Genomic DNA, 121,896 nt, shown 5'->3' with positions numbered 1-121,896 from the left:
ATTTCATATTTTAGCATCCCAGAGTGGAGCCCACACATGAAATCCACAATCATCCTGATTCGTAGGTTGGTCTTGGCAAGTGTACTGCCTCTGCTGCGCACAAACCCTGTGCATGAAGCACTCAACCCACATATGACTTTTCAAATCAGCTGACTACTCCATAGATTAGGAGACCCATACACGTCATTACCGAGACCTGGAATCACACCAGGCCTCGTACAGTCTGAATGACAAGCGGGGCTGAAGTTTTGACACAACATGGATGTCCTTGTCCAATATAAAGGATTTCTTTGTTCTTTCTCCTAATGAAAAAGTTAATGCAATCACAGTGATGAGAACAGCTGAGCGACTTAATGGCTGAAAGTGCTCCACATCTAAAGACTCTGGAGACAGTCATTCTGTTGTTCTATGCTTACAACTTATGTCGCTAAGGGGTAAAAATTGAATTATGAAAGCATTTCTTTACTGGAGGTTGTATGGGTCTCCTAATAATGACATATCTTATTTGAAAGATGAAAAAATATGTTATTGATATCCCTTTGTAGGAAATATAATGGTATCCAGGCTTCTGATAGCTTCCCTCCAGGTCTCAGCCACTATAGGCTGTATAGGCACCTGTATTCTTAGTTCCATCAGGATACTACATATCCATGCATACACAAAAATCTGATCGTAAACAATATCTTAGGTGAAATTATTGCTGTGTCTGATGTTTGTTCTTTGGGCTTAAAATGAAGCCATTCCACTACATGAACCTTTGACACACATATGAGTGGTGTGGTATGACAGTTATGAACTCACTTATGGCAGTGTCAGGCTATTAAGGAACAAATACTGAGAGACTAAGATTAAATCTGGAAAATGTTGCTGTTAGTTTGGGGGAAGGAGGAGGTAAATGTGTGCTATTCTGTTGACAACATATTAGAGGCATTATGTGCATTCCTGCGCACTGCGTCTCATTGGCTACAATCCTCGTCCGTCATTCCACTAACGACTCGACTCCGCCCCTGTAGCTCGGATCTGAGGAATGATTGGATACTCTGTAAAGCAAGCTGTCCAATGAGCGTTAAGGAGGACGGACCCTTTCCGGTGGAACAGGCTCTCGCGCCTACAGTGGTGGAATCGAACGTCCCCGAGCGCACACGGCGTAGAGGAGAGTACAGCGCACGAGTCTGTGGAAGGGAGATAACGGTTTCTTTTTTTTGTCCCCCCTCTCCACTAAAACAACAAGAACAAACCAAACCTGATTTTAGGGGGGTCTCACAGAGTCTTCTGATCATCAGGAGGAGGGAAGCGAGGAGCCGCAAGTTTTTTTTTTCTTTTTTCGTTTTTTTTCTCTTTTCCTTAAAAGAGGATTCTGTGCTTCGCGGTGGTTTGTTCTCCGCTCTCGCCGCAAAGATGATGGTCGGAGAGGTCGAAGTGAAGGAGCGACCGAGGCCGAGTCCCGACTATTTAATGCAATTATTGAACGAGAAGAAGCTCATGACCAGTTTGCCAAATCTCTGCGGCATCTTCACACACCTAGAGAGGCTTCTGGATGAAGGTAAGTGGCCTTCTGGAGAGACACCCCCCTCGTTGGAGGGGTGGGGGAGTGGGTTAAAGCATGACCACGGTGCAGTCCGGTGTCGGCACGGCTTCGCTGGGCATCCCTGCCGCAAATCGTTAGCGAAACCCGGGGATACACTAGCAGAGGGCACCCCGATATTCCAGGCGGTGGTAGGCGTAGTAGTACCAACAACTTCCAGTGAGAATTGCCCCACAATACAACCCAAGAAACGCACTAGTATCCTACCGGAGCGAGTTTGTTTCTCCCTGAGCTCCGAGTCCACGGAGTTTTCTGCTACTCTCTTGACTTTGTGACGACGAGATGAAAACTTTCTCTTACTTAAGAAATAAACACCGCATATCACTGTCATGTTGTCAGACGTGTTAACGGGCAAGTTTAAAATATAAATAAAGATCTAAAAATAAAAGCACACTTCATGTTGTACAAATGTTGTTCTCAGTTTAAAAAAAAGAACAATCTCCGGGGCCCTGGTTCCACATGTTCCACACAGCAGTTTAGCCGCTCGGGTTAGCAACATTTTCAGCTAGCCTGTCTGGGTGTCTGCTGAACTCTTCAAGAACCAGGCAGTGGCGTTAACTTGGCCACGTATGTAATAAACAGACAGCAATTGCTGTGCTTAACACAGCTATAAACACACGTTGGGGGGGTGTTTGGGTTTGCTTGTGTTCCTCTCTTTTTGCCTTGCTCCGAGGGTCGTGTTAGTTGTTGCCCAGCGGCCGAGTGCACGGCGGAATGTGTCTGCTTGTTGCCCAAACAATGGCCACTGAGTTGCTGCTGGGAGGGAGGAGGAGGGGGGTACTCGGAAGATTATTTCAGCCGTCTAACTTTTTCATTAAACGCGGCACCGCTGTCTTTCCTCCCTCTTGTCTTGGCTACTACAACACTTGCCTTAAAACCTAGAGGGGGGCTTGTCTGTATTTCCTTCCCCTGCTTCAGCTGCCGTCGTGTTTTCTTTTTTCCCCTCTTTTTTTTAACCAGTCAAGCTTGCCCTACCAAAACTGCGTCGCCCTTTTTTGTCAGCGGCGCCGTCCAGGCTGGATTTGGCAGCCGGCATTTGTTTCCTGCGCTCTGTCACTGATTTTGGCACCCCCTGTGGCTTTGATAACCCAGGATTGTTTGCCGTTTATGTTGATAGTATCATTATCATAAGCTGGTCTAAGCGGAAGGTTGGACCTGTGGTTTATGTAACTGAGCTGGGGACACTAGAGAGCGCCACAGCCCCCCTGGCAGACTGTCCCCATGCATTTTGTGTGTAGCTTTGGATCGGACATCACGATGAATTTAAAAATAAGACTACCCCGTAAGCTACAGCATGAACGGGCTATTTCTTAAGAGGAAAGAGGACCTGAAAGTAGCGCATGCCTATGAGTTTCGGTAACATGTCTGGATGAGTAGGCTCTGTAGTATGTAGTTGCTAAACCGGTCTGCAAAGATTTTCTGGCCGTCTTGATGGGCGATAAACAAGGCACTAGAGGCAAATGTGGAGCTGTTTACTTATCACCACTATGAAACTAAAGCTTGCATAACGCTAAAAGTATGCACATTGAATTTAAGTTTAAGCCTGGGTGATGCTTTGGTGCAGTAAATAGTGAAGTCTTCTCATTTGCCTATAGGACATTTTTATAGTGCTTTTTTATTAGGAGAAAATTGCACTTCTTCCTCTTCATCTTTTTTATTTAGTTTGAGGCTTGCAAAAGTCTCTTATGCATGATGTTCTCAGAAAATCTGCCGCTCTGCAATGCACACGTCTTTTTTTGTTTTTAATGATTTCGGCCTCCAATTTGATCGTCTCCACACTCCATAAATACTTAACAAAACTGATGAAATATCTTGCACTTTTATTGTAGTCATGTGGGACTGCTGGGTGTGTTGGTGTTTTCATTTGAGGGAGAGTTAGGAAGCAGATGTGTTCTCCTATTTTTTTTTTTCTCATCCACACTGTTAACAGCTCAGCCCTGCTGCTTTTGGTAAACTTTTGAGTTAACCCCTCAAAAAGAAAGAACTCAATGCAAATAATGCATTTCTGTCAGATTGACTTTTTATACATGGGGCCAACTAAAATGTATCTGTTTGCATCTCAGGAATACTAAAAAGGCTGAGCTGATAAAGGTTCCCAGTTGTGTTCATTAAACGGACTCTTAACTCAAGGAGGAGTTGGATAAAAATTGCATTTGCTTTCTGCAAGCGACTCGGTGCAATGGTCTGATGCTTCGTTGCAGCGCCCGTTGTTAAAGAGCTTACAAAACCATCCAGTCCTCTGGTGTTTAAGAAATCACTCGTAACTTCCTAGTCTCGCTCCTCTAAGACGGCACATCTGATGTTTTTGAGGGTTTCCACGGCACCAGCCCAAACTTTACCCTGCTGCTAAAAGTTGCATGTGTGTATCAGATGAAGGTAGTGAAGGCCTGTCTGACTGACTGTCTGGTTTCTTCTGTTGTTTTGGTTTCATCTCCCTGTGGAGGGGGCCAAAACTCTGATGTGGTATTTGGAGCAGACCACCTCTCGGTCCCCTCATCCCCTACTATATTGTAAGCAGGCCCCACCACATCTAGTAGAATCAGGCTTGTTTATGTTGCGTTTCATGTGATGTTGGATGTCTGCTCCTCCCGAAGTTCAGAAAAGTAGTGTAGAGTTGTGATTTTAAAAAAAAAAAAAAAAAAAAAAAAAGTTTTTATGGCGGTTGGTAGTTGACATTTGAGTAGGAAAGATAGCATCTCTCTTTCCTTTCTAGTCAGACTGGATAGACTGAGGTACGACTTGTATTTGACCTAACAAGTTATGTTGTTTTCACCACGGAGTATGCTACGTGCCGGCGATATCTCAGCCAATTCTTGCACATTGAAGGTGTCCCATGAAGGCGAGTATACTGTGCCAAACAACAGAAAGTTAATGACTATGCTAATTTGTTGACAAAGCTTTACATTAGTGTTGGACGTTTTCGCGTATTGTTTAAAACAAATTCCCAGAGGATGGGCTTTGCTTTCTGAGTCTGTTTTGTGGGCTTAAATGCCACTGAACGGCTTAAACGCCTTCCTTTGTCAGATTTAAGTGCTGCTAATGAGAGCAAAAATATAACCAGTTGCAGTTGAATATTTTAAACTCTCCCAATTCCTCCCATCTCTCAGTGCACCCTTCCGACAGCTGCTCGTCTCCCCCAACCCACCCCACCCTCCCGCCCAGCATTTTGTGCATGTCTACACAGCTGTTTCCAAGTGCGCAAGAAAGCCGACACCACCCTCCTGTGCGACCACCGCTCCCACCCTGTTTTAGCAAGCCTGCGTGCACGGACGACCCTGTTACTTTCCCAGCATGCATGTTGTCCCTCAAGGTCACTCTGGCCGATTGACATGCCCCCCTTTTTGAAATCCCCTTGCGTTGCAGTTGTTCATCTCCCTGAGGTGACACCTGCTGTGGAGTTTTTTATTTCTCTTTACGATCTGCCTGCCAACAAGCTGCTTCAAATTGCTATATTTTCTCTTGGTAGAAGGAGACAGACCGTATAACATCTAGAAATGCAGTCCTAGTAGTGAAGTGCGGGAAATGTTGAAGGCAAGATTTTTATTAGTTGTTGCCATGAAGTCTGATGAGTGTCTGTGGGTGGGCAAAATAGTCAGATTTCTCAGCAATATGTTTATTCTGAGCTCCTGTTATGATGAAATGAGAATGAGGAAATGTAGTCAGATTACTCCACAGATATAAAAATTGGTCAGTTTTGCAAAGACGTGTAAAGTTTTTGAAAACTAACAGCAGCTGCACAGCAGAGCTGCTCAGCGCTTTAGACAAAGGCATGTTGTAAAATGGGAGCAATGCAATTCACATGTTAGCTTCTGTTTCAATTCCAAAACCGCAGTTTAAAAATGGCTAACATTAGTGGTCTTATTTTAATTTTGTGTAACAAGACCGGGCACCAGCAAAGAGAAATTACACAAGCATTAGCTTGGTGGGAATAACATTGTACTCCCTCTCGCTATTTTGTTATTGTTGCCCAGCTGCTCTTAGTGTTTTTCCTTTATAATTGCAATATGTAAACATTAGCAGTTGCTAGTGGTGCTGTTTTCTTTGTTTGTTTTGTGGAGGCCTTCAGTTTTATTTTAATAAGCTGTTTTTGAGTCACGATTTGTCTTGAGTGGCGAGTAAACTAATACATTGACGTAGTAAATCATCCATTAGCCTCCAAAATAGAAATTGAGCATTTTGGGCCACAATACCCAGCCTTAGCAATGTGCCTATTTTTGTGGATTGTTGCTATAATAGATTAAATGTGCAATTGTGGGGTGAAGCCACGTGGTGCAATGTGCCACTTGTTCCTAGCTACATCATTCCCCTTTGCATACAGTTTTAGTGTCTGCTTGTTTATTTCTGTGTGTCACGTTTTAACAGGACATTCCTGGGAGAGCTGTCAGCATTCTGGAGGACAAACAGTCTGCTGTCCACTGTGGTGCGTTTGTGGGAAATTGGTCTTCAGGGAACAGCTGTTTTAGTGAACAGATTGTGATAAATGGGAGACTGCTGGAAGTCTGAATTCTGTTCTCTACCTGACGTCCCACATTTCTGTCAGTCTTTCATGTATAGTAGTCCCCCCTCTCCTCCCCCCGTATGCCTGTGTCTGCCATTGCTGCACTGCCCTCCCTCTGTAGCTTGACCCTTGGCGTTCCTCGGCACAGGGCTGGACCTGCAGTAACCTCTGACATGCAATCAATTTAGCAGCTAACAAGATTGAGCACAGCTCACAAAGTGAGATAGTGCTCAGAGCTGTAAGGGAACACAGATAAAGACTGACAGGAAAAGAAAATTGGGGGGTGTTAGGCCAAGGCTGTTGTTGCAAGCAGAAACCTGTTAAATCCCCTAGAGCTGAATCCAATAACTATTTTGATCGCTGAATAAGTGATTATGATTATTGGTTATTCTGCATATGACTCACACAATGCCTCTTATATAGCTGTCGGCAGGTAAATTACTCTGAAGGTTTTTTGTCTGCATATGTTATCTAACAATAAAGAACAATGGTAAACTGATCATGACTTTGCCTTTCTTGGCCTTGACTGTCTATAGCAGGGATCTTCCTGGTTGTCCCTGCTCCAGATGCTCAGCTAGTCTAAAAGTATTTAAGAGTTCTTTAAAACTGTTAATTACATTCTTATATAATAAAATTGTGTTTTAAATGTTGCTGAATGGTGTGGCTCTTTGATCCATGTATCGCATTGCATGCACACAATGTTAGATAAGAGCGACAAGCGTTAGCAGCGGCAGCTTTTCTTTATTCCAAACTTGCATCCAGACACCTGTACAGTGGTTATATTTCTCCATTTGCAATACTGCAGTTTTACTGCTGTTGTCATACATCTGGTCATTTTATACGAAGTACAACAGGACCACAATGGTTTCTGTCAGAGAGAGAGAGAGAGCGAGAAAGAAGCGCCAGCGTCCATGGGGCCGCAGCTCCGGCTAGCAACAGGCAGTGCCGTAACATGATAGTTCCACCAGTTCCCTTGTGTCGTATGTTAACAAAACACAAAATAATCTCAACCAAGCTCTATTTCACATACCAGCTAACGAGGGCAGTAATGTTTAACCTTTTAACTTCTTTGTTTTAACTTCTCACATCTAGAAATGACCTAGAAATGCTACAGCGTTTCATTGAACCAGTGTTCCTCCGGTTCTCATGTGCTGAGATCAGCACTAAATTTGGTTCACTTCCAGTACATGTCCCGTGACTTTGAAAACGTGCTCTTGCTGTTATATGTGGGTTTTTCCAGCATATGAATATTGGGGTTTTTTCTTCTTTTTTTAAAAACACTTTCTACCAAGGGAAAAACTCTTTAAACAGCATTTTTACCAGAAATAACAGGGAAATAAAGTAACACAGACTCGTTCCCTTAACTGCATTTGGCCCAATCGTGCTTGCTGTACATGTTTTTCACCCACCCCTTCCACCAAAGTCGGATTTTGTGACAGGAGAAACTCTGTATATAATCCAGTAGAGAATCCTACCTGATGTACGACAAACTGTTGCATATATACGATTGTGCATGCACATTGGGTAGACACACTTGTGGGCCTTACTCTGGCCCTAATGTGGTTCCTTGTACGCGGTCTCTCCTCCCTGGTAATAAATTAGGTGGTGGCACAAGTCTGACAGGGTGACGTGGAGGGTTTGTAGAAGGAAACAGAGTCACAGCGTTTGCTTGACACTCTTTCTTGTGTTGTACCTCTGCCTACCCCCACCGCAGCTTCTGTCCCTGTTCTGACTCTAGCCCTGGAGCCATCTTGCTCCCCTGGCGCTGCTCTCGCCCTGACAAAACCACTCCCACCCTGTGGATGCTGTATGATAAAGTCATCCACTGACAGTTCCAGGGTCTTATCTCAGGCCTCAATCCCATGAGTGCTGGGGACTCCTTATCAGCGATTCCTCTGCCTGGCCTCCTGTCTTCGTGCCCTGCCCCAACTGCCTGGCTGACTATCAGGCTTGTGTCGCCAAGACTAAGTGTCTTTCCTTATGATGCCGCTGGCTGTTAGGCCACACATGTCTGCAGGCAGTTTTATCTCTCTTTATTTTTCCCTAAAAGCAGAGCCATGCATCAGAATGAGCAATAAGAGCGTAAGGTAACCTGGAAAATTGTGGTTCTTGTTAAAGTGGGAGTCATACTTGTTTCTGTGTTTCATTAGATGATGACAAGCAGGATTAAAGCGGAAGATGAACTGAGGGATGTTGTAATCTTACAACAGCTCTCTGACACAGACTTGTTCAGTAAATTGGGTTACTTGTTCCCGTCTCTAAAACTAGAGCTCCACCATTGCGTTTGACCCAAGTTTTGTCAGCTTTTACAATCTACTGTCTTAAATTTTTGTGTCTGATGGAATAATGTATCCAGGAAGTCATGCCTGGTTCAGACAGGAAAGTGCTATAAAGAGGGGGAGTCAGTGGTTTGTTTTCCGTCAGACAGGCACGGGGAGGGAGGGGGAGGTGTTTTCTTGCTGTGGTGACCAGCTCTGTTTTTGTTTTGTTTTTTTCCAGACCCACAGAGGTGAGTCTGTCTCTCAGTTTATTTTATTTTTTTGACTTATTTTAGATTACATAATGAATCACCTCTTATCTGGTTCCTCTGTTGCACATTTATTTGAATATGCAACTTGCGCTATATGTCTCAGTTACAGAAGTATGGGCCCCACCCTGCTACATTCTTCGCATGCCTCAAACAGCTCTCCCACTGGCCTCACTCACAGAAGTCCACCTCATTTTCTCTCTTTTTCCCCTTTCCATCTCTGTTTTTTAAGTCTGAACTGTCCCAACACATACACTGGTTATAATTGACCAGCACCATTTCCTGTTTTCGTCCCCTATTTTTATCATAAAAGGAGATGAGGGGAGGGAAAAAAAAGAGCTGAATGCTCACTCTGTTCCCGTCTCACTCGCCCACCGATCTGCATTCATTTTCTTTCTCCTTTCAGAGGAGGAATGGCAAAGCGAACGTTGGCAGCCAGCTCAGGAATTTCACCGGGAGCACAGTCAGAACACTTAACCTCCAGCCTGGTGTTTGTTTTCCCCACACTTGCTCTCATAGTGTTTTAGCTCGGCTTAATGCGAATGCCACCGTGACACGTAGGAATTACTCCTTTGCTTTAAATGCCGGGAAATGTTCGATGAATAATTTTGTCTTCGACTCTGTGGAATTTTTTTCCCTAACAGCCAGCAACAGGAAACTTGATTCAACTCCTGTGGAAATATCAAAGTGCAGAAACGTTCTTTCTTACTCCCACTGTTTAGCTTTGTAACATTTTTATACCCTCATATAACCCCTTTTTGTCCAAAGTGTCCTCTGGCCCTGTCCTATTCATAACACCCAGCGTTAAATCAGTCTGCCTGTGGTTTTCAGCCTTTGCAGGGGTTTCTAACTAGTCGCAGGCTGATGAATCTGAGATGAATAATTTAACTGTTCCTCAGCAGCCCTTGTTGTTTCTGTGAAGCTTGGCAAGAGCAGGCGGTGCTGCCATAACCTCCTGTAGGGGCCAAAGAAAGTGAAGTGGGAGGAGGCAGTGAGATCACTACTGAGCATTTTGCCACCGTGCTTTCAACACGTTTTCCGTCCTTGCATTTCAAAAGCCATACTCTACTATACACAGTACTGTGTGTTGCTTGTTGGTTGTGTCATTGTGCAACGTGCTGTAAAAATTTCACTGTAAATTGCACAATTTTGCGAAATGATGCCTTTAGCCTGTATACTGCGCAATTTGCTTCAAAGCCAACTTTTAATCTGGCATCTGCACTGCTGCCTTAAAGCTGCAGTTTTTATATATTGTTGGGCTATCGCCAGAGTTATTATGGTTTTTGTATTTTTCACCTGTTTCTTATATTTTAATTTCAAACGTGTCATAGTCCTTAAGACATTTGTAAACAAGCTTTCTGGCGTCCAGTTTCACAAGGCGGAGATTGAGACGTCGTTTGATGTGTCCTTCACAGACTTTTTCTGGTTTGGGAGCTCTAATTACACAATGATGCAGAATTTTGCGAGTCGTGTTTTGTTTGTATTTTTACCCAGGGCAGTCGGCTTTTCATCTTGAATGCAGTCGATCTCTTGTAAAGACGCTCGCTGCATTGTTCTTTAGATGCTGTTGTCCCTTTAGATTTCTCCGGTCCTGCTTTGAACAGAATTGACAGTTCTGAGAAAAAAAACAAACCGGTGCCAGAAATAATGTCAGCATTGTTCCAAACAATTGTAAATATAATAAATATTTTCAGGATGTTGTTTGAAGTCACAAACCCCCACAAAAAAGTTGAGTTCATCTTGTAGAAATCTCCTCAATGTTAAGGATTTCACATGCATGCAGACTTCTCTTAAATGCTTATATACTGGGTAAAGGCTTTGATATTATGTTATATGAGTACTAAATTACTTTCGTTTTTAAACAGGAGATGCCTTTGACATATTTACCTTTTACCAGTTATAAAGATAGTTTTAAAGACTGTGAAACTGGTTTTGTCACACATGCGGTGTGTGAAGTGTAAAATAGAAACATGTCAGCAGAGCGAAGGAGGATGTCCTCATTCAAATCATGCAGCAAGGTTTTTTTTTTTAATGTATTTATTTTAGGCATAGATGACATAGGCATATGAACTCTCTTAGTTTACAAGCTAAAGTGCTGGTAAAGGAGCATCATTTATTTAGCAGGCATTCAAGTTTAAAGTGTTTCTATTACTAAAGCCAGGCAACATTTGTCCCTCTTATCTAATAAAACAGCACGTTACCAGTAGCAGACCTGTAACATGTGGTGGCGAAAAGATTTTTATGTGGCATGAGATGGTCTTAATTTTTAGACAGGTTAGAGATTTGGGATCAGGCGCATAAACAGATGTTGTTTATTGTATTTAAATGCACATTTTACAACTTCCTACGAGGATAAATAAAAGCTAAAAATTGCTTTAATGCCCCTGAGTGACAGTCTTACACTTTTACTGTCATCAGTGTTACAGTGGTTTAAAAGTGTTACTTCAGCTTCTGTTCTTTCTGCTAATTATCTCTGAGTTTTTCTATTTATTCATCCACAAACGGCTCATGTCTTTGTCAGCCATGTTTCTTGTGAGACTTGCGTGTTGACTTTTGTTAGCTTGAACCAATCAAAATGTGGTCTGTTGTCTCAATATGTGGGTCGGGGAGACGAGCTGTGCAGCCATACATTAAGTGGGACACCTGGTCACACTAATTGCAGGTAGCAATCCCTGTACTGTCCTTGTTGTTGTTGTTGTTGTTGCTGTTCTCATTCGTGTTTGTAGTGATGGAGTTCTGTTGTCTTGGATAGAGGTGCACACATTTCTTTTACAAACAGCAGTCTTTTTTTTTTTTTTTTTTTTTTTTTTTTTGGTCCTCTGTAGATTTTTATGTCATTGTTCCTTCAACCTGTACAGCAGTGGTTCAGTTGATTGAACAGGGTTTACTCTGACTCAGTGACACAGTCACACATAGTAACTGTCTGGCCCAACTCCAATTACATGTGTTGCACAGTTGTATTTTACAGTGGCTGTCTGCCCTGCAGTCTTCTGCTGTAATACAAAACACGGTTTGCTTAGCATAATTTATGCCCATGTGCAGCACATGCAGCCCACGGTGACAGGAGCAGCTAGTGAACTAAGTTCTGTGACAGAAAGTGAACCAGTTTTGAGCCTGTTGTGTTTTTTTTAGTGTTTGTTGCTGCTTGTCTGTTTGTAGCGAGGCTTAAGTCTGCCTATCCTTATCAGTGCATGGGTTGGGAGGAGATTACACAGCAGAAACAATAGGTGTTTTCATATGATTAGGCTTTAATTGGCGAAACAAAGAGTCCCTGTCACACTTTGTGCAACATGGGAAAGACTGGCATGAAAAACATGGATAACAGGCAGGAAAGAATGTGTCGTCTATACGAAAGGGTTAGGGCATGAGCTTGTCCCCACTCAGTTGATTTATTGTGTTGGCTGAAAGCAAAAAAGGCGAGTTAGGCTGCCGAGAGCAATGGGAGGATGGTGAGTGTGATAAAGAACAGTGGGGGGAGACAGAGGATTCCTATGTGCTGTGAATGAGGTCATCTGGTTGGTTATGAAGAAGGTCACCGACCCCTCCCTCAGCTCCACACGCCACCCCTCTGTCTCCCCGTTCCTCCTCTCAGCAAATGATGCACAATGGCTTTTTGTGCTTTAATGGGCCAGACTCACACCCTGGGTCATTCCTACCGGTTCACATAGCAGCATGCACGCAAGTGCTATCTGTCAAAAAAGCCCAGAGGATTGCAGTTCATTTTTACACTCTGTATTTACCACTTGGTTAATAATCTGACCTGGATGTACCACTTTTTCAAGCTGCTGCATATTGCTGGTGGTATCCCTGACACAATCTCATACATTATATAGGTGAGCAGAAAAAAAGACCACCGTGGCAGATCAAAGAGTTTATAGTCTATTAATGTCAATTTGTATGTGTAAGGCAATTGATATTATGTAACCAATTCTACTGAACTATGAGTTCTGTAATTTGTAACACAAACTATTTGTACCACCAAAAACTGCACATTTGCTAAATTTTACCACCTACATAATGCTAGCTAGCCAAGTGGCAGTCTGAGACTCTGTTGCTACATTCAGAAGCGATAAAGACAGATGGAAGATGAAAAATATAACAGAAAGGAGCCGGGTCAGCTCTTTGTAAGGTTTTCAGTCTCAAAATGAGACTCGTCATGTCTCATTCCTGGACAGGCTCCTTCTGTGCTTAAAGTTCACTGCAGGCGGGGCACAGACAGCTCCAGGTGAGGTCAGCATAACGAACATGTTACTCAAGGTTAACAAACGCGCTTCCTGCATTGAAAAACAAACTTGGTACCCACCCTTCCACCAAAGGAAAATCACCAGAACTGGGATTTAAAAAAAATTAGACGGCTGTTTTGATTTAAGTGTAGTTTAATTTGGATAAGATTAAAATCCATTTTTTAAATTTTATCAAATGACCAGAAGTAACAGGAAACAATACAGCCTTCTGCTAAGTAAGTTAACACACGCTTGTTCCCTTAACTATAAGCGGACCGATCGTGCTTATGAGCGTAACCCCCACAGGCTCATTTTGCCAGGAGAAACCCAGCTAGAGGCTAACAGGTGCTTTTTCCTGGCGACAGGATCATTTGTGCTGCAAAGTTTGGAAGAATAAGTCCAAACAGAGTTTGTTTGAAAGTCGCTCTCGGCTGTGGACACATTAATGCTAACGAGCCAGATGCTGACTTTGTTTAAAAACAGTGGCAAACAAAAAGTGCCATTACATCTAACAGAAACCATAACAGGTACTCTGTTAAGGCCTGACTCTAGTATTTATTTTGTGTTCAAATCTTAGAGGTTAGAAGAGCAGATTTATTAGTTTGGCTACATGCTTTTATTTTTATCTCTGTTTAATTAATGTTTTATATTCCATACATGCCTGTCAGAAGAATGAGCCTATTAATTAAATAGTATCAATAAATAATAAAATGTGACATACACTAAAACTGCCACAATAAAAACAAAAAATATAATTTGGTCACTGTTTAATGATTAATGTGGTTTATGAAGGAGCTTCAAATTTATAAGCACTTTCTCTGTCAAAGTGGTGGTTGAAAAAGGCTTTTAAGTCTTTTTTTCCTATATTTGTGGCACTTGTGGTTGCTGGACAAGAAAAACGTGTTGTTTAAATAAAAATAAACAACACTGTTTGACAGTATGCTGAAGTACTGCCCGCCCCTTTGCGTCAGTACATCCTGGGTACGGATACAGCTGCTTCTCTCCGGCTGGTGTGTATAGATTTTATTACAGAACGTGCCAGCATAAGCTCGCTGACATGGAAAATGGTGATTTAAGAGATTTGTTTTGTTATGTTCTGTTTGTGATTGCCAGCATTGTGTTGGTAAATTAAATATATATATAATTTTTTTCTTTTTAGTTGCCTTCCTTCCAAGGGAAGAAAAGATTTATTGCAGCTGGGGATGGAAGGTGTGTAGCCCCAGCAGGAGAGACAGGTGTGGGCATGAGCAGGGTGCCAAGGTGCCAGCTGCTGTTGACACCTTAAGGTGAAGAATAGTCTGCTAGGAGATGGACTTGTCTCTCTCTCTGTCCCCTTTAATCCCCTCTCTTCAGCCTCTCTTCAGCTCCCCGCTCTCCTCTGCTCTGCTTTCCTGGAGAGTATTTGTCTGACACTACTTTAGGCTGTTTGTGATGGGAGTTCTTCCTGCAACCTTATTTTTATTGAGCGTCTGACACTCTGAATGAACCAGACCTTGGTTCTGTCTCCTTCTCCCTCATCACCATGTAAAATCTTGCTCCGTCTGCATCTCTAAAATGCACATACACATTTTTTTTTTCCCACCTCCTATTTCTTCCTTTCTGCCTTAAACATGTACATGCATCCGTCTCATGTATTTGTGTTACACTGCCTTCCATTTTGATAACGTAGTGCTCGGCAAAAGCAACGTTTTCATTGTTGGGGAAAAATCGGTATCTGTTCTCCCCAGGGAGTGACTCATTTTTCCTAGTTTTGTCTTTTCACCTATTTATTTTAGCAGGCTGACTCTACAGCTTCCCATCATTGTATTTTTCCCCTCTGCCTTTTGTTCTCCCCTCTCATCTCCTGTTTCTCCAGATTTTTTTATTTTCTTCTCCCACTCTCTGCTTCCATTTGTTTTCACTTCTCCAGCCTCCCTCTGTACTCGCATGTGTGGCAAAAATCCAGCCTTGGGGCTACATTGCCTCTTTCATGTGAGGACCAGTGGTGACATTAAAGGCCTGTAACGTTGTCTGTCGGTTTGCATCAGCCCAGCTCTAACTGTCTGCGCCCAGGACCCAAGCGTGCACTCAGCTTTCCACTCACTCACTGCCAAGCTCAATCGTCGTTTGGTAGGAAACAACATGCCTGCGCCCGCTGGCTGTAATTGTGCACATGTACATTGCACTTGCAGATCTGTTAAACCCACCCCGCCCCACACCCAAGCACTTTGAGGCAGATCAATGTTTAAAGGCTTAAACATTGTGGAAGCTTGGTTAATGACAGTTGAGTCAGCGACAGCGCTTCCCACTTTTTTTTTTTCTTCTTCATATTCTTCTCCTCCCTTTTTGACACTCTGACCTAGTTGTTGTAGCTCTTCATAATCTTAAAATCCTTCTGTTTAAATACTCTGAAAGGTACATGACTTGGCAGACAAAACAGATCAAATGGCTGATCTGTGGGGCAGCCAGACCAAACAGATGCATAGCTAAAGTGCAGTTTTTATTGTGATCTACAGATAGAGGAGAGGGTAGGTGAGGGGGAGCCCTTTACTTTTTTTGAAATTTATTTTTTGTTGTTGTGTGTCCTTCAAGATAAGCAATCTGGAAGTACATCACATAGCAGGAGAGTTTTTAAGTGTGTCTGCATTGTGCCAGGCCTATAAAGAACAGTCCAAGTTATGACTATCTAACACTTACACAATGCGTCCTTGGATACTTAGTCCAGAATAATTCCTGTTCTGGCAGAGGACCATGCATATCTATACAGATATTTAACACATTTGTTTTTGTATGCCTAATTTGTTTTGAATACGAGTAGGCGTTTAAAGTGGTACGATTTAAATACTGGAGGAAAAAATGGCCCATCAGACTGCAAAGCTGATGAAGAGCCGGCACAAAGACACAATAGCAGCTGGGATGTCTGTGTGTTGTCACACCCAGGGACAGCGACTGAGTGGCTGTTGGACTGGAACTTAAGATGGTAGCTACAAGCCCCAGCAGGCCCAGCGCCTGGGGATAAAAGAAGCTGACATACAGACACACACATGCATATAATCTGTGATGTAACCTGTTTGTCTTCCTGTATTTATAGCTCATATCCTTCTCAGGCTTTTTCTGCACACAGACTATAGACACGCACCTTACTTAAATTCAGTGTTAGATTGAAATGCTTCATTACTGCTTGTATTGGTATAATGACAGGTGAATATAGCTGTTATAGCAGGGTGACTGCTAATGTGCATTGGCACAAATTTGAGTTTCCTATTAGTAAAAAATGTGGAGCGCAGGAAAGAGCAGGACAAAGCGCCAGCCTTACAGATCATTTGTTAACTTATGAATTGACTAAATGTTTCAGTGGTTTCTTGTAGTTGTGGTACACAATACATGCTTAGTCTCCCTGTCTTGTATACTGTCTGACACTCTTTAGAGAGGAGGTGAGGGAAGTTAATTGTCATTTTTAAAGCTTAACATTCTCATTTGGTGGAACTGTTTTGGATTAAAAGGCATTTAAAATATGTGCTCAAACGTCTGTATCGCTTATATGAAAGAGCAGACTGCATTTGTTATGGTTGCACTTACCTATTAAACCAGTAACCGGTTATGACAAGATCCATAAAGCCAGGAGTTATTGCACTGCTTTTTAATTTAATTGCATCATATTTTATTTTGTATTTTCCTCTGAATATTTATTGTAAATATTTTATGTCGGCTTCGTCTTTTGAGCCAGATCAAAAGATAAAGCTGACTTGCTTACCTTGCTTTAAGAAAGTGTTGAGCTTGAGTTTGCTCTGTGGACACCTGAAGAGATTATGGATGGATCGAGGTCAAACCTGAAACTGAGCATATAACCTTAGCGAATGCCAGTCCTGAATTTATTTTCTGTCTTTTTGTTTTCCTCCCTTATTCCCCCCCCATATTGTTCCATGGAAATGGATATGAATAAAAAATACTTAGTCTTCCATCTCTTATTCAAAATTATTAGCCAAATCTGTCTATTTCTGTACTTATTTCAATAAGGATCCTATAACACTGGATATTTGGAGACATCTGGTTTCTGAAATCATGACCAAGTTCCTCAGAAATTCACCAGCCAACCCTCTCACCCCGCAGAGGGAAGCACACATCTACATGCATTGAGAAGGGTCATCATCGTCGATAATGGCAACCATTTTGGCGACTCTGTAATATAAGCTCGGTGCATGCCACTTTTGCCGCGGGATGCAGTTTGCTACAAATAAACTCATTCCCACATAAAAGTGCAGATAATAATTAAATATTTTTTGAATAACCAGGTTGTGATTTTAGGAAACTGACTTTATTTTTATTTTTAATGAAAGAAAACTGTTCCTACACCAAGTTCCTATATGAAACTGCTTACTAGGCGATTTTAGTATTTTTGAGCTATGATTTCTTAAAATAGAGACTTCTGCTCAGTTTTTTTCGTCTATATTCTTCTGGTATTTTGAGATAAAAATCACTACAGGCAAATGGAAAATGTGCCAATTTGATTTAGAAGTGAAATTCCCCTTTTTAAATAAACATTTTTGTTTCTGTTTGACGTTCTCAATGCTGCACTTCTCGCAGGCTTCTGCTCCCATCTGTTCTTTGCCAAAAATCAGAAGTCTCAGTTGATGTTAGGCTTTGCCCAAGGTTTACAGTTAAAATGTGCATCTGTCTGAGTCTCTCTCTGTGCCGTCACTTGGCAGCGTTTACGTGATGGAATGATCTTTGAATATGCCCATCTTCCACTGCACAACCTTCATATAAACCAGTTTTTTGTGGGCTTCCTGTGGGTTCTGATCGGTTTGTAGGAAAGAGTTGAAGCATGGGTAAATTGTATAGTCAGGGGACAAACATCTGAGGAAGAGATCGGTTCACAAAGACGACGTAGGGGGTATTACAAATTATCCAAATAATCCTCCCTTCCATCCTCGCCATTGGTTGTGTGCACTGTGGTCTCCTTAGTTACAGGGGTGGGGACAGGAAGCACAGCGCGCGTTATCTCCTCCAGTCACATTGACAGTCGGAGCCTTTCCTTCCCCTCACTTCCTTTTCTGACAGCTGGACCTTTCCTTGAATTGTTGCGTGACAAAAGGGGGCAGCTGTGTGCACACACAGCAAAAATATATTATGAAATGAACGGCGGCTCACCATCTAAGTGGTTGTGTATTTTTAAGCTCAAAGTTATTCTGCCAGACACTGGTTGCGTCTTTGAGGCCGAGCGTTGTATCTGCCACTGACAGGAAATGACACTTTTCTTGAACTCCCTCCCGCCCCTTCCAGGTTATGGAAAGAGGAAAAGGATACCTCCTTTTTTTCACCGTCCAGAAGGCGAGCGTCAACACAAAATGGGCCAAGTCACACACACACACACACACACACACATGCGCGCACACACACACACCACATCAGCAAGCTTCCTGACTCTTCATCCTGTTATTCTTCCCATTCCTTATCTCGTACTCTCACATCTTGTGGAGCTCAAAGAATGCATCCTGTGCTTCACTTTACATAGCATCCTCCGCATTGTTGTGAGGTGTGTGTATTTGTGTGTGTGTGTGTGTGTGTGTGTGTGTGTGTGTGTGTGTGTGTGTGTGTGTGTGTGTGTGTGTGTGTGTCTCAAATGTGAGTCCTGATTTGTAAGCATAATGCCTGGGGTGTTGGCGGATGAAATGCCCGTTTGTAGGTGCTTGCGTCAACATTGACTGAAACATTAAAAGTTGAGTTAAATGGGCAGCAAGCAAAGTAAGAGAAGGGTTCTTGTGTGTCACCGCACAGCACGGTCAATCTTTTGTCTGCCAGGTGGAGAAATGAGTTCCCACAGGATGCAGAAGAACAATCTAGTTTTTCTGTGTGCTTGGGTTATTACTAATTAACCCACAAGTTTTAACAGTTCCCGTCATAACTAAGCATAGCTTGTAGTATGCGTGGAGCCACACAGATGGAGGTTCTATGTAAGGGAAGCAGATGCGCTTTCTCCTTGTGCCGCTGCTTTTTTGGAGACAAAGTATTTCCTCTCAAATTTGTGAAACCATTTTCAGCTCATGAGGCTTCTCTCTTAAAGCCAGCCTGTTAAATGACTATTGCTTTGGCTTCCAATTTAACGCTACATATCGTTCCCTCTTTAGATGGCAAAAGCAGCAGTAAAATAGCCTTTGCCTGGTATTTTAGAAGCAGTCTGAGTCTGCATTTGTGTGCATTAGGTTGTCTTTTTTTTTCCAGCTGAGCTAGCACGTTGGGCTACTTTAAAAGGTGAGCTGAGGAGAGTATTAGCACCAAACTTATTTTTTTTCCAAAACTGCTGAATAATTAGCAATGAGAAAGAGGTTTAAGCTTCCTGTTAAGTACCGCACTCCTGTACCGGTGCTTCCTGTAAGGGAATTGTATCTGTGTGTGTGTGAAGGAAAGTAAACAGTTTCCACAGCTTTCCACCTTGCTCACTCCCCTTGGGGTGCCTCCCTGAAGTGTAAATGTGTGAGTGCAATTGCACTTATAAGTTTCGACCGATCAGAAGTCCCCCCACGCAGAGAGTAATGAACTTTGGCCCCTCGCGGGCAGCTATTAAGAGTAAACCATTATGGTTCGGTATTGAGCTGCCCTCCCCTGCCTCACTCTGTATGGTAGACCCCACTGAGTGCACAAAACTGGCACTCCTCTGGCTCATTGAGCTGCCAGCTTGCCCCCCACCAACAGACAGCCCCATAAAGCAGTTCCACATCATCAAATGTGATGATCCCCTTTTCTAATTTTAGACTGAAGTCCTAATAGCTCTGCAGATACTGTCTGAAACAGTAATTTCAGCCTTTAGCTGAGGGAAGTGAGGAGGATAGGTTTTTGCAGTGTGTCATCTGGGAAACATGTAAATAATTCACCTTGTTATTTTGGCCACATATGATTGATTGGATATCAGACATCTTTTCTTTTTTTCAAATTTATTATTAAATAATAATTTTATTTCATTATTAGGCTATGGTATGCGATCATTTCTGTTTGCGTGTTTCCCAAAAAAACTACCACATATGGTGCCTGTTTGGGCTATTTTGTTTAGAATTGGGCTGGGTTTTAAATGTGCTCTCTATTTATTTGATTTACAGTGAATCATTACTGTAGGTTAATCAAACCTTTAAATTATCCCAGTTGTTATATTTGTCCTATGACTTTGTTTGCATTTAACACAACTGAAAATGTCATCTTGGTGTGGATGAAAGGCGGTCCTGATGTGAGGACAGGAGTTTTGGAGACATATTCCTCTTTTTACCAAAGACTGGTACTTTGTTTTAAAATGTAGTGCCATATGTAAACAAATATGGCAGGTTTTAAAAAGAAAATGTTGTCGAATGGCAAAAGATAGCAAAAAAAATTTCTGCTTGTCTTTTATTTTTTTTAATTTTTTTCTTCCAGACCATCCCAAAGGCATGTTGCATTAACCTTGAATGTTTTTGCAGCTTAATAGCTTTAGTAATCACCTTTTAGTAATAATCCTGTTCTTTTTTTTATTTGAGATATGTACTAAAACAAAAGGTGCCAGCTGTGAGATCACAAAAGGATATTTGTCTTAAGTTTTTCAGGGGTATCTGCACCTGTTCAGCTTTCACTGCTGATGGGAGTTATCAAGTGACAGCAGTCACTCTAATCGAATGGCTTCTTTTGTTTTACAAGGGCTGTTTGCTGCTGCGGGAAGGTAAAGACATTTTGTTGATTTGTTAGACAACCCCGAGTCTTTCAAAGTTCACACACAGGACTATGTGCACGGTGCTAATGTGGTGCTTTTTATGACTGTTCACAGCACTTTGCAAGAAAAGAAAATGTCACTGAAATTAAAGTGATGATGCTTTTTAAAAATGAGATGGATAATTTTTTTTATTCATCTTCGAAATGCTGTAAACAGGAAAAAAAAAAAAAATCTAAATCTGATCATTATTGGGTCTGCCCAGTGTTTGTTTGTTTTTAAAATAACAGCAAGCATCCTAGGTATACTTGTGCAGTTTTAAACCCCTTGAAGAGCTTTTTTTTTTACTGTTCTCTGGATTTTAGGCTCTCTTTATTTTCTCTCTTTATTATACCATCTGTTGTAGAGCTTGTTGTTTATGTATGTGAAGATTTTTTTTTAAAAACATTACAGTCATTATCAATCTGTAGAAGGAATTTGTGGCCAGTCAAATGCAGATCTGCAGGCTGTTCCTGCTTCTCTATCGCCTCACCCTTGGCCCCACCTTTCCTTTGGATCCTCTCTCCTCTTCTTCACTGTCTGTTTACTCGGTTTAATCACCAAACTAATGTGCAATGACACATATTTTTTACAGCACACCGTCACTGTTGGTGTCAGCAGCCGCAGAAAGCCATACTCAGCCTGGCACTTCTTCCCCCTTCCTGCATGCAGTCACTCTGATAGCCTCTGAAAACCTAGCATTTGCTACAGGTTATGATTAATGGCTTTACTGATTGCTGTTCTTTGCCACGAAGACACCTACACACTCCACTTTGAGCATATATATTTTCTTAGGTGACTAGAGAAGGCGGTAAACCGTGACTCCCGACGTCACAGTTTTCTGACGTATTTGTGTGCAGTTCAGTTTGACTTGATGACTTCTGAGTGTAGTTTCGCAACCAACTTGGTTTTCTGCGCACAAAAATCTTTTGCTTTCTGTTTCAAGCATGCACACATTTGTTGTAATAGTCCTAATGCTCAGCTATTAAAAGTAGATGACGTTATATTAACAGGCTCACCTTCTTTTTTTACAAACTACAACTTTGCAGCTCAGTTTTTCCCCTGCTCTCAGTCATCATGATAAAATAAATTCACCAGTCACGAGTCGTGAGACTGGAGAACAGCGTAATGTAGAGCAGCTGTGTGTTTCTCTAATCTCTGTTTTTAATCTGTCTTTTTGTCACCAGACTAAATATAAAGCAGTGGCTATTAAGGCAAGCTAGAGGAGAGATGTAGCACCATTTCCTTCTTGTTTCCTGCTGTATTTGTTCAGCAGATTTTCTCCGAGGCAGTTTCCCTCCTCCTTCCGTGTGTAGTGTTATTTCTGTGGGTTCACTGTCTCAGGGGAGCCTTGCCTACAAACACACACAGGCTCATTAGCTCGTGTGTGTGTGTGGGTGTTTTAATGTTTGGCTGGATGTTTGTTTTTATATGTATCATATGTGCTTATGTGTGCATTTGTGCGCATGATATCAGAGCATTGGCGAGCCCATAGCTTAAATGTTGTGTGAGTTATTATCTACGTGTGTGTGTGTTTTCAGGCAGCTTCTGCTCATTATTGATGATCAGAGAGCAGAACGTGCTGCTTTCAGGGAGCGAGTTGGCTGGGATATAGATGTGCGTGTACAATCGCACAGCATTTATATGTTTGCTGCTGTTTCCCAGCTATAGTTTATGTCGCAGACAGAGATTGTTACCGTTGCTGTGCGTAAGCGTTTTTTTTTTCGTTGTTCGTCCATCCCTAATTTACCTGAAAGTGTAGCTCCACTCTCTCGTGGCTTGCAGTTTAACCAAGTGATGGGTAAAAGTGTGTGCGTGTGAATGTGTTTTCTGTGTTTCTTTTCTCTCTCTTTTTTTTTTTTTTTTAAACCAGGCACAGGCAGGAGAGAATCCAGAAACCTTGTTATGCCAGTCGTTTATTTAGTGGCCTATCTACTTAAAGACCTGACGCTGGAGCTTTCTACCCAGCCTGCCTCAGGAAAATCCCTGACACACAACATAAATCTCTCCCTCTGGCTGCAAACCGCACCGTCATTTCTGTCTAGAGCCTTTTAGTCCCCCCTCAGCCTGTGGGGGTCAGCGCTTATATCCACATGTCAGGGTTAAGCAACTGTGTAGATAAGTTGCTGTAAAGCAAAATTGAGATATACTGTAATTTTTTTAGTGCTACTTAGAATTTGACAGTTGAAATGCATTAGCATTCACAGAGACCTCTTGGCACAAATTTTAAATTTAATGAGTACTCTTCCGAGCCTTTCTCAGTACTCTCGTACAATAAAAAGTTGTTAGTCGCTGCAGTTGCATATCATTTCTCCTGTCCTTGTAGAATGTTGAGCAGCCCCATATTATTGGAGCAACCTGTACGTAAGGGATGGGTGACAAAATCCTTTGGCCTCATTCTGTCCCGAAATGTTCTGTGCCAAAGTTTATATTGTGCTTCAGCTGTCTGGGTTGCTCAGACTAAGTGTGTATCTTCCAGCAATAAAATTGTATTGTGCAAAATTGCCTCTCTGTATTGCTGTTGCTGCAGGTCAGCAAAGAGACAAACTGTGAATTTTGTGCTTAAAAGACAAATCTTTGTGCGGTCTGCCGGGGACAAATAACAGTGTGCTTTGCTCAATATAGCCACATAACCATTGCAAGAAACACGGCTACGCTGCTAATAGACACACTCGGGTGAAGCTTTCGCAAATGATTGGTGTGTTTGATGTAGCCATTTCCAAAGGCACAATACTGGCTTAATTGGCTTGAATAATGTTGATCCACAGTTATCTAAATCCTCTTTGTACAGTGTTGCTGCTGTTTACTTGGAAACCATAAAGTCACATGACTTGTGATTACCTTATTCACGGGGACTATCAATGCGCAACAAATGACATATCAGACATAACATTCGGCACTGATTAATAAAGATTAATACTGATTAATAATGATTAAATTACATTTGTTCCCCAGTGTAAAGAATTGGATATTTTAAAACGTACCCCTATTTTCGTTACTATGTTTATAAGACAGCACACTCATTAACAGCGCAGGAATAGATTGTGCATGAACATCAAAGGGTTTAGCAGTGTAGGCCTACTGGTAAATCAAAGATATGCAAGTGAAAATAAGACAGAAGCATAGGGAAACTTTTTTTTCTCCCCTCCACAAACAGGGAGGGGGAGCGAGAGACAGCTGTGAGTTGACGATAAGACCCAGAAATGCATACGTTTTCATGGCTCAGTCACCCCCACCAGTGCGCGCTATACTTCTGCTCTCTGCTTTAAAAGAAACCCCCGTCTTTCATATGCTTGGCCTGCCAAACCCCTAAACTGTTGAAGTGGAGTGTCGTCTTGGATAAAGTCGTCTGTGCCGTGAATAAAGGGCAGGAATGCATTAAATGCCCAAATCCTTTCGCTTGCAACGGGTACCCAGGCTTTGTGATTGCTGAAGTGCACAGCTTTTAAGTGAAAAGGCTTGTTCCTCGCCCGAGTCTTGTTTCACTCGGCACCGCCACATTTAGGTGTATCTTTGATTGCTGTAGTTTTTTGGATGCGGCCACATTCGGTCTATATATACCTGAAATCCCAGTCACTCCCCCCTCCTCTGTTTAAAACATGAATTGAGCATTCATGCACGTGCAAGCATGAAGAGGATTATTATTTTTTGAACACTACAGGTTTTTGATCTTAAATCATCCTAAACTGGAAGGACTCGCTCGGTCTCTCTGCAGGGTTGAACATTTGATCATTTTGGCTTGAAGATTAATTGGTGTTGGACTCAATCTGCTTCAGGTGCCAGATAATATCAGGCTAATGCCAGGCATCACAAGGCATCTAAAGCAGCTTTCCTTAGGCAAAGCTGATCACACTGATTGCTCAACCATTATATTGCTTTTGCTTTCACTCCCGCTCTTGACAGTCTCTCACACATGCAGAGTACTTACTGGGACAGATGTGCTCTGCATGGTCAGAGGACGGTTTGCTGTGAGCTACAGGGTGAGGACAAAGCATTTATGGAACGTGTCTATTTTTGGGCTCTTAATGGACTTGCTCCCATTCTCTTATGGAGCAGGTCTAGTTGAGTGATGTTCACCTGTCTTAAACCTGATTACAGGATCTCCTGCTGGACCTCTCCATTGTTTTTAATTTTACTCTCGCTCTTCTATTTCCTCTCTCTTTGCTCCAATTTTGATCTCCCTTCCTCTCTGTTTCACTCCCTGTGTTTTTCCTCATGCTGTGGTTGAATTCATTACCTTAGATTCCAAACTTGTCCTACCTCACTTGGCTATTCTCTTTAGTCGTGTGCTTTTTCTCATCACAAGCTCTAATGAATTGTTTGCCCTAGTTCAGCATGGGCTGCCCCTGTGTGATCATGTTTTTAAACATCTGGCTGGCTAAATACAAGAAAAGCTTCTCTGTCCCATGGCTATGAGATTGCAGTGGCCAATTGTGATTGGCTGACGGTGTCACACACACTTAAATAACTCGATACACATAATGGATTTGCTCTCGATCTTTTGCTTCACTGTACACATAATTCCCAAGTCTATGCCCTTTTTTTTTTTTTTTTTTTTTTTGGGCTGTGCCCTGACAGGGATAATGGCTTCTGTTTGGGAGTGCTAGTCTGACTGCCTGCTAAAGAACCAATTAGAAGCAAAGGTGGCACAGTGACGCTGCCTTTTCTCTCTCAAGCCTCGTTGTTTTGTTATATGAGAATGAGATTTTTGTCATGCTGTGATTAAATGTAGAGGCCTGAGACGATCAAAATCACGAGGCATTAATTGGCCTATATCTTGAGGATAAATTGGCTTTAAATTTCACCACATGTATGGTGTTTATTTTGTTATACCATGTCACCATATTTTATTTTGCTGTAACTTTAGATTCAAATTAAATCTATAGGTAAATAAAACAAAGAGTCATCAAGTGGCTTATATCTTAAAGGTAAATTAGGATTAAAATCAACATATGTATGATCCTTATGGTCTCTACAGATCACTTACAGTCACATCAGGGTTCCCAAGAGGTTTTCTGCCAAACAAAAATGACCTGTGTGTGTGATATCAGAATTTTTTAAAATCTTAGTTTTTTTTTAAAGGGTTTTATTTATTTCATCATTACATACATGTTTAATTTATAAAATTCCCCAAAATAGCAGGAAATCCACTGACCTCTGCATGTACCACATATAACCCAGGTGTGTTTAAGTGTCAGGGGCAAAAAACCACCCCCTGAAACATGTACGTTCTAGTAATATGACCCCTTGAAATGGACACTGAAAATCAGGCATCTTCTTAAATTTCACCAAAACAAAATCAAATGAGATTTCTTTAACTTCTCACAAACTTTATCAAAGAGTTTGATGTTTTCACATGATGAGGCTGGGTACAAAAAAGTGCATTTAAGCCAAATGGAGATGCTGACAGCCACACACTGATGGTAGGCTAAAATAATTGGCAGGTAGTGAGCAGATGTTGATTTAGGATTTTTCTTTTTTTTCCCCCCAATCTGTCTTTTCTTCCAAGGTCAAGAATGAACATTTCAGTTAATATGCACTCCCCAAACCTCACTGAATATGGGCTCCCATCTTACAGACACTTCCTCTCCCATATTTCTCAGTCCACTGCCTTTTAAAAGCGCTTCACCTGCCATTCCTCACTCCCACACCCTTCCCTTTAGTTACACGTCTCTAACCATTGCTAAGATCACGGCGAAGATGAGGAGAAATTGTCTCTTTTGCTTGACAAAGGGCAGACAGATATGCAGCCTCAGTCTGTGACATTTTCTTTTTTCACCGCAAATTTGAGAAGAAAGGGCAGAAGCTGAGAGAAACAAAAGAGAGAGAACAATAAAGTGAAATGCTTCTTCTTCTTTTTCTTTTTTTTTTTCTTTTTTAACTTAAATTGATGCAGAAAAGAGCAGCATGAGTCTAGAAGAATTCAGCTGCACTCTGCTTGCTCAGCACTGTGGTTATAATTCTCCGTCTTTGTATCATCAAACCCTCCGCTGTGCCCTCACCCTGCTCTCAAGGTCGATACTTGTTTCTTCCTGACAGATGTCTGAGTAAAAAAACTAAACAGATATATTACGCTTTCTTCCTGTGTGTATGTGCAGCCACCCCCACAGGTAAATAAACGCACAACTCTCTCTGTCAGAGTTGTCTGTGTGAAGAGCTGAGTCAGGTTGGAGATGACACGCTGAGCTGGGTGATGTGTGACCATAGTTGCAGGGTTTACTGTGGCATTAGTAGGGTTTTGCATTTAATACCACTTATCAAGAAAAAGTCTCATTCAGCGGCTAACGTCTTTTCTCGCTCCACTTGATTGTCTCGTCTTTTCCCCCCGTCTCTTTTCTTTTCCAAGAGGGCGACACCCTCCCAACCCCCGTCCAAGATAGTGATCCCCACATGCACGCTTTGTTACAAAATCAGCCTTTTCTGCCGGGGTGGACAGCTAGACAAATGATTTTGTCGGCCGTGCGAGGCAGGGGGTAATTTTTAGGTGAGCGCAGCGCTTCAGAAAAGAGTTGCCGCACAGAAATTAGAGGTTGTCAAATGCTGCACGTCTCCATTGATGGCCCAGCGCGGCCTCCTTATGTTAATGTGACATTTCAGCAAGAGGAAATAGAATTAGAAGAAGGGGGTGGGGGGGGCGCTGGTGGTTGTTGGATTGCATTGTCGCATATGAATACTACCTTTTGTTTTCTTTTGTTAACTTGAAGAAAAAAACAGTTCCCGGATGCAGACCTAGTGTAATAAAAAATTTAGATATAGGTGTAACTGTACGTGTATTTTTCTTGAATTACCCCATAACAAGAGTGGTTACGATGCAGTTACAATAAGGATAATAGTACCAAGGATTCTGCTGATATAGTATCGGTACAGTATCTGTCAAATAGAAGCAACAAGCAGGAAATGTTTATTTGTTCACTTTAACTGTGTTGTTATGTTATGTTGCATTCTTAACTGTGTTTTTTGTTTGATTTGTTTTATGCTTGACACTAAACCGAGCTTCTCTTTATTGACTGTTCACAGCATTTGAGTGCTTTTATTGTTGCAGTTGAATTTTTGCCAGGCGAGCACGTGTGAATGCATTTGTAAAGTTTTAAAAACTTAATGGATTTTTTTTGTGGATGATTTCTCTGCTGTAGAGAAAACATACCGAACCGTGACTCCAAATATGAAACTCACATCAAGCACAGTTACGCCCTCGTATACAGAGAAGTGATCTCTTAATTTAAGTTACAGATCTCTTCTTTAGTTGTCATTGACTTGCTTTTACTGGTGTTGAATAACTCTTCTTTTTTTCACTCATTGTCTTGAGAAGGCTTATAGAACTTGGTTTAATTGCACTTTAGTGGTGATTACTTATTTTTAAGATGAAGAAACTAAATTAAACCTGCTCGCGTTCAGGTTTTACTGATTCAAGGGTTCTTTAAAACACAATACATGTTGATTTGTCATCAATTATGATGTGTTCCCTGTATGCTGTTTGTTTTGTCCTTCCATCGTGGTCTACTCCCTGTATAATGTGTCAAACCAAAGCTAAGACGTTGCCTGGCTGCTGTTTTGGTTAGGACTGATGTAATCTGTTTTCTGTGCAAGATACCACGAGGATGAATTCATCTTTGGGAAGGGCTGGGAGTATCTCTGGTCCTCACAGTACTGAGGTCATGTGGTTTGGAAAGGAGTTGGGCCGAGTCTCCTGGCTGCCTGTTTGTACTCTTCCAATGTCTTCTGCAGGTGCTGTCCACACAGCTGCAGACCAGATGTTTTTTAGCTGTTTGCCGGTCAGTGTCTGTGACCTCACTGGTGACAAATCTTTAGTCTCATTGCCATGTCCGGAGATGACACTCTTTTTAAGTTTAGCAGTAAAAATGTTGTATTTAGGTGTCTTGTAGGACATAAAGTGAATATATAAGGGAAAAATTTCTCCACTGTCCAAAAATTACAACATTTTGTTGGCAGCACCAGTTGCTGTTCATAATACGAAATTAGATAAAAATGCAGGAAATTTCTTTTCTTCTCGCACCAAGTTTGGAAATGTGTCACAGTTATGTGATTCAACAGGAACATTGATGGGTAAACTAAGGATGACTTTATTTTTCACCACTCATTACGTTACTGTGAGTGTAGTAAAAGCTTTCCAACAAGTATTAATCTGCTTAAGATGACAGGGAGAGAAAGACTTGCCTGTGAATGTAATTGAGACATCAGCAGGGAAAACTGCTTTGCGGAGATTTGTTGGGACATTTTTGCCCTTTCTAATGCTGCTATTTTGTCTTTTGTTATAATTGCAAATTTTAACAAGCAGCTGATGAAGTAAGTTTCACCCCACCTATCCAGTTTTGCATAAGTGCAGGGTTATGCTTCGCCTGTCATGCATGCCTTACTGAGGGCATCTATGGTTGAGTGTCAGGTTCCCCTGCTGCAGTTTAATATAGAGCTCCCTACTGCCAGAAGGTCTCATGGGTGATGGAAAAAGTGCCTAGCAGCCGCCCCCACTCCACCCTGCACACACGATTCCTCGAGGCCTTGCCAGCTCTACCATTTAGTTCATGCTGTTTCATACTAGGAGTGGGTGACATGACCACAAAATGATATCACAGTATTTCAGGAAAACTTGCAATAGTGATATTTATGAAAATATAGAAAACAAAACTACTGAACAATGTTTTATTTCTTGCAGCTTGCAAGCAGCAGCATTTAGAAGTGCAAGTAAATGAAGGGTATTTGTCATTAATGACAAACTGCCTAATTCAAAGTGTGACTCTATTGGAAAAAAGGTGTCAGTGTCTTGGGTTGAGCTTTTTAACATTGCTTAAAGGCCTCCTTTACAACCATGTACCTGCTACAGTAACATCCATTCACTGTTTGCTCTTCTTGTCATATGGAGTGCAACCACTGAGTTCTCTAGCAATGCTTGGTTGACTCATTTGTTTACTTTGGGGTCACATATCACCATCTGCTAGAATCTGCTCCTCACGTGCCTGCTTAGCCTGGTTGTACTCGATGGCGTGTTTTCCTGTACGTGCTATGGTGGGGAATGTTGAAGTAGCTCAGTTTTTAGGTGCTAAATCATCATCGGAGGTTTGCTGTCAAACATGTAAGAGCTTGTCTTGTTGTGCACGCGCACGCTGGGGGAAGGTAAACACTGTCTTACTATGTCAGTGATATTGTTATATGACAATTAATTTTTTAACATTTTATCACTTTAAATTGTATACCAGTGTTCTCGCAGATCATATGATTATGGCACAAACGTCAAAGTGCGTCGTCTTTGCACTTTTGGATTCACTATGACCGTACTCTGAGGGTAACCTGGAAAGCAGAAGTATGCCCTGCAGCAGCCGACACTCGTTTCACTGTCACATACCAGGACTTGCAGACATACTGGTTTGATTGTATGCATCGGGCTACACATGGAGTAAAAATAGGGTGTGCTTGAACATGTGTATGACTGAGTTGGCAGCATGTGCGTGTGGAAGAGAGAGAGGTCCATTAGTTTTATCTGACAGGGGGATCAGATCTAAAGGCGGCATATACCTAAGCCTTAGTGATTCCCCTGTATCTGGTCTCCTGCTCAGGCTCTTGCACAGGCTGCTCTGTTAGAGAACAACCTCTGAGGGGAAATAACGGGAAGTCGGTTGCATTAACCTGTAAATAGTGCAGTGTTTAACTTTTGTCTCCAGCTCATAGACTAACTTGCACACAATCACAGATTCATTGTTTCTACTCAGAGCAGTTTGTACTGGGAAAAAAAGCCATTTTTTTGTAGAAAGCAGGAAGCATTAATGCTCACACGCTTTTATACTCAAAGGCTATGTTAATATTACCCAAGTTACACAGTTGTTTATCTGTAAAAGACAAACATTACGCAAGGCAAAGATTTGTATGCTACATTAGGCTTTTCCCCATAAGTCAAAATCAATATGACAGTGATATATCTAGCACCGTTTTTTTTAAGTGTCACTGCTCTGTTTTTATGCAGTTGCTTACCAAACTTTACATGTTTTTGTCTTTCAGAGATCAACAGAGTGCGTAAAGACATGTACAGCGACACAGTGAATGGCCTTGTGGACAAACACCCACTGGAGCTGCCCGAACCAGTCGGACCCATCGTTCACCTGCAGGAAAAACTGTTTGTGCCTGTCAAAGAGTACCCAGATGTGAGTATCAGGGTTACATGTCTCTCACTTTTGCTGTTGCATCACATTGCCAGTAATATCAGAGCATTTGCCTGAATGGTTGCTGGATTAATATTTAGACTGGAGCCAGAGGAAAAGTAATTAGTGCATTAAGAGAAATCTTAATCTTATCGAGAAACTACATTTTATTTTTCATATAAGTTCATGTTAACAGATAAAGACATTCTTTCACACACTGGTCCTTGTGCAGAAATACCTCTACACACACTGTTGGTCCTCTTGCCTTAGGCCATGTGTCTTTATGATGTGTCATCATGGGAACGACAGCTGCTGATAGTTCTGCAGTCTGTCAGCACTGAGGACATATCTCATGACTGTTGTAAGCACTTGCTCACTGCTCATGCACTCTGCTCTCAGTTCTGTTCTTTTGCCTTTCAGTTTTTTGCTCTTTTTTAAAAAAATATATTAGTTGATAAACATGCAGTCCTTGACTTGCTTTTTACTTTATTAGCTGCCCGACTTATACTGTGTGCACCAAGTTGTTAATGTACTACTGATACAACTTTATCAGACTGCACACTAATTTGGTCCCGGTCTGTGGAAAACGCAGCATGCTGGGGTGTTTATGAGCCAACTCAGCAGCAGATTAGTGCTGAGAGAGAAAGCGGGGGATTGAAAAGAGAAGCATCAAGAAAAGTAAACTGCAATTTCATAAATATTCAGTAAAAGGGAATGAAAATCTTTTGGAGTAACCACTTGGTTTTTACTCTGATGGAGAGATGGATTCACACAGTTGGGGCGGGGGGGAGCAGCACACGGTGGAGGTACTATGGTGTTTCTAGAGATGAGGAGGATGGTGGCAGCACAGAGCAGAGTGACATGTGTGTCTGTGTGTAAAGCTTTGGGACGTGTGTGTAAGGCGTTTACCACAGTCGGCCACATTCATGTGCTCATGGTAATCTTTGGCACACACATGAATGATTGTGTCACGTCCTGAGAAGCAGCGTTTCTCTTCATAATCCCAGCAGCTGGCAGCAAGGAAATGAATGGAGGGAGGTGACGAGGATAAGAGACATCGTAGAGCAGGCCAAGGCTCAGTCGGGCATGGATTGCATTTTCCCCCTGACAGAATTGATAAAAGGCACCAGGGACTGGCTAGGATCAGCTTAGCTCCCTCTCACCCTGAGACCAGGCCCAGCATCTGCGCTCAGGCTCTTAAGTGACTTCCAGCCAGTTTAAGTGACCCTTAAGTGTTTGCCTTGTTTTGCATTCATGTAATTGTGACATGTGTGGTCATAGCCGATGTGCAGTTGCCTTAAAGAGCATGGTGGTCGTCTTAGTGAGATCATCCACTGTGACATGCTGTTTAGAGATGAAGCCTGCTTTCAGTTACTGCCGAAGTTTGTGTGTTCTTTGTGTGTGGGTTTTGTGCTGGACAGGAATACAATTTTTTTTTTTTAATTTAAAGCGAAGAAGTTCAATAAAAATGTGTGAAGCAGTGGGTGCCACCTGTGACTGTAGAGATGCTAATGAAATAACACACACACAATCTATTAGAAGTGCGGCATCCTCAGATGACCCTTTGTGTACCCTTCACTCGCTTTGCTGCACTGCTTTGAGCAGAGCAGGGCTGTAACTCTTGTATTCTGTTTATAAGCTGTTTGGAAAGCTACTAAATTAATTAGGCTTCCCCCTGGTGGTCAAGATGACTCACTGATGACCTTAGCAGACACAAATTAGCACACCCACTGACATGCACATAAAGAAGTGTGAGCACAGACGAACACTGAAACTCAGTGACACAAAAATAGGACATTTTTCAAATGATTTTTTTTCTGCTTTCATTTGGTGAACACATTCAAGCATGGCCATTCAGTCTGTCAGCAGGGAAAGAGGACAATGGCAGACTTACTGTTAAATTTCGATGTGATGACTGCAGTCGGGGGAAATCAGCAGCAAGTCCAGATTAAATTATTATTATTTTATTTATTTATTTTAGCTCTCCTGTTTGGAACACAGTTCATGTGCAAAACTTCCTCAACATGATTGCCTAATCATATTTGTGCAGGTGCCAACAGTAATCTTGTGCCAGATATGTATTTTTTTTTTTTTTTAAAACTACCAGTTGAAGTTGAAGAGTAGTCATCAGTTTGTTTGCGCTGCTGCTCTCACTGCTGTTTAGGATTTTTAAGTTAGTGGACAGAGAGGAAATGAAATCTGGCATTGACTATTTGAGCAGCAGACAATAGGAGATAAAGTGTTGCTGCGCGTTAAACTGATTTCCCAATAAAACAGTTAAAATGGTTGTCTTAACACGGAGAGACAGCGGTTCTACAGTTTGTGCTTTTAAAGATGATAAAAAGAAGAACCCTTTAGTCTTTTAAGAAAAAGGGGGAGGAAGCACGAGAGGATAGAAAAGAAGCAAAGGGGAAAATGTCCCTTTTATCCCCATCTGCCCACTTCTAAAGGATAGGAAAGTGTAATGAAAGATTATTAGACTGGGGAATTTCACCATCCTTTTTACATTTCTGTCTGATTTCCCAGAGTCCTCCCACTGAAAATCCATGCATGTGTGGCTTGCTGATACAAGTCTAGGCTCTCCCAAGAAAACGGAGAATGATGTTCCAAGTCTCCTGTTTTGTGTTGTTGGCATCTACTCACCTGCCGTGGAACATTTGTCATCATTCATACCGTTTCCCCATCCGTGGAACTCTTGGCATCTACTTTTTCACCTCTCTGTTTTCACTTCCATTTAAAAACTCCCTTTATTCATACCATATCCTTAGGCTGAGGTTACGCTCTCTCTTTGGGGCTTTCTCTGTCAGATCACCTATGTTTACCCTGCTCAGGTTTCACCAGTAGATAATTAGATTGTCCTGGTGCCTGGATGCAGTGCAGCATGTCAATTCTACCAAAATAACTTGCCTTGCCAGCACACTCCTACTCTAATTCCCTCAAGTGTGTCCCTCTTCTGGTCTGTGTGCCCCACATCTGTCTGTAAATGTGTTTGTGTATGCGTGCACCTCCATCACTCAGTCTGCCTGCGCGTCTGTCTCCCCCACCCCCTCGCCATTCTTCAAAGTCAGCCATTTCCCGATGTCGTCAGCGGTGCAGAACACTGCGAAGCGTCACTGTGGTGACTGCATCTTGACTGACAGCTGAGTCGCAGGCTATCTGATAACTTCAACCTTCAATTAAATGCTATCTGTGGCTCCGCTTCTCTTCCAAGCACACGCTCACATACACATTGATAGGCAGCTGACTGACAGCTCAGCATGTCATTTCCGTTGACCTTGAGGCATCTGATAGGATGTGTGACATATCTCTTTAAGATGGTGTCTGTCTCCACTTTATTCCCAGTGTATTTGTATGTGCCAACTCTTAAATGCCCAGGTGGGTTGTGGGCAGGTCACCTGGTGTTGAGAAATGCTTAGGACTGAAAACACACGCGAGAGGTGGGGGGAGACACCTCTGCTGTGCTGACTCTGTGAAATGAGACCCTCAGTTGGATGTAAGCTGTTGAGCAAGTGGTAAACAGGACTGTCTGAACTCGTCTCAAGCTCGGGGGCATCCAAAAGACGAAAATGATCACTTGAATAGCCAAAATTGTTTATTTAAAAAAAAAGAAGAAAAAAAAAAAGAAGGGACACCCCACCTAAGGCTCTGCTGTTGGTCTTTTCTGTTTGTCTAGTGTTCTGGGTGTTGTCATGGCACTTAAGGTTGTTTACCTCAGTAATGAAATCCTTTTAAGCCCCTGTCCCATTTCCGCTCTCTCACCACACCAGCTGTCTCCAAAGCAAAGAACCTCACAGGAGCAGATGTTTGAAGTCCATGCGAGTTTCTATTTTTTTTTTTTTTTTTTAAAGTTTCTAAAAGCAAATTAGCCGATCTGTAAACTGCAAATAACTTGTCTCCTTAATAGAAGCAAATAGTTTCTTTAGTTATATTTGGAGGAAGCACCGGGGAGATCACCAGCCTTTCATTGTTCCAAAGGATTTAAGCTTCAGATGAGGTTTCTAACTGTAAATCGTTTTGCAAATTAAAAAAAAGAAACTAGAAAGATACTATATTTTCTATACATTAATGAGTTGGTTAAAAAAAAAAAAAGAGAGAGAGAGAGGGAGAAAAAGTCCATTAACTATTTGAGTTCTGAGTGTGTGTGTGTGTGTGCGTGTGTTCGTGTGTTCTGTTGGATCATGGTGCTTCACTGCAAGGCACCCAGATTTGCGAACAGCAAAGAAAGAGGCTCTGGTGGTTTGAGCAGACAGAATGTCCTGGCCCTCTCTCTTTCACTGCGGAAAAATTGCCCGGCCAAAGCAGCCAGGTCCCTGCACAGGGAAAGTCATTAAGCTTGCTCCCATGAGGGTGTCATCACTTATCATGCCAGCTCCTGATATCCTTCTGACCCCCTTAAGTCATTACGAGTCCTGGAAATGTACCGCCCCGCACCTCACCTCGGCACACTGGTAGAGCGGCAGAGAGGAGGATTTTGATAACTGTAGCTAGCCAGCCATGCATGATGCTGATAATTTGATGAACGGATGGTTTTCCAGTTAGCCGTTTGATAAGAAGGTAATTACAATAATAATTTAAGCAGCGAGAACTCTATTTGTTGTTGTCAGTTAAAATGACGAAGAGCAAAAGTATAAGCTATTAGATGTGCTTCCGTTACTGCACTAATGCCAGCTTGTGTAGCAGCAGCTTGTGCTTGCATACTTTGGGTGGATGGTGCCACGTGCTGCTTTGGCCCATCCGTCTGTGCATCATTAAGCTGACAGATACGGAGGGTGAAAAGTGAGAATCAAGGACAAAATGAAGCAGGTCGACCACACCGGAATCAAAGGCTGCACTGGGGATGTCGTGTCAGCTTGTATCAATAGTGCTACACTACCTGCATACATATACTAGATCACACTGATACAGGATTTTTGAGCAAATACTAATATCCATGCCTTTGACTTAATAAAAAACAAACAAAAAAAACAAAAAAAAACCGAGACAGCTGGCAAGACCTGTCCTTTTTGGACTCTGGCTCAGGTAATAGAGCGTTTCGTCTAACAATCGGAAGGTCAGTGGTTTGATCCCAGAGTGTCCAAGTCACCCCTGATGGGTCCATCAGTTTGCATGTGTGCGATAACTGGAAAGCACTTGAAGGCACGGGAAAAAAAGCACTGTATCAATGTGTGGGAGAAAATCACTTTTAATCCTTGAAGAGTGCTGTTTAAGTTACCGGTATTTTACAGCTGAACAAAAATCTTGGATGTAAATATCGACTATACTAGTTTGGTATCTGTGTCAGTACCAACATTATTTGTTTTATTTAATTTATTTTTTATTTTTATGAAAGAGAATCTCCTGAAGGAATCATCAATTTATTTGAAATAGCTCATAATGAGACACACTGCTGGGAGATCTAATACGCCAGGATACATGCTGGATATCAACATCAACATTACAGAAAGCTTAACAGGAAGTTGTTGCATCACAGGGTGTTGCTAGCAGCAGATCAGGCTATGAATGTGTATGACTAGCTGTTATCAGTTACATGGTTGGCTGTCATATTATGAATCAGTACAAGTGAGTAAAGAAGCTGATGGCTAATCAGCTGATGCAAGTGTGATTTCACTGCTTTACCTGAATTTGCATAATTCTGTTAAACTGAATGGATATTGATGAGGTGTGACTAACCGGCATCAAGTTTTCCTGAGAAAGCTAGCATCATGCGAATAACAGTAATCCACATCTTTCTCAGCCTTCTATTGATTCATTGTGATTATGTAACGTTTAACCATAGGGGTGAGGCTGAATGTAACTGAGCATGTTTCTACTTATTTGTTTTTTATCCCAGCTGCTCGTTTATCTAAAGGGTTACAAACTTTGCTCCATGCTTCTTTTACTCACATCTTCCAAACTTTGAGCCAACATCAATCTTTATGCTTTCCATCTCTCCGTCCTCACTCGTCTGTATTTCCACCCTGCCTGCAACCCCGAAATAAACCCAAACAGAATTATCAAAGGAGCTATGGATTAGGCACTAAATGCTGGGTGTGCTGAATAGAGAGCTTTGAAGTCTGTAGGGCTTTGAGGCATAAATGTCACCACTGGAATCTAAGTCTAATTTTCACTCCTTCGTCAGCCTATGGCCTTGTGTCCCCTGTCCCCCCTGAACATCAGGTATGCAGGTTTCAGTAGTTTATACACCTGTCTGCTCCATCTCATATTCCTTCTATCCTGTTTTATGGCAGGGGTAGGGATCAGGCAGTAGTGTAAAGGTAAATATGATGGATTATTTCAGTGATGCAACAAAGATAAATGAGTGATTAAAAGCAGGGAGGTTGTCTGTGATTAAATAAAAGACCTGTCCACTACAGGGGTGGGAGTCACAGATAAGCAAAGGAAACGCCAAGGTCCTGTTTACTTGGACAAAGAGGAAAAGGAAGCCCACAGAGTTTCCAGAAGCTATGAATGGAAAGGAGGATATGGAAACAAAAGGGAGGTATTTTACCAACTAAGCAGGCTGGTAAACTCTGTAAAGCCTCCATAAACTGTTACATTTTGTCTCATTTTTCCAAAATATCTTGGGTTGGAGGAAATGGGAGTTTTGCAATAAATGGTTGGTATCATTGTTTCACAATAATGCTTTCAGACTTTGAGGGAGGCTTAGAGTAAAGTAAGTGAAAAGATGGGGGAGAGATGATGGTGCCTGGTGTAACCAGGTTCCTCCTTTCCATGATGCATTGCACTGAATGAACTATTCCTCATTTCCATAAGCCCAGCAAGGCTGGTTAATAAGTGATTGGTATTCTGCTCCTGGCCTGGCCCGTCTCTTCGATAAGCCGTCCACGCACACAGTCAGAACCCTCAGCATGATCTCATTTCCTGTCTCCCCACCACCACAAACAAACGCCGTCAAAGGCACAATTGTTCTGCTTCTGTGAGCATTGTTGGTGGAACTGCTGTTGTTTCTCAGTAGTTCACACAAAACCCGTGCAGCTCTGTATGCCGAGGGTGTCTGCAAGAGTTCACCCCATACATTGTGTCTCACACGCGCTCACAAACACACAGTGACAGAGACGTAGATGCACACAGCATAACCCGCCTGTGGAGTAGCGATAACTGGGACTAAACAAAGGCCCTTTAATGTCAGTGTAAGCCTTTGTCCTGGAGGGGGCTTTGTGGGTATGAATGTGTGCGCATCTGTATGTCTTTGTGTTAACACATGAACTATGTGTGAATACTGTATATGTTTGTATTTTTGTTGTTTGTTTTTTGGGGGGTGTAAACTTTGAGAAAACTCAGATAACGTGACACTGAACTCAAGAACTGAAGAGAAGACTTTGTCCTCTATAGGTTCCAATGCAATTTTCTACTACTGTAAATAATCTATCCCACCCCCCTCCTTTTTCTTTTTAGTGAGGAAAATCATAGATCTGTTGACAATAATCAATAATAAAGCTCTGGAAGTCCAGACAAGAGAAATGATGGCTCCCAGATGTTTTTTAAGCCCTCAGTCTGCAGAAGCATAGAATTGATTTAACAGCAGGAAGACAGAAAATGAAAGCTAGTTTGATAGTTTAGCAGGCCCGGGTGAAGACTGGATAGTGCATTTGGCAGTCAGGGCACGGTATCCGTCCTTCTCCTCTGTCTGGCTGTACTGAGTGTAGTTCCTGGCAGAGTCGGTGGCCCTGTACCCTTCTGATAACTCACCCGCTTGGCTGTTCATTGTCTCTACATTCCAGTGGCTGAAAATGGAGGTCGCTTTTTTCTAAAAGCATATCAACATCCATGAAAAGCGTGTCAAACCCTCACTGCAGACCAGGGAGCAAAGCGAGCCATCCACTACAATTAAAATGCCGAGCTTTATTCTATTACTGAGTAAATGTGGCTTCACTTTTTACAGCAGTGTTACATTTCAAATTGCAAAGTTTAACTATGATGAGTGGCTGCTTTGTTGAAATGATCGCATAGTCAGGTCACAGCAAAAAACTGAGGTGTACTGCCAGCTTAACAAATATATATATTTTTTAAACTTATAGGAAGAAATGTGAAGTGTGCAAGCAATATATGGACATGTGAGACAAAGCCAGACGAGGCACGTGGCGTTTAAATAGCTGTGGAGAGTGCTCGCTGGGTTTTCTGCGTTTCCACCAGTCTTACTCAGCTGTACACAGGAACCCCTGCAACACAATAGAGACAGCACCACCGCAAGAGGGCCTGGGGCCATAACAATCCGCACACTTCTTTTATCTGCAAGGACCCGTCAGATGGAGTTGAGTAGTTAGCTTGTCTACCTGCAGAGTGTGAAAAATGTGAGAATGCGGCGGTGCTGGCCTTTCTTACTCATAATCATTTCCCAAGTAGTGGTAAAACAAGATGTGGCATCATCTCTAACTTTTTCCTTTCTTTATTTCTTCCTGCTTTCCTCCTTCGTGTCACTGCTCTCTGACAAACGCAGCATAATCATGTTCACATTGTACACCTCTGCTGTAAATAGGTGAGTGGTTCGACTAGTTGCCACCTCAGAGTTTTAATCAGATATTCTCCTACCCCCTTCTATAATCCGATGATTCAAGCTTGCTGTGTAATTCATCTACTGTATGTATTTAATATATTCGCGGTGAATAAATCTGTCAGGTTTGGGACTGATGGGTTATATTGTAGGTTTTCAGGCCAGTGGGAGCTGTCACATGTCATATCTGCACAGAAATCTACATATACATTTAGATTTTTTTCTTTCTCTTTAAACTTGGATTTGTTAATTTGATAGCAAGCATTTTTCAAATATGTCACCACTGTTGTTAGCAGAGTGTAACACACGTCACTGTAGCTTGAGTTTAGTGGGTTAGAAACTGTGTGTTTGTGTGGTATGTGTAGGAGTACCACAGTACTGGGGGTTCACCCTCGTCTACAGCGGGAGCTGTGATACAGACAGACAGCTCTCTCTTCTGTGCTCCTCGAGGCTGTGCATGCATGTGTGTGTGTGTTTATGTACAAGTCAGAAGCAGGCCACCATACCTCGTTGGTGGCTGACCTCCGAGGACAGGTGTCCTTACATCCTTCAGCTGGCACACGCACACACACAAATGTAGCCCCTGTGCCAGTTTCCTGCATTAGAGTTAACCAAACAGACAGTTGCCTTGTGACAGAGAAAAGCACGCTTGAAGCCTGTGTAGCGGCGCACCATGATCGTCTGTGGGGGACTCCAGCCACAGGGTGTGTCTTTCCTGTTAGAGACAGGCCAGGGATGCAGGCAAAACCCACCGACAGGGACAAGAAAAACAAAAGGCCCGGAGTTTTCGATTGTCCTCAGTAGCATTTATGTTGTTTAGGGGAAATACTGGCAACATCACATTAAATTTGTAATCCCTCTGTAATTAAATGTGACTCCTCTGATAGCCTTTTGGATTTTGCGGAGGCACTGGTGCGGTGGCGTGCGTAAGCAGATGTGACTGCGTTTTAAGAATTTAATGCTGTGGTGTCACAGCTCATTGCGACAGCCCAAGAGACGAATAGTTGTGCTTCTGATTGTCAAGGAAAGCTTTCCGCTACGCAGTGAGCATTTTCAGGTAGAAAAAGAAGGGGGGAGGGGGCATCTCTTACCCATCATGCTCTCTACCAGCCGTTGCATACGCTATTGAAACCTGGGTGGTTTGTTTACCTTTTTATACATCACTGTGCTCCTCCTTACCTTCTGTTTTTGTTCTGGCTGAAAATTGATTTGGATTATTCCAACATGTTTTCTCTTTATCCTGTTGGAAACCAGTTTCATGTCAAGAGGATTATGTTGGCAAATTTGTTTCCTTGTGGTACAAAGCTCCAAAGCCACTCACCAGTGAAAGGGGGGCCATGATAAGAAAATTGTGTCAAAAACACACTGCCATACTTCACAAACCCTAGCACGCTTTCCACCTCAATTTCCCTTGTTCCTTTTCCACCATGCCCACCCAGACTACACCCCCTGTAGTTAATATTCTATTTTTTGTTTGAGATCATTTTGACATCTATTGGGGCAAGCCAACCTCACTGTGGTCTGTGATTGTGCTCTCATTGTGGTGAAGGGACAAAACATACAACCAGTGCAGCTATTTTAGCACAGTTTCCAGTCAAATAGGTGGGGAAAAAACTACAAAGAGGAACTGTGTCTGCTGGTCACCAACTTTTCCTTTCCTACATTTAGCAGACAGCAGATTGTTTGTGTCAGACAAGGGGAAAAATCTATTTTGGGTTAAGCATGGCCTGGTAGATCACAGAAAATGCATGATGGACGGCACCTGCACGCATACTCACTTAACTAAGGTGGACATTACACTGAATAGGGAACTGGCAGGGTGGGGTCAGTTTAATATCCTGTCAGACTGATATGGACTTTTGTGTTCTCAGACACAAATCCTCCAGTGTTGTTGTCGAGAAAAATTCAGAGCTGTAGTGCAGGTGTGAAAATGGCTCCTGAAAGGCTGAAAGAGTGTAGTTTTGGCTGTGCATGTAGTCTTTGTAGCAGAGGCGTGATATCCAACAAAGCTGAGGTCATGCTTTTTAAAAGCTCATGGAAACTGCTTATTGCTTATGAAGGGTTTCTCTGAGGTAAAGAAAATGTAAATTTTTCTGTCTTTTATGTGTCTGTATATAGACTCACAAGGTTTTCTCTCTCTCTATCTGCAGTATAACTTTGTGGGGAGAATCCTTGGCCCGCGGGGACTCACAGCCAAACAGTTGGAAGCAGAAACGGGATGCAAAATCATGGTGCGAGGAAAGAGCTCCATGAGAGACAAAAAGAAGGTAAGATCATCAGTGGCAGTGTGCCTGGTATATGCAAAAGGAAAACTCATATTTTATAATTTTCACACAATATTGTGAAAGTTTCTGGGCCAGTGGTCACACAAAAAGCTTCCCTTTGGTCTTGAAGAAACATGAAGCAGACACGCGCTTAGCTAATGCCCAGAGGCTGCATCCTGACATCCGATAGTGCTGTTTGCAAAACGCTGTGCAGTGGAAAGTATTGAAGCCAGTAGTAAACCAGTCGGCCAAGGCCAGGAGCAGCCACTATTTCTGGATGTACCGAGCTGACTTTGGAGACCTATAAGGTCTCTGCATATCCACAAAGCAATGAAGTTGTGCAAAACAATACCACCTTTTGTGTTATTTTATTTACAAATTGTGCTTTTTAGATAAACAAAAATGAAATGATGTGAAATATTTTGAGCCCACAGCCATAAAAGGCCTGGAGTATTGATGTTGTCTCTCTGTGCGAGTGACATGGACACGATAACTCCAACGAGACGACGTAGGAGTTTCAAATTGATATACCATAGGTGTGTGACCTAAAAATCTCAGACACGGTCAAAGTCAGATGCCAAGTTTGCTGAAATTCCTATCATAACTCAATCCCAAAGTATGGCTGACAACAAGACAACAGCAACAAAAATGCACCCTGAAGGAAGATTTCAAGTCTGTCAGATCAGGTTTAGTGATGCACTTAAAATAAGAATACTTTATTAATCCCTGAGGAAATTGTGTGGAAGTTAATATAAGGACAAATTGACAGTTTTAAAATGTGTTGTTTCAATTAACTGTGCAAATTTTGCCCATCTGCCTCAAAGCCTCTTATAAAGGCTGCTTTTGACTGTATTTAATTAACTCATTATTTATATCTCATTTTTTAATTTTCCTTTTCTTTGTACTTCCAATTGCTCATCATCATATTGGTGACTCTTTAGGTACACCTTGCTAGTACCAGATCAAGCCCCCTTTTGCTTCAGTAACAAGGCACTTTTACCCGGAGAACTGCTTCTCACTTTATATTTTGTCTTTTTCTGACCAATTTCTGTAAACACTAGAGATTGCTATGTGGGGAAATCCCACAGATCAGCAGTAGATCAACAGTTTCTGAAACACTCACACCAGCCTGTCTTGACAACAACAAACATTCCATGTTCAAAGTCACTTAAATCACCTTTCTTCCCCATTCTGGTGCTTAGTTTGAACTTCACCATGATGTCTTTACCCAACTAAATATTTTGAGTTGCTGCCATGTGATTGGCTGACTAGATATTTGGCTTAACAAGCAGTTGTACAGGTGTACTTAAAAAGTGATCAGTGCATTGACACAGTGTGATGAAAGCAGCTGTAATTTAACAGTTACAGAAGTGTCTTTTGTCCATGTCCAAATACTTACCTTTCTCCTACATGAAAAAAAAAAAGTCCAGCAGTTACAAAATAGTCCAGTAGATCATACAGATTCCAGCTGAGTCATATGTTAGAGGATCCAGTTTGCTGCAGGCCCGGTGTTTTCGCTCCACTTTCCTTTTTTTCCCTTTTTTTCTGGCTTCCTTCATTTGTATTTTAATTTCTATCTTTCCTTCTCATTTCCATTTGAGTAAGTTCATTATCACAGAACAAGATGGAGATGCTCAGCTGCGGCGTCTTCTTTGGAATTAGATCCCGAAGTAGTTTAATGGGACCGAGCATGCTCATACATGTACCAGCCCACACATCCTTTTGTTTTAGCTCATTACGTGAATCCATGATTGCCTCCCTTATTTCTTACTGTGTTAAAAGTTAATGACGTGTGCCAGTTTGTTTTGTGTGTGTGTGATGCTGTGATGGGACCTGTCAAGGCAAATATTACACACATAAACAAGCAGGATCATTTCTCCACTTGATATTTAGAAATTAAATGATCTCATGTTCAAAATGCTTCACAAATGGCCCTGAATACTGTGTCTACATAGAAAATCTAAGTAAATGAGGAAAAGGTTTTGTTTCCTCCTCCAAATCCATTATAGTTCATTTTAAATTTTTTTCCCTAGTATTGTGTTTTGATTTTAACATACACCCATGCAGAGCTGCAAAAAATCATTATTTAAGATGATTACTTATCGAGATTAAAAACATTATACATTTATGAAATTTAAAAACTTTTAACTGTGGATTTCCTTGAACTTTAAATTTAATTAAACTGAACAACAAATAAGTGAATGGAAAAAAAATGAGGTGGTAGGATTGTTTTGATGGAAGTTGAGCTCACTAGTCTCCACTTCAGGAGTTTGCTGGTCTGGTCTCACCTTTGTTGAGGAAAAGGCATTTGCTGGACTCATAAAAAGAGACAAAACCAGAACACCATTACAAAATTGATTGCAGCACAATAATTCCCTATCTCGATTGTCTTTTTTTTAAACAAAATTATGACTGAAGATTTAATTACATTAATCACTCAACACTCCACTAGTGTCCTTTTTTTCCCCATTAATGTTGCGTTACACTGCATAATGGGGAAAACGCCTAATAATGTGACTGTTTTTGGATCCATAAATCATAATAGATACTATGAGATTTGTTTACAGGACCCCAAAAGCTTTGAAGTGTCTCATGGCTGTGGCTCAGCTGCAAATAAAGCTGCGTGAGGAGCTCCCAGTCACTGCATTCTCAACCTCAGTATTTTCAGCTTGATGCCCCGTGGCAGAAGAGGATGCCACGGCAGCAGCTTAGCCAGTGTGTTTATTCAGGATCCATTAGCAGCAGCATTTTTATGCTCTCAATAATTCAGCTGGTTACTCCCTCTTGGGTCGCACTCCCTGACAGGGAGTCAGTTCACTGGAGCTACGGAATGGGAAAGAGAAGTAAAGAACAATAGCGAGAGAAGAAAAGCAGAGAATAAAATAAGAGGGAAAGAAGCAGGTGAAGAGAAAAATAGCGTAGACGGATGGATGATGAGTGATGGAGATTTTTGTAATCCTGAACATCTAATCACACCAGATTATAATTATTTGTTGTTTATTTATGTAACAACACATATCGTTTTGTTTTAGGCTGCCTGACATAAATTTACTTTGCATTGCAGTCTTCTTTTGTTTGCTGTAGTATTTTGTGTGCAAATTAAAAACTGTAGTCATTTAATTGTTTCCAAGCACAGTATTTAAGCATAGTTAAGAAATGTCTTTAGTCTAATGATGCAGTATTGGGTTATTTAGAATAGAATATCTAAAGTAGAAACTGAAACATGTTGGACAAGATGGGAAAATAAAGTGATTTTCATGAATTTTCCCTAGAACAGCTGAATTACTTGCCACTGAGTAATAATCGAGTGCAAACCGTTCTTTCTTAAATGTTAATATTTTTTTTTTTACTGAAGAAAAAAACCACTAGAGAAAAATCTGTTTTGTGCCTCTGACCGAGTCACCATCGACATTTCCTCAGGACTGAGGCAATATATTTCTGTAATGACACACTCTTTGTCAAATGAGTTGCAGCACGGCCAGTGATGTAACGATTGCACGCCTGCACACCGTAGTGTTGACGCTAAAATGATGTTGGGCAGCCATAATGGACAGAGCCCAGCAGAAGTATATTTATCATTTATGGTTTGGCATGGTAGGCAAATACAGAATATGAAAATAGTGAAATTACTACAAATGTCTGTGTGTATGTGCAGGAATCTGAAATCCAGCTTCAATAGGATGAGACAGGGGAGTTTAACACATGAAAATAACTTGTGAGGTCTCTATAAGAGTGACTGGTACACGTAGATTTTTGCAACATCTCTGAATAGAGAAGTATGGTTGGAAAGATGAAAGATTTTCTGACACACTCTCTTTGCAGCCATATTCCAATCAGATTTTCACCTGACGTGGCAGCTTTGGTCTCTGTTTTCCACTCCTGCAGTCGCGCTTAATGCAAAACAGCAAGAACAACTGCAATTAAATTACAGGTACGCTGTATCGACCGCTGCACAGGCAGAAAAGGGATTTCCCTTCCCTTTTGCAAAACCAATTCCCTAATTCTATTTTGGCTGCTACACGGTGAAATTACGTAGATGGCTGTTTTATTTAGAGTCGCACTAAATGTCCTTTCAGACTTGCACTTTGAAAAATGTTCTCTATCAAGTGAATTTGCTTTGATTTGTTTTTTTTGCTGATTGTCCCAAAACATAATGGCTAAAACTGTGCTATCAGCACAGTCACTGATGGAATAGAATCGGACTCCAATTTGAGCCATCAACTTGTGCCAGCCCATAGACAGAGTCACACTACAGCTCTACAGCCCCTGCATTTATTGCTTAAGAGTTAATATGTGACATTGGCAGTCAATACACTGAATTCCATTAGTCTGCTGGCTCTGCAGCAGACCTACTTGTTTTGTTTACATTTTAATTAATTTCTTTTCTTTAACTCCTCATCTTTGGATGCACTTCGATAGAGCCACAATAGCTTGATTGTACTTAAGTCTTTAGAGTCCAGGTGTTACTTTAGTTGCCTTGGAGTTTTTCCTCTGCAAATGGCTTTAGGAGGTTAAAAGGTGACTGTCATAGAAAATGACTAAGGCAGTCATTTAGTGTTGTACATTTCTAAATTATATACAAAATCCAATTTCACTTGTGAACATTAATATTTGATTGTGGAAGAAGCACAGGCTGTCAGGCTGATTATACACCAGAAAAGCTGGTAGACATTGGGGCTGCGCCTCGGTTAACTTGGCACCATCCAACCGCAAAAGGGCACACTGTGAGAATAGCAGAGTCTACATGCAGGTATTACGGCTTCACGCTTTCACGCTTTCAGTGCACAGATGCTGGTGCATGGAGAGAGAAAGCAGTGAATAATTTAGTCTACCTTAATTAGTTAATATTAATGGCTGGTTATTAGCAATGTTTACCTTAAGCTGAACAACTTAAGGTAAACAATGTCTGCCTGGGTCTTTTCTCTCATTTTATATTTATAGCTCTAACTCTTTCAAGCTGTTTTTATGTTTTTGAATTTATACTTAATCACTGTAATGACCAACTGTTAATAATAGTTTAGTAAGATTAGTTTGGTTGTTGTAGCTAATGGATAAAATACACCCTAAAAACAATATGTCGCATTGCTTAGATCCTGTGGGGTCACTTGAGGCCTGGTTTGCAATACACTGACTGAAACTGAATGCCTAATGGACACAAAGTGTCGCACAAAGTCACTTTGACTTTAAAATGAAATCAACATCCATATGGTATTGATGGCCGAGAGAATGATTTGTACTCCCTGCAGTCTGAAAAGCCTTATTTGTAACGGAGTTGTGTTGCAGGCTGTTTTTGGTCTGTTTTGAGCACCCTTAATATGATTGGCATTGAGCAGAAGGTGCAGCTACACTTGCAGTATTACCCAGTAATTCATGTCTTTGTTTCTCTGTGATAGGTGGCTATGTCCTTTATCCACAAAGATTTAAAGGTGACCTGTTTAGTAATGTCATCTTCAATCTGTCATTTTTTTTATCTTGTTTATTGATAAGTTGAGTGTTTTTAAGCACTGTCATCTACATTTTGGGGGTGGATATGTTGGTTTTCTGTGTTTATTCTGTAATCTGCCTAATTTTCATTTAATGTGTAGTTATATCTTTTCCCCTCAGTGCTTACCGTTCTTCTCCAGCCTTGCTTATCTTCTCTTGTCCTTCCATGTCCTTGCAGCTCTCTGCTGCACCTGTTTGGCCTGCTTGCATTCAGCCTCAGTTGTTCTGACCTTAGTTGGGAAATCCTTTAGGATCAAAGGCAAATGGGCCGTTCAGAGTAGCAAAGGCAGAGTTGAAACAGTAGCTAGACTGTCAAAAAGCAACAAAATAACAATAAAATCGTGGCGCCACATGGCCAAAGATCCTTTGAGTGTACCTGACTGTAAAGAGTGAATAGTAGGATCATGAAATAAGTTTAAAAAGCCTACACTGAATCACGATTTTTAGGACAACCAAAAAAGGGATCGTCAAAAATATCAGTGCTGTATTTTTGTAACCTTTTAACATGTGGTGAGAATTGAGGCCTTAAGTTTTCTGAGAGGTGTGAAGTCCAGCGGGCTAACAGGTGCTGCACAGACGTTGGAAGTCGGGCAACATAACTGACTAGCAGCCTTTCCCCTTGATCCTGTTCTTAGATGGTGTTTATAGATGCAATCCCCATGCTATTTATTCATGCTACGTGCTTTGCCAAAATCCATTGCCCTCCGGTACGTGGTTATTGCTGTGGCATTTGATGTTGGCCAGCGTGGACATTGTCTTCAAAGGCCTTCCCAATATTCCTGGTAGGTCTCCTCTTACCTCCCCCTCCAGCTTTCCTCCTGTTTGTCATGCTGTCACATTCTCTCAGAGGCACACAGTGACCTTGTTCTCAGACAGTCGTGCTGGTGTGAGATGTGTGGGTGTACGCATTCCCCCCCAGATATATTTGAATAAAATCCTTACCAAATCTGAATCTGTCCTAGCTTTGGTGGTCACACTTTGCACTCATGTGCGCACGAGCATGTGACCGACTAATCTTTTTTTGGTTCCAACTTGAGCAGGAGTCTGTCAGTGTAAATACTTTTACGTGTCAGCCATGTGTTTTCATACTGTGCCCTGCATACAGTGGCAGCCCTTGTGGCCTTTCTGTCTTGTCCCCTCCAGAAAGTGCTGAGTCACGTTCTAGTCCCCATGTCCCCTAATAGGCCATAAGCAAACAGCCATGGTGAAATAATGGCCTGACTGCTGAAACCTAGCCCCCCACCAACCCTCCCACCCACACCCATGTGTGGAAAAGGGGAAAACGAGAGTGGAATATTGAACTTTCTTGTGTGTGTGTGTGTGTGTGTGTGTGTGTGTGCGTGTGTGTGTGTCTGTGTGTTGTAAAGAGCAGTGCCATGGCAACAGCTCTCTGTGGAGTAGAAAGCAGGTGGGTGGCACTCAGCTCAAGCTCTTAGTACTGTGTGTGCGTGCATGCGTGCGTGCTCCACCTCACTTTGTGGTGCTCGTTGAGTATATTGAAATCATGTCAGGTGGACCCCATGCAGTGCACTGCAATGCATTGTTTGTAATTAGACATCCTTGCAGCAGTTCGCTCACTACTCACAAATGAGCCGTGATCTGGGGTTGAGGTGGTTTGTATGGGCGGGAGTAAACGATACAGTATTTATGAACAACAGCAGGAGGGTATGCAGCTGACTGCTCGAGCCTCTGACCTCCTTTGGAAAAACATTTCTGATTTTACAATGCAGTCAGATTCATTTTCACTTTACACGTTTTGTCTTCACGAACTGAAACATTTGAGCATCATTATCCCTTTTTTTCCTTTTTGGTGCTATAATGTGGTGTCACACATCAAAATCTGAGGTTGTATCTTTTTCAGACAACCTAGACCTCAACTCCTCACCTCAAGGGGAAGTAGTTGGCTTTCAAACCACTGGCTTTCATGGTTGTACGCTGACATGCGATCCAACCTCAAAAGCTTTTTAGAGCACTCTCAGTGTCTGCTCGCTAGATTTACTGTCAGCCGGGCAACAAGAAGAGGGAGGAAAGTAGCTATGCTAAATTGAGGATCCCATTTTTTATTTTTTTGCTGCAAATGTAGGATTTTTTTTGTCTGTACATATATCCCATTTTACCTTTTTCACACGAGTTGGGTATGACTGGGCTTTTCATGGAGGCAACTGAAAACATAAAGCTTTTCCAAACTTCAGTCTGCCAAATTTCAATTTTGCGTCTGCTTCCTCTTTAACTGTGTTGAAAGGCTATCTAGCAGTGATGGCTGGTTTTGAATACAACCCATTTTTTCCTTTTAGGCGCTGCTATTGCTACAGTTTGGGACCCTGAGAGTGCTGTGCTGCTGCCTTTGTAGGAAGGAAAATGACTCCTTCATAGAACCTTTGTTGCCCTTACAGTGTTTGTCAAAAAGTGTCAGAGACAGATGCACACTCATGTACTTTCACATACTTTGAGCCCTAGCCATGTGTTATAATTTTATTCCAACAAGTGAAGTTGCTGCGGTTTTAAAAAAAAATCCCCATCCATCTCTCTCTGATCCATCCATCTTTCACTGATATTAATTGCTGCAGGGCTAGCTGTCATCTTTGTCTCTGCGAAGCGAGGGATCTATTAAAGAAGGGTGTCCTTTCAAAGTTAAAGCTAAATAGCTGACTAAAGGGCCGGCCCTGTCATCCTGCCTCTCTTCACAGGGCCCCGTCGTCCTCTGTGTATGCCTGCCTCTCGCCTCCACTTTCTCTGATATGCTGTGTTACTGCACTGGTACTCTAACACACCCACACTGTCACATTCACTCACCGTCTCTCTCGCTCTTCCTATTTCTCTGTCCAGGAGGAGCAGAACAGAGGGAAGCCAAACTGGGAACACCTAAATGAAGACCTTCATGTCCTCATCACAGTGGAAGACACACAGGCAAGAGCAGAGATCAAGATGAGGAGAGCAGTGGAGGAGGTCAAGAAGCTCCTTGTACCTGCAGTAAGTACATACTGTCCACAAGCTTATACGTACACGTTTTGTACTCAGCCGGTCGGATGGATGTATGGATGGATCCACTGGTAGCAGCTTGTGGTTTAATGAGAGATTTAATGTTCTCCATTTGAGTTTCCCAGAAGATGAAGGACTTATATTGGCTCTAAATTTATGGTCCTATGAGAAGCTTTTGGTCAAAACAACAAGATTATCGACCTACATATGGCACACTACCTCTATCCCACTGTTAGCATCCTGTTTACTTCCATATATAGTTGAGGAGAACAGGTTGGCTGTACCTCCAGCGGAGTGGAAAAACATAGCTAGCTGTACACACCTCCTGTGACTGCCACATTTCATCTCCGCTTCCCCTCTGCCAAGACTTCCTCTTACATGGTGCCACTGGTGATAGCTGCTGGTAGTGCTTTTGGCATGCAATGCATATTTTTGCTTTTAGCTGTGGTGACCAGGTGGGCAGGGCAGCTGAAGGCACAGGTTTACCACCAGGTGGCAATGCACGGGGTTGGAGGTCTGTGGAAATGGGGCCAACCAATATCAGCCCTGCAAGGTTAAACAAAGCGTTACTTGCATTTGTAACCTTGTTAAGCTGCTGTCCTTCATGCATTCTATCGTGCTAATGCATAATTATTCCTACATGTGTGCTTCACATTTAGTTTCTTTCGTCTGGAACATACGCAACAAGGACGTTTGTCCCAGTTGTAACTGTATTACAATTACAAGCATGTAATGTTTGAGTTATGATGCCTTCGATACCCCAAGAAAGTCAAAATTTGTGGAAATGAGTTCAATAGTTGAAAAAAATGTGATCTGAACTCATCAAAATAGGGGTTATAGGATTACAGGGATATTCAGATGCACACCAGTAAGAGCTATATGTTAATCAATTTATCAAATACTAGCTAAACAAACTTCACTTCAGACTTATAAAATGGAAACCTGAATCCCAAAAGTTAAGTTGAAGTCACCTATTTACCTCTAAGCCCAACATGTTTGAAACTTTATATAGAAATTCTCATGGGAAAGGCTCTCTGAATCCTGGTGTTGTATTAGGAAGAACAAGCGTAGTCTATAAATTGCTATATTTTAATTCAAATGTTTACATGTGTCAGCTCAGGGTTGTTGGTTATTTTATTGGGTCACATCAGGAAAGTAATTGTTAAAACAAATGGGGTTTACCTCTTTACCCCTTAAAGCTCCTTTCTGAACAGAGTGCTTTCTCTCATATTTCAGGTCTGCTTATAGACCAAAATGACTGGGTGTACATCAGAAGTTAGTGAGGGTAATCTCTGCCTAAGCAGCTGCGCTTGAAAAAACCTGGAAACTATCCTAATGGTCGTCAAACCACATTTTTATTGATATATGCTGAGGTGTCAAAACTCATCATTTAGGGTACAGGGGAGGTTGTAAAATGTTGTTTTATAGTGTAAAGAGTTCAAACAGATCCTTGTCATTGCATCGTTCTAGGGCCGTGAACTGCATCTTTTCGTTTAGACCTGTTTAGAACTTCACGTCTGCCACAGGAACCGGCATCATGCGTCTCCTGTCTTCTGTGATGTTTCTAACCTGTCTGGCAAAGCAGTATACGGCCTTTCTGAGACAGTCTGGAAGGCGCTTTAATTCGTGCCATCTTGTCGGAGTATTTCTTGTCTTTATTTGGCTTACTTGTCATTTGTTTAGGCACCGACTGTTTTGAATACTGAAGTGTTTCACAGCTCCTCGGGGAACTGATATGACTTCACTGATACCACACTTAATTGATTTTTTTTTTTTTTTACCCTTATTGGTTGAATTCCCTTATTTTATTGTAGCAACAGTCAGTCAAAACTTAAAATGGATGCAGCAAGGGGGGAAAAAAAAATGTTGTTTGAAGTCAAAGGGGAAAAAGAAAATGCTAAGCTCGCCTGTGTTGCGCGGATATACCATGCAGTATTTACCCTTGTAACATGTGTGCTGCCTAGCTGAGAAGCAATAGTGTCTAATGGATTTCCGTTTTAAGCCCAAGTTGTGTAGACAGATGTTTCGGCATATTGCTGGTGTTTCCACCCATACTTGAAATGATCGTTTTAAAGCCATTAAAACTAGCACTGCTATCCTTTTTTCTCTCAAATGAAGCCATGCTTTGCACCGTTTCCTCCTTTTCATCTTGACTCCTTTTTGTTAGAAGTTTCCAACAAAGTAGTTTCATGAGTTTAACAACATTGTTTTTGCAAGACTCAACAGTCAGAAAAACACGTTGGCATCAATAAAAAGAAAAAAGTAACCCTGGGAACATCCTACTGTGATGGATTGGACAATTTGGAGCCAGTTCTCATTTCCTGACTTTAGTTTGGGGACTTGTAATTATGTACAGAGGATGTTGAAAGACTTTTATATGCACAGTTGAAGATGAAGGCCATATCTGGAATCAGCCTTATTATAAGTAGAATGAGTCACTGGCACACGTGTTTACACGACACAGCAACACCTTTTAAGATAATGGCAGCTGCTCAATGTTAAAACTAATCCGAATCAAGTGCCACGAAAATAACTTTATCACTTTCCTAGAAATCTCTGTGCATTTTGCACCCTAACAAGTACATTAAACACGGTCTGTTAATTTGGTACCTGAACCACTGAGTGGGGTAAAGAGGCGCTCTTTTATTTCTCAAACACAAGAAAGCTTCTTTCTCTTTTGAGACACTAATGAAATCTCTTTGCTCATAAAGTTTCTCTCTTAATTTGAATAAGAGTTTTATGGATCTAATTAATGACCAGATGCAGTTCGCCAAAGGCTATTTTTCCTTCAGGCAAAGCATCTTTGTTCATTTAACCATAATGAAAAGTTCTTTCCATTAGTTAGACATTAGATAGATAGTGTTTTTTCTGAACCTATCAAATTTGGATATAAATGTTCTGATTTCTCAGGATCCATGTGTCCTGTTTTTGCTTTGGAATATAATGAAATAAGGGAAGCACATTTTCCTCACATTCATATCTATTAAAAAATGCTAAAACTTGTTAGGCCAAGACATATTTTTAGTTAATACTCTACTTTATATTGACGCAAGAAATAAACCAAGTTTGACTTTGTTATAGATTTTACTCTGACTGGCCCCTGGGTTCAATATAATTGTCTGATGTTCCTAAATACTGGGGTAGTGCATTATCCACCCAATAATTCTTAAGGGCTCTGCATTTCTTTCTTTTTTTTCCTGTTATTTCCTTCATCTGAATGCATACGTGTCGTGAGTATGTGTGGGACTGGGTGGCTGTAATGCCCTTTATCATGCTAAACTAAATTGGATTAAAGTATGGACACGCTGAGTATGCACAGTTCTAATGAAGGGCATCTCCTCTACGTTTGGCAGCGTAAAATCGCCTTTATTACATCGCACAGGACACAAAATGAGGTCATGCTTTTTATTCCCTTTCAAGGAAAAGGCTTTACTTGTCATTGACGAGGTCCCTGCTGCAGAAAGGAAGGAAAGAGGGGAGGATGCGTGATAACCAAAGGTTCTTCAAATTTGGCCTTAAATTGAAGTTAAAGGCTTTATAAAAATAATAATAATTTGCTCTGAAATAATCTCACAATTGACTGAATTGAGATTAAAAGCCAGCATGTCTGGCAGTGAAAATCCTCTCCTCCCACCTGCTTAGCCAACTAAACTCAGTCACGCTCATACTATTTATTTTTGTAGTAAGAAAATAGTTTGTAGAAGCTTGTTTAACAGTAATGATTTAGTTTAATTATTCAAAATGAAACTTTTTTCCCTAAGCTAAATAGCTGCATTTAACAGAAACAATATGAGCTTATTTCTCATGTAATTTTCTTTTTTTTAAGGGCTTAAAAAGCATGACTTGTAAAATCATTTGGCTCATTTGTGGGTTTGTATGATGCATTTACATTTTATCTGTCATTTAGCCAGTGGCTGCTGCATTGCTCATGGTAGTTCTTCATCTTTGCCCCCGTGTGTTGCTCTTTCACTCCTTAGTCCTGTGAACTCTTCAACTCTAAATGAACTGGGAGCAGGGGAACGTCGGCAAGTTGAGAGAGGCGGGGGGAGATTGGTGGAAGAGCTTGATTGAGCTACTCTTTCAAGTGTGGATTTACTTCACTGATCCTACGCTAGTGCGCGCACACACATGCGCTTGCACAGAAAAATGCGTCCACGTGCGTGCGTTCGCATACACACCGACGAAAATGCTGCTCTCATCTCTTGAGTCCTTCATTAAGGCCTCAAACAGAGCAAGCAGCAGAACCCCAATGCACTTTCGGTAACCTCAGCTTGCACAGTTGTATGCATAAACCCTGACTGGCTCATTGCACTTCTCCCCACTATCCTTAGAAGGGCAGGAGAGCAAAGATTATCAGCCTATAGGAAGGCATTATCCTGTGATTGACAGAATATCATGGCCAACTAAGAGAGAAGCAAAAAATCCCCCAAAAAACCCGATTTTGTGTATGCCAAGATTATGTAGAATGATGTTGTCATCACAAATAAGAATTGGCTTGCAGCTGACTTGTGTAAACAGACATACGCTTAGGTCCAAATCCATCTGAATTACTTCCACATGTTATTAATGATCTACTGCTTACTTGTACTTACAACCTCAAACAAAGCATCGATGCAAAACGTTTTTTTCTGGTGTGTAATGAAGTCTTGGCTTGGCAGCTGCACACACAGGGGGTGCCACATAAAATGCGAAGCAATTTCTTTATAATCCTCATTAAATGCATTAACGTGACCTCTGTATGAAACATTTAGGCACGCCGCACCTTTGGCCACACCCCTTCTTAATCAAGGTACTTTACCTTTCTTAGGAGCAAGTGCCTGCTGTGATATCACTGATTGAGATGTGGCCTGACTGTTTCACTCCAAGCTGTGTGGCAGACGTTGTCTCCAGATTATTTAGGAGAGATTTACTTTTTAATTGGCAATAACTGTGTTAGCCAAGAGATGCATTGTGTAACATTCTGTGTATGAGAGTGTGCAGGAGGAAGGAAAAGGGAGCAGCAGTGTTGCCTTTTTTAAAACTCTGCATAGAGCTCACAGATTTGTGATACAGGAACTGGACGAGCTGTCTTAATGTTTTTGTTCACAGACATAAATGTGGGGTAACTGTAATTCAGGAGTTAGAGCACGTCGCCTATGAATTGGCCGTTCGATCGCTTTGCAGTATCAGAGCTTCATTTATGGCGACGTGATCAGTGTTTATGGCTCATCTCACCAGAGATGCTAATTCATATTATAGATATAGCAAAACAAGAAAAAACAAAATTGGGCTTACCTACATTTTTAGTAGAGGATTGAGTTGATATGTCCTGCACTGCACAGTGAAACCGTTCGTGAACCTCAAGTCTACACACTATTGGCTAATATGTTTCCTTGTTCGACTCCTGATTGGCTCTTTGGAGACCGGGTGAGACAGCCTGCATCTGTGCTGTTACAGACTTCTCCAATAGACTACTATTTCAGATTCTTTGAGTGCCATATTTCTGTCTTATAATGTGTCTGCTCAATCCCAAAACTTAGCACTTCATTCTTTCTAACAAAGCAAAATGTTCTGCTCTGTAGTGATAATTGAGCTGCTTACAGAGTTTATACTATTTAGAAAAAGTGAGTCAATTCTGTTTTAAATTTTGGGCATTTTTATGACCGTATCTGGTCTACAGGCTCTCATCCCAGCAAGGTCTACATCTGATTCAGTGCAGTGACAGTAAAGCACTTACTGTAAGGTACCCATAGTATATTAATAGAGGTAGCCGGCTAGCTTTGATTCCTTTGACATTCTTACACACACATACACATTGAACATCCAAAAAGCAGGCAGGGTTGGGTTTGAAAGGAGAACAGCAAACAGAGAAAGAAAGAGCTGGTTGGTGCAGGGGCACTTTGGCCCTGGGGAGCCGAGTGCATGCCTCTCTGAATGAAACTGTCATCGCAGAGAACAAAGTGAGCATGGTAGCTGCCTGAGCAGCCCATGGCCTTGAGCACTACTCTCCATTTGTGGGATGGTGGAAACCCAGTCCTGACTCAGACTTACTGCTCCCTCTTGTGCTACATCTCTCTTACTTTCCACGCCATCCTACTGTTCTTGTACAAGTTCTAGTACACATAATGCAAAATAAGACATTGTTTTCAGTCCACTTTTCTCTCTTCAATTTTATAAACGCCTGAACAGCAAGTAGCAAAGTTAGAGCCCAGCTGGTTGTCATTTGGAGTCCCTTTATGCCAACACTAGGTTTCTTTTTTCCCCCCAAACCCACTCCACGCCTTTCGTCTTGTTCCTGTCTCTTGCTCTCTTGAGTCTCCTGTCACTCTTCTCTCTTTTCTGCTCTCTCCTGTGGGCCACCTTTGAGAAAGAACATACAGTAGATGGTGTTTTTGTGAAAGGCAGACAGATGGACCTTAATGGATGCCAAGCTTGGCTATCTGTGGGGTGTTGGGTCTGTACTCACCAGTATGCATCCGGCTTGGCAGAGTGTACAATGGCAGCGCCATCAGAACCACTCAGTCTGGAAAGGCACAGAGAGAAGACGGTGCAGAACAAGCGGAGGTAGATTTGCACAGTAAAAGTGTGTTCTAGGCAGCAGTGTGCTGATTTTTGCAATCAATAAACACCTTTTTTTCCTCCTTCCTTTTTCCCTTTCTGGTTCTCACTCTTTCCTCTTTCTCTGTCAGCAGTGTATGACAAATGAGCACAAAACACCATCTGGCTGTGTCCATCCATGTGTGCCTCCCCAATTAATGATGTTTATTCTTTGTTGGGGCTACCTATCACGACCATTCTCTTTTTATTTACTCTTAATCTGCTCCCCTGCCTCACATTCTCAGCCATGCATGATATCAGCTATACCCATGAATAGAAGCTCACATTTCTTTATACTGTGTTTTGGTGATGCATGCACTTAACTGTGCTCAATGAACATGACTTCTAAAGAAAATACTCTGCAACAGGTGCTATGTAGTTGTGTAAAAGTATTACTACATAGTAGAGTTGGGCGGATTGATCCAAATATTGATGGTATTGATACCAATGTTGGTGTTGGTATTGATTGGATAGGATTGATACATTTTTTTTTACGTTTACTATTTAGCCAACTAAATTGACATAAATGCATAAATTTGCACCTTGATGTATTGTTATTGGTATTTGCAATACTGGCTCTGTATTTATGTGCAGTATAGAAAATCACTGGTTCGTCATTTCTTCATATACTTTTACCTTTGTCTTCTTTAAGCTAGCTGAAAGGTCTGCAGTACAGCTATGGAATGAATGGGCAACAGACTCGCACATCGCATTACGTCATATCAGTTCTCGTTCCATGTTCGGTTGGTCTGCATTTAAATGCGGTGAATGACAAAAGTAGCTATTATCTCACTATGCCAGGTAGCTCAAGTAGGCTTACAGACGCTGCTATATGGTTTTAGTCAATCTGGCAGCCCTTCCTTCCCTGTAGGCTGTTATTACCTTCATCAGTCTAATGAAAGAGCTGGCTAGGATCATATTAACCTCCTGATCTCCACCTCCCAGGACACTGCAGCTACAACTGGCTGGACTGCAATATTCACTGCACCCATTATATAGAGAGGTGTGTGTGTGTGTGTGTGAGAGTGGGTGAGTGAATGGTGTGCCAGTCCCACCTGCACGTCAATGACGCTTCTCCCACATGAATGTTAATCATCTTTTTAATTGGCTTCCTTGACATGGTGACCTCTGCTAGAGACTGCAAGGCTGCATCACTGTGCTCCTGCTTCAGTGCAATTATGCTGTTTTCTTGGTTTGGCTGTGTGTATGCATGTGTGTGTCTGCGTGTGTGTGCGCGCGCATCTGTGTATGTTTAGTGAAGTGGTAGAGAATGTGGCCTGGAGGCACTGTGACCTCTGACTTCTAACCATCCTCTTGTCTTCCACTTTCATCATCATCCATCTTCAGCGCTCACACTCTTTACTCATTTATCCAACCTTTTCTGTGCCCTTGCTAATACATTTGAGACAAGTACCACACAGACTCGTATTGAAACCTTGTAACCAGGAGAGCAGTGAAGAGCAAACACTAAAATAGTGATGTATAAAGCAGCTCTGATTAATGGTCTAGATGTGATAAGTGGGTAATTGAAATGGACCACTTGAACTGTTACCACAGGAAACAGATGTGGATTTTCTGACACTTGTGCCAATAATGATTACTAGTGCATGTCATTTAATGGGCTACTTTTTAAGAAGTGACCGTGATCGGCCGTGTCAGGTTGAAGCGGTCTTTAATCAAGCGTGCAGACTGACATTTATACATCCCCTCCTCGAAGACTTTTCTTTTAACTTTTTGGTTTAGCTGTATAAATGGCAAACTCATCCCCAACATCCCTTCTTCAGTAATTCTTTACACACCAAATCAACAATAAAACAAAGCCATTGGTGTTAACTTACAACATTTAAAAGCGGACTCAGACGAGACCTTTGCTAACATTCCAGTACAGCAGGGAAGGCTGGGTATAAAATAAATGACCACACATCTGGAATCTCTGACCCATTTGTTTTACCCAAACCTTCTGTACCTTTCTGAGAGCGAAGAGAAGAAAAGGAAACATTTCTGTGTTTATTACTTCTGAAATGTGCAGAAAGGGAAGCCATCAATCACCTTAAAAGGCCAGCATTGTTGGCATATAAATCTGTTTGCATACATTTTAATTTCTTTTCTTCTTCTCGTTTTTTTCTGAGAAAAAGGTTTCCACTTCTCACCTGTAATTGTGCTGGTCTTGCTGCGCGTACGCTTGATTTTGTAACACTGCTATTTATTGTGTGTGTTCACAGTTGCACAGTTACATCAATTCATGATTTATAGCGAAAGACATTTCTTTCATTGTTGTTCTCATACTTTATGGAGTAAAGTATGAGAACAACTGCTGCTCTTTTTCTGTAGAAGTGATTGAAAGCACAAAGACTATTCACTACTTTCTTCTATTCCTTTATCTGCTACTTGTTTGGACCCAATTTTGATCATCTAGTTACACACATTCCTCCATTTTCTATCGCTCTACTATATGTGGTAATCGGTGAGCTTCTGTGTTGTGTGCCAGGTCCCTCCTCTCAGCTCAAATGCTGACCGGAGGGACTCGATCTGGTCTTTCCCCTTAGGGATCCTCCCCTGCCATCTCTCCCCTCCACATCTCCATCTGCCCATCCCTCGTCATCTCCAGCTCTACCGCTCTCCTGGGCGGCAGACAGGTGGTTCTGACCCTAAAGAAACTGTAATCCCGTAGGGAGCAACCTGTCTAATCTTGGCTACCTTCCCTGGCCTTGTCCTTCTCTTCTTTAATTTACTGGCCGTAAAACTCAAAGGCAGGCAGAGGTCTTTAACCAGTTCGAGTATAACTAAAACTGGACACTTTTCCCCCTATATGTAGATTAAAATAGGGGAAAAACAGGGAACACTTCAAAGAAGACGTAATGAAATAAAGCTGCAGGGCATTTAACTAAAAGGTAATTAATAACACATATAAAAACGAGTGAAAATATAGAATAGTGTAACATCACATCATATACCCAGGCAGCTCACTTATATTGCGTTTTGGTGATCTCGTCTTGCATAACAAAGTACATAGACAAGTACAGATAAGATTGAGAAGACGTTAGAGTAACCTTGCATAGTCTTGGACTAGTTAATGGTTACATAAATCTGCTGAACAGCTCTGTTCTCATGCTGTGCTCCAACTTTCTCCTCACCGGTGTACTGAGACTCACCGCTGATGGAAAAGACGAGGGCCTGGAAGGCTTCAGCCTCAAAGCCTAGTTTCATGTTGGACACGAATATTCAATAGAACTTTGGTTGTACACACAGATATTTGGTTTACATTTTTTTTTTTCTTCATTAGAATATTATTTGATTGTTCAACTTTAACTTTATCTCTAGATTTAGCAATTTGGCCTATTCCCCACCCACATAAGCTTTGTTGTCAAACGGTTTTGATAAAATTCCTTGCTTGTGTGCTACCTAGATGTGCACCTGTAGTAAGCTGCCTGCACGCACTTAGTGACATATGAACAAGGAATAATGGTTATGTGGCTTTGTATTCCACTTTCCCCGCTGTTCCTTCATCGTCAGTCTGCTCACGGAGCCAACCACAGGAAATGGTGAAAATCCAAAGCAAGGAGAAGATTCAGATTGCAATAATATTCATGCTGAATGGTGTGTTTCATCTCCTTCCCCACCTCCTGCTTGTTTTATCCCTCTGGCATTCACCTACTCACGGCTGGGAAGAGTTGTGGAAAGAAGAAAGAAGCGCAGTGCCATGCATGTGCGCTGCCATGCAAATTACAAATGAGAGCCAAGTAAATTGGATGTAAAATGAGGATAACTATATTCTTAGACCATCAAATTTCACAGTGGGTAATTGGTCAGTAATTAATTGTCGATACAAACAAGCTGAACACCCGAAGAGGTCTCATTTGTGATGGCTTGTCCTTTGTTGTTGAACCAAACTCGCCACACTTAGCAGCTTCTCTCTCACGTGCTCTCTTGACTTCTTCATTTCTCCTTGAAACCTCATCCTGTTGCTAATCCATCTAGTTCATTTTTTCTGTCTAAGGAGAATTAGGCCTGTTTCTTCTCCTGTCTCATTCATTTAGATTTCAGTCACCCATGATCCCCTGTGAGGGTGCATTCTGTGTACACAGGCACCACTTATGAAATTGCCTGGCCCACTTGTACTGTCCTTTTAATTTCAGTTCACACACATACACATGCTCTTCGGTCTCTAAACACCCAGGTCCCTCACATCATTGTAAAATAACCTCCTTCCTAATCCACCTGGTTGTGCTTGGCTCCTCCGGGGGGGAGTTTCAAGTGTCCTAATACACTGCGCAGGAAGCAAAGGCGGGTAACAAGGCAGGCTGAGCAGCCCGGGCACTTTTAATCTGCCCTGGTCCTCCAGTGGTGAGGAAAGGGACCCTGCAGGCCCCTGGCCAATCTCTCTGCCGCTCTTTGAAGGTCCCTTTAATCCTTTTACAGAGAGGCAAGGAAATGCAGAAGTGTGCACATGGCTGCGAGTCAATTTCAGGGGAGTTGCAGTTAGGACTCTGTCTCCGACGGCTCAGTGCTGATCAAGACTTGTGCACATTGTCTCTCTGCCACTTTGTCTTTTTGTCTCTCGCACACGCCACTTTATACTGTCCACCCACAGTACGCTCTGAACTTCCTCAGGGCCCATGCCAGGGCCAAGCTGCAACATCTGTGAAGAGGAAGCACACACACAAACACGCACACACTCGGTGCTTTCATCTCTGCCTCTCCAGCGACAGTGTGTCCCAGTGTTTAGGCAGGAAAATAGGATTGTGTAGAGCTCAGCGCTTTGAGAGCCCAAAGGCTGCCCATCAAATTCAGCTCCTACAGACTGTGATGCCTCGCTTTGCCAGCCATCGCTCAAGTCATTTCAAACTTCATTCTCTCAGTCCCACCAGCCAGCTCTGGACTGATGGCTTTCTTGCCTCCTCCATGGTCTCTTGAGGATAAATGCTTTCCCTCAGATTTTTGTTTTTTTTAAATCTCACTTGGGTTGGTTTGATTTGTTTATCGCAGTGCCCTTCTTTTGTCTTTCTCTTCCACGCTTCTTTTGTTTGTTAGGGGTGATGTTCACTTGTTGGCGATTGCTGACTGGTCGTCCCGTGGTAGAAGTTGGGTTGCGTTGCCTGTTTGGTGTTTTTCTTCCAAACAGCTATGCTGAATGTGTGTTTGTATGAGCAGAGGTTGCAGTCAACATCTGCAATACTGACATACTAAATAAAACTAAATACACTTTTCAGCAGTGCATTGTAGGAACTGCTAGGATGCCTCATCGCTCTGTGCTACTTAGTGAGTGAAATCATCAGAATCATGGTAAACCTTTTGCTTTCTTGTTGATGTTGGTAATTAAGAGTTATAGCACAATGAGTGAACTGAGACTTGTTCCTTTATTGAGAGTCACAGTTCTAGCTTTCCCAGGTTGCACTGAGCCAGATAACCCAAGGACACCCAAGGAAGTTGTCTTGAAATATAATTGCTGGCCTGCACATGTGCACATCCATCCAAAAAGTTCCAGGGTTGAATCCACATCTTGCAGCAGGTACTTGGATCCCTGTTTCGGGAGAAAGCTCCAGTGATCAGCTCTGAGTCAGGATCTCTGAATCTGATGCAAATCCCCTAGCAGTATTTAAAGCTCCCAAATCATCCCTGGCCAAATCCCTTCAAGATATTCCCTGCTCGATTGGATGGCATTAAAGGATCGCAGCGACAGAACAATACACCGTCTGGCAGTGTGCTGGAATGAGGGATAAAGATAGGGGCAGGAACAGAGTGCAGAGCAGAAGGGAAAAAAATGAAATGGAACTGGATGAATAAGGTAGAGCTTGTGAGTGAAAATTTGGAATGTGGGAGTAGGCAAAGGGAATTTTATTGTCAGGCAAGGAAAACGATGATGAGAGTGAGTTCAGGAGAATCCGACAGCTGTTAGTTAGGTTGTACAGCACGGTGGGACTGCAAGATCCTTTATTCTCTTAGCTTGTAACGTCACTGGCTTGTCAAAGCTAGAGCAGGCCAACAAGCTTTAATTATATCTGAATCATTTTTGTTAAATCTGTGTGTATTTTTTTCTCTGGGTTATTCATATGAAATTTAATCCGCTTTTAATGCTGTTATGTTACATGAAATACCAGCCCAGTTTCTAAGGATAAACATGATCACTCAGAATTTCTGCGCAGCTATTTCCCTTGTACTACTGGAAATACTTTTCATGGGAAAGAAAAAAATGATTTTTTTAAGTTCTAGTTAGTTCAGTAAACTGTAAAAAAGAAAGAAAAAAAAGTATTTCTGTTACCCTTCTTATTTTCTTATCCTTTCTCCTGTCCGTGGCAGAGTCTGTGTATGGGTCTGTCAGTTGATATTGATGGGGCTATCGGCAAGCACCAAGGCTGCCCACTTCGCTATTCTCCAGTACAATAAAAGGCTGTAATAAGCCCCATAGATCCAGTAACCATTTCCAGTTCCATGGCTCAGGCTGTTTCTACCACCCATACCTACACTGCACACTATGAACAACCCCAGAGAAGCTGTAGGAATAAAGTATGCAATTAAATTAATACCCTTTTGCAACATATGTCTTACATACTGAGCTACCACCGATGCTTCTCTTGACAGAACAGAGTTGGCACTTCTGAGCCTGAGCTTTTGGCACTTGAGCTTTGTTATGAAGCAGAAAGAGAAGTATTAACAGAAGAGTTAGCGCCTGACTTTATGTGCCACTTTCAACTGTACCTCGGTAAGCTGTCTGATTGACAGTGATGGGGCGGAGCAGCCGTGATGTGTTTGTAATAATCTGACTGGAGTCAGGTTCACTTCTATGCTAATGAGCTAGTGTGTTGGTGGTTTAGCATGACTAATGGCGCACATCGCTAACAGAGCTGTCTGGGTGTGAGGACGGGAGCAAAGAAGTGCAGCAGAAATAAAGAGGCTTTACGGGAATGTTGTGAAGGCATGAGGCGGCGAGAAAGCAAAGTTGCAGGAGATTGCATTGTTAGTCTTTGGGGAAAGGGAAAATACAGTTGAGGCCTGATTCCCTTGGCAGATATGTTCACAAAAGCTGAGGAGCAAGGCAGAGGCAAGAAAATTGCCTTTGAAAGTGCAGCAGTGAATTTGAAAAAGGACAAACAGCAAATACTCTACTAGACCCTTTAAAGGGCCTTTTTTATGAAAGAGAATAGATAAAAATGTGAGGCGCATTTATAAGGCAGTTTTTTTTTTTTCCCCCCTGTAGTTGATTGATACATGGTCTTGTCGCTGAAAAGTGATAAAGGTCTAATATGTTTTTGCTCTGTGCATGCATGTGTGTGTGTGTCTTTCCCTGGTGTTACTTGTACATCTGAGTGGCATGTTGGATTTTTTTTTTTTTTCCATTTCCAGAGCATCTCTTTGATTTACAATCTTGTCTACGAAAACACTGGAATTAGGTTTGCTGCATAAGTGTTTTCATTTCTTTCCCCCGTCCAGGTTCCAAGTTTGCTTTAACTATCTTGCACTGATTAAACTTCTTGTCACTTATTTATTTAGTGTGGAGATGTTTTGAAGCTTGCTACAAGTACTCATTCCATCCTCTTCTCTCACACCCTCCACTTCTGGAGAGTGTGGAATTGTTGATAAGTCGTCTTGGCAGCATAGCAAGAGTAATCATTTCCCTCCAGATGTTAGAGTTTGGGAAGGAACCAAAAGGGAGTGAAAAGAGGGAGGGATATGGGGGGAGAAACCAGATGCCGCCACTGCCAGTTCCACCCATATACATGATGTCACCTACTCCTCCCTCCCCGAGACTCCCAATACCATCTCCTTCACTCCCCTCTGCTGAAAAATTTCCTCTCCCTTCTCATTCTCAGTTCTACACATACTGCCTTCCTATACCCCAGGAGGCAGCTGGGGCAGGCTGTGTTTACTGCTGAGGTAATTGGAGTAGTTTGGAGAGAGCCTGACCCTAGCCCTGCTAAGGCCTAAGATATGTGTGTGTGCTCGTATACTCACATGTGTGCGTACGGCTGTTTGTGATGACTGGCAGAGAGGCCAGGGAAGGAAAGCAGGCCTTAGCCAGTGTCATCCCACTAGGGAGCAGACAAATTGGCTTTCACTACTCTGTCTGTCTTTTCTCGTTTCATATTCTTCAGCTATTCCTTTCTTCTTCCTGCCTATCTTTCCATCTCTCCACCAACTCGAAGACAATCTTTCACGCTTTCTCTTGTACTTGCTCCGCAGTGCTTTTTCTCCTCCTGTTACCCTTTTGTTCCACTTCTCTTTCTGTATCTCTCACTGCTCATCATTTCATCTCTCTGAGCTGAGCTGTTAGCTGAGCTGAGCTGCATAGACTGTGACTCTTGCCAGATATGAGCAAAAACTCCCCCTCAGTTGCAGTCATAGACATGAGGAAACTCATCCAACCTAATCCAGGCGCCTGTTGCGTTTTTCTGTGGGTCAGAGGGGAAGGGAAAGGGCCTTCAGTCGGGGTGTGAGGACGCGAGTGAGGGTGCACAATCATTCATGGGATGCACATGCAGTAAATGCCATTAAACACTATTGTCTAATAAAAACTAGCATTAGCTACAGTTTGTATTCATATAAAACGCTGACACGAGCTGTGATCAGAAGAGGCACCGGAGAGTGAAGCATGACAGTAATTTAGCATGCATCTAGTGACCTCATCGCCGGGTTGTCAGGTAGGCATTGGGACACGGCTCACCTGCTTTAGCTCATCACACTGCCTGCTCCTCCTCCGCCACCTTCCCTCATCCCTCCGTCTTGCTTGTCCCTGATAGCTTTTACCGCTCTGCTGATTTCACAAATAGGCCTCATTGATTGAATCTGATTCTTGTGGATAGAGCAGCTTTATTGAGTGGCTTTTTCACTGATGGACAGGAGCGTGAGTGTGTGTGTGTGTGTGTGTCTGTGTGTGTGTGCGTGTTTGTTACACACATTCATGTGTGCATGTAAGAGATGATAAGAGAAAACTTCCTTTCCCCATCCCTCTCATTCTGTAATCCAGGAGCTATTCATCTCCAGGGAATTCCAGCAGCCAGATCATTACAGACACACACAAAGAAGCTCACACACACACTTAGTGCAGCATCAGAGTGAAGATTTTATTATTTATTGTGCATGCCGACTGAGGAGTCTGTTAATTGTGACGACACCTTGAGCAAGACAACATTTAAGTGTTAACTGCTCTCCCAGGTACCGTTCATCATTTATCTAATCTGTGCTTCTGCGGGGGGAAGCAACATGATTTCTGCAGTGCCGTCTTTTGTTTTCTGCCTGTGTAAATGGCTGTGTCTTTAGCCATTTTGAGCCTGTCATTTTTTTAGTTGTTGTTTTGCTCAAACTGTAGCGCTAATACAACCAGCACTTCCCAAACCTATATGCATTACTACAGAGAAAAGTGGTGGAAATGCTGCAAGAGGGATTTTGTGTTTTGATGCAGAAAATGAGCTTGTTTCAGATGTAAAACAGAAATGATCTGTCTTGCGTTTGGAGGATTTAGTGAGCAAACTGTTAGAGGCTGGAGCTATATCGGCAGCCCTCCGCTGAGGATGTACACATTTCACACACAGCAATGCACACCTCATCCTTGCAGCAGCAGCAGCATCTGTGCTTTTCCCCTCTCGCTGCCCTCTATTTTGTCTCTCTCCTCTCAACAGGCAGTGTGCCACCTATGCAGAGTTGGATGGATGGTGGCACCCCTTTCCCCTTGCGCCCATTTAACCCCCACAGCCCTGCAGATCCGTCATTGCTCAACACACACAACACATGTAACACCCACATCCCTGAATGCATATGTCCTGATCTGCAGCTTCCTACTAAGTAACCCCTAATCGTATTGTCATATACTTTAGAGTCTCACCCCTGAAATGTGCTAATTATTATGTCTTTTTCTTTTTTAAGTGTTAGTCTGTTGCAACCAAACTGATGCTGAGTTCTTTGCACTAAGTTTGCTGGGATGCTATGTGCTCATTAAGGGCTAGATCTTAATATAAAAGACGAGCCTGCCAGTTTATTTAAATTATAGTTGGAGGTTTTTCTGCTCGCGTGTAAAATAAAGCTTGAATGCAAGTGTGGTTTTAGCAGAATTGGTATTCTTTATCCAGCTCTCCACGTAGGGTCACGGGCAATATTGTTTGATTTATTGTCGTCAGAATAAACATATTGAGCTTTGAAAGCATTACACATGCAGCCCCTCGTCATGATTTTCCTCTGCTGTAGTTATGTTATTCATTTTGTATTTTCGCTTTACTTTTCATCCCTCAATTTGACTGCCTTGATTATACTCTGTTACGGATACAGACCCGGCAGCCGAGTAGTCATTCTTCTAATATTTTATTTCAAGTCTTCTTGAAGTCCTCCACCCGGGGCGCTTGCGTAGTTGGTGCATTACAATGTAAATTCTCTCCACGGTTACGGAAAACAGGCAGGTATGTAGACATTTCCACGAACCCTCACGCTCTGCATCTGATGATGAAATTTACATCACTTGGACCCGAGCATACTTGTGGATGTGGAAAGCTTACGTTTGCTTAAGCCAGCTCCAGAGAAAGGATTGTGGACTTTTAGGGAGACCCAGACACACACGTGGAGGGAAGCAGGAGAATAAATGGTTGTTTTGACTTATGAGAGTCATTAGCAAATAACGGCAGGCTTGTCCCACTTTCTGGACTGCACAAGGTTGTAGGCACCATGATTATATTGACTTTGTAACGTAAGTAACTAAAGGTGAGCCCAGAAATGGAAGAAACAGAGATCATATTGGATTTAATGTCTATTGGCAGGGTTTGTTCATTCACGTGTTCGGTTGTTTACGTAGAGATTGCAGCATCTAATTAGTAGTGATTTTGGCTCTGTATTGAAGAGGGTTTATTGGTCCATGTTAGCGACTGACCTGGGCCCTGTTCAGTTAGTGTTGAAGCTGCATGTCAAGCGGCCCTTTGTTCACCTCCAAAGCTAATGGCGAGGGAGTAAAATAGTGCTTGGCTGCTATTTTAACACCTTGTCTTGACTTGTCTGTCGTACAGCACTGTTCAAGCCTGTAGCTTGATTTTTTATTTATTTTAACCAATTTCTGAATGTGCTAGTTAGCATAAGTTGTCATTTGATTAGATGTAAAATATTTGATTAAGGGGTAAATATTAGAATGCAATTTTTTAATGAAATGAATGATAATTAGATGTTAATTATTGGTAATGTAAAGTTGTTTGTTTAATCAATCAATTTCTAATTACCTGGAAAATAAAAACATGTCTGTTGAATCACTAGTTATTATTCACCTTTGATCAGCCTTTGCAGCTTGGAATAATTCGGTGTCGTTTTCATGCTTTAAGACCTCCCTATTAAAAGAAAAGAGAGACAGATCACAGTGGAGGTAGCGAAGGAAAAGAAATTTCCTTGCTTCATTAATTGGCAGCTCTGTGGTACACTAAACATGCCGTGTGCACACACACGCATGCAGACACACTGTTGAATGCTGTGACTGCTCTGAAGCCACAGCTTTATATTTAGTCAAGGGAGACCAGCCTCTGTCACTTTTTCTCTTGCTTAACCTCGCTCTTTCTCTTCCTCTCTCGGTGGCTGTGTTGAAGAGGAGTCTCGGGGGAGGGCTTAACTCTGAGCCCTCGTTCTTTTTCCGTTTCTTTCTCTCTCTCCTTCCACGTCTTTTCTTCCCTTATCGTCCTGTGAATGGAGCTGCAGACTGTTGTTGAACTGTGAATTAGTCCAGGAGACACACTCTGCACCTAGACAAAATAGAGAAACGGAGGAGGTTCAGTATCTGCCTTTCTGCTTTCATTCCTGCCACCCTGACAGGCAGGTTTGCCTTACTCTGTGCACACATGAGGCGTTTAAATGCTGGTGCAGAGTGTATGTGCCTACAAGTTGAACTAGTGAGGGAACAAGTGTCACAATTTCACCTTGAACCAGCAAAAGTTATAAAATCAATAACTGACTTGAGGTTAACCTGAGGTCAGCAAGGCTTCACGTGCACCCTCGGTTTTGTGAATAAGCCACATAAGACCGTGCCTGTTTTGTGATGTACAACCTGGAAAATCACAGGGAGGGGTTTGTGTTGTCATGGTTATTGGATGTTCGGTAGCTTCAGGGGAAATTAACTTTGGGTGGGGTGGGGCGAGGTGCTGAAAAGAAACGGGGAGGAATGGATGGGTGAGTGGGAGGAGGAAGGGGGGGGTGCTATCTTAATTGCTTTCCGTGAATAATTTCAGTCCCCTAATTTGGCGATAATGACAGTGGCTGCTGCTTTTGTATTTATTTATCCAAACATTAATTGACAGGACTGACATTAGCCAGGGCGGTTATTGCGCATTTGATTGCGCACAAGGGAGCAAAGAAAATTACAGTAATTATCATTCTGATATGGATTATGAATATGCATTCCCACACTTAATGTCTCTGTCAGCATTTTAGTAACAACAAGGCACTCTGCCATGACAACAGCACTTTAGCTTATCTCATATCTGCTTCCCTAAACCCAGTCCAACCAGTGCTTCTGGAGAGCAGATGACATGTCGTGTCCAAATGATTTACGGCAACACCCAGACATGCGGTTAGGTGAAATTGTTTTCATGTAGATTGTTTTAGTTGTCCGATAGTTGTTGGCTCATGTTAATTAATGTAAGGTGTGTTAATGTGAGTACTGAAATGTTTTGTTTTGTTTTTTAACAGGCGGAGGGAGAGGACAATTTGAAGAAGATGCAGCTGATGGAGCTAGCTATTCTCAATGGGACATACAGAGATAACAACGTCAAAACACGTAAGTGAGCTGCAGTGAAAAGCAACCATATCCACGATTTCCATAATCCATCAGTTTTCTTCCATACATAATAAAAACCTTTAATATTTTAATGATATTTTTCCAATATTTCCCATTAACTCATACTTTTCGTTTTCATTAAATAAATGTGCAGTCAGATCCACTGTGTGCATACATCATATTATCTCTGACTATGAGCAGACCTCTTTTTCAAAACTGTTTTCCAACCATAAGTAGGAATACCTCTGTTCCATTTTTCTCCATATTTCTTGTCCTCTCTACCATCCTTTCATCCGCCCATCCTTTCCCCTGCAATCCACATGCATTCACCCTGTTTTACTCGCTCCTGGCAGACTTTAAATATTAAGCACATTGCTGTATTTCACCTGCTCAGTTCTGCATGTCAGTTGCTGATTCACGTGTGTTTTGTAATCACCAAGTTATGTTTGAAAATGTAAATCATATACAGCCCCAATGTTTGACTTAATGGCAAGTTAATCTGAACTTGTGCATGCGATTATTTTCGTAATAATTAATTAAAATTTAATTAAAAATGTCACTAAAAATTGGTTTTTCTGTACACTTTTTTTTTTAATGAAAGTTTAAGCGATTAATTTCTTTGTTGAATTTTTCTCGTTTAACATCTGCCTAAATGGGAGCCATGATGAAGTAGCCCACCACCCAACTGCAGTTACAAAAGCACTTGATTTAATAGGCTTGCCTTTGGGGAAGCTTGTGTGGCACAGCTTATAGAACATGCTAATGCTTAGCCTCTATAAGAATTATATTTGTATGTCCATTTATCATCCAACACAAACTGAGTGCTGACTTTGCAGAGGATGGGCATTTCTTTAAGTTTAAATGCTCCCACTCTGACCTTCACATCAAGATCAAAAGTCTCCTCATTTTGCTTATTTATTTATTTATGCCATAAAAACTGCTTCCTCCTCTATATGAAGTCAACAGCTCTGTTTCTGTTGGCATGCGTGTCGTTAAACTCACCCATATCATTTCCAGTAGGTGAATGTGTAGCCGCTGTGGTGATCGGTCTGCTTCAGATGCACTGGGATGATGGCGTTATTTCATTATTTTTGTGCTTCTTGTGTTTTGGTGTGTGGGGTTATTTTATTTTTTATTTTGTTTGGCAATGTTGGCAAAAGATTGTCGCTTTTGTGGTTCACCACCATGATCATTGCATGTACTAATTTTCCCTTTTGCTCCTCTCCCCTTTCTCTCTATCTCTCTCTGCCACTTCCTGTTCACCCTTCCTTTCCCCCTTTCGTATTTTCACACTTCACTTTTCATCTGTGATATTGTTCAACCACGCTACACTTTATCTCTTGTCCTCTTTCTTTCTTTCTTTCTTTCTGTTTCTGTCCTTCACTCTCTTGCTTATGGCAGCCACCCTTGCGTTCTCTCTTGCAGCGGCGGCAGCAGCCGCTCAGGGCCCTCGCCTCATAGCGGCCCCCACAGGTCAGGTGTTGCCTCCCCCGGCACTGCGGCCTCCGACGTCAGCCGGGGCCCCATCATGAACCTCATCCGGCCCACTCAGATGGCTGCCATGCTGCCCAATGGCACCCCCACCCTGGTGCCTCCCACACCGGATGGCGGGCTTATCTACACCACCCCCTACGAGTACCCTTATGCCTTGGCACCCACCTCCCTGCTGGAGTACCCCATCGAGCACAGTGGGGTTCTAGGTAAGAGAGCCTGGGGAAGCATGGGTGCAGCAGGTACAGCGACCAACTTTAGCCAGCCTGGACAGGAGGCCAGCTTGTTTTACCCCGGAGCTGGGGTGCTGGACGCGGCTTCCATGAGCCACAGTCAGGACTTGTTGAAAGGTAAATATGTCGTGTCCACCTGAGGATCAAAACAGACAAACTCACAGGGTGGATGTACTGATGAAGCTCTTGGTGATGGGATGACCAGCTATGTCGCTCATGGACACTTTGTTAAATGGCAATGGGGGGCAATAATTACCTTGTGTGAGGGCCAGGCTAATGGGAAGTTCTCTATAGACTAAGGATATTCACTGTTTAGTTACGTTCTTGCCAAACAGTTGTGCTCTCAGGTTTATATTGCCTCTTGTCTGCAAGGTTTATTATAGGTGGACTTGCACTTGCCTCAGCGTGAAACGAGGCACACTGACAGTAACACACTCGCATACACGCAGGTCTGCTCCCTAACCCTTTCATGCACTGGCCTAGAGGTATATTCAGTCTGGCGGCAGATCCCCTCGGATTTCTGCAGCTTTTGAAATTATTTCTCTGCGCTGTTGTCTGCAGGCAGGCCTCGATGCCTGCAGATAGTCCCTCTCTCACTCCCACTGGGGATGTTCATTAAATTCCCCCACTCACTCCCTTTTTTCCTTCTCTCCATTGTCTTAGCTCTACCCCTCTTGAACCGGAGCGCTGTGCTAACACCTGACGCTCCACTTACTTTTTGTGTCAGAAAAAAAGTCCAATATGGAGGAGGGGGGTGTTTGATATATGTTATGTTTATCCCCGACGGTGCTTTAAGCTCAGCTCATCTGCTACCAAAGAAGAAAGAAGTAGGTTTAGGCCTGATACCGTCCCCATATGTTATATTAAGGCTCTAGTTAACACAAAAGAAAAGCCGTTTCCCGCGTTAGGCAGGAGAAACCTTTGTTAGCCGCTTTCCAGATTTAATTTGACACTGCACTTCTCTAATGTTCACAGATTCATTTGGCAGCAGCAGACACAAGTGTGGTTTTAGCTGACCTGTGTATTTGAGGTGCCTCTGGGAGTCATGTGTAGAACAGACAGGGGCAGCTGACTGGCTTTTCTCTCTTTAACTTGCAGGGTTACACCAGCTTAGTGCATTTTATTTACTCACACTATCGATTGGTGCCTTCAGCAACACAGGGCCCTGTGGAACACGCTCCCTCTCATACTCGCGCGCACACACACACACACATACTCACAGACTTGGCTCAGTTTCCTGCGCTACTGTATCTAGCCACCAACGGCTTCTCTGAGAATAAAGAAATGTCAGGCCATCTGCTACTTCAGAGTAGTGTAGTTAGCTGTGTAGTCATGGGCCAAAAAAATCCGCTCTTGATAATGCCAGAAGAAAATCTTTTTTTATAACTTATTTCGCATGTCCTCGCTTCCTCTGGGAAATGTTTTTCTATTTCATTTTTTTGTTGTTGTTTTTTTAAATCCATGCACACATCAGAAATTTGTAATACTTGAACATAGTGTGGCACACAAACAGTTTTTGTGATGCATACGAGGCGGTGTAAACCGCTGCAGTAGAAAGAAATCAGTTGTGACAAATATAGGAGGGAAATGACAGCCTGTGCCGCTAGTGAGCAGATTGACCTGGAGAGAAATGTTGAAAAGGGGAAAGAGAAAATGAAGGAGAGAGGGAGAGGCAGGTGGTGTCTGGCACTATTCAATTACCATCAGAGCTGTATTGGATTTCCCCACCTTTCAAAATGAAGAGACAAATTTCTCTCTGTTCCCCTTTTGGATCCCACAGGAAGAATCACATTATTTTTCTAGACAGCCTTGGAGCCTGTACCCTTTACCTGCCCCCACCCACCCACCCACCCACATATAACTCTGAGCACTGTGGAATTTTAGTACTTAAGTTATGCATTTTTAAATACCAAGTAAATCTCCAAAAAGGTGTATAATTTTTTTTCTACTGCATTTTTTCTACATGTAAAAGGAAAAAAAAGAAGAAGACGTGTTTGTGTGTATATGTACTATAATCTGTATTATGTTATTCTGTGTATTGTTGTGTAATCCGAGCATTATAATGGTTAAAAATGTGAATGTTATCACTGTACAAATGACTGTTTTTGCCCTCCTCAAAGTGAACGGTTTCTAACCCTGTGGACCTGTTACAATCTAGGTGCAATGGCTACTAAAGTGAGACGGCATGACACGCGGGTCCATCCTTACCAAAGGATTGTGACCGCTGACAGAGGTCAGTTTAGTCTCCTAGCTACACTTTGATGTTGACTTATGCATTTCAGTGATTATTATATTATGCCTCGATGCCTTAGTTGGGAATTTCTACATTGTCTGTATTGCATTTTGTTTTGTTTTCCTGTCCCCCTGCCACCTTTCCTACCCCGTATCGCCACACGCCAGCTAAATGGTTGATTGTGGTATGCACATTTTGTTTACATTTAGTACTTAACATATGCAGTATGTGCAGACTGTGTATATGTCAAAGCTCAGGCAAAAGTGATGTTGAAAGGTTTGGGATTTTGCAGCTGTGAAGCCAGGACAGGTAGTACTTTGCAGGCAGTGTTGAAAGTGTATAATGACATTCCTCTGATGTGAGATTAGAGCCTAAAATGGGGCAGGCTTGTTCCCATACATGATTTATCTCATCGGCTCATAAGGAGCAGAGAAAAAGGAGACTCATCTCTATACTGTATCGTAAAGACATAGCAGGCATAAGGCAAGTGGCCGTGCTGCTACCAGGCCCCATTTCACCTTGAAATTTACATTTATTTTTGATTTTTTGATTTTTCTATGGAAGATAGGCACGCACAGACATAAGCTGAGGTAGCTTGCATTCTCTCCAGTGTATTGCAAATATATTGAAATAAAGCTAAAGTACATTTTTAATATTTCAGTTGTACATGAGGTACTGTCATTTTATATTTGAGCATTTTATATCAAATGTATTTATGGTTTTGTGTATATTTATACTCTATAAAAATATACTGCTAAATAAAGAGAACGAATCGGAAAACAGCGATTCATCTATTCATTGCACATATAACACTAGTCTCAGTTATGCTTCACATAACTCTAGTTATTAAGTCTCCTTAACACTAATCACACTGTTTGGAGCTTGCATTCCAACTCGAACGACACTAAAACACTAGATTTTTGTTACTTTGTTTGTCTGTTCGACCTCTCTTTGCTTCTGTTTTTGGTTTTGGGGGCAATGTGCGCTTTATTTAAACCACCAAGCTACCTGATTCAGGGTGGGGCTTAGTAGTTTGGATCATGCCGCTGTGGCGCCATGATCGCAGTGAGATTAGCTGGGTTCACCTCATATTGGCAGGGGACTAAGAGCAGGGGGCGACATAAGAGATTGCATTCATTTTATTGTTAAAATGATGTCATTCCAGTCTCTTCTTGCTGACACTAATATCCTTTCTATCTTTTTTTTTCTGTTTGTTTTGTTTTTGTTTCTAACCACCTAGCCGCCACCGGCAACTAACACATGACCTTCTGACCTCTGAACTCTTCACCCAATGACGAGCCGCCCCAAGCCTGCCTGCTGATCAGTTAACTGGTAATTGCCTTTTGCTAGCCTCTCGGACGCAAGTGAGAGAGAGAGAGAGAGAGAGAGAGAGGCGCCTGCCCGTACAGTTACCCTAACACATTCTGACAGTAAAACAAAAAAAGAGAAAAAAAGTAGAAACCAACGCAGAATCTTCACAGAAACACAACGAAAACCCAACAAAGTTGTGTGATATTCATAAATATTTTTTTCCCTTTGTTCATTGAGTTCGATTCCCATTCTTTCTCTTTCTTTTTCTTCATGAATCACACAGTGGGTGGACGTGTTTGTGGTATGACTCATAAATCTGCACTGAATTACATAGCAATAAAGACCCCCACCCCCCTCCTCTAATTACTCTGACGTGGTGACCTCACTTGTATGAATCAAATTTGAGTATTTATTTGACGCAAACCATTTGGTTTCAGAGTAATGGCCCTCAGATTGACACCCCCTCCTCCCCTCCCTCAAAATATAGATATAAGAGCGTCTACCTGCTCCCATCCTGTTCCAACACCCACCCACGGGGAGAGAAAAAGAAACAGAAGGAAAGAGAACATACACTCACATTAACTTGTTTAATTTCTGTCATTTTCACGTGTAGTTCAGTTGTTGAGCTCTAAGATGTAATTTTGAGCTGACACATTCTGGGTGTGCCCCTCTAAACAGCTTTCTGTCTTTGTTTTTATTTAATTTTTTAAAATGCATGGCTGAAATGATTGCTAAAGGAGCTTTTTATGATTTATGTGTTTTGTTTTGTTTTTCTCCTGTCTGTTTTTAATGCTTTTTTTTTTTTAGTAATTTTCTCCACTTGATTTTGTCCTTTTTTTCCCCTGTTGTTCATATTTGACTAATTAGCTTTTGCTTAAACCTGACCAGCCAAAACCAAGGCGAGGTGATTAGCTCTAAAACAGTACGCAAACTGATGTTCAAAGCAGGCAGCAGAAGCTTAAGAAATGATGAAGGGCAAGATGGGAAGGTCACTACTTGGGCTGATGGTTCTTTGTGTGTTTTGTGTGTGTGTTTTTAATTAATACTACAATGAAAGTAGGGTGTGTTGAGGCTTCGGGGGGAGGGAGGGGGAAATTGCCCCCCCATCCACACTACATCCACTATACAGTGCCTGATGTATTTTGACAAAAAAAAAAAATCTCAATGAGTTAGCTGAGCTGTGATCACAAAGACAAAAAAAAGTATTAAGTGTGCATATTTAGCCAAAGGGTTTGCCAGTGAATTATATATCTGCAGTTATGCATCTGTCTCACAGAGGGCTCTCTTTGTGATTTTTAAGAGTTTAAAAGGGTGTGAATTTTTAGTGCCTGCCTTCAGCTGTAACAGCCAGCCAGCCAGCCAGTCAGTTTAGATGATTTCTCACCCATTACTGCTCTGTTTTATTCTAAGGTGAAGAGATGCTAATCAACACTAAATCAACATGTTACACAGTGACAGCAAAGGGGGAAGGGGGGGCACTTTGAAGTTCTGTACATAAATGCTTTTGCCATGTTACCTGGATTCTATATTAAGTTGTTTCATCAGCCACGTTGCCAAACAGATGTTTTATTTTGCCATTTTTTTCCCATCTCCACGTTTGACTAATTCTTTTTAAATGTATTTTAAGTTTTAACCCAGTTTGAAGACTTCACATGAATTGAATCGTGCAGTTGGCATAATCTGAGCCTACTTGCATTTTTGTTTTTTGTTTTTTTAATGATGAAATTTCTTTTGTCTTTTTCTTTTTTTTTTTTAACTCGAGGTAAACGATCCAAAAGCGCATCCACAATGTGTCACACCTCCCCGTGATCATAGTCTAGCTTCTGAGCCCACAATCTTTTGTTTAACTCTCTCAAGAAAAAAATAGGATGTGAAAGCCATGCCTGCCTGTTCAAATTGCTTTATACATACGTCTTATATATATAAATATATATATAAATATATAAAAATGTAGATATGTCATTGCATATACAAATACAGAAGAGAACAAAAAAAAGATAATTTTACAGGGTGCTGGAGATGAGAAAAAATAAGATCTATTTTTGGCAATTTTAGCTTTTGATACTTTACTTGCAGTTACAAAATCAGAAAAAAATAAAGAAAAAAAAGTTTAAAACAGTATAGGGGAAAATGGGGGGGGGAACCAAGTGGGGGAGGGGAGGGGGAGAAGTGCTGTTGACCTTGAATATGATTGGAAAAGGAAGACCAAAACAGTCACGACCCTTTGGAAAGTTAGCGAGCATCAGAGTGAGACGGACGCCTAGAGAGCTTAAAAAGATCAAATCAAAGTGCCTTATCGACAGCGGTTTCTGTTTTCTAGTATTCCAGTTGTGTTCAATAATATCCAGCACCCACCAAGATGGCGCAGAGAGGAATGGCTGGTGTTACACGCTCTGAAAGGACGAGCAGGGTAGCCGCCACCGTACCGTGGCGTTACCGAAGTTATTCTATGCAAAAAGAATAGCAGTCGTTTTGACCAGCTACAAACATGTGCCATGGTTTTGTCTTCCTGAAATGATTTTTTTCTCTTTTCCTTTTACCTGAGGGCCCTTTACTCTGCTGTATGAGCAGATTTTGTTCTCTGTTTTTTTTAATTAGTATTATTATTATTGTTATTTCGATTTTAACGATCAAACGAGATATTGTCTTGATTTTTGGTGACTGTGACTAACTTCCTAGAACAAATTGAACTGCCAGTCGTGACCCAGTAGTCTGCCGGAACATGTTTTTTTTTGTTTTGTTTTTTTTATTATGAGCTAAGAAAAATACATGACGTTCAAGGGAGCGGATGGAAGAGCGAACAGCGGGCGGGGAGGGTCGTCCCCATCGCGTCTGTTTGGTTTTTTTGTTTCAACAGCTGCAAACTGAAAGCATCCAGTCCACGTCTCTCAGCGTCAGCTTGACAACAAACTATCAATACAATCATGAGGTTTAAATTAGACAGCTGAAATGTTGGGATAATGAAACAAGCGAGCCCCGCTTCACCGCCAAACAGTTCTCAGCTGTTGAAACAACTGACAGTTTATTGCTGGAAGGTGAAATAATATTAAAATCGAGGAATTCTTAAATCCAATATAACACTTGGCGGGTTTGTTTTTTTTGTTGGTTTTTTTCCTTCCCTCTATTCATAGCTCTTTCATCATGCTGTTACAGTGAAAGGTCAATGAAATATTCTTTTTCAGTGTTATTATTTTTATTAAATTGAAATGCAATATTAAAGCGGAGCAAGAGATGGTTATTCGGCATTTGACAGTATTAAGAAAATTCCCTCTGCAATGTTACAACTTGCTGTGTCATTGTGAAAGGCTGGATAAGACCATCAGGGGAAAGGTTGACTCTTATACCTACCGTATTCTCTCTGGCCTGCCTACTACATGTATGATAATGTAATTAACAGCCATTGTTACAGGTTTATAATGTATTTTTCTAATCTCATTTTATATGTATATTAATCATGTTTCTGAGTGCTTTTTTTCTTTCTTTTTTTTTAAATGAAACCCACTGCAACCCCCCTCCCCCTCCCCCTAAACGACCCTCTCTCCTCCTCCCCCGCCCCCTCCCCTCATCTCTTTTACATCTCGAAAACTGTCTCTTGTGGGGAGTGTTGCCTTTTTCCCTGTTACATTTTGTTTTGTTTTCTTGCTGATTCCCAGCTTGTTTAACTCATTAGCTACTTTATTAGTTTATTTTTTTTCCTTGTCACGAGTATTTTTACATGCTTGCATTTAGTTTTCATGGTGTATGCTGTTATTTTTTTCTTATTAACCTCTTGGCATTTATTTTAATAAAACATTCTTAGTAAGAATTTTACTAACTTGCTGATATTTTGTCTTGTGTTTTTAACCAGTTTCATGAATGTATTACCTCTGGTCTGGTTCACGGACTAACACGATTAAAACCAGTTGTCCTGCCACCACTTCCACTGACTGACAACGCACATTACATGAACGCGTGCGCTCTACATAAAACCACACTACACACACGCACAGATCTAACTGGAAACTGCACGAGTTGATAAGTGTCCCTCACTGCCGCTCACACGCTCTCACCTCTGTGCTAAAAACAAAAAAAGAAACCAGCAAAAAAAGTCTGCTGACACTCTTCGTACTTGCCCCCAACACTGCTGCCGTGTCTTGTCTCTCTCCGAAGCAACTTTTTGTTAGTTGTCCTGTCCGCCTGTGTCACTGACCCTCCGCCGCCCCCTCCGTGAGACGGCAGGAAGTGTCGCCCCGTCTGAAACAACAAGCCCCACGTTGCTCGAGGTCACGGGTTAACCTCTGGGTCGGCTGTTCTCTCTCGAATGAGGCGCGCACTGATTAAAAAAACAAATACATCTCCACACGCAAAGTCAAAACGCCCTAATCCCCAGAAGATAAAACTCCCATTTCCTCCCTACACACACACAGACACACACACTATCTCTAACCATTAGTTAGTGCAGGACTAATCGCAAGCTGTGCAAAAATACTCATATTAGTCATCTCAAAGGGATTAATTTTACTGTGAATGTGAAGAGCAGAACATCTCATCACTGCACATTATAGATGTAGTGAGTTATTTACAACAGACACTCGGGCAGGGGGGCAAATTTATAGATGGCAGTCGTGTGAACGTCTAAAGCTCTATTTTATTTAATTTTTTCCCCACTTTCCCTCTATTGCATCCCTGGCTTGTTATGCCTGGACTGGAGCATTACTGTTATCACCAGCTGTTGCCTGTTTGGTGAACACTTCTCCCCATTCAGCTTATTGATATAACGGCTAATACTAGGCCATTTGGGAGCATCTATAACGCTTAGACACACACCAGTACACCACGCCAATATGAAGTGCTCTGGGATCAAAACAACCTTACTATTTCTTCCAATGTAAGAATGCTGATATGGCTTTCAGCTTGCTAGTATTTATCACCTTTTTTTTTTTTTTTTTTTTTTTTTCCTGTCCAGGGTGGATTTTCCTCGTCTGAAACACTGCCAGTGTGTGTGTGTGCTTTCTTTTTTGTTTCGTGTTTTTTCATCCTCCTGCTGACACTCGTCCTGGGGTTCATTGAGCTTTCTTCTTCTTTTTCTTTATTCAGCTCTTTCTTCTTCCTCCACTCTTTACTCGAGGTATTGACACTGACACACAAGCAAAAGATTAACTTCATTAATCCTGATTATTACTTTAACCCGGTGAGTTGTTGCCTCCAGATCATTATTTTGGGCTTTTTTCCTCCTTTTTAATATTTGCAGCAACCAAAACAACTTGGCCTTAACTTGTTGCAATTCTCTTTGTGTCTCAGCAAGCGGAGAGCAAGAACTAAAGTGTCTAACGTCAAAACTAACATTTCTCGACTTGGAAAATTAACATTAACATGTTTTTATTTTATTTGAACCTTTAACACCTGCTTATACACCAGCAAATAAAGGCAGAGATTACGCTACAGGCAAGCCAAAAAATTTCATTTTTTTCCGCTGTGCGTTTTTTATTGTTAGACATAAGCTCTTTATTTATTAATCTAGGATTGGCCTTTAATGTGTTTTTTCTGTTTTTGATTGGCTCGTCTGCGTCGTAATGAGCAGTTTGAGCTAAAAATCCGTCCACTAGCTGTCACAAGCCTTGCCTTTTTATATGTCGGAGAGGTTTTCAGTGACTCCCGTCAACAAACGAGCTGATGAAAAAGACAGTGAGCCGGTGGGAGTTCTTTTCTGAAGCACAATAAACTACAAACGCTGCCTAAACTCACGCGGCTGTGTTTAAAAAGTGCCTTTTCTTTCTCAGATTGGAAAATTATATATTTTTGTACTTTATCATTCAAGTGCCAATTTTCTGCCTCCCTTTATCTCACCAAAAGCTGTTGTTTTTATTTTTTCTTTGTTGAGCACACAAAACTAAATACCCAAGCACATTTTTTTTTTTCTTTTTTGTTCTTTAAACTGGGAAATTTGACCCCCCCCAAACAAGAGGGGGAATTTGGTCACAGATGTTTCCCACCATTAAACTTTGGCTTAATGGGTCCTGTTTTCAATTTGATCCACTGAGAACTTTCTAATCGGACCACGGTATGCAGTGAACTGCTGCTGGTTGCATACTGCTGCCATCTCTGGCAGAGTTCTCAGTGTATTTTCCAAATCTGTCACAGGGCATTCAGTGTATTTATCTACTAACTACCTTCTCACCTGTCAATCTCTTTTTCTTCTTCACCTCTGTTTAACAGACATTCCTCCAATGAGTTAAACGGCAGGCTTAACCAATCAGTACTGGTCTCAGCGATGTAGCACTCAGGTGGTTGAAAGAAAAATGCTACCAAAATACAGAAATAAATTTGCCCCACTGGATTTTTCTTCCCTTTTTTTAAAGAAAATAATGATATATATGCATTTAAAACATTTTTTTCCTAAAAAAATATATACTAGTATGATATATTGTAAGTTTCTCATCCATTTAGTGATGCACTAATATCTGTGAGATTTCCTTTTTTTGTGGAGTTGTAAGTTTTTATGTGAAGTAGTCTTTATTTTGTTTTGTGTTATCTTGTTTTTTATTATTATACAGGGTTAGACTGAGAATTTTTCAATAGGGTGTAAAACATGTAATGCCAGTTTTTGTTGCTCACACCAAAAAAAGAGAGAAAAAAGAATAAAAATGAGGAGAACAAATGTCATGTGTGCAATAAAGAACGATATTTACAAGCTTCCCTCTGACTGCTCTACCTGGACTCGTCCTTTTCGCACTTTTTATCGGTGACATCATTTCTTTGGATTTGCTGTGACTTTGGGGAGTTGAAAAGGTAGGTAGGTGTGCTATACTTACAGGAAGTTTTTAAAAAAAAAGTGCGAGTTAAGATCCTGGAAAAATAACTCACCTAAGCCTTTAAAGTGAGATCAAGCCCTCTGCTGGATTTGAGTGTGATGTTGGTAAAATGTAAAATGCTGACCTTCAGAGAGGGTCACACAGTTAAAGCTTTCTCTCTGGAGACGGCATCCACACTGACTTTTAAAATCTGTGCTGACTACTGCTGCACCAAATCCTCGCACTTCATTCCTGTCTGGTCCAGTCAATCGTTCTCGACCGCTAGTAATCACGCGTGACAGGTGACACCAAGTATATTGGCGTCAGGTTAAAAAGTTGACACTTCTACAGCAAACTGAGCAGTGATACTATTTAGAGGCGGATCTGTTTTAATAAAGGCTGACGATGCGGAGTGATGTGTCATCTTGTCATTGCTGCACACGGTGAACTCATCACGAGGTCGACCGCTCGCTAAAAGCTGCGTGTGGCACTGAATGAGCAGCATGCAGTGTTTACATACTCGCTTCCTATAAATAGCTGTGTTTCACTCATTAAATGTCACGCATGCGTCTGCCAATGAATTCAAGACTGCAAAGGGTGAGATTCTCTTACCGGTGTGTTTAAAATTTAATACGTCACGCCTCTGCTGCCATACATGAATTGATCTTTGAGTTTCATGTTTTCCATTTTAAACGTAATGTTTTATTTGGAGTCCTGGAGGCCACGTAATCTGCTTAACAGCTATAAAAGGAAAGGGGGAGGTTTTAATCAGTAGGGTATTTTCTGACCTGTTATTTCTGGAGTTTTTACTGTTTTAATTGTGAAACACGGTTTAATGCAAGACGTTTATCTGGTGTTAACGGAACTTATTACAAGGCAGCATCCCTCTCATCCTGAATTTCACTCAGTAGCACTTTAATCAGAGGAAGATGGTTAATATTTCTGTCTGCAGTCATTTATATTTGATGGGATGGCTCTGTGGTGGGGAGAGCAGCAACAAGGACCCCCTGCACAAAAAGCACCAGGCGTCAACACTGACAGCAGGTATCTCATTAAATCAGATACAGCATGAGGAGTTGCCACATGTACTGCAGGCACTGAAATGCCACATGCTATATGAGATTTAGCTAATCTGCAGCTGAGCCCGACTCTGTGAACAATATGTCTGTTTTAGTGCTCATGCACAGGCCACTTTACTAGGTACACCTAACCAGCCAATCACATGGGAGCAACTGCATTTAGACCCATTTTGTCAACACAACTGCTAAAGGTCAAATCAAGTGTCCACATGATGAAGAACGGTGATTTAAGTGAGTTTGCATGGCAGTTGGTGCCTGACACACACAACAATTTCTAGGGTTTACAGAGAAAAATAAAATGTGAGCCGCAAACATATCTTGAACATCTCTAAACGCGCAACACAGTAAGCTTTCAAGCAAATGGGCTTCCGCACAGAAGGTCACACCGGGTGCCACCTATCAGGTAAGAACAGGAAAGTGAGGCTACGATTTGGTCATGCTCAACAAACTTTGATAATCAAAGACTGGAAAAATGTTGTCTGGACTCGATTTCTGCGACAACTTTCACATCATAGGGTCTGAATTTGTGGATCCATCCTGCCTCATATCAATGGTTCAGGCTGCTAATGGTGTGGGGGATATTTTCTTAGCACACTTTAGGCCTCTTTGTACCCACTGAGCATCATTTAAACACGACAGCACACCTCAATATGGTTGTTGACCCTTTACCACAGTGTACCCACCTTCTAATGGCTGCTTCCAGCAGGGTAACACAACATGTCACAAACTGGTTCACTGTACTTAAATGTCCTCCACAGTCAGCAGATCTCAATCCAATAGAGCACATTCGGGATGATGTGGAACTGGAGATTCACATCAAACATGCAGCTGGAAAATCTGCAAGAACTGAGTGATGCCCTCATGTCAACATGAACAAAATCTCTGAGGAGTGTTTCCAGCAGTTTGTTGAATTCAGGCAACATATTGTAAAACGTCTCATTTGGAGTCATTAAAATGCCTGATGGTAATTTCTCTGTTTTGTCACATTTATGTATTGTGCAAGTTCAGTTTGTGGCAAAGAAAATAAGATATCACTTACATCTTTTCTTTGTTTGACTTTAAAAAGAAAAAGGAAAAAATTCCTAATTTTTTTAAATATATGGTTATTTTCAGCATACCACAAGTTAGGTCCGTGGTCCTTAAACAACGAGCGAGTAAAATCATCAAAACCCCTCATTTACATCCATAATGATATCAAAGCTCCAGGAGTTATTATCTAAATAGTACCCTGTCAGGTGCAGATGACGGCCTTCAAAATTAAGGTAAGAGCTGAAAATCTCGGCTCTTCCTGGAGTTGCATAAATAAAAATCGTTGGCAGGCCTGGAGGCTGAAAAGAGAAGCATAATCCCGTCAACAGAATGACTAAAGGTATGTATGCTTACACATTAATCTGCATTTTCATTCTGTACACACGCCAACTGGATGTGAAGTGGTGTTTCTGTACACAATCAGCTCACGGCAAGCCCAGGTGGAAAATTAAATTCATCAAAACAAACAAAGAGTCCCTCTCCTTTTCCTATTTCATGGAGCCAATATAAGATGTTTGCTGTTGGCTACTGGGCATTCTCCCAGGCATTTACCCTGATTATCAAACATATCATGTCTACTGTAGGTTACTGAGGAAGGCCCATCTGCTAAAACCAGAGAAATTTTACAACCTGCAATGAAAATGACCCATCTTCGCTGGGTAATTGGACCAATCTACAACTTCTGGGAGCTTCCCGATGACTTATTGTCATCCGCTATTTCATACAGTAATAAAAACAAATGGGTTTGAAGTGGGCGTCTCATTCTAGCTCAAACTGGCATCTCTGCAGGAAAAATCTAGATCACAAGGCATCTTTTCGTTTTCTCTGTCTTCTTCTCTCGTCCTCGCGCTGGAGGACGGAGCTGCTGCAGAATGGGACGCCGAGTTCACGACTTTTAATGTCATGCAGGAAGCTGCTGGTGGGGAGACAGAAAGAGAGCAGAGAAGTGGAAGGGAGGAGAAGGAGGAGGAGAATGCCGATGGTGGCTTTGGCCCCCGGGAAGACGCATCAAAGGAGCATTTGTCGCAGAGACCAGCTGGGAGTATAATCAGAGAAAGAGAACTGGAGTTCAGTATATGTGTGTGTGTGTTTTTGAATGAGGAGAGTGGAAGGGCTGCATCAGTGGTGACATATGAACCGGCTTCCTGTGGAATGAATGTAGGGCATTCATCAGGGTGCAGCTGTTTCTCCCTCTCTCGCTGTGCATGTGTGTGTAGTGAGTTGTTTTAGTGGGTGCGGTTGTTGTAGGTTTCAAGCTCAGACTGATGAATGAAACTCTATAGTTCTTTGGGCACCTGTGCAGAGTGACACAGTCCAGCAGCTGGATTGTGGTCATCCTAAGACAGCGAGATAGGGGGGCGCACAAGATCGGAAAGGAATTACTTACCTTGTGACAGACGTGGGTATTTCTCCCTGTTTCTGAAATCAGTTGCTTGGTTTCGTTGCACAGGTGACAAAAAACACAGTAGGTGGCACACATGTCAGCGGATCCCCTGCTTTGAACGTCTTCATAATAACTTATTTTGAATTATGCATTCAAATGACTAAAGGCCCGCTGACATTTTCCTCGTCAGCCACATACGCACCAATGCAAAGATGTCGCTACGAGACATCAAATTGCCGAACCATCTGTCACGGCGCTCTAGTCTGGGCGAAATGATGAATCTTCCTCGCCAATCCAACAGGCCTTCCCACTGCTTTTTGTGCTGTTTCTGTGTTGAGCGATGTAGACAGGTGTGAATACTGCAGGCCTGCTGTGTCACCTAATGCTGACAGAGGATGTCTAACTGGTGTGCGTGTATGTGCGATTTCTTCTGTCAGATCTGTCGCTTCTCTCTCCCCGCTGACTACATGTCCCCCACCTCAAAACAGTTTAAGAATGGGGGGGAAAATATAGTGACACGGGGCATTGCTGCATTCACGTCAAGTTGAGTTTACTGTAAATATAAGTTGTGGCGGCGGAGCACAAAATAACAGGGTATGTCAGCCAGACTGCGATAAAGAGATGTGCAGGACTTTTGGGAGGGGGATGGAAACTTTTCTCCTATTGAGGAAATGTGTCAACACAGCGAATCAGAAGACAACGGCAGCCTGAGTGGATAATAATGTGAGTCATTCCAAGTGTCAGCAGGTGAGACATCTTTTAGAAAAATCCTCTCCCCTTTTATCAAGCTGAACTTGGCCCCTCTGGAGCCTCTAAATTATTTTCTTAATGCCTGTATCATCAAGTTACAGACCCCTGGGCACAAGTTTTGGTGAGGCCTAGCCAACATGCCAACATGATTTGATTACTTCAGTAATCAGACATGCTACTGAAGATAATAAAGTAGTAATAGATTATACTGTAATGTGAGATAAAGAGCAAGTGTAAAAATACAAAACAAAAACATCACAATACAAGTTCTAAAGTACTTTTATTAAATTGATTTTGAAACAGCCAAAGTTCTTTTTAAAATGCTTTTTACAATCATAATACTATTGTAAACATACCACGGCAGACCCGATGACGTGCACATGAACATGCTTTTCAACACTTACCTGTTGTCTTCTTCCTGTATCATTTTCTCTGTCTGGTTTCCTGGTGATCTTGTCCTCCTTTTTCTCCTTTCAGCACCTCTTGCAAACACTATATTCTCGCTCTTGGATGGGTGTTGAAACAATAATGAAGAACTTTTGAGATGTGTTCACTTAGGAAAATGATATTTATATATGTATATGTACATATAAAAAAAAAAAACACCCAGCACGCCCCTGCGGGCGGTTTATCCTTCAAGCTCGGGTCCTCTACCAGAGGCCTGGGAGCTTGAGGGTCCTGCGCAGTATCTTAGCTGTTCCCAGGACTGCGCTCTTCTGGACAGAGATCTCCGATGTTGTTCCCGGGATCTGCTGGAGCCACTCGCCTAGCTTGGGAGTCACCGCACCTAGTGCTCCGATTACCACGGGGACCACCGTCACCTTCACCCTCCACATCTTCTCGAGCTCTTCTCTGAGCCCTTGGTATTTCTCCAGCTTGTCGTGTTCCTTCTTCCTGATATTGCTGATATATATATATATATATATATATATTAATGCAGATGAGACAGAAATATTCCCTGGATACTCACTTCTGTTGTTGTGAGGTGCAGCAGGCCCTGCAATAAGGCTTATTATATTTAAATGCCCTGTTCACCTCACCATAATAATTCCTCAACATAAACACAAAGGTTCTGCATTATGGGGAAGATTGATTTAATTCTAATTCAAGCCTGAGGCCATAGTGGGTGATATCTGAATTCTGAAAGTACAACAGATGCTGGATTCTGTTTACCTCTGAAGTCAGACATCACACCAGAATTGACCACTTTGTTTTGCCATCGCTCTAAAAACCCTTTGCTCTAAGTGGGTATTTTATTGTCATTCCATGAAAAGAGGAGTGGTGGAGCTCCCTTTTCCAATTTTCTCAGTCCTGCAGCAGAGAAAACGACCTACACAACTATGTAATGCCAACTTTGCCATCATCTGGATGCCAGTCGCCTTTCTCCAAACCTAAATCCGTTCATCCTTACTTGCTAGCGCGCTCTTTGTGTTGAGCTTTATTAACAGCAGTGCTGTAATGCTTACACTGGAAGCAGGCAACAGGAAGTACTCGGTCACGTATCTCTTGTGCACCTATGTGTACCTGGAGTACAACACAATGTTTCTTTTTCTTTGCACTTAAAATCCCTCCTGCAGTACATGCACAGACGATGTCTGGTTGGTGTTCTGCCTATGGCGAGTCACAAATAGACAAGAGAGGTAGTACAGATTACAAGGTTTGATAGCTGGTGCCATTAGCCAGCTAAATGCAGTCTTGAGATCCCTTTAAATGCGCTTCACATAACAGGATAGGGGAAGGTCTCACAGGGGTTTCACCTTTAACCCCCAGGGGGATGGTTATGACCCACACCTTTTTTCACACCTTGGTTCATGTGATGACACACATGATCAGTGGTAGGTCAACGACCACCTCCAAAGAGGACAACCCCCACTAGGGATCAAATGCCTAGGACTCTCCACTTTTCGTTTTTATAACTGAAGAAGCCTGTTGAATAAAAGAAGGGAAGTTGCTCTCTTTTTTCCAACCTCTTAAGATTAGAATGACTTGGACGACTGAGAACCTTCACAGACATACAAGTTTACAAATTGCACAGTGCAATCTTGGAGTGCAACATTAGTGTTGATGTGGCTGCTCCGACTTTCAGAGTGGAAAGTCTGACTTGAGTTGGTGAGCTGTTTTTTTTATTCCTGCTATTGATTTAAAATCCATCTCCTCACAAACAAGGTTTTAAATAATCAGGTAGGAGGATCTCTAAAGTGAGATAGTACCATATTGTTCCAATAGAGCACTTTACACTCAGACTGCTGGCTTAATTGTAGTTGGTTCAAAAAGCAGAATGGGAGGCAGAGACAGACATCCTTTCTACTTTTCTGTACTGTACTACTGTAAATACAGGCTTCAATTACCCAGTTTATCATGCTACGCAGACCAAACCTTGTTTTCACGAAACACCTATTACTCTTCACATCTGGTGTGCGTGACGGGCCGTCACTGACAGTTGTGACTGGACACAAGCAGTCTGATGCAACTGCAGTCAAATCAGCTTTCACACCTTGGCTCATGTGATTAGGTAGAGGATCATCAGGGGGTCCTTTGTCCCCCTTTTGGTTTAAATCCCACTAGGTTTAAATCTGGGACTCTCCACCACTGATCCTTAGAACTGAAGAAGCTTCTCGGATGAGAGGTGAAACGTCTTCAAGCAACTCAAGAAGTCCAGACGCTTTTCTTTCCAAGCTCCTTAATCTATAGGCATAGGCTGCTGTGGGCTTCCCATGATGCACTGAGTGTTTCTTCTTCACTCTCTCTGTGTTTATAATCCACTCTGCATTGAATTATTAGTTTTGATTAATCTTTGAATCTCTTTCATAGTGTGTCTTTTGTCCTGTCTTCCTCCCCTCACCCCCACCTAGCTGCCCCTCACTGAGCCTGGTTATGCTGGAGGTTTCTTCCTGTTAAAAGGGAGTTTTTCTTCGTTTTTTGCAGCAAGTTTTTGCAAATTGGGGATTGCTTAATTCTTACACATGGCAGGAGTCTGGATGCTGGTGGTGGTGGTGGAGATGAGGCAGGTGTAGACTTGCATAAGGTTCTCTGTCTGCCGAGAATGAGGTGGATATGGGAAGTCTGAAAGGCAGAGTGACAGAAGAGCCCTGAGATTTAAAGCACATGCACTGTAAAATATAACTTGTTGTTTCAACTTAAAAATATGAGGTAAAGGGCTGCCTTAAAATTTTAAGTTAAGTCAAGAAATAGAGTTTGTTCTTATAACACAACCAATTGTTATCTTAATGAAAAATCACATGTTGTCTAAACTTTCGTCTTAGTTTAGTTGACTGAGATTTGTTAGTCAGTTCAACTCCTTTAATTGTCATCTTTACTTGGGAAAACCCTTTCAGCTAAATTAAAATAATCTGTTGTTTAAACTCTTGTCCTAGTTCAGTTGACTTGGGTTTTTTAGTTAATTCAAATACTTTAGTAGTTCTTTTAACTTAGGAATCTATTTTAGCTTAACTAACATAATCTGTTAGCTAAGTTGATTTAAGTTTATTAATTAACTGAGCTCCTTAAGGTAGCTGAGTGAACTTGTAAATCAGTTTCATTTTAATTATCAGAGTTGATTGACTGGATGTAAAGAAAAATGTGTATTAAACATCTTAAGTTTTGTTTTGGGTTTTTTTGGCTTTCTAACATCCATTTCAGCAAAACTACCTGTTAGGTGTATCTTAGATCTCAGGTTTAAATATCTACATTCCTTTAAATTAATTTTCTGTTGTTTACAGAAAAAAAATAAAACCCCACAGATTCCATTAAAGTCTATCTGATCATTTCATACAGAAAGTTTGTTTTAAGAACATGACAAGACAATTACTCATGAGCACCCAACATTCACCATTTATTGTGCCATCTTAGTCATCTGAGAAACAGAAAAATCAGTGACGTAGCTCATCAGGCTCACAATCCATCAAAACTCAAAGGCTGCTCCCTGTGAAACAATAAATTTGAACTTGGTCTTGAGCCCAGTTTGGGTGAAGATGAAATTCTGACCAATACTCTAGGAGCAGTAGTGATTCTTGTGAAGTAACAACATAAAGTCAGCATTAATGTAATGTATCAACGGGACACTTGCTATTTTAGAAAAGTTATTCTTTACATTTACAAAATTTTTAAACTTCATTGTGCTCAGTCACACCTGTTAGCATAAAACTTGAAATATTAAAATAGTACAAAACCTTTGATAAGTGACAGTAAAGATCAGTTTATAACAACTAAGACATCAAACTCTTGTATTTGTCTTCGTTTACAATTGCAACAAATTCCACAGAACCAATATCTCTGAAAATGACTGCATGCTTCTGAAACATTTGATAAGATGGATATTTCAGAAACATTAGTTTGAGTCTGCTCAATTGCAAAACAAAGGAAAAACTACTGACTTGCATGAGATAAGCATCTGCAAAGTCCAGCATATTGTTGTTCACATAAGTTTCTTAAACCATGAACAAATGAGTAATTGTCTAATCTGGAATGTAAAGTGTAGTCATTTAGTGACATACAAAAGTGAGAATGAGAACTTGCAAGAATAAAAAAACAAACAGTAAAATAAAAACTGTCCTTAACACTAAGGAGCATACAATTACAGTTCTGCATGGCTTTCTGCAAGAGTCTGTTTCTTAGACCATGCACTAGTGAGATGCACTGCCTTCCACCAATGTTCATTAGGATGTTCTGAATGACTTCAAAGATGTCCTTAAGTTCCTTTGGATAGTCTATGTTGAGGGCAAAAAGAAGGCCCATCAGCATGGAAATGGCACTTGAGACATCCCTCAGATTAGACAGGATTACTGCCGCCTCAAGGACAACCAACACATCGATGTCTTCTTCTTTCACCATCGCAATGCCAACTTTCATCCTCTTAGAAAACGTGTCTTCAATACCTGTCGGCTATAAAAGGGTTCAAAGACAAAAAAAAAAAAAAATTACACAATTACAATTACACAATATCCCTTGTGCTTAAGAATTCATGTCTTTCCAAAGAAGAGCCATACTGATGCTTTGGATGATGGTGATTGGCTTTGGGTAACACTTATTAGTTGTTAAAGTTTTTTCAGAATGAGATATGCACCCCCATGTTACAAATCCATTTCTTGCTTTAAACAAAGACCATGTTCATAAATAACTGAGCATGTCTTCAATTGCAGAATTCAAACAAAATTTTCAATTTAAATGGTAAATGGCCTGTATTTGTATAGCGCTTTACACATTCAGTCATTCACACACATGGGTGGATGACTGAATCGTGACTCAAGAGTTGACAGTTCGTCTTATAATTGGAAGGTTGCCGGTTCGAGCCCTGGCTCCGACAGTTTCAGTCGTTGTGTCCTTGGGCAAGACACTTCACCTGTTGCCTACTGGTGGTGGTCAGAGGGCCCGGTGGTGCCAGTGTCCGGCAGCCTCGCCTCTGTCAGTGCGCCCCAGGGTGGCTGTGGCTACAATGTAGCTTGCCATCACCAGTGTGTGAATTTAAATCTACTTATGCTAAATATTGGCTGTGCTCTAAACCAAATCTGGCTGAGAATACATGAAATGTGCAAACTGCAGCTACACTACAGGATCAGATTATGGCTCCATAGACAATGCTTCTTTAATCAGTTTATTGATTAAAGTTTATTTTTTCCCCCTATATTAACAGCATGAAAAAAGAGCATATAGACATGGCTGAACAGGTTGCATAATTGGCACTGAATATCAACATCCACCTTTACCCAGCTGCCCAATGACTCTCGGCCAGTAACCTTTAATTGCTTACCCAGTCTACACAGTCTCTTTTCCAGGGTCCAGGACATTTCACCAAAGTATTGCCCCCCACAGCTGTAGCAGCCACTGCAGCCCCTTAAATATCCTAATATCTCTGCCATTACAATATACAATGTGAGAAATCAAACGTAAAGCTGAAGTGAACAGTACAGCAGCGAAATGTCAAAGACCCTGGTGAAGACATGAATAAACACAAGACACTAATAATATCAATGCTAGCTTGCCAGTTAGTTTCTCTGAAACCCAGACCAAATCCAGTGTCAAAGATCTTGTAATAATACATTTGGTGAGGAAAAAGTACACATGTACTTTTTAATTTAAAATCCACTGTGGTGCTGTCATTATTAAATTTACTAAAAGAAACAATGCTAACCTTCACAGTCTTGAAAGTGTGTGAGGGCTCTTCCTTTAGAAAATGAGGTCCTCTGTCCTCTTCCTTTGTGTAGGGCTCTGGTCAAAGAAGTCAAAAAGAAAACAAAAACACTTTTTAAACAGTGTTTATGAAGCATGTAGACAGCTCCAAATTCACAGCTTTTTGATGCATAATTCCATCAATATATGATTATCATTGGAGATTTTGAATCAGGCTTATCAGGACATTCAAGTAGAATATGATATCCAACCTACCATCAATATACACAGATTCTGTAAAAGTTACCACACTAAATGTCCAGTTGTGAAATATGATGACAGACTTTACTTATCAGCTTTCTTTCAATGAGTTCATCAGTTGAACTGGATAACCTAAAACTTAAACAAAGGATTAGATTTCGCAGTTGAACACTTACATCATCTCCGAAGCATCTTATGAGCCTAGTTAGCCTTTCTATGCCGCTCTTGATTTTGTACAGCTCCACGAACCTCTCCATAATGGTCAAGCACAGCAAAAAGGAACCCTTTCAGGTCAACAGATGTAAGACGGGCAAATTCTGCTTCAACCTGAGCAATAGAAGAAGAGGGGTGGAGAGTACAGGCAGAATTAAAAAAAGATTCTTTGAGACCCAAATTTAAGCAAACAGTCATCTGAGGCCCATTAGAGAAAACACAAACACACAAAAGCAAACAAACAAAAAGATGCACTTTACCTGCCGTTCAGCAAACAAGGAAGTTCAGAGAACAATAAGCTCTGTCTTGAAATCTTTTAAAGTAGAATGATTGTGAAAATGACTTATGTGATGTAAAACTTTAGTAAACGTGCGATTAAAAGAACACTGAGTAAAAGGACAAGTAACAGTTTCCTTATTCCTCAGATGTTTACCTTGATGAGCAATACTGTTTTAGTCCAACTGCCTCATTAAAGTTACACAACAGGCTTTTTACATTAAAGCCAGCAAGTCCATTACATACTCCCTTTTTAGATCTGAAATACTGTGCACATTCTGTGTATATGTAGTGGACAGCAATTTACCCCAAAGAGCGCAAAGTTTGCAAGTCCACCTCATTTAAATGACAAAGACAGATGTGATCATCTAGACCTGTGAAAATAAATTAATGACAAACTTGCAGTTATGGATGTTATTACAACCACAAGAACCTAAACAGTCTGCTCCATTGCTTTTGTTAATGAATCATTTGTTGGTAACACATCTGAATATTTAGTTTATGCCACCTGCATGCGATCATCAATAGTGCCATATTACTTCTTAAGAAGTACCCTGACACTACAATCTTTATATCATTTGTTCTACAGCGCTATTAAATTACAATATAATCTGTGGTGTTTCCAGTATGACAAAATGCACAAATTGTAACTTACCATTTGACTCCACTGACAAAAATAAATCCCCAGCATCAAGTTTGGCTTCACAGACCTAAAATAAGTAAAATAAAAATATATGTTATAATTATATTGTTTTCGCCATTTATTCATGTTTGCTAATTTTCTGACATATAAACAATGTTAGTTTTGTTACAATACAGAGAATGCAGTTTAATTAAAAGGTAAATTATGCAAAAAAAAAAAAACTTCTGCAGTATACCATGCCAAAAATCAGTGTCTCTGATGCCAATTATTTTATCACTACAGCTCGTTTAGTATGGAAACTCACACAATCTAGTCATACTGATCACAAGAGTTCAAAAATAAGTTAAAATAGTGAGCTGTTGTTAAGCATAAAGCATTTCAGGGTAACAAATAACTGCACAATATAATTAAAGCAAAAAATAAGCACACTGGAGGACTATCTGATAAAAACTAATATAATGCTGGTTTGTAGACCATATTTTGTCTCAGTCCTCAGTGCACTCTTGCAGCTTAGCATGCAGCAGTTAATAACACCTTAAGTGATTACATAGGGGTAAACAGATGACAACAAGCATCCGAGTCCTGCCAAAAAGTTCTTTTTGAACCCAGCCAGTTATTGGAAATATTGCCAAAATGAACTTCCACCAAAATACAACAGCCTGTGAACTTGAAAGAAATTTACAAGTACAGAGACAATATGAAATAAGCTTTATTAATTAGCTGAGTTAGCTTGCTAATATCGCAACAGGGTGAGTGCACAACCTTAAAGCTAGCGGCACAATACTTGTGATTTGGTCAGTGCCACATTAAACCCATAAAAAAGGCCATGTGTCAGTTTATTAGGTCAAGTTTGGTCATGACACACAACCTGGACCTTGTCGGCTAAAGTTACATTAGCTAAAGCAAACATTTCGGTAAAAGAGAAAAACACACATCATGCCATAAATTCAAAACATGTTCCAACTTTTGTAGCTCTCTTTCCTTATAGTTATAACCAATGTTACTCACCTTGAAAGCATATTCCAAAGAAGACGATTAGAAAACGTCCAAGTAAAGTGAGCATGTCGTTAACCGCCAATTCCCCATGATGCACTTCGGTAGCAGTCACGTGAGGCAGTTTTGAATCCTGCTGTGCTCAACTTACCCACATTGTCAAGTTCACATAAGTTTCTGATTTAGCTGGACATGAGTTTTCAAGTTAGCTTTTTTTGGTGTAATTGGGACGTTTTTAACTTGTAATTCTATGTTATAACAACAACTTCAGTCATCTATCGTCAAACTGATATAGAATAATATGTTGAAATAACAAACAGCTAGAATTACATTTTACAGTGTGGAAGAGAGGCTAAATGGCTCACAGAGGGCAGGCAAGAAAGTGACTGGACCATGGAGAGTGGGAAAAGGTGAAGTGATGTAAAGAGTAGGTTAGCAAAATTGTACTATGTAGATTTAACCTGATTCTTTTCTGGTTGGCACTTCCTGTGCATAACGTCCACCTTGCAGTAAATTTAATGGGAAGCACACTCTTCTTCTACTCAAAACTAGTGGCTTCCATACTGGACTGGCCCCTGTTTTTAATGCAAGCTCTGAAAAAAATCAAGAACAACATAATAATGGAAGACTACAGCACAGGGCAGACAACAGATATAAATCTTTAGGAAGTTGATCAAACATGTGGCAAAGAGATAAAATAGCTGTGAGGAAGATCATGATCTCCTTTGTGCATCCGTATCGCAAAATTTCTAATTAAATGCATCAGTGCCAGACCATATTGACAGTCTGACTGATGCAGCTCTTCCAGCAGACCATAATAAAACCATAACCCAAGCAAACAGTTGACCCTGAAATCTTCAATCTGAACCATTTTAATGAGAGTTTGTGCTTGAAACTGCAGTCATTGTGTGCTAGCTAAATAAATATCAGCAGAAAAGTGATGAATTTGCAGCTAATATGGACCTATCTAGTAAAATATACACAATGTAATGAGTGGGAAAGTTATTCACCTGCTTCCAAAACACAGTAACTAAACTAAGCAGCTCCAAGCAGTTCCTCAAATTTCTCCCTATAAAAAGTGACAGTGTTAGCATGTTTATCTTATTTGAAGTTTTTATTTTCTGTATCTAAACAAACAGTCCAAAGGACTTTTTCACAGGAGTATGTGCCAGTTTAAATGCTTTTTGTATTTATTTAAAAAATGCTAATTTTCAACTTTGCAGTGTATTAGTACAGCCACAGAGATTATGATTATGAATGAAAGTAATTAGTCTACAGTTATAGTTTTCCAGTAGCCTCATTTTGCCTGTATTGTGTGCATGTCAGCAGCTCCAGCAGTATATTAGCCGTCCATTCACACTTTCTGGGTCGTCTCTCATAAAAAAAAAAAAGGGTTCCTAAAGCCTTTAAAAGGCAGATCTCCAGGCTTTTGCTAGCTCGTGAAGAGCAGGTTGGAGTCCCGCCTGTGCAGGAGCACATGAGCGAGCCTGCACCGCTTCTCTTCTGGGTGTTAATCTTTTGCTGTTTGTCCTTGCTATTGTTGCCGTTTGAGAAAGACTCTCATGACTTCAGCCATGGGAGGCTGAATATCAGGAAAAGCAATCACCATGAAAACAGACACACCAACGACACACTTTGCCTGTTTTTTTTTTCTTTTGTTTTTTTTACAGAAGCATTGAAGGGAGTTAACCTTCCTCTCATTCTGCTCCCCTGTGGCTAAACCACTGGACATGCCAGCCCTGTAAACACTACCTCCACACATTCATACATAAACACACACATAATCAGAAACTGGGGGGAAAATAAAACAACCTCCCTTCCTCTTCTTCCTCTTCTTGTGTCTGATTCATGCTGAAAGTCTTTGTCTCAATATAAAAATAGCTCCTAATCCTGCTTATCTGGAAAGTGTGTGAGTTAATGTTTGTGCACATATTTTAAAGGGTGTGTGTGTGTTGCTTATGCATATCATGTGCAGGTGTGTTTGCATCAAGGTTCACTTTGAAACAGCTCAGTTCTGTTAGTGTGTGTGTGTGTTTGTGTGTGTGAGCGTTCACCCTGGGAAATGAAAACGCTGACCCAATTTAATACACCTGTGTCTCGCTGCACTCTGGCCCAGCACTCAATCTCACACACACAAACACACACACGCCTCCACCTCAGCTTCAGTGGAGTACAGCTCTCCAGCACAACATAATCCAGCTATACAGATAAATTTACCCAATTCAAACATTATTTTTTTCTTCTTCTTCTTTTTTTTTGTTGTTTTTACTTAAAAATCTGAAAATATTTAATTTGAAGCATGGGAGGTGGGAATTTTCTTTGGGCTGATGCTTCCAAATCAGATTACAGTTCGCATAATTGTGCACAAAACTTGTTTACATTTCATAATGTCAAGTCATTTAAACAAAACGATTCATCTCCAAGCGTGCCCGGGCACAGTAAAGATATTTAATAATGCAGTGTGTATTAACAGTGTACATAAATATATATCAGAATTAGCAGGTTTAAATGATTGTGGCAACATTTGTTTTCAGATTTATGCTGTTTTATGTGTCTGCTGATAGGGATGCGCCTCCGTACTGGGTGTGTTTCCCCTCAGGCTGAGCTCCCAGCATGCCGAGGAGGTCCCGGGGAGATGCTCCTTGCCGGGTGGCCTCACGCTGAGTGGTAAGGTGGTAATGAACTTCCTTCCACACCGCTTTCACTCATCCACGTACACAGGCACAATCTCATCCACATCCCCGAGGCACAGAGAGATGCCACATTAGCATGGTGCTATCTTTTCTTGAGAGTGTGTGTGCGCGATCGCGCGTGTGTGTGAGAGGAGAGACAAATGACTGCATTGTCCCTGGATTTGTACTTCCTGAGTGTGTCTGTAATTAATATGGGCACGCAGCGGGTGTAAACATTAGAAAGGGCAATCCCCCCCTCCTTTTTTTTTTCCCTGGGATTAATCTGTCTTGTCACATCTGCGTCTGCATTAAATCTCAAAACTCTGGCCTGGCAGCAGTCCCATGAGCACACACTTACACACAATAAAGAAGAGATTTAGTGTTTAGCTTTGCGTCATTTGGTGTGTATGTTTGCCATGTTCTTAGTCATAGTGTCAGACCTCATGGCTTTGTGATAAAGCTACACTTTTTTTCAGTAATTTCTAGAATTTTTATGAAAATGTTTGCCCTTTTTTTTCAGCTGCCTTTAACTGAATGCACCAAAAGAGGATGTGACAGTACTCCTTAATTACTCAAGCACGAGTCATACTGGCACTGTGTAAAATGTAAATGGGGGCCAGTTCCGCACCCGGACTCTTCTTGTTGTCATAGATGCAGCATCGTCTTACTGAAATACGCAAGACCTTTCCTCAAAATAATGTCTGAACAGGGAGCATATGTTTCTCTGAAACCTGTATGTACTTTTCAGCATTGATGGTCGTTTCCAGATCTGCAATTTGCCAATACCCATCAGTTGCACTCCCACACCATGAGAGATGCAGGCTTTTGAAGTGTTACAAAGGGCTGAGTCCCATTCCTCTTTAGGTCAGAGGATGTGGGATCCATGTTCTCCTGAAAGAATTTCAAATTTACATTCATAGAGTCAAAGTGGAAAACTGTTCTGTGTCTGAGCACTTAACAGTTGTCCACTTTGCCTCTGGTTTTAATGCAGTGAGGGTCCAAAGCTTACAAGCTGATTTCTGTACTTGCGTGCAGAGATTTCTCCAGAATTACTGAATCTTTTGATGACATCATGTACTGTAACTGATGAAAAAGTCAAAGTCTTCCCAATTTTGCAGTGAGAAACTTTTCTAAAATTGAGATGATTGGTGAACCTCGGCCTCGCTAAGATGCTCTCTTTTTAGTTCCCAGTCATGTTACGGACCTGTTAACATTTAACCTAATTACTTGCAAAATCTTCATCCAGCAGTTTCGTTTTAGTGCCACTTACTTTTCCAGACTTTTGTTGCCACATTCCCAAATTTTAAACACATGTTGCTGCCATCAAAGTCAAATTGAGCTATATTATTTTACTACATTATCTTTCATGAAATTTTAAAATGTCTCAGTTTAAAGTTTTACATTAATGGGTCTGTACTATGATTGCATTTCATTGGCTCTTTTCACCTAACATGGCATCTTTCCTGTATCCTACACTACATATATAACTGCTCTTTTCCACTCCCAGTATTTTAGCAAACCAGTGGAGGGAAACAGGGATACAGCCACAGAGAGGCTGCAGACACTTTTCTGTCTGCAGTCATGTGTACTTTTAACGCTTCCCCTAACCCTTTAGTCTCTGTTTTGCCTAATTTTACCTCTAACTAAGCTCTTCTTTCTAGGCGTTCACCTGTCCACAGCTACTCTCTAAACCTCCTCACACCAGCCATCACACTCTGGCCTTTCCTTCCCCCTAAGCTGCTGCCCTTCAGCCCGAACCACAACATTTCCTCCCCGTGACCCTCTTCCTCTCCTTTGCCCTTTCTCCAGGCCAGTCTCACTCCTCTGTTCTGAGACATTATGTCTCTTAATTGAAGCTGACAACCACATCAGTTTCACAGGCTGGTGTAATGTAGCAACAGGCTGCCACTAAACAGGTGAAGCCTCCTAGTGAGTTCATGGAAATGTGTAATATTACCCAGTTAATTATTAGGATGTGAGGTCTAAATCAATACAGCTGTAATTAGCGCAGGAGGGACAAATAATTGTGGCGTAATTAGTGAAATGAGGGAATTTGGAGCTTCACACCTCTTGCTGCGACGGTATTAGGAGGTACTCTGTGATCAGCTTTGATGTCATGGTAACTAATGAAGCATCCATGTTGCATTACCTACATGTAACATCTGGACGAACTGCTCGGATATTAGCTGGCAGAGACTGAAGCAATGAGACATATTTGAACAAATGGGACAGGAGTTTAGAGAACTGCTGGACAGTGCAGACGGCCATGCATCAATACATCAACATTATAGGAACAATAGTTTACTGATTAGCAAATATAACGTGATTTCAGAGGTTTACTCACATCTGCACAACGTCTCCAGGAATAATAGATTAGTAAAAAAGCAAAAGCAAGAAATTTTGAATAAAACTAATATGTGTTGTCTTTAAACAGTCCTAAGTGCATTAAATCAGTTCTCACATTACACCATTATTTGCTTTATGTGCCGGTAAGAAAGGCCAAACCCTGTCCCCTAACTTCACTATCAGGTCCTGTAGTGGTATAAAAGTACACATGGAAAGCTGAAACCATGTAGACATAACATGCTGAGTCTGTGTCTGTCGATACACATTTCCATGACACCACCTAGCGTCAGATGTATTGATTTGTTCGTCAGTTTGAATCTAAATTTGTTGCTTTTTTAATAATTACCATAGTAACAGTTGGAAGTAATTTACTTAACCATTAAGACATGAAAGACCTCATTTTATGACCTTCGGAGAGACACTTTTATTGCCTGGGAACAAACAAACACATTACATTTCTTTAAAAAACACGCACACAGAGTACTCAGCTGAGCAAAACAGGATATTTGCACCTATTTCCTTTCTCTCGTGATTGTTGGAAGTAAGTCTGGGTTTTCGTCACCTGGGAGACTGAGGCCACAGTGAGCCTTGTACATGTCTGCTCTTATCACAGTCTGCATCTCTGTCTGTCTCCCATTTTGCCCATATCTGCCAATCCAGCTCTTTTTATATCTGCTACAGTACAGCCTGTACAGCAGCTCTGTCTCCCCTCGCTCCTCGGCTCCTTTCATATTTTCCACTTCTACACTGTATCGCTTTGTCTAATGGAAAAAAGAGGGGAAGACAGACACCACTCCTCCATAAGGGGTGTTTGCTGTCTGTCTGGTTATTCATTTTAAGGCCAAGGATGAAAAATTTGCTTTGATTAATTGGCACTGCTCTGCTTAAAAGAGTGCCAGAGAGTGCACGCACATGTAAACTGGTATTTAGTGCCCAAGGTTGGCTGATTTTATATTATGAAGGCGAGCTCGAGAAATAAAAGGATGAGTCAACCTTGTTCGCACTTTTCAAATCCTTTACAACACCTGTTCTTGATATATAAACCTCCTGACAGTGTAAGAGAAATTCTTTGGATAAGGCGTATATGGTGTACAGTCTCTTTGGTTTAGCAAAAAAACCCCAAAACCCCCAACAAAACATAAAAATAGGACTCGACTGAGGCGTGTTTTTGCTGTTCTGCATTATAATAGCCACTCCATCCTATATATATATATGGATGAATAAATTAGCTACACCCCTCAGGAATTCCCTCTGTTGCTTTATCTGGTATTGCAATAAGGCTACGCTTTAATAATAAAAATCTACAGATGAGGCGAGCTGCGCAAGTGGAAGAAAATCTCCGCGTGAGCACCTCAACAACAGATATTTTTAAGCAGTCTGGAGAAATATTGCCACTTACTAGCTGAGCAGCATGGAAAAGCGTCGTCAAGGTCACGAGAAACCACGTGTGGACGACTGTTTTGCACCAGAAGACATAAAAGAGTTTAATTAATTCTATATTCCTGCTTTGTCTTTTGTCTTTGTTTGTCTTTGAACAAACTGGAGGAGAAAATGTAAATGAAAGATTAATCATGTACACAAGATAAGCAGACTTCAGCAACGCCGTGCGTCAGTCTGGATACGGCCCCTGCATCCACGTTGATGTGTAGCTCATAAAAAAAACACACGCGCAGCGACAAGTTATGACGAATAACTGCAGAAAATATTCAGAACTGACAAAAAGGTCAACAAAAACAAGCAAAGAGGATAGCATCCAGCTCAGAGAGCTTTGTTAAGCACAATATATCGGCCGCCGCCCCCCACAGCCACGTGGGCTCAGGGCAACTTTTTATTATTGTCTGGGTATTACTTCAAACCCATTAAAATAGGCCTCTCCTAATCTAAATCCAATAATTTGCGCACTTCTCCCTCCCTACACTGGCATCATGCTTTCCTCTATCTAACCCAACACTAAAAGAAAGGATTCATTATCTCTTGTTTGGACAGGGATTATGCTGATCGGAGCGGCTTAAGGCAGAAGATATAAAGACTCTTAATAAAATTCTTCAGCCGTTGCAGCAATGTGCCATCTAATTTAAAGCCGTCAGACCCCTTAACACTCTCTCTCACACACGATCACACACACACACGCCCCTTTCCATCACCTTCCCCTTGTTCCCTAAATCTCAGCATTCTTCTCATCTCCGTTTCCATCCCGCTCACATCATCCTCATCATTTGTTACTAAAACCTGCATCGCAATATTAGTCACGAGCAGATTTTGTAATCACGACTTTCTGCTGTCTGCTTCTGCTGCTGTGCAATACCGCAAATTTTGGTATCGATCTGATACCATGTAAATGCAGAGCCAATATTGCCGATACCAGTGCCGAGGTGCTTTGGGCTATCAATTAAATAACCATGTCAACACCAAAAGGTCCCACCCCACAAATAAAACAAACAGAAAACAATTCAGTGGGCTACATACCGAACTTAGAGGAAAGAAAAGTATCGATCCTATTGTGCTACTGTTGATCCGATACCAATATCAGCATCGATATTTAGATCAAACAGCCCACCTCTACCGTTAATCTGCACTTCCCTGTTTTGAAATTAATAAACACAAAGATGACCATAAAGGCTGTTTGGTGTTTGCTTAAAGCTTCTGAGCGCTAATAAACTGATGTTTGATCTGAAAGATAGCACATTTATCTTAGCATAGAAACTCAGGGTCAAAGTGCACATGTGATGTTTTTAAAGAAAACAAGCTAAAATGAAGATGAGTGCGAGACTGTTTCCTTTTTTTGTCGTGTAGTTACTGTAGTTCAGGAGCAGCTGGAGTGCCTTTTATTGGTTTCTATTCACTGAGGAGCTGGAGTTAAGGCGTGTGGAATTCAAATGAAAAGTTCATTTCTAAAACCCTTCAGCACCTGAACTTCATCAGTCAGCGCACAAGTGTTGAACACTCGAAACTGTAGCTTTCTGTTTCGAAAAAACTCTTTTCACTTAGTTAGCAAGAGCCTCGTGTTTAAAGAGTGCCACAGTTTTATTCTACGCAGTCAGTCTTTTTTAAAGGTTAGCAGGCACTCTTTTTCAAACATGCCTATAGGAAAAGAAAAAAAGAAAGAAAAAGAAAGCGGAGCAATTTTTTTGCATTATTTTGAACTTGTTGCCAGCAGAGCTCTGAAAGACACCTGCACTGCTTTTAGATGTGGCCCATTAAGTCCTGAGAGTCGGTATGGATCAACCTATAGAGCGGCACAGCCAGGCAATGGGGCTGGCGGCTCTGCAGATGTTTTCACTGTCATGTAATATACAAGCAGAGATGAGTCCAGAGAAATGCAAAGTAGTTGCATGAAGCATGAGGATAGCTCAGAACGGAGGCTCCGGGGGACGTAGTGCATCCACCCATCCATCAGTGGACCTCCTCCTCCTCAGAGGGGTAACGATCACAGACCTCAGCACATCGCAGTCCTTTGCAATTCAAACTCCGGTTAATTTCCTGCTGCTGTTTATGTGGCAGTGAAGGAAGTTTTTTATGAAGGTATCTGTCTTCTTGATGTCCTCACCCTTTGACAATTCATTGTCACTTGAATTGGTTGCTGAGTGACTGTTATCCACGGTGCTTTACAGAAATAATATCGGAGGATATAATTTTTTTTTCTGCCTGGCTTTCCCCCTCCCTCACCTTTATTCACTTGTTATTTACTTGTATGCCATTATGGAAAATAATATGCTTCATAAATATCTGAGAGTAACAGAGGTGATGCATATATTTGGAGTTCCTGTGTATTTAAAGTTTAAGTACAGGAGTAAAATGCAGATGGGGATAAACAAAAGTTATTATTGTAGACATGACTGGAAAACATCATACGGCAGTTTGCAGGCAGCAAATCAGACACACACGCACGCACACACAAACCTGTCCAATTAAGATTTATTAAGTGAGCAGGTTTCTGAGGTGAGCAGGCAGCAGGTGCGCTGTATATCTACTTCAGTCATCATTAATGTTCATTTAGGGGCAGTCCTCTCTCGGAAACCTGACGAGCGCTGCAGCACAATATCGAAATCTTTAAAACAAATACATAAAATATGACCTGTTCAGAAAGGGAATCAATATTGCATGTTTGTCTGGAGGAAAAGCTGCTGATGCATTTGCTGTGCTGACTTTTCCAATTTCTACATCTGAGATTACCATCGCTTTCGAGTATGCTGCTCATTTTGAAAAACAGAATTTCATTCAGTCGCTGCTGTAGCTCTATGCCCCAAGGCGCTGTGAGAGAGGGAAAGTGTATTAATGAAATGAGAGACAGACAGTGTTATTTAAATCACCTCAACAGCATAACCTGAGGCCTAACACAGGCTCTCTGCTGCTTTCCAGACCTGTTTTCATACCTCAGCCAACTGAACTAAGCTTAATCATACCTAAATAAACTCTGACAAAGACAACCGAACGAAAAGACGCTCACAGTCTTAGCCACACTGAATCCAACCAGACATCATGTCACTCCTGCAAACAGTGAACGCTTGGTCAGAACCCCTTCTTGTGATATAAGGGGTAACGCTTTCGGATAATTTTTTAACTTTAGTTAATCGTGACTAATAGGGTTGCAAATGTATGCTGAGGAATTTGGTTTCCTCTATATGGTTAGGTGTTCGGAGACCTGAGAGTCCTTCCTGCTGAGAGGAGCCATTTGACATAGTTTTTTAAATCGGCCTCTGAAACAAGATTTTTGTTTCCACCTATTTGGGTGGAGACCAAATCAGGGGCATCCTGATTACATACCCAGTGTTTGTAATTTTGCCTCTGTGCGCCAACACACTGGTTTAAATCAAGCAATCAAGATGCGCTCACGGTGAAAACTTTCAGCTTTAACAAAAGTACTACTTTAACCATTTAGGACAGTTTTATAGCAATTTTTTTATACACAGGCCATGATTGTTGGATTTAAATTCCACTCCCAAAATTATAAAAAATGTGTCATTGTCCAAAGTACTTAGAGCTAATAGTGTATATCACATCTGAGAGCTGCACTATGATGTTGCTTGGGAGAAAAACATCTGGAATATCCTGCATAGCCTGCTGCCATGACGACCAAACTTCAGATAATGGAAGAAGATGGATGGATGGGATGGATGTGTGTCTATTTCAGACCTTGAGAGGCTGCTATTGAACTTTCTTGGACTGCTCTGTATTTTAAAAAAAAAAAACCAAACTAAAAATATGTTTAGAATAATTTTCTTTAAGCCAGTTTTTGCTGTTATAACAATATGTTGTCCTTCAGATTTTAAAATATTGTGGCACTATTTGTCAAGATTTTTTGGTTTTAAGGCGGAAAGCAAAGCAGAAATTTCTATTTGATAATATAGATTTAAGGACTATTTTATTTCTCTGCTTCTGCTTTTCTTCTGCAGTTCCAAATCAGGGTCACACTGTGGTTGGAGTAGCACACAGGCAGACAAACATTCACACTCACATTCACAGCTACGGCCAATTTAGCATCAACAGTTCACCTCACATTTCTTTGGACTGTGAGACAAAACCAGAGAACCCAGAGGAGAAAACCCACACAGGCATGTGGAAGAACACGCAAAATCCACAGAGCAATGATGCCAGCTGGTTGGTGGATTTTAAACCCAGGACATTCTAGCTGTGAGGCGACAGTGGTAACCATTGCAAGCCATGAGCCACCCATGACTAGTTTTACAATAACCCCCCCCCCTCCAAAAAACCCCACACAGATGAGAAGATCTATGCATTGTAATCTCTGCTCTTTAGCTGTGAGTCACTATTTGGTGACTGCAGCCATTAAATTTTTAACTACATATAGATTTAAATTTGCTTTGTCGCCTCATCAGAATGCATCCATGCACCATTCCCAGCAATCCTGCTAAGTTTAGATGCTCTGGATCTCGTGTATGAGACTTCACAGAAATCTCAAACTTGTGCAGAGAGAACAGCCATAAACTTCTGTCTCGAACTGGTAAAAACTTTGTGTTATTGCCAAAAAGCTGTGTGACACAGAAGATGTAAATTTGGTCTACAACTCAGAGATCAATCAGCAGATTTCAACGGAGGATAACAGCAGATTTTGACACATACTTGTAAATGCATTTAATATGATATGACTCACTGTGTGGATGGCACGTGTCTGCAAACTGTGCTGCCTGGATGGTCAGACTTTGCAGAGTGACTCAGCTGTGGATCAAGAATCTCTTTGTGCAATTAACAGGAAATCTCAAAGATCTCATCTGGTAAAAGGACATTTAAAAAAAACACAATATTTGTGTGTGTGTCTTTGTTTGTGTGTGTCTGTGCACGCCTTATGCCAAGGCTTCAGAAGCTACCTGTTCTCCCAGAACAATTAAGCCAAGCCTCTTTACAGTATCTCCACTCCAATTAATTTTAATATTTAAACAGCCATGCAGAGACTTCTGAACCCACTAACGCAAGATTAGAGTAAACTCAATTAAATATTGATGGCCATAAATAAACATTCTAATTTGGAGAGCCGCCATGGTGTGCAGTAAATCAAGAGAAAAAATGGTTTTGGCTGAACGGCTATGCTTATTAGCTGAGCAAATGTTGAACTGGTGGGGGTCACGAAATCCGGTGAAAGGAAGGACAAAGGATTAATGTAGGAGGACGTCGTAGGGAGCAAGTGGGAAGGAAAACAGAAGGAGAAGTGCAGGTGTTTTTGTCTTTATTGAAAATTTACATCAGCTGAATTTGTGTGTATAAACATGACGACTGACTTTCTATAAAAGATTAGCTAATGCTAGAGTCTACTGCATTGCACTGGCAGTAATTTGTAATAACAGCAAACTACAGGAAGCACTGATCAAATAAATAATTCTTCTGGAGTTTTCAATATTTACCAGTGACCTTCAAAATCAGCTGAGGGACTCTCTGAAGGTCGGTTTACACTCTTCTGCAACCCCTACTGGCCTTAAGGTGACAGTACAATTCAAAGTCCATTAAAAACCTCCATTTTGCTGCACATAAAATACATATATGCAGCAGCCAGTTGTGTATTTTTGATCTGGATGGGCCTATAACATGTTGCTGTTGAGGCAAAGTACAAGAATGTGTTCACTATCAAAGCTAATATAGGAGCTAATGAGCTAACTAACCAAATGTAGTCAAGATTAGGTTATTATAATATCTTATTAGATCAATATAACCAGAAGTTATTTTCATTGTCAGTTTAAATGATATGCTGTGCTGCTGCAGAGACGGAAGGATGGTGCAATCTGGACGCTGTGTGCATGCAACATGTTCATATGCACTGCTTGCAGTTGTGAACTGAGTTGGCTGCCATTAATGCATCCAATTGAACAATTATCCAGCATTTAGCTTTGCAAGCCTGGTAAAAATAAACATCAGATAGCAGAAAAAAGCCTTGTTTTTCCTTTCAGGTGGATCCACTTATAATGATATGATGTCATGTGAACACTATGAGCGTCCACTACTGAGATGGTGTTGATAAAAGCATGCATGGAGGTGGTTTGTGATTTCCCCCACACTTTCCGAGTTGTGCTGTTTTGTTTTCCAACCAGATTAAAAAAAAATTGATATGAACTCAAATGCTGTTTTTGCAAACTCTGACGCTGATCTTCATTTTATTTTAAGGCCCACGAGTCAGGCTGTAACAACAGCTCATCCGTGCCGATGATGTAGGGGATACGTTTGCAAGGTGAAATATCTTTGCAGACTGCCCAGCATCCATGCCTGAAAAATGTTTGGGGCTTCCTTTTTTGAAAAAAGGTTTGTTAGTGTGAGCAGAAACAGCATTTTATTCAGAATAAATGGATAGAAAATTGTATGTTTTTCTTTCGTTGATGATCATAAAGCTTACTTGAATCTTTAGAAGGTTTAACAGCAGAACTTGGCTCTTTGGTCTTCAACCGTCAGTGACCTGCAGAGCAGCACCATGGTGAAGGTTTATCAGAGAGAAGCCTTCTGTGATATTATAATATGCCCCCTTCATCTCTCGAGCTCCCGGAATAATTTTGTTTTATCTTAAAAGGCTGGAAGATGTTACAGAACTTCTAGACAGAAAACAAGTCCTTGAGAGGCTGTCCACGTGCTCAGATCTGACTGACAGTGAATCATTCATGGAGCGCAGGAAACATGATGAGACCCTGATTAAGGACAGGGAGAGATGGGCTCCGATGTTAAATCAGCACAGACTGAGGGCTGATTAGACCAAAACCTTTACATGAAAAAGCGGAGAAGCTTAAAAATCTTCTCTGGCTGGTGAATTGGGGTCTTTTTATGTGGTTAAAGTCACATCATGCACATGAATCCATGCTGGCTGCATGTTTATATATCAACTAAAAATTGCACAGACTTGTAAAGATCATTTCTCATCGGTGCCTATTTTCATTTTTGCAGTGTTGTGTTTAACATGTCATCAAAGCTGTGCCGCCTACATGCAAATGTATAATCAAAGGTAAACATGTGTACACACAGACAGCTACATGCACAGTTTTACAGAGATTTTTCGACTTCAAGCTCATGAATTCATAAGACAGTGTGTATGCCAGGCAGAGCAGACTAACATGACAGCCTCCTGACAGCTCCCGTACACAGGCAGCCTGCTTTGTGTTTTAGATATACAGTATATTTTGAAAGTTATTCAAGAGCAAGGGGGCGGAGGGAGCAGAAACACCACATGAATAAATAGAAATCAAACACTCACTGGCTGAGGTTTTGGCACTTTGAGCGGAGATATGGGGGAAGGTGTCAAGGGGTATGGCAACAGGGTTTGACAAGGGGGCCACGACGGGCAGCAGACGCTGTCAGAGAGCCAGGTGGTGATGCGTGAACTGGGGGAAAGGAGACTTTAGGCTGTGGATTCCTCTGCCGATTGGTGGGGAGGACCGCAGGCTGCAAGATGCGCTTTTAACACACGTCCACCTGTCAGAGCACTGGCTGGATTCTCACACGCTCATGCATGTGTGATAGTGGGCATGAAAACTTTGATTGTTGTGGAGGCATAACCGTGCAAGTCATTTGGTAAGCTGTGGTTAAACCGAGCGCAGATTCCCAAGGTGTCGCTATGCATACTGGGGCATTGTGCAGCCTGTGATATACAGTACACACGTTCAACCAACAGGTGTCTCTATTTGTAGTGAGGCAGAAATTAAGGGTGTGGCTGTAAGTTAGACCTCCTCCCTGTCTGATGTTCTTCCGAAAGGCCAGACTTTATGTCCAGTCAGAAACCTTAAACTTGTACTTTTGCAAAAGTGTCAAATACATTTTAGTTGCCTAATCATTTCCTTTGAATTAAAGGACCTGAATTAGATTAAACCTACTGTAGTTACAGTTCTGTGGAAAAGTTTCAAGCAACCACTGATCATTTCTTTATATTTTATTTCAGTGAGCTAGAATTTCTTTTACTTTTTAAAAAGTCTTTGTCCAATCATGTTCAGGCCAGCCTTTGTTACTGACCTGCGAATCAGTCAAGCATGGAAACAAGGCACCTAACTCAAAGGACAGACCAGTGTTATGTCTACACAGAACAGAAAACCTAGCAAAGAAACACACTTAAATTGTATCTTTAAGCACATTTTAATGTCTTTCTTTGTGAAAAATGTCAATGATAACAAGTTGATAGTATTTTTGCACCAACAAGGTGATTCCCAACAGGCTATTAGACAAAAACTAGAGAAATGGAGAACAAAGGAAGTGGCAGTCTAAAAAAATATACAGTAGGCGAAATATATGTGTAAGTCATGTCATTAAGAAATAGGAAAAACAATCCAGCAAAGCCCTGACACGGGACCTGAGAGATATATCTGGACCTTCAGCTGATCCACCTACTGTTTGCCAAAGCCTCATCAGAAATGATCTCAGCCGATAGGTGGCTGTCAAGAAGCCATTCGTAATGAAGGGAAACAGTGAGAAAAGGCTGAGGTATGTCAAATTAGGAGTACTGAAAATCAGTGACAACAGGTCTGACAGAGTGATTAATCCAAATCTTTAAGATTTGGTTGAGTACGTACAGAGAAGGTCAGCAGACTGGTCCAACGGTGAGTGTCTACAGCCATCTGTGAAACAGGGCAGAGGCTCTGTCATGGTTCAGGGCTGCATTTCAGTGAGTGGTGTTGGTGATGTTGTTAAAATTGATTCAGTTATGAACACAGAAAGGTCCCATAAGATTTTGATCCATCAAAACCTTTTGAAAGCCATCTGATTGGCAGTGGCTTCATTTCTCAGCACGATAATGATCCCGAACACTCTGCCAATTCAATAAATGCATACCTGGAAAGAAAAACACACAGTAGAACACAAACACACATCAGTCATGGATCGGCCCAAACCTGAACATTATTTTAATGGATGAAAAGGCAGCCAACAACCGAAGAAGAGTTTTGAATGTCCTTCAAGAGAAGTATTCCTGGAGACTACTTAACCTTTACTTCCATCTGTGTTTGCACACGTTTGAATAAACCGCTGCACCTATTTCCCACCTTTATTGCAAAATATAAAGAAATGAGGGTTTACTCACGACTTTTGCACAGTGCTGTGCATTTGCACATGAACGAAATATTTTCTGGGGCCCATTGCTGAAACACTGGATTACTATTAAAAATAAGGCCTTCCTTTTTGAGGCAATAAGACTGACAGATGTTTTTTAAAGTAGTACAATTTCTTAAATTAAGAAATATTAAGAAATGAGGGATGACTTCTTAATGGAAAAATATTTGGGTTTTACACATAATTACGTTAGTTTAATTTAATATTTAGGCAACATTTCACCAAAGGACACTTTGCTGTATCTATTGAGTGGCAGAGGAATTTGACAGAATGACAGTATATCATAATAGGGACAGCAGCACATTGTGCTGCTTTCTTAAGTCTTTGGTTTGGTAAGGAGGAGATTTTGACCAAAATAACCAGATCGGCTCAGATTAAGGTATATAAAAAACAGTGATAGTGAAATTTTTGTACTTGTATATAACTAATTTCTATAAACATTTTTATTTTTTCAGCACTAAGTTTGTGAAACGCGTATAAATTAAAGGAAAAATGCATTTATGTGGTAGGGCTCCTATCACTCCCTCTCTCTCTCACTCTCTCCATCTGTCTCTCTTTGCATTTCCCGAGGGAAAAGCCGGACAGTGGGCAGAGTGTTTTCTCTGAGCCGGCACTGGGAAGCAAAGGCAAAAAGGCAGAGAGTGGGGAGAAAAGCTCCCATTCACATCCCCATAATACTCTATTCATGAAACCCCATGTGCTTTTATTATTTAAGTCTTTCTCCCAGCACAGAGAGCTCCATCCTGTCTTATTGTGAAGCCATCATCTGAGGAGCTATTTCCACAGAAGCAAAAAATAGTCCTATTTGTGAAATACTGATTATCTAAAATGGGACCCCAGGGCCTCGATGGAAGGGAATACCGGATTCCACAGGCTTCCTCATCCCGCTGGTGGATTATGTTTTTTTTCTTAGCTCTTCTTTCCCTCATTCTAACTCGGCTTGATATCATTACACAGGCGTTGGATACCAACTGTCACAGGGTGCAGACTGTAATGCATCACTTGTCTGCATGAAAATATATAATTATGCTCATCTAACAAGTTTTCAAGGCCAAATGGAGGTAATATCTCTTGTGTGAAACAATAATCTTGCAATGCATTAGTATAATTGAAAAGAAAAAAACTTGCTACATTTGCTTATTTGTCACCTTGCAGGAAATGCGCTGCGTGTTGACAGCTGAAAAAACTAGAAAGGATACCAGTAATTAGCTTTGTGTGGGTGGACTCGTGTAGATGCTGCGCATGAGCACGAGTTTGTGCTTGTGTGTCTTGTGTGTGTTTGTCCAGCTCACTCGGATTACAGTGTTCTGTCGTACCTGCCTGTATTTGTTTAGTGAACACTCCAATCATCACCCACGCCTATTGTTTCCATAATCAAATCACATGAAAGCCATACTAATTGAACAGGTATTGATGGAAACACTTTGATTCTCCCTTTCTGTAGCCCTGGAGATGACAGCTTCATCATCATGCAGGGCACAGCAGGATGACGAGACACTAAATACACACTGAAAGACAAATTTGGAGATGAAGACAGACAGAAATCTTTGCAAAAAAAGAATGAAGAAGATTGATGAACATTAAGTTAGGGCTTTACAAGGAAACAAAGAGCGATATATGCTATGAAAGAAAGACCTGAACTGTCACATGTACAGTACGTGTGCAATCAGGACGATGGTGCTAAATACTGGCAATCAAGGCAGATTCATCAGAGCCTTCTTTTTCTGCCAAGGAAAGCAGCACACTGTAATTATGTAGACATCAGCCTTTGCGACAGCCACCCGCGCTAGTTGTAATTTTGCCCAATTTGCGTTCGAAGGCTTCAAACGGCCTATAATTTGAATCCCTTCAGCTTTATGGTAATGTGTTAGCATTGACTGTCGCACCTTTGTGCTCTCTTAAAATGAGCATATGTGTTAAAAGATGTGCTGGAGGGAATTTTGTGAGGACAAGATTCATGTTGACTTAAGAGAAGCTGCACTGACAGAGGGGCTGAGGGGTTTTATGGACCTGTATCTTATTTTATTTGTTCATGCCAAAAAAAAAGAACAAAAAACAAAAAACAAACTTTATCTGGGGATTTTTTGGCATCTTTTGAGAATTTAACAAATTTCTGTCTCCACATCATTTTAATCTGTTTTTAGAGTTATTTGAAGCAGATTAGAACATTAAAAAAATTTATAATTCATAAAAAAGAAACATTTTTATGAAAATGTATTTTTTGCCTCTGTAGATCAGCACTCATGCTATTTTTAGACTGGTTGGAGTTCTATTGCAGCGTCCTCATGTATCTAAAGGAGAACATTTCCTACATGATCTACATGCTACCACACAGCACACTAAAAAAATGTGTTTCTTATCATCCTATTTCCTAAAATGAAGGCGAAGTAGGAGATTCACGGTGTGGTCAGAACTTTGACTCATTCACATAAAAATTATGGAAGATATGAAAGTGGTCCAGAGGTGCATAAAGAGACGGCCTTGAAGGGGATCACAAAGGTGGTAAAGGTGCTGATTTAATTTTTTTTATTGCACCTCATATATTCTCTAATAGTCTACAGACCTTTCATTCATTTGTTATTTGGAATATTGAAAATAGTGGGTGGATTGTTTTGTCATAAAGCCTTAAATTATGAAGAAGAATGATTTATCCTAGATCTCTAGGATAAATCATTGGATAAATCAGTCTTTATCACCAGAGACAAAACCAAAACAACCCTACTAGAAGGGCAAAAGGTTAGGTGTGAAAGTAGTTTGTCCACAGACACACCCACACACACACAAATTATGTCATGAACCCTGTATGACCTCTATATTTCTGTCCATATGGTCAGTAAGAAGGCGTTAATGATGCAATCAGAAAACTCTGTCTTTAGAGTCAGAGGTCAACACCGACAGAGTGACATTTATAAGTGAAATCTGCTCATTGTGGATCAAACCTGAAACAACTACCAGTAGATGAGCGGGGAGAAAACAGGATGTTGGGGTCAAAGGTTCCTCTGCTTCACATTGCATGTGACCTCATAACAAGCCTGCAATGCTTGTTATGAGCAATGCTGCTCCATCGCTTTCCTACCCCGCCCACCCGCCGCCTGCTCAGTGTCTTCTTTCTCTCTGAGGGCTTCTTAATGACTAACCTGTCAGGATTAGCATCTCTCCCTATTTCACACTGTGGTATCCAGCTTCCTCCTCATCCTCTAATGAACAGCCCCAGCTCCAAGGACAGAGCAGACAGGGGTGAAGACAGATGAAAAGCTCAAAAGCAAACATCACAGCCCAGCTTCACATTTCAGGACTCCACACCACCCGCGTCGAGCCAAGCTGGCTTTTTTCTTCTCTTTCGCCCCCTTTTAACATCCTCTGTCATTCCCTGCTTCCGATGGTTAAGACAACTTAATTAATCACTGTACAGCTCTAATGAATTGACCAGCCGGGGTGTATTGATCCCTGGGGTATCAACGGCTCGCCTTTGTGAAGTCTAATACCCTCTTCTAAGCTCAGAGATCAAACGTCTTGAGAAAAAGTGGGAAGGAATATCACACTGAAACCTTTTTTTTTTAAGGAGTGAGAGGAGGTCGGTTCCAAAGACACTGGCTAAAGCCACTTCAGCAAATATGTGCATTAGACCGAAAGCAAATCCTCATCTTCATCTCCCACACGATCCTCTTCTCTCCTCCTCTCGCCTCAGCTTGTGTTACATGTGTCACATTTATAGAAATAACATTCCTTTCATCAAGGGAATTAGTGTTATTTCAGGTTGTCTCAAATCAGAAGAAGAGCTTACAGCTTATTAAAGTGTCGTAGCACCACCACTGAGGATGCTGGGGGATTTGGCAGTTGTCTTCGAGGCTGGATCGCTTAGATCTTTTTCTGGGCCGAGGTTAGATTAGGCATTGATCTGAAAGGCTAATTTGATGCCACATTACAGCTGTGAAATTACAGCACTGTATCCCTCTCATTTAGGTCTGTGAGCTGGACAACTCCCTCTCCACTTCTCAGAAATCAGTTATGTAAATGCAAGCTGAGTAGCAAGTAATAGCTCGGCCAATTATGGCAGCAAAATGGAGGAGCAACTGAAGAATTCAATCATTAGACGTCAATTGATAATCGAAAACACGTTCCACATCTTTATCCATATCACAGGTCTGTTTTACACTCCTTTAGATCACAGCACAGGCCTGCAATCGACAGTATGCCATAATGCCATACCACAACCCCCAGACAATATCTTAATCAGTGTGTTCAGCAGGTTTGATAAGGCTATAATTACCTGCAGCTACAGCAGTTGTTTTTGTTGTGAACAAGAACAAATGCCAAATTAGAGGAAAGTAAATGCCACACAATCCCCCCCAAATGAGACCATCTACATACAGCTGTAAAACAAGTGACTTCTAATACCACATTTGTCCTTGGAGCGGGCCTTCCTTTTGATTTTTTTGACTGTATCCTGCAGAATTGTGATGCTTTTGTGATGACAGATCCCAGCCCTTGCCATGCTACTAAACCCCCTGACTTCAGTAGATACAGTTACTGTAAGTGTCACACGGTTGCACAAAGCCACATGATAATGGAGAATATTAACCACGCTGCTGCACCTGGTAACACTCATGAAACCAGTTTTAAGAAGTTCCTCTTACCATTTCCCAAGTGAGGATGAAGATCATTTCTCTAGGGAACATTTAAGACCTCTGAGGAAGCAGATACTGTATCACTAAGTGTATGCTTTAACACATGCACAGTGTCACACGAGGAGAAAAATACTAACCACACTGTTGCAGCTGGTAACAACCATGACACTAATTTTAGGAAGTTCCTCTTACCACTTTCGAAGTGAGGATGAAGTGCATACCTCTAGGGAACAGTCAAAGTCTTCTGCTTACTTAATGTTTTTGATGATGATTTTGTGATATCTCCTGTAGAAATCCTGGTAGTACTTTATAATTCAGCCTGTGACAAAGAGTGTAATTCCCATAGAATTAAATGAAATTTCTATGTATGTACTAAAATTATGACTGAAATATATTTACCTAGACATACATAGCAGAAGATACAATAGAGTAAAGGGTATTAATTCAAGATTTTAAATTAAAGAAGAAATAATTATACTGTTAGTTATTGTAAGTAGTGCATATGTAATTTTAAGTAGTACATTAGTAATTTTAAATAGTGCATTAGTAGTTTTAAGTTGTGCATAAGTAATTTTAAGTAGTACATTAGAAGTTTTAAGTAGTGCATTAGTAGTTTTAAGTAGTGCATTAGCAGTTTTAAGTAGTGCATTAGTAGTTTTAAGTACTGCATTAGTAATTTTAAGTAGTGCATTAGTAGTTTTAAGTAGTACATTATTAGTTTTAAGTAGTACATTATTAGTTTTAAGTAGTGCATTAGTAGTTTTAAGTAGTGCATAAGTAATTTTAAGTAGTGCATTAGTAGTTTTAAGTAATGCATTAGCAGTTTTAAGTAGTGCATTAGTACTTTTAAGTAGTGCATTATTAGTTTTAAGTAGTGCATTAGTACTTTTAAGTAGTGCGTCAGTAATTTTAAGTAGTACATTAGTAGTTTTAAGTAGTACATTATTAGTTTTAAGTAGTGCGTCAGTAATTTTAAGTAGTGCATTAGTACTTTTAAGTAGTGCGTCAGTAATTTTAAGTAGTGCATTAGTAGTTTTAATTAGTGCGTCAGTAATTTTAAGTAGTGCATTAGTAGTTTTAAGCAGTGCATTAGTACTTTTAAGTAGTGCGTCAGTAATTTTAAGTAGTGCATTAGTACTTTTAATTAGTGCGTCAGTAATTTTAAGTAGTGCATTAGTAGTTTTAAGTAGTGCATTATTAGTTTTAAGTAGTGCATTAGTACTTTTAAGTAGTGCGTCAGTAATTTTAAGTAGTACATTAGTAGTTTTAAGTAGTGCATTAGTACTTTTAATTAGTGCGTCAGTAATTTTAAGTAGTACATTAGTAGTTTTAAGTAGTACATTATTAGTTTTAAGTAGTGCATTAGTACTTTTAAGTAGTGCGTCAGTAATTTTAAGTAGTACATTATTAGTTTTAAGTAGTACATTATTAGTTTTAAGTAGTGCATTAGTACTTTTAAGTAGTGCGTCAGTAATTTTAAGTAGTACATTAGTAGTTTTAAGTAGTACATTAGTAGTTTTAAGTAGTGCATTAGCAGTTTTAAGTTGTGCATTAGTACTTTTAAGTAGTGCGTCAGTAATTTTAAGTAGTACATTAGTAGTTTTAAGTAGTGCATTAGTACTTTTAATTAGTGCGTCAGTAATTTTAAGTAGTACATTAGAAGTTTTAAGTAGTGCATTAGTAGTTTTAAGTAGTGCATTAGCAGTTTTAAGTAGTGCATTAGTAGTTTTAAGTACTGCATTAGTAATTTTAAGTAGTGCATTAGTAGTTTTAAGTAGTACATTATTAGTTTTAAGTAGTGCGTCAGTAATTTTGAGTAGTGCATTAGTAGTTTTAATTAGTGCGTCAGTAATTTTAAGTAGTGCATTAGTAGTTTTAAGTAGTGCATTAGTACTTTTAAGTAGTGCGTCAGTAATTTTAAGTAGTGCATTAGTACTTTTAATTAGTGCGTCAGTAATTTTAAGTAGTGCATTAGTAGTTTTAAGTAGTGCATTAGTACTTTTAAGTAGTGCGTCAGTAATTTTAAGTAGTACATTAGTAGTTTTAAGTAGTACATTATTAGTTTTAAGTAGTGCGTCAGTAATTTTAAGTAGTGCATTAGTACTTTTAATTAGTGCGTCAGTAATTTTAAGTAGTGCATTAGTAGTTTTAAGTAGTGCATTATTAGTTTTAAGTAGTGCATTAGTACTTTTAAGTAGTGCGTCAGTAATTTTAAGTAGTACATTAGTAGTTTTAAGTAGTGCATTAGTACTTTTAATTAGTGCGTCAGTAATTTTAAGTAGTACATTAGTAGTTTTAAGTAGTACATTATTAGTTTTAAGTAGTGCATTAGTACTTTTAAGTAGTGCGTCAGTAATTTTAAGTAGTACATTATTAGTTTTAAGTAGTACATTATTAGTTTTAAGTAGTGCATTAGTACTTTTAAGTAGTGCGTCAGTAATTTTAAGTAGTACATTAGTAGTTTTAAGTAGTACATTAGTAGTTTTAAGTAGTGCATTAGCAGTTTTAAGTTGTGCATTAGTACTTTTAAGTAGTGCGTCAGTAATTTTAAGTAGTACATTAGTAGTTTTAAGTAGTGCATTAGTACTTTTAATTAGTGCGTCAGTAAATTTTAAGTAGTACATTAGAAGTTTTAAGTAGTGCATTAGTAGTTTTAAGTAGTGCATTAGCAGTTTTAAGTAGTGCATTAGTAGTTTTAAGTACTGCATTAGTAATTTTAAGTAGTGCATTAGTAGTTTTAAGTAGTACATTATTAGTTTTAAGTAGTACATTATTAGTTTTAAGTAGTGCATTAGTAGTTTTAAGTAGTGCATAAGTAATTTTAAGTAGTGCATTAGTAGTTTTAAGTAATGCATTAGCAGTTTTAAGTAGTGCATTAGTACTTTTAAGTAGTGCATTATTAGTTTTAAGTAGTGCATTAGTACTTTTAAGTAGTGCGTCAGTAATTTTAAGTAGTACATTAGTAGTTTTAAGTAGTACATTATTAGTTTTAAGTAGTGCATTAGTACTTTTAAGTAGTGCATTAGTACTTTTAAGTAGTGCGTCAGTAATTTTAAGTAGTGCATTAGTAGTTTTAATTAGTGCGTCAGTAATTTTAAGTAGTGCATTAGTAGTTTTAAGTAGTGCATTAGTACTTTTAAGTAGTGCGTCAGTAATTTTAAGTAGTGCATTAGTACTTTTAATTAGTGCGTCAGTAATTTTAAGTAGTGCATTAGTAGTTTTAAGTAGTGCATTAGTACTTTTAAGTAGTGCGTCAGTAATTTTAAGTAGTACATTAGTAGTTTTAAGTAGTACATTATTAGTTTTAAGTAGTGCGTCAGTAATTTTAAGTAGTGCATTAGTACTTTTAATTAGTGCGTCAGTAATTTTAAGTAGTGCATTAGTAGTTTTAAGTAGTGCATTATTAGTTTTAAGTAGTGCATTAGTACTTTTAAGTAGTGCGTCAGTAATTTTAAGTAGTACATTAGTAGTTTTAAGTAGTGCATTAGTACTTTTAATTAGTGCGTCAGTAATTTTAAGTAGTACATTAGTAGTTTTAAGTAGTACATTATTAGTTTTAAGTAGTGCATTAGTACTTTTAAGTAGTGCGTCAGTAATTTTAAGTAGTACATTATTAGTTTTAAGTAGTACATTATTAGTTTTAAGTAGTGCATTAGTACTTTTAAGTAGTGCGTCAGTAATTTTAAGTAGTACATTAGTAGTTTTAAGTAGTACATTAGTAGTTTTAAGTAGTGCATTAGCAGTTTTAAGTTGTGCATTAGTACTTTTAAGTAGTGCGTCAGTAATTTTAAGTAGTACATTAGTAGTTTTAAGTAGTGCATTAGTACTTTTAATTAGTGCGTCAGTAATTTTAAGTAGTACATTAGTAGTTTTAAGTAGTACATTATTAGTTTTAAGTAGTGCATTAGTACTTTTACGTAGTGCGTCAGTAATTTTAAGTAGTACATTATTAGTTTTAAGTAGTACATTATTAGTTTTAAGTAGTGCATTAGTACTTTTAAGTAGTGCGTCAGTAATTTTAAGTAGTACATTAGTAGTTTTAAGTTGTGAATAAGTAATTTTAAGTAGTACATTAGTAGTTTTAAGTAGTACATTATTAGTTTTAAGTAGTGCATTAGTACTTTTAAGTAGTGCGTCAGTAATTTTAAGTAGTACATTAGTAGTTTTAAGTAGTACATTATTAGTTTTAAGTAGTGCATTAGTACTTTTAAGTAGTGCGTCAGTAATTTTAAGTAGTACATTAGTAGTTTTAAGTAGTACATTATTAGTTTTAAGTTGTGAATAAGTAATTTTAAGTAGTACATTAGTAGTTTTAAGTAGTACATTATTAGTTTTAAGTAGTGCATTAGTACTTTTAAGTAGTGCGTCAGTAATTTTAAGTAGTACATTAGTAGTTTTAAGTAGTACATTATTAGTTTTAAGTAGTGCATTAGTACTTTTAAGTAGTGCGTCAGTAATTTTAAGTAGTACATTAGTAGTTTTAAGTAGTACATTATTAGTTTTAAGTTGTGAATAAGTAATTTTAAGTAGTGCGTCAGTAATTTTAAGTAGTACATTAGTAGTTTTAAGTAGTGCATTAGTAGTTTTAAGTTGTGCGTCTGAATTTTAAGTAGTGCATAAATATTCTTAATTATTAGTTTTACTATAATATTAGTTATACACTGCTTAAAATTACTTACGTGTAAATTAATCTTACTTGCAGTATAAATGTTTTTATTTAAGAACTTGAATTATTATGCCTTTATTCTAATTTATCTACCACTAAGTATTTGTAGATAAATATGATGACAACATATTTTCAGGTGAACTACATAAAAATTCTATGGGAATTACACACTTAGTACCATGCTATATTTTGCCTTCATAATACAGAGGTACAAAGGAGGAAAAATTAAGGGAACCAGAGCACGGCTGAAATGCTACAACCTTCAAAGTCATTGCTGAACTACAGCGAGGGACACTGTGAGCTGCATCCCACTGGAAGCAGCTCACATGGCAATATGTGCTGTGGAGACGCTCGAGACCACACGGGATGTACTGAGGTAACGCTGGAAATTTGATAGTATGAAAATGTACATGTTTAACTGACTCCAAAACGGAAGCCACACCTTCAATGAAAGTTATGGCCCAACCCTTTCATATGTAGTAAAACCTTGTGGAATTGTTCCTTTACACCAATTTATATGATTTCTTTTAAAAAATATTAAATATTGCAGTTATATAGGTGCATATGTCTGTAGGTTGTACTTTGTGTGTTTCAGGATTTTCAAGGACTATTTTCCTGCACAGCTGTGTTGCATGGTGACTGAGTGAGTGACTGCCTGGTTGGAGATGCCAGCAGATTTAAGCGGAAAGGACACTCTCTCCGTCTCTGATCCACACGCCACAGAGCACTCGCACAATGGAGTTAGTCACTGAAGTCTATCTGCCATAAACTAAATCCCTCTCACTCTCTGCAACTCCCTCCATCCCCCCTCAACTGTCCTGTCCCCATCTCTCTCTCTTTGCTTTCAGTCTCTGCCACGCACATATGCAGAATCTGCGTGCACACACACACACAACACACACACAAAGAATAAAATGCTCTTTAACTTTTGCTGAATACCCAAGCGTAATAACCACTCTCTCCTCCTCACCCCCCCACCCCCAATGCTGATGCATTGGGTGGGATTATGTGCGAAGGCTGTGTGCCGTGCCGTCCCCCTACCGCACAGGGCCGTGTGCCGCCGGCCCATGTCTGCATGGCTGACTGTATTAAACATAAGCAGCTTTACTTGATAGGGCTCTATCCAGCTTTAATTACCACAAACTCACAAAGTCTGCGGACAGCACTCCTCGCTCTCGCCACTTTGCAGAACAAACAGGGCAAAAGCCACTCATCTGTCATTCTGCAAAGAGAGAGAGATGATGTCAGTGAAGGAACAATGGCAGTTCTCATGGTAAAACAAGATATGCGATTTGCATTTGCCATCTTTACAAGCATCAGCTGTAATACCGACTGCGATGGTGTGACGATGTTGAAAGGATGCAGTCATTGTTATGGCACTGCTGGAAGGAACGAGTGACCTGGATTTGCTCAGTGCCTCTGCAGTGTAAATACTGAAACTCGTGTCTTGAGCTGGTTTTACACATGTAGTGCAGAACTTAAGATATTTTTCAGACATGACCCAGTGTGATGTCCATTTGCAGTGATATGCAGAAATGTAAACACAGTATAGTAACAGAACCCGCAGCTAGACAGTGGACCCTCATCCTGCGGTCTGTCTCCTGCATGTCCTGCAGCACACTCAGCTAAACAATAATGAAATGGAGTATTTCTAACATAGCTAACAATTACTATTTATCCTGGCCTTTGGATAAAAAAGAACAGCTTGGAACAACCTTCTCAGCACACTTTTACTGACATGTGTGTGAAGACAACTGTGCTGTAGTCAGTCCCAAACTTATATATTTTTGTAATCTAGATTACTTTTCCCCCTTTGGCCACGTGTTATATCAACAAATCGCGATGGGGTGGGATGAGATGGAGGCCTGATTATGAGTCTGCCCCCGGGTTTGGACCATAACTGGTTTATTTCACACAAGTCCAGATTCAGTCAATTTAATTTAAAGGTTATTAGTCAGGAAATTTGTAGTGACACGAGAATAAACTGTGGAACATATCTGCTCAACAAGAATGTCAAAAGAGATTTGCTTTGGCTTTACAGTTAATAAAGAGGAGTAGCTCAAGTTAATAAACCAGCCTGTTAGAAGTTAGATAATCCAGTCTGTCAAAACAAAGGAGAATAACTACTTACTTTACTTTTTCACAACAGGATCAAAGTGGCACACCATTAAAATATACCCTGCCATTTTTTCTTTTTTTGGATTAATTTAAGCTCATGGCTCAATTGATTGCTCTTTGATAAATGTTTAGTGATGTTTGGGGACAAGCGCTCCACATGACTCTAAATGGATGTGATATGTGTTTGTTGTGGGCGCCAGCAGATGTGTTTTGACATCGTGAGTGGCACTTTGACCTTAAACACAGAAGGGCCAGTGGAGGTCTTAATCCAGCATGCTGACAGCCTGTCAGCACCAATATGTACATCCCAGTAAACCCACTGTTCTGAAAGAATTAAGGGCATTTAAGTTGTGCTGCTGACAAGACGAATAAGTTGACCACACTGTAATTGCTCAAAGAGGACTTTAGGATGTCACAGTGCCGTGCCATAAATTAATTATCCTAAAGGGCTTAGTGAAAGTCAGTGTGATGGCTTACACTGAACCAAAGAGGTTGAATGGAGGAGAGCGTGCAGCCGTGAGTGCAAAGTTGAGCAACCGTAAATTCAACACAGTAGTTATGAGTCTCATCAAGGCAGCTTGACTGAGTTATGACCTGCTGTGGAAATGCTGTTTGTGTCCTGACTGAGGGGTGCATCATCATCTCACTGAATGCCTCAAGACAGAGGACAGAGAATCAGAAACACATTGTGCCACCATAATGAAAAAATGCTCACATTTAAGAAAGCTGGTAGAAAGAAAAAAGGGAAAATAGGCTCAGTTTGAAGTCTGGTGGTAGGTAACTATCTGTGGTTGTGTGTGTGTTGGTCTGCATGTGTGTGTGTTTATGTCTGTGAAGTTGTCACAGTACCCTTGCAGCCCCCCGGGAACCACCCGGCTGCCTGCTGTCAGTGGAAATCATCCATCTTTCCTCTTATATTCCCTGCCTCTCTTTTATTCATTCTTCTCTTTCTCTTTTCCTCTCCACGTTAAATCTCTCA

General features: G+C 40.9%; 1 protein-coding gene across 1 annotated transcript; it reads left to right on the top strand.

The window, feature by feature from the left end:
* Positions 1-1,100: 1,100 nt before the first annotated feature.
* On the top strand, positions 1,101-81,135 carry qkia (QKI, KH domain containing, RNA binding a). The gene is given in 9 exon segments (XM_005463967.4): positions 1,101-1,543; positions 30,529-30,671; positions 41,310-41,426; positions 49,734-49,877; positions 69,105-69,192; positions 70,594-70,710; positions 70,713-71,033; positions 73,075-73,149; positions 74,390-81,135. Coding segments are annotated over 9 exon segments (1,167 nt in total). The 5' UTR covers positions 1,101-1,398; the 3' UTR covers positions 74,407-81,135.
* The last annotated feature ends 40,761 nt before the right edge of the window (positions 81,136-121,896 follow it).

This window comes from Oreochromis niloticus, linkage group LG19 (assembly GCF_001858045.2).
Source record: "Oreochromis niloticus isolate F11D_XX linkage group LG19, O_niloticus_UMD_NMBU, whole genome shotgun sequence".
Taxonomy (NCBI): domain Eukaryota; kingdom Metazoa; phylum Chordata; class Actinopteri; order Cichliformes; family Cichlidae; genus Oreochromis; species Oreochromis niloticus.
This window is presented reverse-complemented; position numbering and strand designations above follow the sequence as displayed.